The sequence below is a fragment of the Physcomitrium patens genome, chromosome 24, assembly GCF_059467195.1.
Source record: "Physcomitrium patens ecotype Gransden chromosome 24, ASM5946719v1, whole genome shotgun sequence".
NCBI lineage: Eukaryota > Viridiplantae > Streptophyta > Bryopsida > Funariales > Funariaceae > Physcomitrium > Physcomitrium patens.
In genome coordinates this window covers 9,962,989-10,107,167 of record NC_143433.1, presented here as the reverse complement: position 1 = coordinate 10,107,167, position 144,179 = coordinate 9,962,989, and the positions used below count along the sequence as shown (strand labels likewise).

The window sequence follows — 144,179 nt, the reverse complement described above, 5'->3', positions numbered from 1 at the left end:
AAGTTTTATTTTAGATAAATTAGGAATAAATAAAATTCATCTATAAAGTTGTTTAAAAACATCCATCCTTGTCAAATTCAACAAATATTGTCTAATTGTATAAAATGCAAGATACTTTCAAGGGAGAAGCCTACTAAGTACTACCAATATTCATCCTTCTTCTACTTGATTATAGAAAAGTCAAATTTGATAGTGCTTGAGTTAAGAAAAATGGAGGCTAATCTGCCACAAATTTTTTGAAGTTGTGAAAACGAGTGTCATGCTAGAAAGTAATATAATATGTAAAAATAATATGAAATATTATGAAAGTTTGGATTGTAATTAAAAATAAAATAAATAAATAAATAAATAAATAAATAAATAAAATAATTATCTAATTTATTTAAGTTTATAATTTAAATTTTATAATTAAACATAGAAATTATAAGATTTATTAGTAAGGAGTTTATAGGGGCTTTGGTATCAAAAGTATAATATTTTTATTTTTAGGCCATTCCATGTAGGTGGATAAGGTGAGTGATAGAGGATTTCATTTCCATTGGTTAGAAGTCATGCTTAATGGGCTTCAAGATGTTGTCAAGGATCACATTGGAGTTTGGGAATACTTTAGGGCAATCTATTTGAAGCAAAGTAACTCATTTGAAGTTTGGAAGTTAGATTTAGAAAGCTTGTATTTTAGATTAGAATTTGGGTAAAAACAAATATATGATTTGGAATTGTAAATAGAGAGATATGATCATTTGAAGTTAGGATGTGAATTTGGTATCTAATATTATTCTTTTAAGCATATAGAGAGTTATAGGAAGATATTCAATAATTAAAAAGTAAGATTCAAGAGTTGACTTAAAGAGCTATATTTTATGTAAAGAAATTGATATATTTCAATCTTGATTAAAGGAGAAAGAACTATTGGAAGTTAGTGTTAAAAATTGAGATTTGTAAGTGAGTTGTTTTTAATGGAGGTTTTGATTTCAACCATATTTTGGATTTTTAGATGAAATTTTGGCTCAAATTTTCTTTAAGTATAGATGACTATATCAAGAAGTTGCATATAAAAAATTCATAGTATTTGAACATTAGATTTTTGAGATATGGTGGAATTAGTGCATAGGTACCTAGAAATTGATATGTTTAGCACTTGCTAGAAATTAGGCAATATCCAAAGACTAATAATAAATTTATGGTTGATTTTTTTTATGGAGATAGTTAAAAATATAAATTAACTTTTAGAGAATTTTGAATCCAATTTGAAGGTTAGATTGAAAGTTATAAGATAATATATATTTAAAAAGAATTCTCATAAGAATAGAAGTGGACATTAAGATATCTAATCACATCTTGGAAAGTCTTATATATCCTAGAATTGTATATTTTATGTAATTATCTTCTTGAAGACAAACTATAAATAATATTTATATTTTATAAACTTGTAACTTATTTGAGTGATTAGTAGCAGTCAAAACTCCAACACTTTCTAGAGGCAAATTCTCTTTACTATAACATCTGCCACTATAATGAGTCCATTCAATGTGAAATTCTATTTGCAAATCAAAGTATTTGTCAACAACATCTTTGAAGGTCATTTCTTTGGAATAGATGAGTACTATAGATCGATAGTCATTCTCAATATCCTCATGGATTCAATATCCCATCTAACCAATTCTAAATATAATTTATGTTAATGAATGAAAATATTCAACAGAGATATCCATAGTACACACAAATTGTTAGACAACACTTTTAAAATATCTTTATTATTAACATTGTTGTTGTGAAATACCTTTTTAATAATCCTTCAAGTACATCTTATATATATATATATATATATATATATATATATTAATCTTAATTTTTTTGTCTTTTATCTAATAGCTATAATACAAGAAGTCAAAATCAATCTATAAACTATACAAATTATTTTTATCTTAATCATAGATTTTAAGAATTAAATTTTTACTTAAAGATAGTTTTATTGCTTGATTTTAATTTGTAGAACTAATAAATAGTACTTTTTAATCTATTAATTAATACTGATAAGATATTATTACTAATAAATATCATTATATATAAGTATTTTAGAATTAAAATTACTAATTATAATTATATTAATTAATTTAATAATTAAATAAAAATAATCTATTAAATATTAGTATTAATTCTCATATATTATCTTATACAATATTTGTATACTATTAGTTTTTTGTAAAGTATCAAATTTTTTCTTCAATCTATTTTTTTTTCTATTTATTATAATATATATATATATATATATATATATATATATTTTGATATTATGTTGATTATTTTAATATAAAAACATAAAAAAACGATTTTGTCAATAGCAATGGATAGTATTATTAAAATCAAAGTGCATTTAGTCTTTATATGATATTGTCAAAGGAAAAAAGAGTGAACAATTGGAATTATGTTTTCTCTAATAGATATTTATTTTTAATTTTTAAATCTATTCTTTAGATTTATATCTTTGTTTTTATTTTTATTTTTTATTTTTAAGTGTATTACCTTTAGGCTATTATAACCTATATCTTAAATATATCATCGTGCTACAATTGGGATGTAGAGTTTTATGGCAATGATATATTGTTACTCAAAGTTTAGTTATTTTTAACAAAGATGCTTAATATAATAGTAGATTAACTTTGAAGACTTTGATTTTGTGTTATGACTTCTTTACTTATTTCTTATTGGCATATGGAAATCTTAGAAGGTCCATTTTAATATATTATCTTTGAAGATTGCTGGGCTCAGGTAATTTAAAGACTAATTATCATTACACTTAGTGTAATTAGATTTATGCTTGATTATATTTTAAAAAAAATTAGTTTCTGGATTGTTTATTTTTCATTATAAATCTTGTTATATTATAATTACTACTCTGTCAAATAACAAAATACTTTTATTTTTTATGGGCTCTATGAATACTTGGCAATATTTAATTCTATGTCATACATTGTAACAATATTTATAGCTGATAAAAAAATAATTTTATTAAAATAAAATAATTTTAATATTTTAATATTTATGATTTATTTAAAAGTTCTAAAAGTGACTTATAGTTATTAATTAGATAGATTTTATTTTTTTTGATTTTTTAAAATCTAGATCTTGTATTTTTTCATCTATCAAGCTTAACTAGTTGAAGAAAATATTAATAAAAGCTATATTTAACTATTGTATTAATAATTATTAAAATATCAAAAAATATTGGTTATATTTAGCCATGTAATAGAAAAATCCTAATATCTAGTAATGATTAGAATTTAATACATTCTTAAAGAAAAAAATATTATGATTTAGTAGTAATTGGTTTTTTTAAAAAATAAAGATTTAAATTAGATATAAATGATAGATTTTATATTTAGTTTTAATTTTGGCATAAAAAAGAGACAAAATATTATTATATTATTAGCTTATATAAAAAATATCTGCACTTATTATGGATTCATTAATATCAATTATTTCTTTCTTTTGAATTACTTTTGAATACATAGACAATATCTAAAGCTTATGATAAAGTCTTGATAATATAAAGATATATAAGAAATTATTAAAGCTAAATATAACATATATCTTTTTTATCTTATATAATCTTTTTAAAAAATAATATAGAGATAGAAGAGTTATTAATTGATACCTCATGATTTTTTGATACTTCATTATAAGACTTTTTTAGAATCTAGACAAATGCAAAAATAAAATTTAAGTTTAATAAGTTTAATTTAAGAATTTATTTTAATATATTCAACTTACAGCATTTAAATAATATTTGTACCTAAAATAATATTTACTATGTGATTATATTTTTGGTAATCTTTTTCTAATATTAAAATTGCTATTAGATTATATAACTTATTTAAAAGTTATTTTTTTACAAATTCTTGGTAGAAATCTTCATCCATACTTTAATTTGATCTCCAAAAGAAATTAAATACTATCATTAAAGTTAGATTAATAATACATAAACCATTGCAAAATTTCAACTAGTAAATTAAAGAGGTAGTTTGGACTAAAATCACATAATTAGGAAAAGTTTCAACCAAAGTGGCTACAAGACTTTATAAATCATGATTCAATTTTCTTTAATTCACCAAAATTCTTCTCACTTTTTATTTATAGATTCTAAAATCTTTTACAATATATTCAAAATCTAAGAAAAAACTAAATTTTTATTGATTTTTAATTAAAGTTTTAAAAAAGAAACTTTTTTTGTTTGAAATATAAAAGATTTTATTATATTTATGATATATAATATATTATATTAAAAATTATATTTATAATAGATATAAAAATCAATACAAGCAAAAAAGATATTAATTATTAAAGATAAGTACTCAAAAAATGTAAATAAACAAATAAGATATTTTTCAAAGGAAGATGTTAAATAAGAATTAAGAAAGTATGTATTTTCAAGAATAAATTGTATTAGCTATTTCCAAATACTAAAAAATTAGAGACTCTTGAAATTAGAATACAAGCAAAAAATAAATTGATAAGAATAAAGAAGGTCTCAATTTTGCCTTTATATATACTATCTGATTAAGAGCTATGTAGCAATATTTTATAGGACCTTTTGCACATGTATAACTTGCAAGACAAATATCTAATTTGTAAGCCAAGTTTTTTATATGTATGCTACATGGCCAAGTTGAACTACAAGTAGCCAACTTGTTGCCCAAGTTTTCAACTTGTCAATCACTTACTTACATGTATAAAGCCAAATCCATATTTATGAATCTTTTTTATAAGATATTATATAATTTATTTACTTTTATTTATTTCTATCTAATGCATCTTCTTTAAGAAACTACTAATATTGATTATGTTTGTGATACTAATGCATCAAATTTCAATACATAAAATATGAATAATATATTGTATATAAGAAGAATTATTTGAACAATTTGAAACACCTCTCTTACCAACTCAAATACCATCTTTTATTTGGATAGCATCCTTTATTACTTTTTTTATAAGTTGTATAAGTCTATATTTACTTTTGAATTCCTTTTGATTTATTAAAAAAAATTATATATATATATATATATATATATATATATATATATATATAAACTATTTAATATTATATATATATATATAAACTATTTAATATTATATATATATATATAAACTATTTAATATTATATATATATATATAAACTATTTAATATTATATATATATATATATATATATAAACTATTTAATATTATATATATATATATATAAACTATTTAATATTATATATATATATATATATATATATAAACTATTTAATAAATCAAATAATTATCAAATTTAAAATATTTTTAGAATTATCAAAGTAATATTATTATAACATAATAATAACATACTTTATATAGAATAAATTATATTTTTTTAAATAGGTATAATTAGTATAAAATTTATTTTAAGGTTTCTTTTAATACATATTAAGTTTAAACATGAATGACTATCATAATAATTTTTTAGAACAATATAGAATAAAATTTTATAATAGAAATACAAATTATATATGAATAATTAAAAATAATAATTATTCATTAAAAATATCATTTTATTTTATTTTATAGCTATTTAATATGAATTTGTTTAACTTAAGATTATCAAAATTTAACTTGTAATATATTAATAATCATATAAATCAAGAAATGTACATTAATATTTTTAAAATAAATATTTATATATTCTATTATATTTGATTCTATTGTTTATATTTTTATTTAATTATTATTCTATATTTATAAATTTTTCTTCTTGTTTGATATTTTTTTAAATATATGTATATATATATTCATTTCAAAAAATTAAAAATTATTTATTTTCTTCTATTTTTGTAACATAATTCATAATATTACATTTTATTACTATTTAAATATGAACACAAAGTGTATTGAGTATGATACTATGTGTAATGTCATTCTAAGAGCTGAGGTTTTTATTATTGCTTATTGAGATGAGATATTGTCAAGGATAAGAACTTGATAAAGATAAATAAACAAATAGGACTTCTCTCAAAGAAAGATGAGAAAATAGAAATAATTTAATATGTATATTAAGAGAGAAATTAGAATGGCTATTATCAAAAGACAAGAAAACTAGAGACCCTTGAAACTAGACTGGAAGCAAGAAAGGAGTTGACAAGAGTGAAGAGGGCTTCACTCTTGTCTCTATATATACTATCTAATTAGGGGCTACGTGGTGATGTTCTATAGGACCTCCAATATGTGTTGACTTTGTAAGACACATACCTTGACTTATAAGGCAAGTTTTTTTACGTGTAGGCCACATAGTTAGCTTGATCTTCAAGCTAACAACATTTGTGACACATGGCCAACTTATTGACCACGTTTCTAATCCAAAAAATCAATTAAAGACACATATAAAGTCAAAGCAGCATCTATGAAGCTTTTAAGAAGCTTTTATAGCAAATATTATAGAATTTACTTATTTTTATTTATTTTTACTTACTTCTATCTATTTATACATATAATTATTGGCTTACATGCATATGTCCATGACGTTACATTCCCTTCTAGGGATGAGTTCCATGAGGAGCGGTCATCATATGTTAAGGCCTTCATAACTTCCTTCAAATAAAAAATTTGGAACACCATGAGGAGTTATTCCTATCTCTAATAAAATCACCAAACATTGGGAGTTCCCTTCAAGGTCGTGATATCAAACGCGTTGTCGTATGGCATGATTTGCTATCTGGGAATACACTGGGTATCTAGCTATAGAGAGTGTACCTTAAACCTTTATATGATTCTTTTCTTAGCTTCCAAAAACTCCTTTATTTTTGTATAAAACTCCAAATATAACAAAATCCCTTCAAAACATATTTTTCCTGCGAAGGGTTTTCTCGCCCTGAACCTTAGATTGCATGTGCTGACTTCAAAATCCAATAACTCCTTTATCCCAACTTAGAATCCAGTAAGCAGTATGTGAAAAATGTAGCCGCAAAAGTGCTCTCTCCAGTCGCAATCGCCGATCCTCAATTGCCATCCGTACGCGTGCGTTATGCCCAAAAGAGTGACAGTAGGTCCAAAACTAACATCTTAACTTTGAGCGCCTATAACTTCTTCATAAAAACCCCAATGACACAAAACTTGCACCAAAACCTTAACCAAAAACCTAAACCTTTTGACCTTAGCCTTCAAAGTTCGAATGGCCTCGAGAAACTAACCCTAATCCGTAATATGGCCTCGGGCAGCCTCTTCAAAGCCCATTGGTCATGTTTTTTGACCAATAGGAATGGAGATTTTTATTTTTCATCTCCATTCATCTATATTGGTGCCCTAATTACTCCCTTTGATACCAAAATCTTTCTTCAATCTTTTTTCTTATAAGATTTACATTATGTATGCTCTAAACACCAAATAAAAGAACCAAAATAAGTTTTTAAATGTCACCAATGTCTAACAAAGGTGACTCTAAATATTTAGAAGTTACTATCAACCAAAACCAATCTTAAAAGCCACTATCAAAAAGAAATTAAAGTTATACAAATTCTATAGTAATCTTTTTAAACAACCTCTTCTCAAAGTAATAATCAAATTATATCCTACAACCAATTAAAATCTACTAACATGGCTCTCACCATGTTACTTAATAAATTATATATTAAATATATAATTACATTATTTTCATATAGTAGCCGAACCACAACACGGTAGCGTTGTATCTCGCCATCTATTTGAGGAAGAACATGTCGTTTCTGAAGATCTTCATCTTGATTGCATCGTCTTGAAGGTTGTAAAAATTATAATGTGTCATTTGACAAATCAACAAATAAAGGCTCTTGAGTCAAATCTACTGATTCTTGGTTCTCTATCTCCTCAGTGTTACAACTATAAAGAAGCTACAAACAAAGATTGAAAGTAGAATGTTATCTTACTTAGATCTTGTTTCTTTTATAAGAAAGGTTTTCATCTTAATTTTGATGGATGTTGTCGATAAAAAGCCTCCATTGCCTTTGCTGCATTTGCAAGATTTTTTACTGGCTCCCATGTGCATTCACTATATCATATCCATGCCTATGGACAAGATATTTCAATTTATTTTGGCACCGCCTTGAATCTAAGACTTCTTTTATTTTGAACTCTTCATTTTTGTCCACTTTTATAGAAAGAGGTGGAGCTTGTTTTTTTCTTGGTATATCCACTGTCTTGTATGGTTCAAGAAGAGAAATGTGGAATACTAGATAGATTTTTATTGACTCTGGTAGGTATAAATGATATGCAATTGGATTGATTTGTGTAGAAATAGAAAATGGTCCAAGCCTTCAATAGTTCAACTTGTCACAAGGACAAGTGGTCTTGATATTGTGACAAAGTAACCATACCTTATCACCTATGTGAAATGGTGGTTATTCTTTTCAATAGACATCTGCATTGATCTTTTGTTGTTCTTGAGCTTCTTTTAACTACACCTTCATTGTTGCATGTAGCTTTGACAAATGAATCACCAAATCTTTCGCAGCAAGATTATCAACTTTTGAAAAGTCAAAAGTATCAAGTCATGGATGATAACCATAATTGGTAAAGAAAGGTGTTTGTTTTGTAGAAGAATGTATCCTGTTATTGTAAGCAAACTCTGCTTATGGAAAAGAGTTGTCCAATCATTTTATTGGTAGTTGATGATACATCTTAAATACTGCTCTAGAACTTGATTAACACGCTTCATTTATCCATCAATTTGAAGATGGAATGTCAAAGATAATTTTATATCCACTTTTAGAATCTTGAAAAGAGTCCGCCAAAATCTAGATACAAACTGAGTTCTCCTATCTAATATAATATCCGTGGATAATCCATGATAGCGATAGATATTGTGAAGAAAGAGCTTAGCTGTTTCTTCACCTGTGATGGATTTTGTATATAGTACAAAATGTGCCATCTTAGTAAAACAATCTACTATCACAAATATAGAGTCATAAGAACTTGAGATTGGAAGATCTGTAATGAAATCTATAGAAACAGAAGACCATGGTTGTTCTAGAAAGGATAATGGCTAAAAAAATCTATAAGGTTGATGACGAGGAGTTTTTGATCTTGAGCAAACATCACATGATTGTACAAAATCTTTGACTACTTTCTACATTTGGGGCTACCAAAAGTCCTTGGATATTAGTTCCAAAGTTTTATTGTATCCAAAATGTCCTACTACTGGAAAGTCATGACGAGCTTGAAGAACAGATAATTAAATTTCACCTTCTGGAACATATAGGCATTCTTTGAAATATAGTTGATTGTTCTTGAATTCAAACTTAGAAGTATCATGAGAATTTAAAGGATTTTCCTTAATATCACGAATGAGAAGATCAGAAGATATACTTGACTAAACTTGCTTAATGAAAGTTGAATCAACAATTAGTGTTGATTTCATTGCTCAAAGATGAAGATGCTCTGGCTTCATGAGAATTGTCCATTATTGATCGAAAGCAGTATTTCCTTCCTTTGGTGTAAGTTAAGATTGTCTAGAGAGTACATCTGATAAACCTTGTTGTTTTTCTAGTCAATAATTGTATTAGAATTTGAATCTTGACAAAGACATACTTCAATGGACTTGAAGATGATTCAAAATACATGCTGACATAAAATATTCAAGATTCTTGTGATCTGTATATATTATGACTAGGCTAGAAACACCTTCTAGATAATAGTGCCATTCTTGAAACAAATCCACGATTGCAAGAAGTTCTTTGTCATAGATCTCGTAGTTAATCTCGACGGCTGAAAATTTTTTGGAATGAAAAGCTATTGGATGAAGTTTATCATCTATTCCTATTTGTAATAATACAACACTCAAAGCAAAGTCTGATGCATTTGTTTTTGTAAAAAATAGCTTAAAAAAATCAACGTGATATAAGATTGGTACAGAAATAAAAGCTGTCTTTAAAGCTTCAAATGCTACTTCGACTTTTTGATTCCATTGAAGTTTGTCTTTACAAGTCAAATGTATAAATAGAGCTGCAACTTGAAAGAAGTCTTTGATGAAGATTTGATAGTAGTTGGCAAATCTCAAAAAGCATTGGATATTTCTTACTATTTTTGGAATCTTCCAATCCACAATAATTTGAACTTTCTTAGGATCCATCATAAGTCCATCATTTGAAATGATGTATCTTAAGAAGTCAACTTGAATAGTATAAAATATACACTTTTCTATCTTGGCATAGAGTCCTACATCTCTTAGTTTTTGTAACATACGATAAACATCAAGTTCATGTTCTTCTGTGTTCTTAAAATAGATTAAGTTGTCATCTAAGTAACAGACAATAAAATCATCTAAAAACTTCTCAAAGACATCATTCATTAAATGTTGGAATGCTGTTGGTGCATTTATAAGTCCAAAAGGCATGAAGTTGTATTTGAAATGTCCATACCTTGTTTGAAATGCAGTCTTCCATTCATCTCCTTCTTTGATGCATATTAGATTGTATGCTCATCGTAGATCTATTTTTGTATAGATCTTAGCTTGATTCAACTCATCAATGAATCTAGATATCAAAGGTAGCATGTACCTATTCTTGATGGTGATTTTGTTGAGTCCTCGATAATCAACACACATCCGCAATGATCCATCTTTTTTCTTCACAAATAAAATTGGAGCTACTACAGGAGATTTGGAATGGCGTATGAAGTTTTTGGCTTGATTCTCTTCAATATACTCCTTGAATTTAGCCAATTCATTTTGTGATAAATTATAGATTGGTCCAAATGGAGATTGTGCTCCTTCTTGAAGGTCAATTGAGTAGTCATAGGAACAATGTTCCGAAAGAGTATTCACATTTTTCTTCTCAAATACATCTTAAAAATCTTCATATTGGCTTGGAATGCCCCTTGAAGTCTTTCCACCAATAGAAACAAGTGTGGCATAAATGACATAAGGTGATTCTTCTTTTGTAGCATGCAAGAAAACTCTTGCACCTACAAACATAGGTTTAATTATATTAGACTTATGACTTTCTACTTGATTAATTATGCTCTTAGTTATACTTTCAGAAAAGTCAAGACTATGAGAAGTCTAATCTATTTTAGGGTTATATTTTTCTAGCCATGATAAATCTAAAATGATTGGATTAGAGGGAGATCTAATGATATTAAATATTACAAAGCTACTATGACCATTAATTTCTACTTCTATAGAAAGGATTTCATAAGTAACATCTCTTGAAAACAATAGATGACCATCTATGACTTCTATATGAACAAGTTTTTTTTTCTTCACTAAAAGTATGGTATGTATTTTAGCAAATTCTTCATCTAAGAAACATGCTGAGGCTCATGAATCTAGTAAGGCAGAGGCTTTGTCATGTTGAGGTCTTAGAATAATATTTATCATAAAACATGGGGAGGATTGTGAGGAGAGAATAGGACCTTCACTAGGTGTTGTACAAGGTTCTAGGCACGCGGTCCCTATTGTAGCTAGACAAATTTGTTTTCCAACATGCTATCTTCTTTGATCGTTGTTGACGTGGTAGAGAGAATTTGCCTCAAGAAAGCGTTGGGCTTCTAGCTGCTACTAAATGCTCAATCAAGTCTAAAATATAAAAGTATCAAGTTTATATATATAATATATTTCTTTTTACGATAATTACATCAATACATAAGCTCAAGTACCAAAAAAACACCCAAATGTATAATAAAGTATCTTCAAACCTTATATATTCTTATGAGAAATATTTTCCGAACTTCAATAGCTCATATCTCACGATCGGACCGTCCAAAAAATCCTAAATTTTACATTAAGTATTGATATACTTTCAAAAACTACTACAAAAAAATTCAACCACAAATTCGTTATGGATCTTGAGAAATCACTAAAATCCTAAATGTAGCTTTAAACCCTAGCTTACATACATCCGTGTGCTAATCTCTATATATCTCACAAAATAAGTACTCAAATACTATGAATCTTTGATCTATAGCTTTTTAATCTAATAACTCATACTTATAGAAATTTTGAGCCACAAATTTGTCTAGAAACTCAAGATATGGCTCCAACCATTACTATCAACAAAATGACTCACTTATTGCCTTTGAATTACATGTGCTGTCTTCAATGCCCTATAACTTCTTCATTTAGACTTGGAATTTGTCAATTAATATATGTAAAGTATAGCCAAAAATATTTTCTTTCCAACTTCAGTCGCCGATCTTTCATTGCTCTCCATACGCATATGTTATACTTCAAAGAGTGATAGTAGATACAAATTTGACACCTTTACTTTGAATACCTATATCTCCTTTACAAAAACTCGAAATCACACAAATTCTTCATCCAAATTATATCCAAAACCCTGAACTTCCTAACTCTAGCCTCCAAAGCTCAAATGACCTCGAAAAAAAAACCCTAATCCCTAATAAGGCCTTAGGCAGCCTCCTTGAGGACCATTGGATATGGCCTTCGACCAATAGGAATAAAGATCTCCATTCCTTACCTTCATCCAACCATGCCTTGCTTTCATTTCTCCCAATAAGCCTCCTAATAGTTTAGACTTTCATCTTTAGACTCCACCCTTTTCTTGAGTTTTATACTAAATATCTAAATCCTACAAAATATAAACACTATAATCAAAATAGATAAATTCTCAAATAAATTTATTATATCAACTCTCTTTAAATTTATTTATTAACCACTCTAATCTACATCCAGACTTACAAACATATTATATGTCTTAATTAATTTTTACATACTATAATCTTTTATAGTATGAAACCGTACTCTTTATTTTATAATTACGTCGCTTCTTTGGGCAATGTTGAGCAGTGTACTTAAGTTTTCTACAATATAAGCACAATCCTTCTTAATGATGACAAGTCTTTTCTTGCTCAGTAAGAGATTTGAAACATATCGCATCAATTTACATATCCTCTATTTCAAAATATATGTGTTGAAGAGATGTTGGTGTTGTTATTGAATTATAGTAACGTTGAGGTCCACTTGTACGGTTCTCAGATCAGAATTCAAAAAGACGATTGTCGCACTTCACAGCAAAGTCAATTACTTGACTCAATGTTTGAGGATCAGGTAAGTTGAGTATTAATTTTTTTTACCTTATATTGTAATCTGTAGAAAAATTGGCTAATAAGTGCAACATCATCCTACTTGATATCAGTTGCAAGTTGTCAAAATTCTAAAGCATATAACGTTATTAATCAATTGCCTTGTCACAAAATACGGATCTTGTTGGTTGCAACACGAATTGCATCATATTCTCCATACATGGATCAAAACTCTGCCAAAAGAACCTCAAGATTATCCAATATTGGATTTCGCCATTCAAGAAAAGATGAAAACCATAATAATGCTGAACCTGAAAGAAGTGTACCAATGAATCTAACTTACAATCTTGAAGTTGAATAGCTTTGAAATTAAAGTTCAATTACAAGTTGTACTTGATTGATAAATCCTCTAAACTTTGATCTGGTGCCATTAAACTTCTAGAGTAGGACAATTCTAGATTCTCTAACATTAGAAGGACATTCGACCATAGGAGAAGGAACATGATTTAGTATAGATATTAAAGAAGCTCCAAATATTTCTATATCTTCACTTCCTATCAATCTTCTTGCTCTTTGTGGTGGTAAATTGAGTTGATGCATCGTAAGCATTAACTCTCTCAATTGCTCATGCATTTGTGCCATTGAACTCTTCATTTCAGCAAGTTCTGCTATGATAACACTTAGAAAAAAAATTGTTTAATATCGCTCAAGACAAATAGAAGAGAGGACTTGGGAACAAAGAAAATACTAAAAATAATATCAGTTTAGAAGAGGATAATCCACAACTTCTAATATGCTTATGTCTTATCAAGAGAAAAGAATAATCCAGTCATAATTAAGATTAGACAAATCTCTGATATTATAAGTGTACTCTTATCAATCTGTCAAGGACGAGAACTTGATAAAGATAAATAAACAAGTAGGACTTCTTTCAAAGAAAGATGACAAAATAGAAATAACTCAATATATATATTAAGAAAGAAATTGGAATGACCATTGTGAAAAGACAAGAAAATTAGAGATCCTTGAAACTAGACTAGAAGCAAGAAAAGAATTGACAAGATGTCAAGGACAAGAACTCAATGAAAAAGTAATTCAAACAAGTGAGCCTTCACTCAAAGAAAGGTAACAAAATATAAATAAATAAGTATGTATATTGAAAGAGAAACTGGAAATGGCTATTGCCAAAAGATAAGAAAACTAGAGACCCTTGAAACTAGACTGGAAGCAAGAAAGGAGTTGACAAGAGTGAAGAAGGCTTCACTCTTGTCTCTATATATACTATCTAACTAAAGGCTATGTGGCGACGTTCTATAGAACCTCCAATAAGTGTTGACTTTGTAGGATACATGCCTTGACTTACAAGGCAAGTTTTTTTTACGTGTAGGCCACATAGTTAGCTTGATCTTCAAGCTAACAACATTTGTGGCACATAGCCAACTTGTTGACCACGTTTCTAATCCAAAAAGTCAATTAAAGACACCTATAAAGTCAAAACAACATCTATAAAGCTTCTAAGAATCTTCCATATCAAATACTATAGAATTAACTTATTTTTATCTACTTTTACTTACTTCTACCTATTTATATATGTAATTACTGGCTTACATGAGTATGTCCGTGACATTACCCCCTCTTCTAGGGATGAGTTTCATGAAGAGCGATCATCATATATTGAAGAAATTTATGATGCGACGAATTGTATTCATCACATATTCTAATCTTTGTTCTCTTCAAAGATGATTGATAGGGCCTCTCAAACATCGATAGTGTCTCATACCAGGGCGAGAAGACCACCCATTTATTTGATCATTGTTGAGACCTTCATAACTTCCTTCGAATAAAATATTTGAAACACCATCAGGAGTTGTTCGTACCTCTAGTAAAATCACCAAACATTGGGAGTTTCCTCTAAGGTCGTGATACCAAACGTGTTGTATCTTGCCATCTATTCAAGGAAGAACATGTCGTTCTTGAAGATCTTCATCTCGATTGCGTCGTCTTGAAGGTTGTGACAATTTTAATGTCTCGATCGACGAGTGAGCAAATGAAGGCTCTTAAGTGAAATCCACTAGTTGTTGCTTCTCCATCTCCTGAGCGTCACAACTACAAAGAAGCTATAAACAAGGATTAAAAGTAGAATGTTATCTTACCTAGATGTTTTTTCTTTTATAAAGAAGATTTTCATCTTGATTTTGATGGATGTCGTCGATGAAAAGCCTCCAACGCCTTTGCTGCATTTACAAGATTTTTTACTGGCTCCCATGTGCATTCACTAATATCATATCTGCACCAATGGACAAGGTATTCTAATTTATTTTGACGCCGCCTTGAATCTAAGACTTCTTCTACTTCAAACACTTAATTATTGTCCATTTCTATCGTAGGAGGTGGAGCTTGTCGTCTTCTTGGTATGTCCACTATCTTGTATGGTTCAAGAAGAGACACGTGGATTACTAGATGGATTTTTATTGACTCTGGTAGATATAAATGATATGCGGCTGGATTGATTTGTGTAGAAATAGAAAATGGTCCTAGCCTTCGATAGTCCAACTTGTCACAAAGATGAGTGGTCTTGATATTGTGATGAAGTAGCCATATCTTATCACCCAAGTGGAATGGTGGTTGTTCTTTTCGATAGATATCCGCATTGACCTTTTGTTATTCTTGAGCTTCTTTTAACTGTGCCTTCATGGTTGCATGTAGCTTTGACAAATGAATTGCCAAATCTTTCGGAGCAAGATTATCAACTTTTGAAAAGTCAAAAGTATCAAGTCGTAGATGATAACCATAATTGGCAAAGAAAGGTGTTTGTTTTGTAGAAGAATGTATCGTATTATTGTAAGCAAACTCTACCAATGGCAAAAGAGGTGTCCTATCATCTTGTTGGTAGTTAATGGTACATCTTAAATATTGCTCCAAAACTTGATTAACACGCTCTGTTTGTCCATAAGTTTGAGGATGGAATGTCAAAGATAGTTTTATATCCACTTTTAGAACCTTGAAAAGAGTCCATCAAAATCTTGATATAAATTGAGTTCCTCTATCTGATATAATATCCTTGGATAATCCATGATAGCAATAGATATTGTGAAGAAAGAGCTTAGCTATTTCTTCACCTATGATAGATTTTGTACATGGTACAAAATGTGCCATCTTGGTAAAACGATCTACTATCACAAATATAGAGTCATAAGAACCTAAGATTAGAAGATCCGTGATGAAGTCTATAGAAACAAAAGACCATGGTTGTTCTGGAATGGATAATGGCTGAAGAAGTCCAAAAGGTCGATGACGAGGAGTTTTTGATCTTGAGCAAACATCACATGATTGTACAAAATCTTTGACTGCCTTCCACATTTGAAGCCACCAAAAATTCCTAGATATCAGCTCCAAAGTCTTATTGTATCAAAAATATCCTACTGTTGAGAAGTCATGACGAGCTTGAAGAATACGTAAACGTACTTCTCTTTCTAGAACATATAGACATACTTCGAAATAGAGTAGGTTATTTTTGAACTTGAATTTAGAGGGATCATGAGATTTAGAAGAATTATTCTTGATATCATGAACAAGAGGGTCTGAAATCATACTTAACTGGACTTGCTTGAAAAAAGTTAAATCAACAATCAATGTTGATTTTATTACTCGAAGATGAAATTACTCTGGCTTGAAGAGAACCATTCTTTGTTGCTCAAAAGTTACATCTCCTTCTTTTGGTGCAAGATAAGTATGTCTAGACAAAGCATCAGACAAACCTTGTTGTTTTCCTGGACAATAAGTGATGATGAACTCAAATCTTGATAAAGACATGCTTCAACGAGCTTGACGATAATTTAATATGCGTGCTGACATGAAATATTCGAGGTTCTTGTGATCCGTATACAAGGTGATTGGACTAGAAGCGCCTTTTAGATAATGATGCCATTCTTGAAAAGAATCCATAATTGCAAGTAGTTCTTTATCATGGATCTCATAATTGATTTTTGCTTCTGAGAATTTTCTTGAATGAAAGGCTACTGGATGAAGTTTGTCATCTGTTCCCATTTGTGACAAAATTGCACCTAGAGTAAAGTCTGATGCATCTGTTTTCATAAAGAACGCTTTAGAAAAATCAACACGATATAAGATTGGTGTAGAAACAACGCTGTCTTCAAAGATTCAAAAGCAACTTCTACTTCTTGATTCCATTGGAGTTTGTTTTTACAAGTCAAACGTATAAGTGGAGCCGCAACTTGAGAGAAGTCTTTGATGAAGATCCGATAGTAGTTGGTAAATCCCAAAAAACATTGGACGTCTCTTATCATTTTTAGGATCTTCCAATCTATAATAGTTTGAACTTTCTTAGGATCCATCATAAGTCTATCATTTGAAATGATGTAACCTAAGAAATCGACTTGAATAGTGTGGAATATACACTTTTCTATCTTTGCATAGAGTCTCGCATCTCTTAATTTTTGTAACACATGATGAACAAAACGTTCATGTTCTTCTGATTTCTTAAAATAGATCAAGATGTCATCTAGATAACAGACCACAAAATTGTCTAAAAACTCTCGAAAAACATCATTCATTAGATGTTGAAAAGTTGTTGGTGCATTTGTAAGTCCAAAAGGCATGAGGTTGTATTCAAAATGTCCATACCTAGTTTGAAACGTAGTCTTCCATTCATCTCCTTCTTTAATGTGTACTAGATTGTATGCTCTCTAGAGATCTATTTTTGTATAGATCTTAGCTTGATTCAACTAATCAAGAAGTCCAGATTTTAAAAGTAGTAGATACCTGTTTTTAATGGTAATCTTGTTGAGTCCTCAATAATCAACACACATCCGCAATGATCCATCTTTTTTCTTCACAAATAGAATTGGAGCTCTTGCCGGAGATTTAGAATGGCATATGAAATTTTTGGCTAGATTTTCTTCAATATACTCCTTGAATTCAGTCAATTCATTTTGTGATAAATTGTAGATTGGTCCGAATGGTGGTTGTGCTCCTTCTTGAAGGTCAATTGAGCAATCATAGGGACGATGTTTCGAGAGTGTATCCATATTCTTTTTTTTCAAATATATCTTAAAATTCTTGATATTCACTTAGAAAGCCACGTGAAGTCTTTGCATCATTAGAAATGGGTGTGACATAAATAATATATGGTGATTCTTTCATAGTAGCATGCAAGAAAGCTTTTGTACCTATAAACACAGGTTTAATTGAACTGGACTTATGACTCTCTACTTGATTAACTATAATATTAGTTATAATTTTAAAAAAAGTAAGACTTTGGGAAATCTAATCTATTTGAGGGTTGTATTTTTCTAATCACGATAAATCTAAAATGACTAGATTAGATGAAGATCTAATGATATTAAATACTACAAAGCTATTATGACCATTGATTATCACTTCTATAGGAAGAATTTTGTGAGTAATATCTTCAGAAGAAAATGGACGACCATCTATGACTTCTACATGAACAGGTTTAGTTTTCTTTACTAAAGATATGCTATGTCTTTTAGTAAATTCTTCATCTAAGAAACATGCTTAGGCTCTTGAATCTAACAAGGCAGAGGCTTTGTAATGTTTAGGTCCTAAAATAACATTTAATGTAAAACAAGGAGAGGGCTATGACGAGAGAATAGGACCTTTATTAGATGTTGTACAAGGTTCCAACCGCACGGTCTCTATTGTAGCTGAAGAAACTCGTTTTCCGACATATTATTTTTTTTGACAGCCATATTCGTCATTTCGTGGTTGCGTTGTTTATTTGGACAATGTTGAGCAGTGTGTTTTGGTTCTCCACAATATAAACATAAGCCTTCTTGACGATGACCAGTCTTTTCTTGCTCAGTAAGAGGTTTAAAATGTACTACATCAATTTGTATATCCTCTACTTTCGAATGTATGTGTTGAAGAGATGTTGGTATTGCCATTGAATTATAGTAATGTTTAGGTCCACTTGTACGGTTCTCAGATCAAAATTTAAAAAGACGATTGTCACACTTCACAACAAAATCAATTATTTGACTCAATATTTGAAGATTAAGTAAGTTGAGCATTAATTTTTTTACCTCATATTGTAATCCGTAGAGAAATTGGCTAATAAGTGCAGCATCATCTTACTTGATATCAGTTGTAAGTTGTCGAAATTATAAAGCATACAACATTACTGATCAATTGCCTTGTCAAAAAATATGGATCTTATTGGTTGCAACACGAATTGCATCATGTTCTCCATACATGGATTAAAACTCTACCAAAAAAGTCTCTAGATTATCCAATATTAGATCTTGTCGTTCAAGAAAAGATAAAAACCACGATAGTGCTGAATCTAAAAGAAGCGTACCAATAAATCTAACTTGCGATCTTGGAGTTGGATAGCTTTGAGGTTGAAGTTCAATCACAAGTTGTACTTGATTGATAAATCCTCAAAATTTGGATCTGGTGCCATCAAACTTCTCGGATAGGAAAATTCTTCATTCTCTAACACTGGAAGGGCATTCCACCATAGGAGAAAGGACATGATTTGGTGCAAATATTGAAGCAGCTCCAACCATTTCTATATCTTCAGTTCCTATCAATCTTGTTGCTCCTTGTGGTGATAAATTGAATTGATGCATCGCAAGCATTAACCTCTACAATTGCTCTTGCATTTGTACCATTGCACTCTTCATTTCAAGAAGTTCTACCATGATAACACTTAGAAAAGAGAAGATGTCTAATATCACTCAAGACAAATAGAAGAGAGGACTTGAGAACAAAGAAAATACTAAGGACAATATCAATTTAGAAGAAGGTAATCCGCAACTTCTAATATGCTTATATCTTATCAAGAAAAAAGGGGTAATCCACTCTTAATCAAGATTAGATAAAGCTCTGATATTATAGATGTACTCTTGTCAATCTGTCAAGGATAAGAACTCCATAAAAAAACAATTCAGACAAGTGAGCCTTCATTCAAAGAAAGGTAACAAAATATAAATAAACAAGTATGTATATTGAAAGAGAAACTGAAAATGGCTATTGCCAAAAGATAAGAAAACTAGAGTCCCTTGAAACTAGACTAGAAGCAAGAAAGGAGTTGACAAGAGTGAAGAAGGCTTCACTCTTGTCTTTATATATACTATCTAACTAAGGGCTATGTGGCGACGTTCTATAGGACCTCCAATAAGTGTTGACTTTGTAGGATACATGCCTTCACTTACAAGGTAAGTTTTTTTTATGTGTGGACCACATTGTTAGCTTGATCTTCAAGCTAACAACATGTATGGTACATGGCCAACTTGTTGACCACGTTTTTAATCCAAAAAATCAATTAAAGACACCTTTAAAGTCAAAGCAGTATCTATGAAGCTTGTAGGAAGCTTTTATAGCAAATATTATAGAATTAACTTACTTTTACTTACTTTTACTTACTTCTACCTATTTATACATATAATTACTGGCTTACATGCATATGTCAGTGACATATGCTACTCCTTTCTTTTATTTCTTGTACAACTTCTTTTCTTGCCTTCAACTTTTTAAAGTTCTCTCAATTCTTGAATTTGAAAGTTTATGTTTCTTTGTATGAATCATGATGACTTGCATCTTCATTTAGACTTTGCCATGGCCATTGAACTCTTTAATTAAGTTCTACTTTGCCTTAATGCTCTTTTCTACTCTCTGAAAGTAACTTGCAATCATTCAATAAGAAATCCATTATAGAAAAACCAACCATTTAGGCCTGATTTCTTAGAACCTTGTATCTACCTTATATAAGCTTTTTAAGGTTTTCTTCTACAAAGTCCTATTGAATTAGAATCCTTTCAAATCTTTTATCTCTTAAAAACTTCTTTTATCTTGGTCTTCCAAAAATTATTCTTTTAGAATTTTTTTCAAATTATATCTCCTACCAATATATCTTGCTTATTTGATATTGTTGAAATTTCTCATATTTTGGCTTATAGGTATATATCTTTTATTATCATATAAGATTGTGACTCTCTTCTACTCTAAAGTAAAGTTGTCTCAATCTTCTTAGTCACCTTCACTTACCTCCCTTAACCTTTATCAACAAATTACCTTATTGATTTTTGATTTTTTTTCTTGTGGTCTTTGATTTTTTTATAGTCATCCATTTTTTTCTTGAAAATTGTGATTAATCCTTGCTTATGTCTTAAGTTCCTTTCATTTATTCATTAGAACTCATGTGAAGGATAACTTTTAAAAATACACAAGTATTGAATTCTTCTCACATTTGTATGTTTTTTGTCAAGTATTGCTTCTACTTGATCCATAATTTAATTCCACAACTTTCTTCTTGATGTGGAATCATTGTATTTTTTTTGTGGAAGTCTTTTACATTATCTACTATTTTCTTAAGGACACTTACATAAAATACTAAATGCTACTTTAACCTCTTTGCTATGTCCAAAATATATATATTCTTGTATAATATTCTTTCAACTTCATAAGAATGTCTCTACTTTTGAATCGATTTGAAAGTGAAATGTATTAGACAAGTGAGATTACTTGTGTTTAATCATATTCTATTTCTTTTTATATAATATACATCTCTCTTATATTTATCAGCTTATTTTTTATATCTTCTTTGGACTTTTTCAAGATTGGCTTTGGCAATTTTTATTATAGCATCTCTTTTGGCCATTCAAATTATTCTTTCTATAGAATAGAAGCCAAAAGTAGTTTCATCACTTTGCTTAATTACTATCAAGTCAATTGGCCTATATACATTGAAATTATCAACTACTTAAAAAAGTGTGTTTCATAAGGACACATTTTAAGTAAAGTTATAATTAAATTCAGCTATAGATAACCATTTGATTCAATTCTTATGGTCGTTTGCCACATAATGCCTTAAGTACATTGCAAAAAGTCTATTGAATCTTTCAGTTTGGCCATTCTCTTGTAGATGTAAAGTAGTTGTTATTATTATTTTAGAATCTAATTTTTTTATAATATATTGCCAAAATTGAGATATGAATCTCATATTTCTATCACTCACAATTAATATTGATACTTTGTATAAAGAAATCTAACCATCAAAGAAGAGACTTGCCATTATTTTTGGAATAATTTCCATTTTATCTTTGGAATTCATTAGAAATATAGTTATTGATATAAATCTAGCAATCTTATTAAATCTATGAACAACCACTAATATAGAATTAACTTCACTATATTTCATAAGCTAGTTAAAAAATCCATTGAGACATCTTTGCAAGAAAAAAATGGAATTGGAAATAATTCCAAAAGACCAATTTTTGATTGTATGGAGTATTTGTTTCTTTGATATATCAAAAAGAAATATACATATTGATTTATATCTTCTTTTATAGAAGGCCAATAGTAAGATTTTGCCATATCTTTAAGTATAGTCTTCACTCTTCTATATCCTTGATGTAGCAAGCTATGTATTTTATATATTATTTTTTTTCTCAACTTGCCTTATAGCACATAGAGTCTATTTTTCTTAAACCAAATAATTCCATCTACTATAGAAGAAACTTCTATAAATCTTTTTTATTTTCTTATATTTTTGGTTTAATCAAATGTTATTTTTATTTGAAGTGTATCTTCATTTAATTAATAATATTTTTTAATATCTTTTAAAAGTATGGAGTCATCATATGTCAAGTGAGAATTTTTCAAAGAAATATGAAAAAATAAAAATATAGAAGTATGTATATTAAAAAAAAATTAGAATGGCTATTACCAAAAGACAAGAAAATTAGAGACTTTTGAAACTAGACGAAAAACAAGAAAAGAGTTGATGAGATTAAAAAAAGCTTCACTCTTGCCTCTATATATACTATCTACCTAAGATCTATGTGGCAATATTTTGTAGGACCTCCAAAAACATGTTGACTTTACATGATACATATCTTAACTTACAAGGCAAGGTTTCTATATAGGCACTACATAGTTAATTTGTTTTATAAGCTATCAATATATGTGGCACGTGGTTACCTTGTTAAATAAGTTTCTAACCTATCAATTAACTATAAATACATGTAAAGTTAAAACAACATCTACAAAGCTTCTGAGAAGCTTTTAAAAAGTTTTTTTAGAAGGTATTATAAAATTAATTTACTTTTATTTATTATTATCTACTTCTATCTATTCATATTATTTAGATAATAATTATAACAGATATATATATCCATGCCATTACCTCCCCTTTTAGAAACGAATTCTACAAAGAGCAGTAATCAAATGCTGAGGAAGTCTAAGATATGGCAAATTGTATTTGCTATATACTTTGATCTTTTTTTTCTTCGAAGATAGTTGATAGGTCCTCTCAACCATCAATAATATCCTATTTCAAGGTAGAAAGACTACCTTATTATTTGATCATTGTTGAAACCTTTGTAACTTCTTTTAAATAAAATATTTATAATATCATCAGGAATTATTCATACATCAAATAAAATCACAAAATATCAAGAATTACTTCTCAAGTCATGATACCAAATGTGTTGTATCTTGCTATCTATTTAAGAAAGAACATTCTATTCTTGAAGGTCTTCATCTCTTTTACATTGTCTTGAAGGCAATGATAATTGTAATGTCTCGTCCAATAGACAACAAATGATGGCTTTTGAATTGAATCCGCTGATTGTTGGTTCTTTATTTCTTTAATATCACAATTACATAAAAACTGCAAACAAGAGTTGAAGATATGTGAGCATAATCAAAAACTCCAAAGATTAGTTATAATTCTTTTTGTAATTTTTAACATATTTTTATTAATTTTAATACTAATATAACTAATTAATAGATCCAAATTAGTTTTTTAGTTAATTATGATAGATTCTTCTAATTAATTAGATAGAATAAAATATATAGATTCTTCTAATTAATAGATTGATTGACTATTTTAAAACTAAAAAGAAAAAATAGTAAATTTAGAAGGTCTATGATTTTTTTTCTTGAATTACTTTAAATCTTTTTTTAGTGATAAAAATATAATTTTAGTAGAATTTATCTTCTAATTTTTAGGAATTATATCTTAAATTAATCTAAAATCTTAATTCTCAATCCAAAAGCTAATTTCTAATTTGACTATGGTTAAAAATTCCTTTAATTCTAATTGCTCTATCTTCTTAATTAATTTTAATATTTTTAAACTTAAATTTTATTTTATAATTTAATTGGATTAAAAATATAAAGTCTAATTTTTAAATTAATGATAATCTTAAAAAGATGGAGACAAGCTAAATTTTTTGGTAGAGTTTCCTTTCATAGTGATTTTAATTACTACTTGAAGTTGAAAAAAAAAATGAAAATTAGAAAAAATCACAAGCTTATTAATTCAAGATCAATTTGCAATTTAGTTTTGGATTTGCCAAGAATTCATGCTTAAGAGAGTTTAAATTGAAGAATGGTGATTATGAAGGCTTTAATGGCAAGAACCCTTGCTGATTTCTAAGTAGGCTAATTAAAATTAGAATTGTAGTTAAAATTTACAACTAAATTAGCAAATTAATTGATTCTTATGATTGAGAACTCAGATTTGGGCTTGTGAATAATTGATCCAAGAGTATAAATATGTTTTAGAGTCATTGGTGGTGTTAGTTTTTGAATTCTAGGCATTTCCAGCCTTGAAATTGAGATTAGGCTGAGAGTTATTGAGGACTCTTGATCTTGATTAGGGATTTTCCGATTTTGATGGTGGAGATGTGTGCCACTTTTGGGACTCCTCCCACCTGGTTAAGAGGGCTTGGGTGGCCGAGCTTCCTCTCTCTCTCCATCTTCTTGTGGCAAAGCTATGGCAAAATGTCCCCCTATAATGCAAATCTTCTTCTTTAAATTTATATGGCCTTGGTTTTAACTTGCTCAGTCTATCTCTTTTTATTTTCTTTTTGTAAAACTTTGTAAGCAAACTCTACACATTCTTAGCTTTGTAACGGCATAAGTCACGCTTGAATTGAAGTTGTGATAAGTTTTGGCAAGTTTTCAAGATGGCAGGGATCTACTGCCTTGGCAAAGTAGGAGCATCAGCTTAAAAAATCTATAACTTGGTGACCTCTTACTCAACTTTGATGTGGATTGTTGAAATAAATGCATTCTAAATTTTGGTTTAATAAAAAATTTGAATCACTAATTTCCGAGCTATATCAATTTTTTAATGAATTTTTAAATGCGAAGAGATCTGCTGCCTTGGTAATTTTGAACAACCAGCTTTGAAAAATTGTATCTTAATACTTACCTATATTTTTGTGCTGAAATTTGTTGGAAAAGGAACTTTACTAAGTTTTATTTTAGAAAAATTTATACTTGTCAATTTTAAACTATTAACCAATTTTTAGTGAATTTTTAAGTAGAAGGGGGTCTGCTGCCTAGGCAGCTCAAGTCACCTTGCTTTGAAAACAGATATCTCGGACGTCAAACCTTGGATCACCATGAAATTTGGTTTATAGGAACAACTCTAAATCAACCTCAACCACAAAAAATTTCTAGTACATAGGAGTTGTAGAAGAATTTTGGAAAATTTCCAAACAACAAGGAATCTGCTGCCTTCAACTCGACATACTCCAAGTAAGTTTTCTTTCCCTAATCACTCTCTAATCACATCTTTTAGCACCTAAATTGCTATATTATCACTCATTTGTCTTATTAACATTAATTAATATTATTTAATAATTTCAAAGAACTTTTTACCTCACTCTGGAAATTAATCTTAAATTCTTACCTTTCCATCCATTTTTATCCTTTAAGGATAAAATAAAATAAAAAATAAAAATTAATCTGAGTTTTTTAATTTTTTCTTTTTTATTTTAACCTTAACCTTTAAACTTTTAATTTAAATTTCAACTTTTACTTCCATTACTTTTGAATTTTCACTTAATTTTTAATTATTATTTCTAACTTTAATTTTAATTTTATTTTTTACTTTTTATTTTTAACTTTGTAATCTTCCAACTTTCATCTTTTATCTTAAAAATCTTAACATCATATTAGTGCTAAAATTAAATATTTAAGGCTATTTATTACTGAATTTCCAATTCTAGATGAAGTTTTGTCATCAAAACTTCATCTCTAGGTAACTTCCTATACAGAACTCCAATTTATATAGTTTATACCATCTTGGAAAGCCCTAGATTAGTATTCTAGCATGGTATTAATTTTTTTTATTTTATTTTATTCTAATTTGTAATTTTCAAAGTTTAAGTTTGATGGGATAAGTCTTGGAAGGTACTTAACTAAATGAACTACAAATGCTAAAAATTTAATCATAAAAATGTGTAACTAACTTGTTGTGTTGTTGGATTAATCTTGATCATTATATCATTTTTTTTCTATCTTATATATGATTTGCATCTCCACATCAATTAATATTGGGCTCTAATCTAAGCTATAATATTATTAAATCAAATTTATTGAGGAGAGAAAAATCCACTCACAAGATAGAATATAATATTTCTTAAATTATATTTTTTTTATAGCAAAGATTTGCTATACTTCATCTTGGTTTTGATATTTATTGTTGAGAAAAAGCTTTAAGCCTCTCTGCTAAATTTATAAGATTTTTTGCTGACTATCATGTATATCTGCTAATATTATATCTATTCCAATGAATGAGATATTTAACCCTATGTCAATACTGCCTTGATTCTAAAACTTCTTCTACCTTGAATTCTTAATCATTATCCACTTCTATAATAGATCATGGTATTTATTGTTCTTTTATTGTTATATGTAGCTCAAATAAATAATTTGTTAAATCTTTTGCTAAAGAATTATCAACTTTTGAAAAGTAAAAAGTATCAAATTATAGATAATAACTATAATTAATAAAAAAAGATATTTATTACATAGAAAAATATGTAATATTATTAAAAGAAAACTCTATTAGTGATAAAAGAGTTGTTCAATCATCTTCTTAGTAGCTGATGGTACATCTCAAATACTACTCCAAAACTTAAATTTACATGCTTTGTTTGTCGATCAATTTGAGGATAGAAAGCCAAAGATAATTTTATGTAAACTTTTAGAATCTTCAAAAGTATTCTCCAAAATCTTGATACAAACTGAATTGCCCTATCTAATATATTATCTTTAAGCAATCCAAGATAGCAATAGATGTTGTCAAAAAAAAACTTGGCTATTTTTTCACTTAAGATAGCTTTTGTACATTGTACAAAATATGCCATCTTAGTGAAATAATCTATTATCACAAATATAGAATCACAAGAACCTGAGATTCAAAGATTTGTGATAAAATATATAAAAATAGAAAACCATGGTTGTTCTAGAATAGATGATAGTTGGAGAAGACCTGCAATTATCGTTTTACTTATTTTTTTAATACCTTCTCAGAATAAATCTATAAAGAGGAGTTCAAATATAAAAAAAGACTATCTCTATGAATTTGCACATTAAGATCATACAATTAATTATCTTTTGATTTACTAAAAATACTCAAGAATGCTATAATGTCTTCTACATTCTATCAATTCTTTTTCTAATAAATAAAATATTACAATTGATAATTCTATCTTATGTATTCATTGTCTCTTCTCCTCTCCAAACTTACAACAATAATATGTAATATTGCACTATCTTAAAAGACTACATAAAATATTTCATAATCTAATCACTAGAATTTTCTAAAATTAATTGTCATTCTTAGTATTCTACTTCACACAATTTCAGACTCTACAGATTTCTTTTTGTAGAACACTCTCAACTTTCTATAATCAATATATTATATTTCTTCTATTCATATCCATACTTCACAAATATCTTTAATTCTTGACTCTCTAATATTCTACTTATAATTTAATATACAATAAATTCAATTTCTTATTTGATATCAAATAAATCAAATCTTTCTTTCATTACAAAATTTTACTTCACATTATTCAAAATCTATCTATTATCCTTCTTCTATAAAAAAAAATAAAAACAAGAAGTAGCACTAAGCTTATTCTGCCTCATAACTATCATAGTCTGGCTCTTTCTACTTCTTTTTCAACTGATTTATACTTACCTCAAAATAGAGATTCCAACCAATATTTCTTACTTAACTACTTTTTTCAACTAAATCATCCATCTTACCTCTTGAATTGACTGCCTTATGGATGATTAATCAATTCTAATTAATGTCCTATAAAAACCAATTTTCATCCATTCTACAAGTCCATAGAATTGATGACAAGGAGTTTTTGACCTTAAACAAATGTCACATGATTGAAAAAAGACTTTCATTACTTTTTACATTTGTAGCCACCAAAAATCTTTGGATATAAGTTCTAAAGTCTTGTTGTATACAAAATGTCCGGCTACTAGAAACTCATGACATAGTTGAAGAATACATAAATGTGCTTCTTTTTTTGGAATACATAGGCATCTTTTGAAATAAAGTAGGTTGTTTTTGAACTCAAACTTTGAAGCATTATAAGACTTAAAAAAATAGTTTTTAATATAATAAACAAGAAAATCAAAGGACATACTTGATTGAATTTGTTTGATAGAGGTTGAATTAAGAGTTAATATTGATTTTATTGCTTGAAGATAAAAATGCTCAAGCTTCAAGAAAACTATTCTTTGTTGATCAAAAGATGCATTTTCTTCTTTTGATGCAAGATAAAAACATCTAAAAAAGACGTTTAACAAATCTTGTTATTTTTTGGATTAATAAGTGATCTTAAAATCAAATCTTGATAAAGATATGCTCCAACAAGCTTGGGAATGATTCAAAACACGTGCTAATATAAAGTATTCAAGATTCTTATTGTTAGTATAAATAATGACTTGATTAGAAGCGCCTTATAGATAATAGGACTATTCTTGAAACAAATCCATAATTATAAGAAGTAAGTTTTTTTTCAAGAATCTTGTAGTTGATCTTGACTATTAAAAAAATAAATAAATAAAAAGCTATTAAATAAAGTTTATCATTTATTCTCATTTATGATAATATGGCATTCAAAGCAAAATCCGATGTATTTGTTTCTATAAAAAATAGCTTAAAAAAGTCAATGTGATATAATATTAGTATAAAAATAAAAGTTATCTTAAATGCTTCAAATATAACTTCCGCTTCTTGATTCCATTGGAATTTGTCTTTTCAAGTCAAACGTATAAGTATAGCTATAATTTGAAAAAAGTTCTTGATGAAGATCTGATAGTAGTTGACAAATTCTAAAAAATATTGGACATTTCTTACCATTTTTGAAACCTTCCAATCTATAATAGTTTGAAATTTCTTAGGATCCATTACAAGTCCATCATTTGAAATAATATATTTTAAAAAGTCGACTTGAGTAGTATAGAATATACACTTTTCTATCTTAGCATAGAATCTTCTATCTCTTAATTTTTGTGACACACAATAAATATGAAGTTCATATATTTCTATATTTTTAGAATAGATCAAGATATTATCTAGATAACAGACCACAAAGTTATTTAAAAACTCTCAAAAAACATCACTTGTTAGATATTGAAATGCTGTTGGTATATTTGTAAGTCCAAAAGGCATGACATTGCATTCAAAATGTCCATATCTTATTCAAAATTCAGACTTTTATTCATCTCTTTCTTTGTTGTATATTAAATTATATGCCCTTCATAGATCTATTTTTGTATAGATCTTAGATTGATTCAATTGATTAAAAAGTTTAGATATTAAAAATAGTAAATATATATTCTTCAAGGTGATTTTGTTAAATCTTAGATAATTGACATACATCCATAATGATCTATCATTTTTCTTCACAAATAAAATTAGAGCTCTTAGTGGAAATTTGGAATGATATATAAAGTTCTTAGCTAGATTTTCTTCAATATACTACTTAAATTCAGCTAACTCATTTTGTGATAAACTATAAATTGGTCCAAACGGTGGTTGAGCTCCTTCTTGAAGGTCAATTGAGCAATCATAGAGACAATGTTCTAGTAGAGTATCTGCATTCTTCTTTTCAAATACATCTTTAAAATCTTGATATTGGCTTAAAATGCCACTTGAAGTCTTTCTACCATTAGAAACAGGTGCAACATAAATAATATAAGGTGATTCTTTTTTTGCAGCATTCAAAAAAATTCTTACATCTACAAATAAATATTTAATTATACTAATCTTATGACTTTCTAGTTAATCAATTATACACTTAATTATACTTTCAAAAAAATAAAGACTATAAGAAATTCTATTTATTTTTAGATTATATTTTTTTAGCCATGATAAATCTAAAATGATTGGATCAAAGTTAGATTTAATAATATTAAATATTACAAAGCTACTATGACCATTATTTGTTACTTCTATAGGAAGGATTTCATCACTAATATTTTTTGAAGACAATAGACAACCATATATGGCTTGAATAGGTTTAGTTTTCTTTTCTAAAAATATGCTATATCTTCTAGCAAATTCTTTATCTAAGAAACATGTTGAGGCTTTTGAATCTAATAAGGCAAAGATTTTGTGATGTTTAGGTCCTAAAATAATATTTATTATAAAACAAAGAGATGATTTTGAAAAGAGAATAAGATCTTTATTAGGTATTATATAGGATTCTAATTACATGGTCTCTATTCTAGCTAGAGAGATTCATTTTTTGACATACTATCTTCTTTGATGGTTGTACTCTTCATTTTGTGGTTGTGTCACTTCTTTGGACTATGTTGAGCAGTGTGCTTAGATTTTCCACAATATAAGTATAATCCTTCTTAATGACAATAGGTCTTTTCTTGCTTAGTAAGAAGCTTAAAACATACCACATCAATTTGCATATCTTCTACTTTCAAATGTATATATTTAAAAGACATTGGTATTGTCATTGAATTATAATAATATTAAGGTATATTTGTGTGACTTTCAGATTAAAATTCAAAAAATCGATTGTTACACCTCAAAACAAAGTTAATTGTTTGATTCAATGTTTGAAGATTAACTAAGTTGAGCATCAATTTTTTTACCTCATATTATAATCCATAGAAAAATTGGCTAATAAATATACCATAACCTCACTCAATATTAATTGTAAGTTGTCAAAATTGTGAAGCATATAACATTATTGATCAATTGTCTTATTATAAAATATGGATCTTATTGCTTGAAATACAAATTGTATCATGTTCTCCATATATGGATCAAAACTCCAGCAAAAAAGCCTCCAGATTATCCAATATTGAATCTTGTTCAAAAAAAGATGAAAACTGTGATAATGCTGAACTTGAAAGAAGTATATTAATGAATCTAACTTGCAATCTTAGAGTTGGATAGCTTTAGAATTGAAGTTCAATCATAAGTTATACTTGATAGATAAATCTTTAAAACTTAGATCTTATACCATCAAACTTCTTCGGCAATACAATCATTGGTTCTTTAATACTAGAAGGATATTCTATTATAAAAAAAGAGATATGATTTGATGTAGATCTTGAACTAACTCCTATCATCTCTATATCTTTGCTCCTTACCATTCTTCTTGCTCCCTATGGTGGTAAATTAAATTAATATATCACAAGCATTAATTCTTTCAATTACTTTTACATTTGTATTATTGTACTCTTCATTTTAAGAAGCCCTGTTGTAATAATACTTAAAGAAGGAAAGTTGTGTAATATTGCTCAAAAAAAAAAGAAGAAGAAACATAAAAATAAAGAAAAATTACTAAAGACAATATCAATTTAGAAGAGGGTAATCTACAACATTTAATATGCATAAGTTTTATCAATAAAAAGAAGTAATCTATTCTTAATTAAAAAAAGACAAAACTTTAATATTAAAAGTGTACTCTTTTCAATCTATCAAAGATAAGAATTCAATGAAAGCAAACAAACAAGTGAGCATCTTTCAAAAAATATATAAAAAAATAGAAATAAAAAAATATGTATTTTAAAAAAGAAACTGGAATGGCTATTGCCAAAAGATAAGAAAACTAGTGACTTTTGAAACCAGATTAGAAGTAAGAAAGGAATTGACAAGAGTAAAGAAAGCTTTATTCTTATTTCAATATATACTATCTATCTAAGATCTATGTAGCAACATTCTATAGGACCTCCAAAAATGTGTTGACTTTGCATGATACAAATCTTAACTTACAAGGTAAATTTTTTATATGGGTACCATATAATTAGCTTCTTGTACAAGCTACCAATACAGGTTAAACGTGGTTAGCTTGTTGACTAATTTTCTAATCTATCAATCAACTATAAATACATATAAAGTCAAAACAACATCTAAAACGTTTCTTTAAAAAGTATTATAAAATTAATCTACTTTTATCTATTGTTACCTACTTCTATCTATTCATATTATCTAGGTAATAGTTATAATAGATATATGTCCGTGACATCATAATATACTATTTTTTTAGGATCATTATATTATGGAGCTTTTTTATTATGAAATCTTCTCTTCTACTTAGTGCATCTGGCACCAAGTTGTCTTTGTCTACTTTAAGAATAAGTTCAATATCCATTTAGACTATTATATCATAAAACTTCAACTCTTTAAAAGACGCTTAGACTTTTGAAATAAACTACTTAAGAAAAATATTATCAATACATACTTTGATTTTAAGCTTTCAAGTAATATACTATTGCAAAAAATTCTTTCTCATATCTTAGCCATCTCAATTGGCTTCCACTCAACTTTTTACTTTGAAAAGCCATGGATCTATTTTCTTGTATTAAAACTCCTCTAATTGCAAAATCACTTATATTTATATGGATTTTAAATTCTATATCAAATTTGACGTAGAAGAAGATGTTACTTGACACTCAAACATCATTTATCTCTTAAACGGATTTTTCATATTCCAAATCCCTCCTAATAATTTTGTTATATTTTTTCAAAAAACTTGTAATGAAGCTAAATATCTTTGAAAAATTACTTTATGAACTTCTAATAATAATTGGTTAGTTTCAAGAAGGAACTTATTCTCTTTTGAATTTGTAGTACCTCCCAACTTTTGATTGCTTTAATCTTCTTAAGATTTGGTATTAATCCATCTCCGTTGATAATATGTCATAAGAACTCCAACTCTTCTAAGAATATAACACTTTTTTGCATATAGTTGGTTATCTATTAATTTATTCAAGACTACTTTTAAATATAGCTTATATTTTTCTTCATCTTTACAAAAGATTAAAATATCATTAGTATATACTATTACAAATTCATCATTTTTCCTATGAAAGATAGAGTTTATTAAGGTAGTGAAGGTAGTAAGACCATTACACAAATCAAAAGGCATAACTACAAATTCATAGGAACTATACCTAGTTCTACAAGTAGTTTTTTTTAGGTCTTTTTGGGCAATCTTTATTTGACAGTAATCACTTTTAAGATAAATCCTACTAAAATACTTACTATTACTCAACCTATCCAACAAGTCATCAATTCTTAAAAGTGAGAAGTTATTTTTTATGATAATCTTATTTAAAGCATTATAACCAATGTACATTGTCTTTTTTCTATCCTTCTTGCTTACAAAAAGAATTAAAGCACCAAATAGAGATTTTTTTTTATCTAATATATCATTTTTCAAGCAATTCATGAAGTTGTTTTTTAAATTCACTTAATTTTATTTGGTTTAATTTATAAGGTGTCTTACTTAGAGATTGTGTACTTAAAATTAATTCTATCTTATGATCTATCAACCTATTAGGTAGAAGTTATTTTAGAAATTCATTTGTTAATACATCTCAAATCTCTATCATAAGATTTTTGAAAAGTTTTGTAAAATATGTAGTTTTCTTCAACAACTCTTTTTTATTTTAAAAATAATTATTTTTATATTTTAAGTCAAAATTACTACTTTTCAAGTATAAAAAGAATTTCTTCCCTTCTAACTTATTTTGAAAAACTATAGAGATTCTATGTTGATATAATATAGGGAGGTTTGTCAATGGTAAGTCTATTACTTTTTCATTTTTTTTTATCTATGACTACTCTTACTTTGGGCTTCTATCAGAGTTCCATTCTATAGAAGTCTAAGAAAGTATTTTCTATTACTACATCTACTCTACTAAGTTTGCACATTGTGAAGTATTTTTGGAACCATATGTTCCCATACCTGATCTTTATTTCATTTAAAACCAAGTTGGTTATCTCTCCATCTTCGACAAAAAGACACCTTCACTTCTTTGGTTCGTACTTGAGTTAATTTTAACCTCTTGGTATAAGTTGGACTCATAAATAAGTTAGTTGTCTCTATGTCAATCAACATAGAAACTTCATTACTTTCAACCTTAGAACTTAAATAGATGAGTTTCTTATGTAAACTTATTAAGGTGAGTTTTCCTTCAAAACCCCCTTTTCTTACCAAGTTCTTCTTATTAAGATTTATGACTTAAAATTATTTCAAACTAGGAGTCTTAATTAGCAAAGAAGTTTCACTTATTTTTTTAAGCACTTCTTCATTCTTACAATCATTAATATAAGGCCCCTTTTATTGATACTTAAAACAAGTCATACTAGGTGAACTTGTCTTTGTCTTTTTACTATTACTTCCTTAACCTTCTTTAGTCTTAGGCTTAGAAGATTGAAAATTGCCTTTTTTAAACTTTTTTTTAAAAAATGGAGGTTTTTTATTATTATAGAAGGACTTAATTCTTCTTTGGAAGTTTTTTTTTTTTTTTTTTTTTTTTTTTTTCCAAGTTTTATTCATAGAGCTTTGTTTACTATGGCCAATCTCTTATTCTTCTAACTCCAATTGAAAATTTAAAGTAAAGGCGTCATTGATATTAATTGGAATTATTTCTCTCTTCTAATATCTTTTTATTGTTGTAAAATCCATTATAATAGAAAAATAAGAGACATTTTTTATTATTCAATTGAATAAAAGTAAGTTATATTTTAATTTTTTTAATATACTTAAAAAGTGAGGTATTTTTTTTTTAATTTAATTTGAGGTATTTTTTTTTTAATTTAATTATTAAGTCCTTCTATAATAATAAATTACTATAAAGTTTTGCCATTTATTCTTAAATCTCCATATGAATTGATTACATACTTCAATCTAAATGGTTTTTTGACATAGTTAGAATTAGCTTTGATTTTTCTATTAAATCAATCCAAAGTACTTCTTTTAAATAATGCTAATAAGATTCTAATCTTATCCATATCACTTTCAATGTCATTGACTAAGTGCCAATGTTCAACTTCTTTAAAAAACCTTCTTATGATTCTCTTATACTTTGTACCTCTCCACTTTTTAAATTGTTCCATTTTGGCTCTATAAAAGCTTGAATTTTCTTTTTGGCCTTCAAATAAGGCTTCTTTCTTCACATTCTCTTTCATCAAAGAGTTTATTAGAAGTTGATTCACTTCCACATTCTTTTCAAACACTTTATTCTTTTCTTCTACAAGCCTCTTTACTATTTTTTTCAACTCCATTAAAAAATATAACACTTTGTTTTTCTACTTTTCATCCTTCCATTGAATCTCTAGAAGTTTTAGAAGTAGATTGTTTTTGTGACCTTTGATTTCTATCCTTTCTTTTATTATCTACTTCTTCACTTTGAGATTCTAAAGTTTTTTTTTAAACTCTCCACTTATTCTTCTTGTTTTTCTAGGATCTTTTAGAATCTCCTCTTTATTATCTATTTTAAATGTAAGAAAGAGCTTTTCTTCTAACAAAGATTTTTTTTTCATCAATCTTCTTTTTGGTTTCATCTCTTCATCTACTTACACCTCTTATACATTAGTTTCAAGGATATCTTTCTTTTCCAATCATTGAGAAGTTGGTCTTATAGTTTTTTTCACTATTTTGATTAATTCCTCTAATCTTAGCCAAAAACTTTGTAGAATTTGTTTTTCAAGTTATTCACTTCAAAATTTGATCTTTAAAGCTTTAATATGACAAGTAATATTTCTTCACTTTGAGCTCTTTTTTACTTTTGAAATCACCAATAAATCGAAATTATTTGATTTAAAAAGAATCTTTAAATCACCTCAAAACTATACCAATAAGTTTCCACTTTGTTTTGGAAATAAAACAAAATCAGTCTAGAATCTAATTGTATTGCGGCCATTTATTGCCAACCCTTGAAGATTACCTACTAATAAAATCAATAACTCTAGAAGTAATTTTCGACCTTCTAAACTAAGTCTAAATTATAATTTTAGATCCTAAAGGAGATGGATCATGGGACATCCTTTTAAGGTACTTAAGACTCACCTTTGGATTCTAATGCTCTTCACTTTATATAGTGCCTTTGCATAATGTGAACTTTAAAGTGAAAAAAGTTGCCCTCCCAACTTCTCCATTACCACCTCACTACAATATTCCCATATTGAGAGTAACTTGGCTCATATTAAACCATTTATTTTCTTACAAAACTTTTAAACAAGCAAGTGAGAGGTTCAAATATTTTTGACTCTTACACTGTAGTGGCTCAATGACATTGATTGACCTTCCATTATAATTTTTTTAGAAAAAATTTCAAAAATGTCCTTGTAAATTGCTGAATTATCAAGAATATCTTTGTATTCTTGATAATTGTAAAACTATCCCTCATATCTTTGATAATATCTAACCTATCCCTAATCTTAATAATCTCTCATTTTTATTTTATATTTAGTATAAAATAGATCCTTTAGTACGAGTTGTGTATACTTTGCCATCATATTGTACTTAATTTTTTGTAAGATCCTAATTTCTCTGCCAACAATGACACTACTCATCATGATCACAATGATTACTACAATAGTTGTCATAGTCACTATAATACTCATGATTAGATTTCTTCATCTTTTTTCATGTGCAATTGTATATTAAAACTAAGAGAGTAAGAAAGCAATCATTATTCACATTAACAAAAGCTCTCACATGATGATGATGATGTTGATGATAATATAAGTAAGCAAGCACCTATAAATTAAATCTTCCAATAATAATTTTTTACCATTAAGATTTGTCCGTATTTATGTGGTGAAGAGTGATAAATTTAGTATGATTCTTATTCTTATTTGACATGCCTTTCACTCTTGACAATGATGAGTTGCGGTTGCTATAAACTTATTTATAATTTTTTATATTTCTTTAAATCATATAGATCAATCACAAGCAGTTATCAAAGTCCTACTTGATTCTTTCAAATGAAGTCATAATAATTGAGCATCCATTGTGGCTCTTGAATCTTAAAAGTATTTAAGACAAGATAGGTGCCTACTTTTGAAGGTAAAGAAAGAAGTGAAAGTAACCATATATAAAGACTAGTGAGGCATTTAATCAATTTGCAACCATATGTGAGAAGAAAAAGTGATGATATAAAGATAATTTGGAAAGCCCAACCTAAAGCTTTGACAACTTAGATGCACTATGATGTACAAAACAAAGATAAAAAAAAATGATAATTCATAGTTTATATTTTGTTGCAATACATATTTCAAATCAAAACCTCGCAAGAATGCATCTTCTCATAGCAATCACAACATAAATAATGAAAAGTAATATTATGCAGGTCATCATGAAATATGATGATTGATGTCTATATTTATTAGAAAATGAGTACAAGTATAATGTTCTTCAATTTTCAAGTACTTGTCACGATTAAAGAGATAAAAGAGAGGAAGTCAAGATAAATGAAATAATATTCGATAAATTACTTTACCAAATCTTAAACTTTATATTCTATTAAAATGTGCAAAGAGCTTCAAATCCTATGTGGAATTATAAACACAGTTTGTTATATTTAGGCTCAATTATCAAAAGCCATCAAAAACTTGCAACAAATAAGATTGACAAGAGTAACTAATGTTGCATACTCCTCAAAGCTCACCAATTGTGTTGGTACAACTATTCACTTTACAACTATAATTGCTCATCAGAAATAATTCAAATCTTAGAAACTCCAATTCACATCTAGTTATCTCTTCCTTAAAGTCATTTGCATAGTGACTCCAACCTGCACCTAGTCACTTCCTCCTTGCCATCATTTACATGATTATAAAACAACATAAGATCTTTCAAGAAACCAAGCAACTCATATTGATCTCCTCCTTTTAGCAAAACCAATGCTCTACTTTTATTGTGCAATTGGGATTCAAATCCTTGTTGGTAGAACTTAATAGCTACCTAAAATTACTAAGAATTTATTTCATATTTTATCCATTTAAATTTATGATATTATTGTATTTTATTTTTTATTTTATTTTTTATAAATTAATTGACAAGTTTTTTTTTAAAGAAATTTTAAAAAAACATTTATACTTCAAGATGCCACCTTCTGTGGAAGTTGGTGTTGTTTTTACTTCTAGTGAAAAATTGAAGAAAGCAATACCTCATGATGTAATTAGCAAGCATTATGAAACAACCATTATCAAATCAGACCAATTAAGATATATTATGAAGCGTCACAATAATAATTACAAATAGAGGTTGCATGCATTACAAATGAAATCCGTAGTTATAAGTGTTTTTATCATTTGAAAATTTCTCTCTAAATACATGTATATTGGTGTTGAATATTTGAGTAACTGCCATATTAGTCTAAATTGAATAGCAAACAACATCAAAAATAAGTAAGAAGATACATTAGAATACAATTTTGTAGATATTTAAAAAGATATTTGATGTAATCATGGGATCACAATATCATATTTAATAGCATGGTGTAGAAGGAAAAATATTATTTTTCAAATAAATAGCTCCTATGAAGATAGCTACACCAATCTCAGAGTATATTGTTATCAAATGAGGACAAAAAATCTAAAAAATTATGCAAAATTAGAAGTTACTAAAGAAAATCACATTTTGCAATTGTTTGTTGCATACAATGCAAGTTTATATGGCTTACAACATTGTCAACTTATCATTGGTATTGACGGTGTCAGGGTAGAGAGAATTTGCCTCAAAAAAATGTTGGGCTTCTAGCTATCACTAATTTTTCAATCAAGCTTCAAAATAAAGGAAGCCCTAAGTTTATATATAAATTTTTCCTTTTGAGAAATTACACCAAATACACAAGTCTCAAGTAACCAACAACACCCAAAATATGATAAAATCCTCTAAAACCTTGTATATCCTTATGTGAAATTTTTTCCAAACTTCAACACCTCATATCTCCTAATCCGACTGTCCAAACAAACTCAAATTTTACATAAGCTCCTCATATATTCTTATTAACTTCTACAACAAATTTCAACTACAAATTTGTTGCAGATCTTGAGATAACTTGAAAATCCTAACAGTCGCTTCAAACCCTTGTCTTTATATATCCATGTGCAATTTTCTTCATATTTCACAAAATATAAGCTCAAATGCCACGAAATTTATATGTATAGTGTCTTGACACAAAATATTACATTTTCCAAAAAAAGTTTGAACCAAAAATTTATCCAAAAGCTCAAGTTATATCTCTGTCAAGGACAAAGACTCGATGAGGAAAAATATATACCAAAAGGCTATCTCGATATAATAAGTCAAAATATAAACAAGTAGGTATATTAAAAGGAAACTGGAATGGCTATTGCTACAAGACAAGAAACTAAAGACTCTTGAACCTGGACTAGAAGCAAGAAAGGAGTTGACAAGAGTGAAGAAGCCTTCACTCTTGTCTCTATATATACTATCTAACTAGGGGCTACGTGGCGACGTTCTATAGGACCTCCAATATGTGTTGACTTTGTAGGACACATGCCTTGACTTACAAGGCAAGTTTTTCTACGTGTGGGCCACATAGTTAGCTTGATCTTCAAGCTAACAACATGTGTGGCACATGGCCAACTTGTTGACCACGTTTCTAATCCAAAAAGTCAATTAAAGACACCTATGAAGTCAAAGCAGCGTCTAGGAAGTTTCTATATTAAATATTATACAATTAACTTACTTTTATCTACTTTTACTTACTTCTACCTATTTCTATATGTAATTATTAGCTTACATGATTATGGCCGTGACATTACCCCCCCTTCTAGAGACGAGTTCCACGAGGAGCGGTCATCATATGTTGAGGAAATCTATGATGCGACGAATTATATTCGCCACATACTCTGATCTCTGTTCTCTTCGAAGATGATTGATAGGGCCTCTCAACCATCGGTAGTGTCCCATACCAGGGCGGGAAGACCATCCAGTTATTTGATCATTATTGAGGCCTTCATAACTTCCTTCGAATAGAATATTCGGAACACCATCAGGAGTTGTTCCTACCTCTAGCAAAATCACCAAACATCGGGAGTCCCTTCCCAAATCGTGATACCAAACGCGTTGTATCTCACCATCTGTTCGAGGAAGAACATGTCGTTCTTGAAGATCTTCATCTCGATTGCGTCGTCTTGAAGGTTGTGACAATCGTAATGTCTCGTCCGGCAGGTCAGCAAACGAAGGTTCTTGAGTTGAATCCGCTGGTTGTTGGCTCTCCATCTAATTAGCGTCACAAATGTAAAGAAGTTACAAACAAGGATAGGAAATTGAATGTTATCTTGCCTCAATCTTGTCTCTTTTATAAGAGAGGTTTTCATCTTGGTTTTGATGGATGTCGTTGATGAAAAACTTTGACTTTAGCTGATGCATTTGCTAGATTCCTGGATGGCTCCCATGTGTGCTCACTAATATCATATCCGCACCAATGAACAAGATATTCCAGCTTATTTCGGCGCCGCCTTGAGTCTAATATCTCTTCCACCTCAAATTCTTCATTATTATCTACTTCTATAGGAGGCGGTGGCATTTGTCTTCTTCCTTGTATATCCACTGTCTTATATGGTTCAAGAAGAGACACGTGGAATACAGGATGGATCTTCATTGACTCCGGTAGATGTAACCGATATGCAACTGGGTTGATCTGTTCAGAAACAGAAAAGGGGCCAAGCCTACGATAGTCCAACTTGTCACAAGGTCGAGTAGTCTTGATATTGCGACGAAGTAGCCATACCTTATCACCCACGTTGATTTGTGGTTGCTCCTTACGATATAGATCTGCGTTTATCTTTTGTCGTTCTTGAGCTTCCTTCAATTGTGTCTTCATTATTGCATGTAACTCTGACAACCGATTTGCCATATCTTCTGCTGCAGGATTATCAACTTTTGAAAAATCAAAAGTATCAAGTCGTGGATGATAGCCATAATTGGCAAAGAAAGGTGTTTGTTGCGTGGAAGAATGTACCGTATTATTATAAGCAAACTCTGCCAATGGCAGAAGGGTTGTCCAATCATCTTGTTGGTAGTTGATAGTACACCTTAAATATTGCTCCAAGACTTGATTTACGCGCTCTGTTTGTCCATCAGTTTGAGGATGAAAAGCCGAAGATAGTTTTATGTCCACTTTTAAAATCTTGAAAAGGGTCCTCCAAAATCTTGACGCAAATTGAGTTCCCCTATCCGATATGATATCTTTAGGTAATCCATGATAGCGATAGATATTATCAATGAAAAGCTTAGCTGTTTCTTCACCTGTGATAGATTTTGTACATGGCACAAAATGTGCCATCTTGGTGAAACGATCTACTATCACAAATATAGAATCATAAGATCTTGAGCTTGGAAGATCTGTGATGAAATCCATAGAAACAGAAGACCATGGTTGTTCTGGTATAGGTAATGGCTGAAGAAGTCCGTAAGGTCGATGACGAGGAATTTTTGATCTTGAACAAATATCACATGATTGTACAAAGTCTTTGACTAACTTCCACATTTGTGGCCACCAAAAATCTCTTGATATGAGTTCCAAAGTCTTATTATATCCAAAGTGCCCTGCTGCTGGAAAGTCATGACGTGCTTGAAGAACACGTAAACGTGCTTCTCCTTCTGGAACATATAGGCGTCCTTCAAAATATAATAGATTATTCTTGAACTCAAACTTAGAAGGATCATAAGACTTGGAAGAATTATTCTCGATATCATAAACAAGAGGGTCTGAGGACATACTGGACTGGATTTGCTTGAGGAAAGTTGAATCAACAGTCAATGTTGATTTCATTGCTCGAAGATGAAATTGCTCCGGTTTCAAGAGGACCGTTCTTTGTTGCTCAAAAGCTGCATCTCCTTCTTTTGGTGCAAAATAAGAACGTCTAGATAGGGCATCGGATAAACCTTGTTGTTTTCCTGGCCGATAAGTGATAATGAACTCGAATCTTGACAAAGACATACTCCAACAAGCTTGATGACAATTCAACACGCGTGCTGACATGAAATACTCGAGGTTCTTGTGATCTGTATACACAGTGACTGGACTAGAAGCGCCTTCTAGATAATGACGCCATTCTTGAAAGGAATCCACGATCACAAGAAGTTCTTTATCGTGGATCTCATAATTGATCTCGGCTGCTGAGAATTTTCTTGAATGAAAAGCTATCGGATGGAGTTTGTCATCTGTTCCCATTTGTGATAAAACTGCACCCAAGGCAAAATCTGATGCATCTGTTTCCATAAAAAATGCCTTGGAAAAGTCAACACGATATAAGACTGGTGCAGAGACAAACGATGTCTTCAAGGCTTCAAATGCTGCTTCCGCTTCTTGATTCCATTGAAATTTATCTTTACTAGTCAAGCGTGTAAGTGGAGCTGCAACTCGTGAGAAATCTTTGATGAAGATCCGATAGTAATTGGCAAATCCCAAGAAACATTGAACATCTCTTACTGTCCTTGGAATCTTCCAATCCACGATTGTTTGGACTTTCTTAGAATCCATCATGAGACCATCATTTGAAATGATGTATCCTAAAAAGTCAACTTGAGTAGTGTGAAATACACACTTTTCCATCTTGGCGTACAATCCTGCATCTCTAAGTTTTTGTAATACTTGACGAACATGTATTTCATGTTCTTCGACGTTCTTGGAATAGATCAGGATATCGTCTAGATAGCAGACGACAAAATTGTCTAAGAATTCACGAAATACATCATTCATGAGATGTTGAAAAGCAGCTGGTGCATTCGTGAGTCCAAAAGGCATGACATTATATTCGAAATGTCCATACCTGGTTCGAAACGCAGTCTTCCATTCATCTCCTTCTTTGATCCGTACTAGATTATATGCTCCTCTTAGATCTATTTTTGTATAGATCTTAGCTTGATTCAACTGGTCAAGGAGTCCTGATATCAAAGGTAATGGATACCTGTTCTTGATTGTGATCTTGTTGAGTCCTCGATAATCAACACACATTCGTAAAGATCCATCTTTTTTCTTTACGAATAGAATTGGAGCTCCTGCTGGAGATTTTGAATGGCGTATGAAATTCTTCGCTAAATTCTCGTCAATATATGTCTTGAGTTCAGCCATCTCATCTTGCGATAAACTGTAAATTGGTCCAAATGGTGGCTGAGTTCCTTCCTTGAGGTCGATTGAACAATCATATGGACAATGCTCAGGAAGAATATCTGCATTCTTTTTCTCAAAAACGTCTTGATACTCCTGATATTGACTTGGAATGCCACTTGAAGTCTTTACGTTTTCAGAAATAGGTGCAGCATAAATAGCAAAAGTTGATCCTTCTTTTGCTGCGTGTATAAATGCTTTTGCACCTATCAGTACGGGTTTTACTGTACTAGACTTATAATTTTTTACTTGGTTCGTAAAACTATTAATAATGCTTTTGGAAAAGTCAAGTTTACGCGAATTCCAATCTATTCGAAGGTTATATTTTTCTAGCGAGGATAAACCTAAAATAACTAGATTGGACAGGGATTTAATTATGTTAAAAGCTATGTAGCTATCATGACCGTCTATTGTTACTTTTATAGGATGAGTTTCATGAGTGACATCTCCAGAAGACAAGGGACGACCATCTATGACTTCTACATGTATTGGTTTAGGTTTCTGTACATAGGGTATTTTACGACTTTTAACAAATTGTTCATCTAAAAAACATGCTGAGGCTCCCGAATCTAATAAAGCAGAGGCTTTGTAATTCTTAGGTCCTAAATATAAGTCTATTATAAAACAAGGAGAGGGTTCTGAGGAGAGGATAGGACCTTCATTAGGAATTGTACAAGGTTCCAGCTGCACGGTCCCTATTGTAGCTGGACGAATCCGTTTTCCGACATGTTGTCTTCTTTGACCGTCGTACCCCTCATTTTATAGTTGCGTCGTTTCTTTGGACAATGTTGAGTAGTGTGCTTAGGTTCTCCGCAATATAAACATAATCCTTCTTGACGACGACGAATCTTTTCTTGCTCAGTTAGAGGTTTAAAACGTACCGCGTCAATTTACATGTCTTCCGAATTTACGTTTGGCAAAGATGTTGATGTTGCCATTGAGTAATAACGTTGAGGTTCCCGTGAGTGATTCTCAGATCGAAATTCAAAAAGTCGATTATCACATTTTACCGCAAAATCGATTGCTTGACTCAAAGTTTGAGGATCAGGTAAGTTGAGCATCAATTTTTTTACTTCGTATTGCAATCCGTAAAGAAATTGACTGATGAGTGCAGCATCATCCCACTTGATGTCAATTGCAAGTTGTCGAAATTGTGAAGCATATACTGTTACTGAGCGATTTCCTTGTCGCAGAATTCGGATCTTATTTGTTGCAACACGAGTTGCATCGTGTTCACCATACATAGATCGAAACTCCGCCAAAAAAGCTTCCAAATTGTCCAATATTGGATTTCGTTGTTCAAGAAAAGACGAAAACCACGATAATGCAGAACCAGAAAGTAGAGTGCCAATAAACCTGACTTGTGATCCTGGAGTTGGATAGCTTTGCGGTTGAAGTTCAATTGCCAATTGTACTTGATTGATGAACCCTCGAAACTTTGATCTCGTACCATCAAATTTCTCAGGTAAGGCAATTCTTGGTTCTCTAGTGCTTATAGGGTGTTGTACAATTGGAGAAGGAACGTGATTTGTTGTAGATGTTGAAGCAGCTCCGATCATCTCTATATCTCCACTTTCTGATATTCTTGTTCTTTCCTGTGTTGGTGAATTGAGTTGATGCATCGCAAGCATTAACTCCCTCATTTGCTCTTGCATTTGTGCCATTGCACTCTTCATTTCAACAAGCTCTGCCATAATGACACTAAGAAGAAAAATTTGTTTGATATTGCTCAAGAAAAAAGAAAAGAAAGACTTGATAACAAAGAAGATACTAAGAACAATATCAGTTTAGAAGTGGGTAATCCGCAAACTTCTAATACGCTTATGTCTTGTCAAGAGAAAGGGGTAATCCACTCTTACTCAAGAAAAAACAAAGCTCTGATATTGTAAGTGTACTCTTGTCAATCTGTCAAGGACAAAGACTCGATGAGGAAAAATATATACCAAAAGGCTATCTCGATATAATAAGTCAAAATATAAACAAGTAGGTATATTAAAAGGAAACTGGAATGGCTATTGCCACAAGACAAGAAACTAAAGACTCTTGAACCTGGACTAGAAGCAAGAAAGGAGTTGACAAGAGTGAAGAAGCCTTCACTCTTGTCTCTATATATACTATCTAACTAGGGGCTACGTGGCGACGTTCTATAGGACCTCCAATATGTGTTGACTTTGTAGGACACATGCCTTGACTTACAAGGCAAGTTTTTCTACGTGTGGGCCACATAGTTAGCTTGATCTTCAAACTAACAACATGTGTGGCACATGGCCAACTTGTTGACCACGTTTCTAATCCAAAAAGTCAATTAAAGACACCTATGAAGTCAAAGCAGCGTCTAGGAAGTTTCTATATTAAATATTATACAATTAACTTACTTTTATCTATTTTTACTTACTTCTACCTATTTCTATATGTAATTATTAGCTTACATGATTATGGCCGTGACAGTCTCTAATCATTACTATAAACAAAACCGCTCACTTACTACCTTTGATTTGGAAGCGCTGCCTTCAATTCCTTATAACTCCTCCACATAAACTCCAAAAGCAATAAGTTTTTTTGTAAAAGATGTAGGCCTTAAAATCGCCGTTCCATTCGAACCTTCCAAACTTCAAAAGCTGCTGTACAACTCCTTGTATCCTCAAAAGAGTAATAGTATGTCTTAAATTAATATCTTAACCTCAAACGGCTAGAATTTCTTCACCCTAACCCCAAATCCTAAACTTTACAATCTTAGCTTCTAATCTCCGAATGCACTCTTTGAAGTCACTAAAACCCTTGTTAAGATTGTAGGCAGCCTCCTCAAAGCCCATTGGGCATGGTATTCGACCAATAGAGATGAAGTTCTCCATTCCTTGCCTTCATCCGACCATGCTTTGCTTTCATCCCTCCCAATTAGTCTCCTACTAGTTTAGATATCATCCTTAGGCTTCCACCTTCTCCCAAGGCTTCATACTAAACATTTAGGTTCTATATATTTTTTTTTAATGTCAAAATCAAAACAAATAAAGAAAAAAAGTAAAGTTTCTTATATCAACTCCTTTTAATTTAATCTACTAATCACTCTAACACACATCTAGATTTATTAACATATAAAATTTTTTACTAATTTTTACATACTATAAGCATTTACAATACGAAAATGGCACTTATTTACAAAAAATATATCATGAAAGATTCTTTATTGCTATAACAATTGATATAGAGGGACAATTATTTCCTATTCTATTTGGTATTGTCAATGTTGAAAATGATGACAATTGATTGTAGTTCTTTCAAAAGCTAAAGGTTATAATTCTTGCATCTTTTCTACTAAATAGCAAACTTTCAAAGTTTATTTTATTCTTTGATTGACAAAAAGGTCTTATTAATGCTATCAACTATGTATTTTTCACATACAAACATGCATTTTGTATGTACCATTTAGCTGATAATTTACAATAATAATTTAAAAATATATTATTTGTATGATATCTTTAGGCAGCAACTTGAGTAGCAATTGTTTTTGATTTTATTATCAAATTATCAAAAATTCAGGATATATTTGAAGAAACTACTGTATACTTGATGAGCAGTGGTCCATAGTATTGAGCATCATCATAATTTCACAAAAACTAATTTGGCTACATGACTTCAAATATTATAGAATCTTTTAATTCTTAAATCTTAGAAGTATGTGAGATGCCATTAATTATAATGTTGGAGGTAATTTGTCCATAATTTATGGCATGGTATAACAAATGACATATTAATGCCAAGTCAAGTACAAGACCATTGTTAACTAGTGCACATCAATAAATTGAACAATCAATGAGATTTGTACATGGCTATTGCATCATTCTTTCATCTAATATTATCTTTAAATGCATGTTGAAGCAATCTTCTAATTTCTTGAATTTATAAAATGGCATATGCACCTCCAACCAATGGTAGATATCTGAAATCTTATGTATACACGCAATTAGTATTGTCCTATTCATGATAGAATCAATTACTCACTACACTGCTTATTTTCATATTATTCAAGCCGAACAAGCAATTTATGCAGTAGCCATCATCTCAATACCATCCATTGAGTATTGGACAAAACCAAGCAATGATAAAAATCAATGTTGGTTTGATCCTACTACCATGTATGTAACGTCTACTTGGTCGCCGAAAGAAGCATTGCATCCATACGAAGGATATGAGAATAACTAAAAGAGTATTTAGATATAATCAATGCACGAGTATTAGGCATAATCACTCAACTTACAAGAAACCAATTTAATCACTTCATTGAAGCACTACTTAATGTAGTATTTAAAGATGTCATATTTGAAAGACAAAGTCATTGTAGGCCTTGCTTGTAACCTTGTAAAACCTAAGATTATAAGAGCATGTATTATAATTTCATCATGTTTTTAATCTTCTTTAATATCTATACAATTACAATTCAAAAAAGCTTAATATCATTACAAATATACTAAACATCTCTCTTCTATTATTATTATTATTATTATTATTATTATTAAGACTATTATTTATTTATTTATTGAAATACCACTTTTTTTTTTCTTAAACACATTTCAAGGATATATATTTTTTGAAAATCTAATATGATATATGATTTTGAATTCATACAATATACAATATATCAATATATAAATTTCAAAATCTTATTTGATACATGAATATAATACTTATGATATAATATCATACATATTTGAACTCATAAATTATATATCAAATTAGTAGAATTGCAATGATTTTTTAGGAAAACAAAAATGAATAAAAGATACAATGGTATCTTAAAAATAATCTTCAATAAACTATACTTTATTAAGTTTATTAAGAGTATAAAATTTTAAAAATATTTATTAATATTAATCATTGAAAAAAATTAATATTTCTTTTTTTTATGAAAATGAAGTTATAAACACTATAAGTTGGATATTTGGACCTAAGATAATAAAGTCTATAGCTTTAAATTATCTTATAATCAATCTATATATATATATATATATATATATATGTATATGCATAAAAAATATTCTTCTTTTACAATCTTAATCCTTCTTGTAGTTGTAAATAAGAGACATAAAATAGTATTTATTTATTGATTGATTTTTTCATTCTAAAAGAAGGTCAAAAGCCACATCATGCTTCAAACTTGTAAAGAGAGATCAACTCCACAGTCACTTATATCAAGACTTTCTCATGATCACACTGTCATGTAAAGCCCATACTTGCTGTTTTGCAAAGGCTGCAAAAAAGATTAAAGAGGAGGTTACATAGTTAAAATTTCTTTTTAAATTTTGAGCTATAAATATATTGTAGGTGAATAAGAAGGTTCTGTCTAGTTAGAATTTTTTGTGGTGGAGTTTCATTGTGGTGGGATTTTACTGTTGATGTGAATTGAATTAAAATTTCAATTCATATATAAAAACATTACAAGACACATAATGATTACTATTTGATAATGTTTAAATATGAATTTGATATATAATTTTTTTATCATTGTTAAATACAACTTAAAAAACAAAACTCTCACGATGCAACCCACCCAATTTGCCACCCACATTCAAATGTGTGTATATAAATAAATAAATACGGCCAGCAGCGGCACCGTCGGCGAAGAAATCGGGAACTTGCCAGAAAACAAACGCAGTGCCGTGCCGAAGTGTGCACGGCACACGCTACAGGATCCATTTTGCACTAAATGTGGAATGAGAACGAGAGGTTATCAGGGTCAGGGGTAGGTTAGATATTATCTGGGGTATGAGGGGCAGTTTTGCGATTATCAAGGATACAGGGGTGTTCTTGATATTTCAGCAATCTGCGGGGGCATTTTTGAAATTTTCCCTTTTTTTAATATACAAAGCAGGTAAATATGTGAAAGAGAGAGAGAAAGAGAAGTTTTTGGTTTGAAGTTCTTCAAAGAGAGAATGGCATGATTCTTGCACCCCATATGACCATCCAAGGGACGTGCTGAAAGTTATTCGTAGCCCAGGCTTGGAATGTTTGCGGTCAAAGGCTGCTGCAGTTGAATTCTAGGCTCCTTTATGGAAGAGTCCACTGCATTCAGATGCAAAATTCGAGAGTTGTAGGCCTCATGCTATTCAAGGCAAGCAACAGAATGGGTGAGAAACACATTCTCCACTGTGAAGAACTTCAAACCAAAAACTCACTAGTGTCATCAGACAGAAGTTGGCACTATGGATAAGTTCAATTCGATTGTGTCACAATGGGATGCTGTGATGTGGACAGACAGGCAGTATTTCGGGTGGTGGAACGATTGGAATTACCCACAACTACCCCAACTGAGCCTGAGTTTCATGACTTTTTCAACAGTCTATCACAAACATGACTCATGAACGCCGAGATTCAAGGTCATGTCTAACCCCCTTAGTTGGAATACTTCGTTCGTGCCCAATTTCTATGATTCAAGTTTTAAAGCCACTGGGACCCTCCCCAGGCCAACTAATTCCCTGCTGAACAAAAGCTCTGTGGTAAGTGAATGAGGAAGACTGCATTCATATGCATGCCCACCCTCACATACTCGGCGTGATGAGTACGCAGTGCCATTAACAGAAGTTGCGGCGTGGCTTGCACCCACCTTCCACTTCCAAGAGGGACGCAGTAATTGCAGGTAAAGCCTCGCGCCTCTGGTTTCGGAATCCTTTTTTAATAGTAAATATGGAGTGATTCAATGTAATCGCCCCTCTTATGGAAGTGCTGGAAGCAAGGCATATCTGATGTGGCAACTAAGATCGTTTCTGCATCGGCAGTTGCTTAATGAAGAAAAGCTTTTCAAAACCCAACTGAGAGGCGCAGCTGGCAGAGAAGTCTGTACATATCAATGTCTGTACACATCCAATTTCGACGTGCCCACAGAGGTTTGTGGCGTCGTGGGGTGGATGTAAATATACCCCGAGCAGATTCGTGAGAGAGTGAAATGAGGTTCGTCAAGGCTTCGCTTTGAGATAATGGGTCTCCGCGTCCCAGCTCTGGCGATGGCCACGCACTCTCACTCACTTCACTCACTCAGCTTCGAAGGAAAGGACGACGTTTGGCGTGGAAAGCACGCGCCCCATGGCACCATGTGAAATTAGGGTTCACGGCCATCCTGCCGCTGGCTTTGTGAACCCAACTTGGTAAATGAGGGAACGCCTCTGCTTTCCAAACGTGTAGAAAAAACTGGGTAGCATGGCATTAATGAAAGGTATGATGGAGCTACAATGGTGAACATATGTGGGCAGTAAACTATGAAAACTGGTTAAAGAATAGATTTTCGTTAGGTGTTAGTGAGAAAATGACTAGTAGTTTTGTCCTCTTCAATGTTTGATTGAAAGTGGATATTTTTATCAAACATGTGTAGAAGCGGCAACCTTGAGAAGAGATGAATTATGGATAAGTGGATTAGAATAGTTTGTAGGTTGGAGAATAGATGGTATTGGAAGAAGTGCATGAAAAATAATTTATTTTAAAGCCTTAGATTTTAATTCCTTCAGATGCGGTGTATTCTATGCAACAATACAGATTGCTTGATAGAAAAATCTTGTTAGAACGAAGGTTCTAAAAATCCTCTCCTTATTCTTTTCTTAGAATGTTTTTTTTCTTTCTAAAATTGTCAATAAGACAAGTATAAAAGATTTTATTGCATTCTACAAATTTTACTATTTGACTAATTTGTATAATTTGTTCTTTCTAATATTTTAGAATACAATTAATTTTTTAAAACATTATTATGTTAGAAGCTCTCAAATCTTGCAATAGTGTCAAAATAAAAATATTTATATAAAGCCTTCAATTAACCCTCTGTATACATTGTCGACCTCTGTTGTAACAAGGGAATAATTGCATTCAACGTGTGATTTTTTCAAACCTAGCTGCATCAAGTCTTAAATCTGACATGGAATGTCTTTAAAAAGTAATAACAGTCTGAAAGGAAAATCTGTTACTCATTGTTTTCTTTTGCCCATGTAGATTAAATACTTGGTGTGAAATTATTCTATTGTTCCTTTTATGTAGATGTGAGTATTTAACTTTTTGTTTATCATTGATAAAATTACTTAGTTTTTCTTAATCCTGTAAGATTATAAAAAAAAAAAAATGAAAAAAAGAAGAATTGTTGTAAATTTTTTTAAGAACAAGAAAATATTATATCTATATCTATATATATATTGATATAAATATTAATTTATAATTATAATTGATGATATCATTAATAAAAAAATCATTGTTTATAAATACATATATATATATATATATATATATATAGCTCAGAGTCGAAATATTTTGTGTCTTATTACTACAATTAATTTCATTAACATTTGAAGTGATTTCGGATAACTAAATTAATTATCCCTTTTTTTTTCTAGAAATATTTTTACATCTAATATGTACTTGGTATTGCTCCTTCTTAATATTATGTGATAGATGTCATGTTTATTTATTGATTGTTAATTGTTTAGTGCACTCATTAATTAATTATATTAAAAATAAGCTTTAATATCCTCACAACTAAAATATGCTCACAAAATTCTTCAAACAATTGTTTTAGAAAATTGAGATAAAATTTAAACAAAACTTTTAGTTCACGTTTGATATATTTTTTAATCAGGATGAAAAAAATCTTAAAAAACCAGACAAAAAATAAAATCAATACATAAATAAATTAACAAAAATATTTATTTATTTATTTTAAGTAAATAATTGATTCATAATATATATATATATATATATATATGCATAGAATTCTGATCTATAATTTTTTGTAAACTTGTACGATCAACAATTGCTGCCTCTCTAAAATCTTATTTAAGAAAACCTTATTATATTTAAGAACAAAACCATAGATGAAAGAAAAAGAGTATAATATTATATGAAGAGTTTATCAACCTTCTTGCTCAAGAAAAGCAAGTCGCCGCATGCCAATGCCATAAGTAAATCAATGACGGTTGTAGAAAAAGAGAGCTTTGGTGAAGAGATTAGCAACGTTATTTACAGATTCAATTTTCTTGATCTTAAGTAATTGATTAGTAATCAAATCATGGATATAACTAAAATACTTTGGATCAATATGCTTTATCTTATCTCCTTTAATAAAACCACTTTGCATCTGTGCAACATAAGTGCTATTATCTTCATACAAGATAGTTGGAGAATCATCATATAAAAATCCATAGGTTGTCTGAATGAGTTTATTGATTGATTGCAACCAAATACATTCCTAAGATGCTTTATGCAAGGTAATAATTTCTACATAGTTAGATGAAGTTATAATTATAACTTGTTTCATTGATTTCTATAATATTGCAGCTCTATGTTTTAAGAATACATAGCCTATTTGAGATTTAGCTGTTGCAATATTAGATTTATATCTTGTATTAGAATATCCAACTAATTTTGGATATGCAAATCATATGTAATATAATCCCAAATCTTCAGTACCTTTTAAATAGTATAGTAAATATTTGATGCCATTCCAATGTCATAGTATTGGATGTGCATTGTGTCTTGCAAGAACACTAACTATAAATGTAATATCTAGTCTCATAGATGTAGCTAAATATAAAAGTGCTCCAATCACTGCGAGGTATGGATATTGCTCTCATAAAATTTCTTCTTCTTCCTTACACGGATGGTATGGATCATGATCATCACGAGTAGGTCCAACCATTGGTATGGACAATAGATAAGCATCAACCATATTGAATCTTTGTAAGATTTGTCTAATATATGGTAATTGGTAGAAAAAAATTCTACCATCTGTGAGATGCATAATCTGAAGACTAATGCAAAAAGTTATTTTTTCTAACATTTTCATCTAAAATTCATGTAAAAGTAGGTTAGTAGCTGCAATACATGCAAATCTAGTATCCACTACATTAAGATCATCAATATACACATTGATGATCACAAAATCAGTTTTATCTTGTTTAATAAATAAATAAGGGATTAGTAGATCACTTACAAACTTATTTATAATTAAATAATCTTAGAGATATTGATATTACATGTGTCCAAATTCTTTTAGACCATACAAGGCCTTGTATAATTTAATACCATGATATTGTCTTGAAGTAGGTGCATTTGGAGTTCCTGTTTTCAAACTAGGTGGAACTTTCATATAAATATTTGTATTAAATGAATCATACAAATATACACTTACCACATCTATGAGACGTATCTCAAAGGTGGCATGAATTGCCATTCTAATAATATATCGGAATGTAATTGAATCCATGACTAAAAAATTTGTGGATTCATAATCAATACCAAATCATTGGATAAATCCTTGAGCAACAAGACAAGCTTTATAGCAGATTATTTGATCCTTAGTATCTCGCTTGTGTACTAATACCATCTTATATCCCACAGGGCAAGAAGTAAGAGTGTTCAAAATTGGACCAAAGACTTTTTTCTTATGCAAAGAAGCATATTCTTCTTTGATGGTACTTTTTCATTTTAACCAATCAAAGCAATGCATCACTTCCTAAATGGTTTGAGATTCAAAATCTTCTTTCTCGTAAGAAAGAGCTTCTGCCATCATAAATACAAATGATTCATCTATTATAATAGATGGTCTATTCCAAAGGTCATTTGTAGCACAATATAGAATAGATAATTTTGTACTCAACTTTATTTTATTCCTCCTAATTTTAAGATTTTCTATAGCCTAAAGTGAAGGTATAATATGCATGGACATATTGCCATTAATTGATGGTCCCATAGTTTAGTAGGAACTTCTACAAAAATAATACCAAAATCACCACATGTTATAGCTTTCTTCTTTTGTGGTTGCTTATTTGATCTATGAGTCCTTTTAATTGCTAATATTTTAACTTGAAGTATATTTGTTAATGGTATTGTAATTTGAGTGGATTCATTTTGAGCCTCATTAATTGGAACTCTTATAATCTGAGGCATATCATTGAAGCCATCAAGTATTTTATTTGCAATCCATTTTAGATACAAAATCTTGGCAACTTCACTTTCAGCTAAAGATGTTCTAAGATCAAGATTCATTGTAAATGTTTTTGGTACTCCAAATACAAGTAGTGTATTTCTTTGTTGATTAAATATTCTTCTTTGAAGAGATGGAAATGTATTCTCTTCAAAACAACAATTTTAGAAACATGCATGTAATAATGTGCTAGTTGATAGATCAATTATATGAATAATACTTAATGAATCAAAACCAATATATATGCCTTCTCGTTGATAAGCTCTAATTGTATGCCATTGAGGTTTTGGTATTGGAATCCAAGTACAATAATCAAACATCCATAAAAGAGATATATTTAGAATACGACTTAAAATGAGCTCTTGTGGTATAATAATTTCAAGAAAGAAGAGAGAGACATATTAATGCTGCAGCATGCAAAACTGCATGACTCCACATAGATGCAAGTAAATTTGCATGAAGAAGGAGTGGCCAAGTAATGAGTTTTATATACTTTATAAATAACTTTGTAAGTCCATTTTGAGCATGTTCATATAGAACACAATATGCCAATTCAATCCTTGTTGTAGTACAATAGTCTTCAAAGGACTTTGATGGAAATTCTTTTGCATTATCCATATACAATGTTTTGATAGGATAATCAAGAAAATGTGCTAAAAAATAAATAAGCATAGATATAAGATTAGCAAATATCATATTTTTGAGATGATAATAATGAAACATGTGATTGTTTGCTTGATGCATTAACAAAGACCAAAAAATAACGAAATGGTTCAGATATTGGATTAATAGGACTACAAATATTACCATGCAATCTTTCTAGCATTGGTGGTAATTCTTATGGAAGTTTCCAAATTAAAGACTGAGCGATCATCTTATCTTGCACACATGTATGATGTAATTTTATAGAATCTATATTTTTAGGTCTTAAATTATATCCAATTATACATAGAATTATCTTTCAAAATAATATAGATCCTACATGTTCCAATCATCCATGCTAAAGAGAAACATGACTCTCTATAATAAATGATGCAAAATTAAATATAATAGGAGGCCAGATTACAATCCAATATAAACCATTTATCACAACAAAGGCTTTTTCTATAACTTTATGGTTCTATTTAAGAACCAAAACCTCCTGCCTATCTAGAATTATAGTTGAGAGGTGATAACCATTGGCATGCATATCTCGATAGCTGATGAGACTCCAAAGTATTGAGAGTGCAAACATTACATGTTCATATTTTATGATAGAGCCCGTAGGCAGTTTTACCATTATTGATCCTTCTTAGAAATAAAACGTATTTATTCCAGCCATAGTCATTAAATTTTTAGTTTGCTAAGTTGAAGATTTTTTAATAAAAAATTGTTTATCCCTCAAGATAGTATGTGTTATTGTAAAATCAATGAATACATTATTTGATTCATCATTAGAGGTTTTGTCATTCACATAAGCCTCTAAATCATCAATACTAATTGAATCCATAGATGCATCTATGGTATGAGCTTCATGAGCCTCAACTCAAAGTTTCTTATTTTTTTGGAACATTTTAACAAAGTGTTTTGAAGTATAGTATGCATGTGCCAAATGTCCAATCATTCCACATTTATAGTAAGAATGCATCTTTGATTTATGTTTTCTATTATAACTAGTTGTAGAATATTTATTCTTTCTATATGGGTGAAAATAGTCATGACCATGATTGACTTGGTACTTATGAGTATTTTTTCCATGTTTGCATAATTGTTTCTTAGACTTTATCAAATTACCAAGTTACCAAGTTCTGATGCATCCTTCCTCACTCTACCGCATACCCTTATTTTTTATGGAATAAATAAATTTAAAAAAAAAAAAAAAAAAAACTAAATGATTTTTTTAACATTTTTGATTTTAAGTTCCAATTTTATCATTCTACTTGGCTTTATATTTTAAGATACATTTTTTCAACGTTTTCTTCATGAACTTATATTTTTGTTCATAAATTTATTTATAATGAGTGGTTCAACATCCTCAACTACCTCTACTATGTTTTCAACTATCACCAATACATTTCAACATTTTTAAGCTCTTCTATTTTCACTATTGGTTGCTGATGGAAAAAATTATCTATTATGGATAAAAATGGTAAAAATAAATTTATTTGCAGAACAACTATCAAATACAAATCTATTTGAAGAATCTCTTACTATAAGTACTTCAATTCCTCTTGCTATTCATTGGAAAGCACTTCTTTTCCTTTGTCAACATCTTGAATGTGCATTGTAACATTAATATTTAGGAATGCAAGATCTAACCAAGCTTTGGAAGAATCTTAAATCTAGATTTGATCATCAAAAGACCATTTTCTTTCTATGTGCATCTCATGATTGGACACATTTAAGTATCTTGGATTTTTTAAATTTAAATGCTTTCAGTAGTGAAATATATCGTATTGTCTCGCAACTATGGATATGTGGACAAATCATCTTTGAAAAAGAAATGATTGAAAAAATTATCTCTACATTTCTTCATACATTAACTATACTTATACAACAATATAGAAATATGAAATTTTAAAGTCATCATGATCTCATGTCCTATCTAATTCTTATGAAGAAAAAAAACAAGCTACTATTGCATAATGCAGAAGCTTGTCTTATTGGAACCTCGGTTCTAGAATATCATGTACTTGATATTCTAAAGTCTAAGAAACAATTATGCAAACATGGAAAAAATACTCATAAGTACCAAGTCAATCATGGTCATGACTATTTTCACCCATATAGAAAGAATAAATATTCTACAACTAGTTATAATAGAAAACATAAATCAAAGATGCATTCTTACTATAAATGTGGAATGATTGGACATTTGGCACATGCATAATATACTTCAAAACACTTTGTTAAAATGTTCCAAAAAAATAAGAAACTTTGAGCTGAGGCTCATGAAGCTCATACCATAGATGCATCTATGGATTCAATTAGTATTGATGATTTAGAGGCTTATGTGAATGACAAAACCTCTAATGATGAATCAAATAATGTATTCATTGATTTTACAATAACACATACTATCTTGAGGGATAAACAATTTTTTATTAAAAAATCTTCAACTTAGCAAACTAAAAATTTAATGACTATGGCTGGAATAAATACGTTTTATTTCTAAGAAGGATCAATAATGGTAAAACTGCCTACGGGCTCTATCATAAAATATGAACATGTAATGTTTGCACTCTCAATACTTTGGAGTCTCATCAGCTATCGAGATATGCATGCCAATGGTTATCACCTCTCAACTATAATTCTAGATAGGCAGGAGGTTTTGGTTCTTAAATAGAACCATAAAGTTATAGAAAAAGCCTTTGTTGTGATAAATGGTTTATATTGGATTGTAATCTGGCCTCCTATTATATTTAATTTTGCATCATTTATTATAGAGAGTCATGTTTCTCTTTAGCATGGATGATTGGAACATGTAGGATCTATATTATTTTGAAAGATAATTCTATGTATAATTGGATATAATTTAAGACCTAAAAATATAGATTCTATAAAATTACATCATACATGTGTGCAAGATAAGATGATCGCTCAGTCTTTAATTTGGAAACTTCCATAAGAATTACCACCAATGCTAGAAAGATTGCATGGTAATATTTGTAGTCCTATTAATCCAATATCTGAACCATTTCGTTATTTTTTGGTCTTTGTTAATGCATCAAGCAAACAATCACATGTTTCATTATTATCATCTCAAAAATATGATATTTGCTAATCTTATATCTATGCTTATTTATTTTTTAGCACATTTTCTTGATTATCCTATCAAAACATTGTATATGGATAATGCAAAAGAATTTCCATCAAAGTCCTTTGAAGACTATTGTACTACAACAAGGATTGAATTGGCATATTGTGTTCTATATGAACATGCTCAAAATGGACTTACAAAGTTATTTATAAAGTATATAAAACTCATTACTTGGCCACTCCTTCTTCATGCAAATTTACTTGCATCTATGTGGAGTCATGCAGTTTTGCATGCTGCAGCATTAATATGTCTCTCTCTTCTTTCTTGAAATTATTATACCACAAGAGCTCATTTTAAGTCGTATTCTAAATATATCTCTTTTATGGATGTTTGATTATTGTACTTGGATTCCAATACCAAAACCTCAATGGCATACAATTAGAGCTTATCAACGAGAAGGCATATATATTGGTTTTGATTCATTAAGTATTATTCATATAATTGATCTATCAACTAGCACATTATTACATGCATGTTTCTAAAATTGTTGTTTTGAAGAGAATACATTTCCATCTCTTCAAAGAAGAATATTTAATCAACAAAGAAATACACTACTTGTATTTGGAGTACCAAAAACATTTACAATGAATCTTGATCTTAGAACATCTTTAGCTGAAAGTGAAGTTGCCAAGATTTTGTATCTAAAATGGATTGCAAATAAAATACTTGATGGCTTCAATGATATGCCTCAGATTATAAGAGTTCCAATTAATGAGGCTCAAAATGAATCCACTCAAATTACAATACCATTAACAAATATACTTCAAGTTAAAATATTAGCAATTAAAAGGACTCATAGATCAAATAAGCAACCACAAAAGAAGAAAGCTATAACATGTGGTGATTTTGGTATTATTTTTGTAGAAGTTCCTACTAAACTATGGGACCATCAATTAATGGCAATATGTCCATGCATATTATACCTTCACTTTAGGCTATAGAAAATCTTAAAATTAGGAGGAATAAAATAAAGTTGAGTACAAAATTATCTATTCTATATTGTGCTACAAATGACCTTTGGAATAGACCATCTATTATAATAGATGAATCATTTGTATTTATGATGGCAGAAGCTCTTTCTTACGAGAAAGAAGATTTTGAATCTCAAACCATTTAGGAAGTGATGCATTGCTTTGATTGGTTAAAATGAAAAAGTACCATCAAAGAAGAATATGCTTCTTTGCATAAGAAAAAAGTCTTTGGTCCAATTTTGAACACTCTTACTTCTTGCCCTGTGGGATATAAGATAGTATTAGTACACAAGCGAGATACTAAGGATCAAATAATCTGCTATAAAGCTTGTCTTGTTGCTCAAGGATTTATCCAATGATTTGGTATTGATTATGAATCCACAAATTTTTTAGTCATGGATTCAATTACATTCCGATATATTATTAGAATGGCAGTTCATGCCACCTTTGAGATACGTCTCATAGATGTGGTAAGTGTATATTTGTATGATTCATTTAATACAAATATTTATATGAAAGTTCCACCTAGTTTGAAAACAGGAACTCCAAATGCACCTACTTTAAGACAATATCATGGTATTAAATTATACAAGGCCTTGTATGGTCTAAAAGAATTTGGACACATGTAATATCAATATCTCTAAGATTATTTAATTATAAATAAGTTTGTAAGTGATCTACTAATCCCTTATTTATTTATTAAACAAGATAAAACTGATTTTGTGATCATCAATGTGTATATTGATGATCTTAATGTAGTGGATACTAGATTTGCATGTATTGCAGCTACTAACCTACTTTTACATGAATTTTAGATGAAAATGTTAGAAAAAATAACTTTTTGCATTAGTCTTCAGATTATGCATCTCACAGATGGTAGAATTTTTTTCTACCAATTACCATATATTAGACAAATCTTACAAAGATTCAATATGGTTGATGCTTATCTATTGTCCATACCAATGGTTGGACCTACTCGTGATGATCATGATCCATACCATCCGTGTAAGGAAGAAGAAGAAATTTTATGAGAGCAATATCCATACCTCGCAGTGATTGGAGCACTTTTATATTTAGCTACATCTATGAGACTAGATATTACATTTATAGTTAGTGTTCTTGCAAGACACAATGCACATCCAATACTATGACATTGGAATGGCATCAAATATTTACTATACTATTTAAAAGGTACTGAAGATTTGGGATTATATTACATATGATTTGCATATCCAAAATTAGTTGGATATTCTAATACAAGATATAAATCTAATATTGCAACAGCTAAATCTCAAATAGGCTATGTATTCTTAAAACATAGAGCTGCAATATCATAGAAATCAATGAAACAAGTTATAATTATAACTTCATCTAACTATGTAGAAATTATTACCTTGCATAAAGCATCTTAGGAATGTATTTGGTTGCAATCAATCAATAAACTCATTCAGACAACCTATGGATTTTTATATGATGATTCTCCAACTATCTTGTATGAAGATAATAGCACTTATGTTGCACAGATGCAAAGTGGTTTTATTAAAGGAGATAAGATAAAGCATATTGATCCAAAGTATTTTAGTTATATCTATGATTTGATTACTAATCAATTACTTAAGATCAAGAAAATTGAATCTGTAAATAACGTTGCTAATCTCTTCACCAAAGCTCTCTTTTTCTACAACCGTCATTGATTTACTTATGGCATTGGCATGCGGCGACTTATTTTTCTTGAGCAAGAAGGTTGATAAACTCTTCATATAATATTATACTCTTTTTCTTTCATCTATGGTTTTGTTCTTAAATATAATATGGTTTTCTTAAATAAGATTTTAGAGAGGTAGTAGTTATTGAAGTTACAAGATTACAAAAAAGTATAGATCAAAATTCTATGCACAATATATTATGACAAGCAAGGAAGAGAGAGCATTAAATGTAGCTGGTACTCTCCATACTATTTATTGTAGTTTACAATATATATTGTAGCTACAATGTTTGGAATGTAGTAGAAAAACAATGTTTATCTTCTCTCCTTCTCTTTGTATAAGTGATATAATCCTATCAATAATCTCACTTCTTGTATGTATGTGTGTTTACATATGTGTGCATATTACTTCTAGGTACTCTCGTCACTCTTTCTCTAAAACACTGTCTAACACATAATTAGTTATAACAGTGGGTTTGGTAGCTGATAACGAATTTCCTGCTTTTTTGATCTGATAATGATTCTCATCGTTATTTTTAGAAGTGAGGCCGGGAAAATGTCTTGCCGGGATCACCGCCGGATGCTGGCAATGGTTAAGAACAACAATGTCCACCCATTGGGCATGGGTGGAGGCACTGATCCCGTTGCTGTGCTGACGGACTACCTGAGTGCGGCGACATTTACTGGACCCCACACAATCTTACCAAAAGAGAGCCAGCAGGGGCACGAACAATCTTAACGAACCTCTGGTTTTAGTTAATGTGTTGGTCCCCACGGTTAGCGCAATCATGTGTGCCGTCAAGTGCGGTCAACGTTGGTTGTGGATGCCAATGTTCGTTAAAAAACTCGAAGCCGCATTCGATGCTTCATTCGAGAGAAATTCCGTTGCTCCGATCTATTCAATTCATTGGATATGTTCCGGCTGCGTCATAAAAGGAAAAAGAAAAAGAAGCCACTAATGAGGAGAATTACAGGAAATATTTGGATAACAATGTAGGCCATTTCGCGTACCTGTCGAGTGATTAACTCCACTCAAAACATCGTAAATGTCAATTTACACCATTCCAATCTGTTGCTGATGTCGGTCAGATACTTACCCATGCCCTTGGTGTCATGACATACCAAGGGTTTGACGCTTGCCACGACCACGGTAACCTAATAAACCCTGAGTTGCTCTGCTTAAGCTTCAACGAACGGTCTGTGACAACCAACGGCAGCCTCCGAAACAAGGCTGCAAACTTTGAGTATCATTCAAGCCACAACGTGTACAGACATTGTGTACAGACTTCTCAACCATCTGCGCCGGATAGCTGGATGGTGCGAAGTAACTCTACACAGATTGTAGTTGCCATCTACGACACGGGGGATTTCTAAGAAATGCTTAGGTTCCAGGTGCTAACAGCGCGGCTGTTTTCGGATTTGTAAATCAATGCCCACTTCCATGCTTGTTTTGGTAAGCATTTCTTGGACAACCGAGGATGAAAGAGAGAACTGACACGTAAAGCAAATATTTACGGCCGAAAAGCGATCCCATCATCGAAATTAACGGCATTTCTCCGCGAACGGGAAACGGTCTAAAACAACTTGCAAATGCTTGATTCTAAAATTAGACAAAACGAGGGGTTATAGGGCCAAAACGAGGGATTATAAGAAGGGCAAAATGATCAATTGATTCATTATGGCTACCTTTCTCTTTGATTTTCATCTTTGATATTATCTCCATCTTCGCGTTCTGCTTTTGTTGGGTACTGAAACTGTGTCTTGTAGATTATAGCCCTCCCCTCAGCGAAATTAGAAGTCGACGAGTTCGAGCACCAACTCACACTGTTAGTGCGACCCCTCACAACGTGCTGTTGTTGATTTTGTGAAGTGACTGAAGCGTCCGTCATATCCATCTGATATTTCATTTCAGTACCAAAATTGCTAGAGGACTAACGATTTTACCCGATTCACTCTTCTCTCGAACACACTCGCACTCTGCTCGCGGCAAATTGACAGTGCTTCGATTCCTAAGGACTCACAGTTCGAGGACTCACAGTTCGAGGAAACATGGAAGACGCCACCAGCATTAGCTACTATAATCCGCCTCCTTCACGTCCCTGGCGCCCGAACTCGACAACCGGTGCAGATAATAGGCCCGCAGGAGATGCAGATACTAGACTTGCAGGAGATCCAAGAGAGCGCAGCAGGGCCACAGGAGACGCTCACCCATCGCCGCCACCAATTCACGACGAATAGTGAGATGGCTGCGTTGCCATCGCTCCTCGGACACACTCTCCATGCAAGTGACCGAAGTGCATCAATACTTCGTGTTCATGGGCGGCCTCTTGCGAGCTCGCCCTCATCTAGACGTGCGGATTGCCGTGGGCTTCTCAGCCTCAACTTTTGGCTCATACCACACGAGTCACACCGAATTTCAATGACGGACTCGAAAAACGCACGAGAGTCATTACGCATCGCTCCGCAGAAGTAAACCTGCGCCTTGTTCCGTTGTACTCAAGAATGCTAGGCGAGATACGGAGAGCAGCACGTGCTTGATCCCGAGGTCACAACAATTCGACGACGTCTTACCACGGATACTTAGCAGACGGAGTGGTGCTCAAATCCTTCCCCTTCAGTCACACTTGCGAAGTTGGGTAGTAAGCAATAAGCTTCCAATAGGTCGGATCGAAGTGTTGTCGTGTCTGGAGATGCGCTTCAACAGAGTGATGAAGGGTCGGTTGTGTTTAAATGCACAAGAAACCCAGTTGTGTCTAGGATTTAGCTAGGGGCAAAATAAATGAACCCTCCGATTGCGGTTGTAGTTCTGCGATTCGTGAGCTGAAATTGTGGATTCATAATAAAATTTGTCCAACGTTTTCATACTTTGGTCATGATCTTGTGTTGTTCATTGCGAGGCGGGATCACAACAACACAAATTGGAGGGCTTTCGCAACTTGTGATCCGTATATGCCCGCCTTGTAAAGTCCACCATCGTTGGTCTCTTAGAATACATGTTTGTTCGGACAAGCCCGACGCTAACCCTGCTCTCCTTTTGCTCCATATATTGAAGTGTCCCGTCTGGAGGCCAGAGCCGTGCTCAACAGTTGACGCCTTCACGCTCGATTTCACTAAAACAGCTTGCCTAGAGCTCCCTGTTCACCTATCACAAATAAGAGCAACGATAGAGTTCTGCATGGAACTCTGCACCGACCCCTTCTTCCATCTTCTCGAGGCTCTTCCAGAAACCTCTGTCACCGTCCTCGAACGCGGGCATTGCTAGACAGATTCGCAAACGAAATTTCGCAGAAAATGAGCCATTCACCAAATTTATCTCCGTTTACGAACGAATTGTATCTAGACTAACCTACAAACCTCAATCAATTGCTTGACACACCCCAGTCGTGTTCTCGAACAGATCCTAACATTACAAGTTTGTACGAATTTATTTAGAGAAACGACCAATGTCGCAATGTTCAATACCCCAGACAGATAGATACTATAAAAATGCTACAACTTTTATCACGATGCTGAGCATCTAACTACACACATGTACAATGAGTGACGACGATGATCTTCACCCTCGCACATTCAAGCTCGTCATGTACAGGTTCCGCCCGATTAAACTCTAGCAAAACAGCAGGCACGAGATCATTTGATTAGTCTCGCACCAATCATTTAATTTCCACTGACCTTACTAAGCAGAGCCTTCCCAGCTTCCATGGGGTTAGGTAATCCGATGCTGTTCTTGGCGTTCTCCACAACGTCTTGTGCAGTATTTGATGCAACTCCCTGAGTTGCGCGATTTGCAGCATCGCCTGCAGCGTTCTTAGCGTCACCGACAACGTCGGAGCTGGCAACATTGCTCAACTTACTCTTGGCATCGCCTACCAAATCCTTGGCAGAGTTCTTTGCGCCACTGGCAACGCTTGAAGGACCACTCAAACCATCGCTTACCTAGGACTTAGCATCAGCGGCCATGCCCTTGGCGTTGCTAGCAACGCTGCCTGCATCAGGCATTCCCATTCCTCCCATGCCAATCTTACTCTTGGCATCTCCCGCCAAATCCTGAGCAGCATTCTTGGCGTCGCCGACGATGTTCGATGCATCGAGTACACCATTCTTCAAGGGATTCAGCTCACCAATCTTGTTCAGGGAGTTGGACACATCAGGCAGTCCGACATCAGGTACCTTCAACGCCTCCGCAACATTGACGCCGGAGCCGCTGGCACTTCCTTCTCCCAGAGGTGTTCCCGTGGACGAAAGCTGCCTGGTGGCTTGGTTGTCTCCGACCAAATTTCCACCAGCGCCTTCACCGAAGGGCGTGCCAGAATTGGCTGATCCTCTGGTGCCCCATGTTGTTGCCGACCTTGGTTCCAGTGCCTTCGTTTCCGGGGAATTGTGGGGATGTGGCGCCCCGCTCGACCTGGATGTCATTGCTGAAAAACCCAGCTTGTGCGGGAGCAACAGGAGTAACATTCAATGCGAATGCTGCTCCGGCGGCCACAAGAACCTTTGATTTCACAGGGGCTTGTTCCTGCCAAAATACAGAAACAGCAATTCTATGACATTCTGAACAAAAATGACACAAACAACACTCCACGCCATGCATCATTATTGCATCACAATACGTACATAATAATAATCGAGGTTAGCGCAAATTCAGAACCAGAAAACTGTACCTGACTTAAATTATCCACAAGAGAAACGTATCCATGCCATCTAGACTCTAAGTCGCATAAATCCAATGCGCGGCATCTTACCTCAGAGGACTGGCTAGCCCTGGCAGCCACGACTCTGGATGCGTTCGAGTTCACGGGCGACCGCACAGCAGCCAGTTGCTGAACTCCGGACGATCCAAAAGCAGCGTTTGAGGGGAGCATGACTGCAAGTGCAGCCACAGAGCTCGACAGTGACATCGCGGTGGACATGGAGGCCATTCTTGACACAGGTGAGGATTAAATTATCAACGTAGAAGTACGCTAAAGTAGAAAGCAGAAGATCGTAACCTAAATCAAACAGCTCAAGAAGGCAAGTCCTGTACAATGAGCTGATTTCGATTGAAGAGAACTGTCGACTACCATCACTATATATCCCAACGCAGCGAGTGAGGCAGTATCAGCTCTAATCAGAATCCAAGCGCCATGCGAAGACGTGGAGGTGCTCCACTTGGCGATGAAGCTCAAAGTGATTGGATGGAGCTGCAGCGGCGCCATGTGTCGAGGCGGTTGCAGTTGGTGTGGGCTCACAGGAGCAGCGATGAATCGGAGAGAGTTGATAGGATAGTGGCGATGCTGTGGTCGCCATGGAGAGGGTAGAGCCGTCGATGGTGAAGGGCGGAGTAATAGTGCCAAGTGCAAAAAAGCGAAGCCCAAAAGCACGGCAGAGCTATCAGCTCATCCTTGGGGCTGTTACTAGAGGTTATCACCTGCCACGTGCAATTCCAAAAGTTAAGGTGTTTGATGAAAATCTACGCGCAGAAATTGGAGCCGCCGCATTCGCCAGTTCTAGCAACATTCTCCCAAGTGACTTCAACATACTTGCCCACCCGTCAAGGCACAGGAAAAAAATACCAATACTCCATCAGGAGCAAGCAACTTGCACAAAGATTTTCAATAATGAACCCTGCGGTCAATCAAAATCCTGTCAGAAATACTTACGACTTCCATTTCATGAGATTGAAAGCTATATGGATAAGAAACTGCTGATTGACCCCGTCCCCACCAAATAATATCTAGGAAGAGAAAATATAAAAAACTTACCATGTATGTCATCGAATCATCCATTTTCACGAACCACAACCATCCGGAGGAAACTAACTTGTTTGCGAGTGTAAGTGCTAAGGAAATCGGCGCAGCAGTTCCGAGTCGAAAGGACTGGAAGAAACTAGGCCATCTCGAAACACAGTCGTCATTAACCGGACCAAGTACCAGACACACAGTGTAAGTGAAAAGAGCGAGGGATTTGATCTCGTAGCATGGAGAGACGAGGAGAGGTGAGAAGGGGCGCCCAAATAATCAGTGGTGCGGAACGAAGAGGCGTTGAGCGCATCCGCAACATCGGCATTCCGTTGGTCCTCACCATCCAAGGTGCTAACGTATTCCCTGCGAACGGACCAGGAATCACTGGCGGCGGATCGCTCATCGTCGGAGCAATGCAGGGAAGCAGAGGCATCGAGGGCAGAAGAATCAGGAGGGCGGGTGGCAGCTGAGTCAACACCGACGAGAATGCTGCAGTAGATAGCGAGACCGGGGTCGAGCCGTAGAGAAATACAACAAACTCAACAAAAATCGAGCAGGAGGCAGCGACATTCAAAACTCAGCAAAATTTGAAACCATAACAATTAAACAATTAATCAATTAATTGCTAACTGGGCTTGAGCTTGTGATTGCAACAGCACGCAGTTTTGATCACAACTTCGACAAAGGGGGGGCCTTATCTGTGTTAGGATCCATCCAGAAACAGTCCTCCTAGATGTTTAAAACCCGGAGCCCTTGTATCTGGTCGCACATTGCTGCCTGCCTGGCCAAAGGAATAGGTGTTAAGATGTATGAAAATCAGAATCAGGAAATTGCATAAGATGCTGGCAAAACGGCCTTGCTCAACACTTAGCTACAAAATTATATATATGTTTAAACATCACAATCGGTCCAAATGCATCCTAAAATCATAAAATGCATCCTTAAGATATAATGAGGGCAAGGATAATGGGGACATGATGAAAGATGGACGCTCAGGTTGAAGAATCAAAGCTTCAAATGTGAAGAAGAAAAGTAGATTAACATCACAGTACCCAGTGAACAAGACATCACTTTCTCACTGAGCCAAGGATTTGCCTACAAGAAAGAACCAACCACAAACACAAACAAGGCTTCTTCCAACGCTCACGGGATCCGAAACTTAAACATAAAATCTGAAGGAATTTACTTACACCCACTATCTTGATCACCGCTGAAGTTCAATTGTAGACCTTACGGTGCGACTTATATGAACCCACATTGTTAATCACCACTGAGGTTCTACTCTAAACCTGAGGGCGCGAGTGAGTTCCTTCCAACCGCACGGGAACAACTCCCATGCATCTCTCGGATCCATCTCCCCACATTCGGTGTGGTCCTCAGAAATGTCTGGATGGCGCCGAGATCGCAAGAGACTGCCCGTGAATAACAAGCACCCACGCAATTCGGTCACTCGCTTGGAGAGCACATCCGACGCTCCGAGAGCCACGCGACTGTCTCACTTACGTCGTAGGGTGGCAGCCTCCGATCTGAGAGCGACCTCTAAGTCCACATTGCATAGCCTACCCTCACCTACATCAGCAGATGTTGCAGAAAGCTGGGCGGTGGTGGCGGCCACAGAGGGCGAGGGTAGGGTTATAGACGCTAATTGTGCTTACATCTTCAGAATCCATGCTACCAGCCACTGTGTTTCCTGCGGAATCAAAGCACCGTCAATCTGCCGCTAACATTGCGAGAGTTTCTTCCAGAATAGAATGAATCGTGCTGAGGCTACTTCTAGAAACGTTTCTCCCGAAGAAGAAAATAGATAGATTATGGGCAAGCTTCAGACAGGAAGAAAACCAAAGACAGCTTTGTTATGAACTAAACTTCCAATGAGAAAGTGCCGAAGTAAAGACAAAAACCCAGGGAGACTGCATCTGTGGGGAGAGAGGCACCGGATGATGGTGAAAGATGAGAATGATTTTATACACAAAATAGGGTTAACTGATGGTTTTAAATTAATCTTACAAAACTCCCCTAATCTTTGAAACAGGGCAAACCATGGAGTAATTTGATGCATTAATCTGGCCAAAGATTATGGACTGGATATTTTACATGCACTACAAGTATGCCAAATGTAGCATGAGTTGTGTGAACTAAATAAACCTCCACTAGCTAGCTGGACGTTTATTCTAGTTCACAATGAGTGAATTAACTATGTAAATTTTAAAAGTCATAGCCATTAATTAAATTCTAATCAACTCACTCTTATTCTTTTTAATTAATTCCAAGCAATGGAGCCAAAGCTCTATTGCCAACTCAAACTTGTAATTAATAAGTCCCTTGACAAATTACATGAAATAAAAGATTCTTATTAATATGATTTTATTTTTTATTTTATTTATTTATTATCTTATTTAAATTTTTATTTAATTAAAATTCATCTTTAAATAATAATTCATCCAAGTATAATAATTCATCTAATTAATTTCATCTAATTAATTTTAGGTCTATTGCAATCTAATTCCATCCTTCCAATGCTCCACTTTCATTGTTGCAATATTCTTCATAGTTGGTCGGTTGTTACAAATATCTTGGCCAAAGAAATTGGGTGACAATGGAACTGTAAGTTGGCCTAATATACTAGTGATTGCTAAATGGCGCTACAAAGAAAAGCTTTTCCTGACAACTCTCAAATTGAGAAACATGATACAAAAGTTTAATTTCCAACTCGGTGTCCTAATTCAGACCATGCATTATCCCTCCACACTCACGTTATTGTCACTGCAAAATAATAACTACTTGGAGGTAATCTTCTTCTCAACAAATGCTCCCTCACTCAAAGAGATTTGAGCAACATACTATTCCAACCACAGTTGCAAATTTAGAAGTGAAGAATAGGCATCCTTTTGATTAAGCCTAGTTGCTTGTATCAATGAAAGTTTTACTTGCCAAAATATGCTTCACTTGAGATGAATTATTAAATTCTATTCTTCTATAGAATTGTGCTCATACTCAAAAATTGAGTAGGTTCTTGACCAACGTGTTCAAATAAACATTATCCAAACTCAAGCCTCAGAAAAAATCAACTTCCTATATCAAGTTCTCCACAATCTATTGTTCATGATCATCTATCATGAGAGAAATGCTTCATACCAATTACTTTCCAAACCTCTAAATCTTTGGGAAATAAAAAGAAACAAGAATAGAACAACCACAACACGTGACTTTTCTACACAGACATATACAACATCGTCAAGGAAATGCTGCTTAAAAATCCACTTACATTGGAATTTTTCAACAACCTAGAGAAAAAAAAATTAACACAAGAGAGTACTTGGCTATTGTAGCATCACTCCGTTAATGTCAAATCTATAATCTTCCGCTTGGTTTTGTGCTCGTTGTGGGAATAGAGAGAATTTGGCTTAAGAAAGTGTCAGGCTTTTGGTTGTCACTAATTGCGCAACTAAGTCTCAAGATAAAAAAAAACACCAAGTCTATATATTAAAATTGTTCCTTTAGAGGCAATTACATCAATATATAAACCTTAAGTACCAAAGATCACTCAGAATGTGATAAAAATATCATAAAACTCATATATCCTTAAAGTGAAATCTTCTCAAACTTCAATAGTCCATATCTCACAATCGGACCATCCAAACTAAATAATATTTTACACAAAGTATTGATGTACTTTCAACAACTACCACAACAAGTTTCAACTACAAATTCATTATGGATCTTAAGATATTACTAAAATCTTAATAATAGCTTCAAACCCTTGCTTACATACATCTATGTGCAATTTTCTTCATATCTCACAAACTAAGTACTTAAATACCATAAATTTTTGATATGTAGCTTCTTAACCTAATAACACACACTTTTGGAAATTTTGAGCCAAAATTATGTCCAAAAACTCAAAATATGGCTCCAACCACTACTATCAACAAAACGACTCACTTACTACCTTTGAATTACATGTGTTGCTTCAATGCTCTATAACTCCTTCATAAAAATTTCAAATGCAAAAATTCTTTTGCAAAAAACATAGATGTTAAAGTCATCCTTGTAGTTGCTTCTCTTGATCTCCAAAAGCTATTGTAAAACTCTTTGTATCCTCAAATGAACAACAATATGTCTTAAAAAAATACCTTAACTTTAAACAGCTATAACTTCATCATCTTAACTCCAAATCCTCTAAAATTTGTACACAAATTGTAGCTCAAATTCTAAACCTTATAATCATTTCCTCTTATTTTCAAATTTTTCTTTTAAAGTCGCCAAAATCCTTCTTATGGTCGTGGATAGCCTCCTGAGAGCCTATTGGGTATGGCCTTCGATCAATAAGAATGAAGATCTTCATCTCCTACCTTCATCCATCCATACCTTACTTTCATCCTTCCAAATAAGTTTTTTAGAGGTTTGAATCTTCATCTTTGAATTCCAATCTTTTCTTTAAATTTTATACTAAATATCTAAATTTTATATAATTTAAACACTATAATCAAAATAGGTAAACATCGAAATAAATTTTCTTACATCAACTCTCTTTAAATTAACCTACTAAACACTCTAATACACATTACGACTTATAAATATATTATATTTTTTAGTTAGTTTTTATATACTATAAACAATTATAATACAATACCATTCCAATTGAAAGAAAAGAATAACACAGCCGAATGCAATATCAATCCACACCATCACACATACAATTCATACTAGAAAAATAAGATCCATCCAATGCAAAGCTCTTCTAAATACATTTGCATTGTCAACAATACAAATCACTAGCCACCGCTTTTGCTTTTCTAAACTATTACTGTTGAGCCTCTACCACACAAAGACTAATAAAGACTATTGTTCAAAGACTATTGTTCAAAGACTATTGTTCAAAGAATTTGACAATAGACAAGACTGAAACAAAGTCTTATGTGTCCAACTCCAAAATCATTTATATTAGTAAAATATCATATTTAAATTTCTTTCTATTTAATTCCATCTAGCTACATTGTAATAGAATTATTTTGAATCATTAGTCTAGTCATACACTAGGCAAAGATTCTTCAATTCTATCTTAGCCAAATCCTTCTATTAGTTATTCCTTACATTGAAATAATTTATTATTATTATTATATATATATATATATATATATATTTATTTTGATATAAGTAAAGAAATTATTTATTAAATATAAAATAAAAATACAATCAAATTGATCAAATTTAATTGACCTTATTTACTTATAAAACTATATTAAGATATATTAGACTATTCTTATATTGACTAATTTTTATTTGAAAACCTCTAAGATCCAAGTTGCTACATCCTTATTGTTATATTATTGATTTTTGAAATTCTATAGTAATTATTTTTTATTATTTAAAGTCTTTTTTTTTTTTTTTTTTTTTTTTAAACTTTCTTTATATCATTTGCGTATAGAATCAAAATTTGTTGTTTATTTTTCAAAGAGAGTTGGATATATTGGATCTTCTTTGCCTTAGTTTTTTTATATATTATCTTATTTAGGACTTTTACCGAGGACATTGCTTCCATTGAACTTTCAATCCTTCTTTCTAGACTTTAATACAAAAGTTTTACAATAGAGTACCTCTTTAGAGGAGTCAGGGACATCTTTGACTTCAATTAATGCATTAGAGTGGAATATTAGTAGCCTGCATCAACAACATGTTCTCATGGAAGTTTAATAAATTTTATTATAGAAAATATTCAATGGCATGATGCTTGTCATGACCAACAATAAGAGAAGATAGATATTAAGAGCTCTTATTCGGATGGATTCAACTTAAAGCCACTTGTTAAAAGAACTCACAATAGAAATTAGATTTTAACACAAAACATATATAATTTTTTGGATGCATATTTGTTGATTGGATCTTGTAAAATATGGCTAAGTAGCCAGTGACAACTCTAAGATCTACCTCACAAGCATAGAAGTCTTTCAAATAATGTGAGTTGAAAAGAGAATCTAGATACTAATATTTCTTGTGTACCTATTAGCAACACATGCTATGCAAATAAGATGACAATTAAACATGGCTATGTAAATATTGAATTTCTAGATATATCATTAGTTTTACATTACATCTCCATGACAATAATTTCAACCTGACATTTAAATCATATATATGTGATGGCTCTACCGTGCCTACTAGTCTTAAAAAGCTAGTGTATTACTTTTAAAAGAGAGACATCCAAATCTATGTCATATCCAATCAAAAGAATATATATATTTATGTATATATATATATATATATATATATATATATTTGACTTTGTAGTAGAATCTAAATATAAAAAAAATGTTTCATTCTTTAGGTGCATTAGCAAAGATACTATATAGGGCAAATAAGAAAACATCCATACATTTTCTTCCCATCTTTCATGTATGGTTGAAGAAATAAGACATATATAATAAGCCACTCAACTCTCTAATGCTTTCAAGGCTGTCAAATTGTACTATAGTCAGAAAGAATTAGCATAAGAAATTATTAAAATATCAATTATTTCAATGCTTATACTAGTACATATGAACAATGCATCAAACAACTAGCATTCAATAAAGTAAGCACCACAACATCACTTCTACTTCTACTCTTGAATACAAATTATCATTGTGTTGTAGAATGTATAGAACCTTAATGACTAGACAAAAGTAGACATAATATAAAATTATTATAGTACATACATTTTGAACGTAGATTTTTTATGCTTCTATAAGTACATGTTTAGAAATTATTTTATATATTAAAAACATGTTAAGAACCTTATTTTTTTTAAACTTTGCTTATATCATTTACTTATAGAATCAAAATTTGTTGTTTATTTTTAAAAGAGAGTTGGATACATTGGATCTTTTTCAAAAAGAGTTGGATACAAATATATATATATATATATATATTCTTTTGATTGGATATGACATAGATTTGGATGTCTCTCTTTTAAAAGTAATACACTAGCTTTTTAAGACTAGTAGGCATGGTAGAGCCATCACATATATATGATTTAAATGTCAGGTTGAAATTATTGTCATGGAGATGTAATGTAAAACTAATGATATATCTAGAAATTCAATATATACATAGCCATGTTTAATTGTCATCTTATTTGCATAGCATGTGTTGCTAATAGGTACACAAGAAATATTAGTATCTAGATTAGTGACAACCAAAAGCCTGACACTTTCTTAAGCCAAATTCTCTCTATTCCCACAACGAGCACAAAACCAAGCGGAAGATTATAGATTTGACATTAACGGAGTGATGCTACAATAGCCAAGTACTCTCTTGTGTTAATTTTTTTTTCTCTAGGTTGTTGAAAAATTCCAATGTAAGTGGATTTTTAAGCAGCATTTCCTTGACGATGTTGTATATGTCTGTGTAGAAAAGTCACGTGTTGTGGTTGTTCTATTCTTGTTTCTTTTTATTTCCCAAAGATTTAGAGGTTTGGAAAGTAATTGGTATGAAGCATTTCTCTCATGATAGATGATCATGAACAATAGATTGTGGAGAACTTGATATAGGAAGTTGATTTTTTCTGAGGCTTGAGTTTGGATAATGTTTATTTGAACACGTTGGTCAAGAACCTACTCAATTTTTGAGTATGAGCACAATTCTATAGAAGAATAGAATTTAATAATTCATCTCAAGTGAAGCATATTTTGGCAAGTAAAACTTTCATTGATACAAGCAACTAGGCTTAATCAAAAGGATGCCTATTCTTCACTTCTAAATTTGCAACTGTGGTTGGAATAGTATGTTGCTCAAATCTCTTTGAGTGAGGGAGCATTTGTTGAGAAGAAGATTACCTCCAAGTAGTTATTATTTTGCAGTGACAATAACGTGAGTGTGGAGGGATAATGCATGGTCTGAATTAGGACACCGAGTTGGAAATTAAACTTTTGTATCATGTTTCTCAATTTGAGAGTTGTCAGGAAAAGCTTTTCTTTGTAGCGCCATTTAGCAATCACTAGTATATTAGGCCAACTTACAGTTCCATTGTCACCCAATTTCTTTGGCCAAGATATTTGTAACAACCGACCAACTATGAAGAATATTGCAACAATGAAAGTGGAGCATTGGAAGGATGGAATTAGATTGCAATAGACCTAAAATTAATTAGATGAAATTAATTAGATGAATTATTATACTTGGATGAATTATTATTTAAAGATGAATTTTAATTAAATAAAAATTTAAATAAGATAATAAATAAATAAAATAAAAAATAAAATCATATTAATAAGAATCTTTTATTTCATGTAATTTGTCAAGGGACTTATTAATTACAAGTTTGAGTTGGCAATAGAGCTTTGGCTCCATTGCTTGGAATTAATTAAAAAGAATAAGAGTGAGTTGATTAGAATTTAATTAATGGCTATGACTTTTAAAATTTACATAGTTAATTCACTCATTGTGAACTAGAATAAACGTCCAGCTAGCTAGTGGAGGTTTATTTAGTTCACACAACTCATGCTACATTTGGCATACTTGTAGTGCATGTAAAATATCCAGTCCATAATCTTTGGCCAGATTAATGCATCAAATTACTCCATGGTTTGCCCTGTTTCAAAGATTAGGGGAGTTTTGTAAGATTAATTTAAAACCATCAGTTAACCCTATTTTGTGTATAAAATCATTCTCATCTTTCACCATCATCCGGTGCCTCTCTCCCCACAGATGCAGTCTCCCTGGGTTTTTGTCTTTACTTCGGCACTTTCTCATTGGAAGTTTAGTTCATAACAAAGCTGTCTTTGGTTTTCTTCCTGTCTGAAGCTTGCCCATAATCTATCTATTTTCTTCTTCGGGAGAAACGTTTCTAGAAGTAGCCTCAGCACGATTCATTCTATTCTGGAAGAAACTCTCGCAATGTTAGCGGCAGATTGACGGTGCTTTGATTCCGCAGGAAACACAGTGGCTGGTAGCATGGATTCTGAAGATGTAAGCACAATTAGCGTCTATAACCCTACCCTCGCCCTCTGTGGCCGCCACCACCGCCCAGCTTTCTGCAACATCTGCTGATGTAGGTGAGGGTAGGCTATGCAATGTGGACTTAGAGGTCGCTCTCAGATCGGAGGCTGCCACCCTACGACGTAAGTGAGACAGTCGCGTGGCTCTCGGAGCGTCGGATGTGCTCTCCAAGCGAGTGACCGAATTGCGTGGGTGCTTGTTATTCACGGGCAGTCTCTTGCGATCTCGGCGCCATCCAGACATTTCTGAGGACCACACCGAATGTGGGGAGATGGATCCGAGAGATGCATGGGAGTTGTTCCCGTGCGGTTGGAAGGAACTCACTCGCGCCCTCAGGTTTAGAGTAGAACCTCAGTGGTGATTAACAATGTGGGTTCATATAAGTCGCACCGTAAGGTCTACAATTGAACTTCAGCGGTGATCAAGATAGTGGGTGTAAGTAAATTCCTTCAGATTTTATGTTTAAGTTTCGGATCCCGTGAGCGTTGGAAGAAGCCTTGTTTGTGTTTGTGGTTGGTTCTTTCTTGTAGGCAAATCCTTGGCTCAGTGAGAAAGTGATGTCTTGTTCACTGGGTACTGTGATGTTAATCTACTTTTCTTCTTCACATTTGAAGCTTTGATTCTTCAACCTGAGCGTCCATCTTTCATCATGTCCCCATTATCCTTGCCCTCATTATATCTTAAGGATGCATTTTATGATTTTAGGATGCATTTGGACCGATTGTGATGTTTAAACATATATATAATTTTGTAGCTAAGTGTTGAGCAAGGCCGTTTTGCCAGCATCTTATGCAATTTCCTGATTCTGATTTTCATACATCTTAACACCTATTCCTTTGGCCAGGCAGGCAGCAATGTGCGACCAGATACAAGGGCTCCGGGTTTTAAACATCTAGGAGGACTGTTTCTGGATGGATCCTAACACAGATAAGGCCCCCCCTTTGTCGAAGTTGTGATCAAAACTGCGTGCTGTTGCAATCACAAGCTCAAGCCCAGTTAGCAATTAATTGATTAATTGTTTAATTGTTATGGTTTCAAATTTTGCTGAGTTTTGAATGTCGCTGCCTCCTGCTCGATTTTTGTTGAGTTTGTTGTATTTCTCTACGGCTCGACCCCGGTCTCGCTATCTACTGCAGCATTCTCGTCGGTGTTGACTCAGCTGCCACCCGCCCTCCTGATTCTTCTGCCCTCGATGCCTCTGCTTCCCTGCATTGCTCCGACGATGAGCGATCCGCCGCCAGTGATTCCTGGTCCGTTCGCAGGGAATACGTTAGCACCTTGGATGGTGAGGACCAACGGAATGCCGATGTTGCGGATGCGCTCAACGCCTCTTCGTTCCGCACCACTGATTATTTGGGCGCCCCTTCTCACCTCTCCTCGTCTCTCCATGCTACGAGATCAAATCCCTCGCTCTTTTCACTTACACTGTGTGTCTGGTACTTGGTCCGGTTAATGACGACTGTGTTTCGAGATGGCCTAGTTTCTTCCAGTCCTTTCGACTCGGAACTGCTGCGCCGATTTCCTTAGCACTTACACTCGCAAACAAGTTAGTTTCCTCCGGATGGTTGTGGTTCGTGAAAATGGATGATTCGATGACATACATGGTAAGTTTTTTATATTTTCTCTTCCTAGATATTATTTGGTGGGGACGGGGTCAATCAGCAGTTTCTTATCCATATAGCTTTCAATCTCATGAAATGGAAGTCGTAAGTATTTCTGACAGGATTTTGATTGACCGCAGGGTTCATTATTGAAAATCTTTGTGCAAGTTGCTTGCTCCTGATGGAGTATTGGTATTTTTTTCCTGTGCCTTGACGGGTGGGCAAGTATGTTGAAGTCACTTGGGAGAATGTTGCTAGAACTGGCGAATGCGGCGGCTCCAATTTCTGCGCGTAGATTTTCATCAAACACCTTAACTTTTGGAATTGCACGTGGCAGGTGATAACCTCTAGTAACAGCCCCAAGGATGAGCTGATAGCTCTGCCGTGCTTTTGGGCTTCGCTTTTTTGCACTTGGCACTATTACTCCGCCCTTCACCATCGACGGCTCTACCCTCTCCATGGCGACCACAGCATCGCCACTATCCTATCAACTCTCTCCGATTCATCGCTGCTCCTGTGAGCCCACACCAACTGCAACCGCCTCGACACATGGCGCCGCTGCAGCTCCATCCAATCACTTTGAGCTTCATCGCCAAGTGGAGCACCTCCACGTCTTCGCATGGCGCTTGGATTCTGATTAGAGCTGATACTGCCTCACTCGCTGCGTTGGGATATATAGTGATGGTAGTCGACAGTTCTCTTCAATCGAAATCAGCTCATTGTACAGGACTTGCCTTCTTGAGCTGTTTGATTTAGGTTACGATCTTCTGCTTTCTACTTTAGCGTACTTCTACGTTGATAATTTAATCCTCACCTGTGTCAAGAATGGCCTCCATGTCCACCGCGATGTCACTGTCGAGCTCTGTGGCTGCACTTGCAGTCATGCTCCCCTCAAACGCTGCTTTTGGATCGTCCGGAGTTCAGCAACTGGCTGCTGTGCGGTCGCCCGTGAACTCGAACGCATCCAGAGTCGTGGCTGCCAGGGCTAGCCAGTCCTCTGAGGTAAGATGCCGCGCATTGGATTTATGCGACTTAGAGTCTAGATGGCATGGATACGTTTCTCTTGTGGATAATTTAAGTCAGGTACAGTTTTCTGGTTCTGAATTTGCGCTAACCTCGATTATTATTATGTACGTATTGTGATGCAATAATGATGCATGGCGTGGAGTGTTGTTTGTGTCATTTTTGTTCAGAATGTCATAGAATTGCTGTTTCTGTATTTTGGCAGGAACAAGCCCCTGTGAAATCAAAGGTTCTTGTGGCCGCCGGAGCAGCATTCGCATTGAATGTTACTCCTGTTGCTCCCGCACAAGCTGGGTTTTTCAGCAATGACATCCAGGTCGAGCGGGGCGCCACATCCCCACAATTCCCCGGAAACGAAGGCACTGGAACCAAGGTCGGCAACAACATGGGGCACCAGAGGATCAGCCAATTCTGGCACGCCCTTCGGTGAAGGCGCTGGTGGAAATTTGGTCGGAGACAACCAAGCCACCAGGCAGCTTTCGTCCACGGGAACACCTCTGGGAGAAGGAAGTGCCAGCGGCTCCGGCGTCAATGTTGCGGAGGCGTTGAAGGTACCTGATGTCGGACTGCCTGATGTGTCCAACTCCCTGAACAAGATTGGTGAGCTGAATCCCTTGAAGAATGGTGTACTCGATGCATCGAACATCGTCGGCGACGCCAAGAATGCTGCTCAGGATTTGGCGGGAGATGCCAAGAGTAAGATTGGCATGGGAGGAATGGGAATGCCTGATGCAGGCAGCGTTGCTAGCAACGCCAAGGGCATGGCCGCTGATGCTAAGTCCTAGGTAAGCGATGGTTTGAGTGGTCCTTCAAGCGTTGCCAGTGGCGCAAAGAACTCTGCCAAGGATTTGGTAGGCGATGCCAAGAGTAAGTTGAGCAATGTTGCCAGCTCCGACGTTGTCGGTGACGCTAAGAACGCTGCAGGCGATGCTGCAAATCGCGCAACTCAGGGAGTTGCATCAAATACTGCACAAGACGTTGTGGAGAACGCCAAGAACAGCATCGGATTACCTAACCCCATGGAAGCTGGGAAGGCTCTGCTTAGTAAGGTCAGTGGAAATTAAATGATTGGTGCGAGACTAATCAAATGATCTCGTGCCTGCTGTTTTGCTAGAGTTTAATCGGGCGGAACCTGTACATGACGAGCTTGAATGTGCGAGGGTGAAGATCATCGTCGTCACTCATTGTACATGTGTGTAGTTAGATGCTCAGCATCGTGATAAAAGTTGTAGCATTTTTATAGTATCTATCTGTCTGGGGTATTGAACATTGCGACATTGGTCGTTTCTCTAAATAAATTCGTACAAACTTGTAATGTTAGGATCTGTTCGAGAACACGACTGGGGTGTGTCAAGCAATTGATTGAGGTTTGTAGGTTAGTCTAGATACAATTCGTTCGTAAACGGAGATAAATTTGGTGAATGGCTCATTTTCTGCGAAATTTCGTTTGCGAATCTGTCTAGCAATGCCCGCGTTCGAGGACGGTGACAGAGGTTTCTGGAAGAGCCTCGAGAAGATGGAAGAAGGGGTCGGTGCAGAGTTCCATGCAGAACTCTATCGTTGCTCTTATTTGTGATAGGTGAACAGGGAGCTCTAGGCAAGCTGTTTTAGTGAAATCGAGCGTGAAGGCGTCAACTGTTGAGCACGGCTCTGGCCTCCAGACGGGACACTTCAATATATGGAGCAAAAGGAGAGCAGGGTTAGCGTCGGGCTTGTCCGAACAAACATGTATTCTAAGAGACCAACGATGGTGGACTTTACAAGGCGGGCATATACGGATCACAAGTTGCGAAAGCCCTCCAATTTGTGTTGTTGTGATCCCGCCTCGCAATGAACAACACAAGATCATGACCAAAGTATGAAAACGTTGGACAAATTTTATTATGAATCCACAATTTCAGCTCACGAATCGCAGAACTACAACCGCAATCGGAGGGTTCATTTATTTTGCCCCTAGCTAAATCCTAGACACAACTGGGTTTCTTGTGCATTTAAACACAACCGACCCTTCATCACTCTGTTGAAGCGCATCTCCAGACACGACAACACTTCGATCCGACCTATTGGAAGCTTATTGCTTACTACCCAACTTCGCAAGTGTGACTGAAGGGGAAGGATTTGAGCACCACTCCGTCTGCTAAGTATCCGTGGTAAGACGTCGTCGAATTGTTGTGACCTCGGGATCAAGCACGTGCTGCTCTCCGTATCTCGCCTAGCATTCTTGAGTACAACGGAACAAGGCGCAGGTTTACTTCTGCGGAGCGATGCGTAATGACTCTCGTGCGTTTTTCGAGTCCGTCATTGAAATTCGGTGTGACTCGTGTGGTATGAGCCAAAAGTTGAGGCTGAGAAGCCCACGGCAATCCGCACGTCTAGATGAGGGCGAGCTCGCAAGAGGCCGCCCATGAACACGAAGTATTGATGCACTTCGGTCACTTGCATGGAGAGTGTGTCCGAGGAGCGATGGCAACGCAGCCATCTCACTATTCGTCGTGAATTGGTGGCGGCGATGGGTGAGCGTCTCCTGTGGCCCTGCTGCGCTCTCTTGGATCTCCTGCAAGTCTAGTATCTGCATCTCCTGCGGGCCTATTATCTGCACCGGTTGTCGAGTTCGGGCGCCAGGGACGTGAAGGAGGCGGATTATAGTAGCTAATGCTGGTGGCGTCTTCCATGTTTCCTCGAACTGTGAGTCCTCGAACTGTGAGTCCTTAGGAATCGAAGCACTGTCAATTTGCCGCGAGCAGAGTGCGAGTGTGTTCGAGAGAAGAGTGAATCGGGTAAAATCGTTAGTCCTCTAGCAATTTTGGTACTGAAATGAAATATCAGATGGATATGACGGACGCTTCAGTCACTTCACAAAATCAACAACAGCACGTTGTGAGGGGTCGCACTAACAGTGTGAGTTGGTGCTCGAACTCGTCGACTTCTAATTTCGCTGAGGGGAGGGCTATAATCTACAAGACACAGTTTCAGTACCCAACAAAAGCAGAACGCGAAGATGGAGATAATATCAAAGATGAAAATCAAAGAGAAAGGTAGCCATAATGAATTTTTCGATCACATACTCCTGTTTATAATTCCCATCTGTGACCACCTGCGCAGTCAAGTATATTCTCGCGTGAAATCCAAGCAAGGGAAATTCGCTGGCATTTTGTGTGAATTCAGACGCCGACCACAATCTTCTAGAAGAGGTATTCGTAGCGCCAAGCATTCTTAAACATTCGAATAACGCATGTGGTCTTTGGTAATGTTCAAAACCAAATTCCCCGTGCATTTTTCCGAGCCGCATCTACTGTGTATTAGAATGAAACTCTTGTTATGTTTTCTTGTTTTAACGAGATTAATCTCCGTTGCAGCAGCTTCTTCTTACTGTAAAAACTTCCCACACCCCAGCTAAATGGTTTAGCATTCGACGTGGAGGTCTATCGTCGAGGGGTATCGACCTTGAAAATTGACGTACCCACGAATTATTGGGCGACTTGCAGATCGATGTGAACAAGGAGAGTGCCATGTCATGCATCACAAGATGTTGTTCGTCGAAGCACAAGCCGCGCGACGCAAGCTTGTTGCGGATCGCCAGAGTAAGCTCCAAGTAAGGGAATGTTCCTATTTGACATGTGGGGTCGCCGTCATCATTGATACAGTTGGAGACTCAGTTTACAGTTGACGCCATCTGTAGGTCGTATTAGGGGCATGGAATACTGCCTGTTAACAGAACCCTTACTTGCCGCAGCTGCCCCCGGCAGTCGGCGTCAGTCGGCGTCGGTCAGCGGCCGCAGTCATCTCATAACGTGCTGTAATTGAATTGGGGCCGATGTCTTTATTTTGCCCAGTTAATATTCTCCAAAACTTATGCTCCACCTAGAAAGTTTGTACCATCAGTTTCCACGTTGGAACTTTTTAATTGCCTTCTCTATTCTCCTATTTTACTTACTCATTCTCCTATTTTGACATCTCCAATTATAATCAACATATTAATATATAAATACGAAAATATTCTAAGATTTCAAACAAAGCAATATGTTTCTATAGCTACGTTAAATTAACAGAATGTTTGCATAGAGCAGAACAAAAAAACAAATCTTAATATATGCTCATATATATATATATATATATATATATAGTAAAATCATTTTATAGTTTTTAAAGATATTCAAATAAATATTGCATATCTTAGAATTTTTAGTGGATTTGAATTCAAGTTGTACTGTTTTTAAGTGACTCCTTTGTACCAAACTAATGTAATCACCACCAGTTGTTACTAAATGATATGTTTCTTTAAACTTCTCAGTTGTATCAATGTTTTCGTTGTTATCTTTGCCCAGGGTTTGGATGTAGATTGATTAGATACTTGAATTTTATAATCACCAACTTCAAAACCTTATTTAAAGAAAACATTTTCAAAAATAAACTTACAATGGAAAATTGCCAAATCACAGTGACACTGCTTCTGTGGGGAGAGAGGCAAAGAGAGATGAGATGATGGTGAGAGAGGAGATTGACTTCATACAGAAAAACAGGGTTAACTAATGGTTTTCAATTAATCTCACAAAACTCCTTAATTCTTTAAACAGGACAAGCCATGGAGTAATTTGATGCATTAATCTGGGCTAAGATTATGGTCTGGATATTTTACATGCTCAATAAGCATGCCAAATGTAGCATGAGTTGCTGGATGGTGACAAGTTGATTACTGTTGGCCACATGCAGAACAGATTTAAACCAATAATTCTACAAATTCCTTTCACAAGTAGCTTTTACAAGTTTAGATTTTGCACATGCATTTTAAATTATTTCTAACATTTGCTGTAGTATATGATTTTCATTCTAACTTAGAATTGAATTCTAGAAATTAACAAGTGAATGTAAAATAATTAAATAATTGGAACCATAATGGAATGTGACAATACAGATTGATTGAGATGTTACTTTGGCTATGCCAGAATAAAAGAGAGTTCTACATTGGGTGCATTATGTAAAACTGAAAATGTAACAGATAGTCCCAAAATAATTACTTGTTTTGCAAATATGTACTCAGACTTCTTGTAAGGCATGGTTTATTTTATTTTTTTTATTGTTTTCTCCAAACATGATTTAACTCAAATATTTATGTTATGTATGTATGTATAAATAGAGCACACAATTTGTGTTGTAAAATAGATATATATATATATATATATATATATATATATATAAACAAATAAATAATAATAAAAAAAACAAACAAACACAACAACAACAACAACAATTAATGAATAATGGCTTGAATGAGTCTTGATTACTCATTATCTATTGTTGAATCAATTCAGAATATTTTGCAAGACTTTTAAACCTTAAAGTTATACAACCATCAATACAAAAACCTTTAACTTGTAAAACAAAATTTAAACCAATACATATATATGTATGTATGTATGTATGTATGTATGTATATGTATATGTATATACATACAAATCCTTACCAAATATTCTATAATAATAATTATAATATACTAGTTCAATTCTTTATTTTTCTTCTTTTTAGAATGTTATTGAGGCCATTATAAGTTCTTTTAGTTTTTAAAAATTTTAAAATTGGTACAAAAAAAACAATATATATATATATATATATATATATATATATAACTATAAATAAATATATATGTATATATAAATAAAATAAAATAAAAAACTAAACTATATATGTATATATTTTATATTTTTAGTTGATATTAAATTGTGGTAGCAAAAGCAAAAAAATTGATGGCAGATTGTGGTAGTACTAATAATATCTTTTTTTATATCAACTCTTGATAATTTCTACATTAGAAGATGTATTACTTGACACATGAATGATTTTTCAAAATATTCTCTAAGTAATGCAATCATAAAAATAAAAACTAAGATTAGAAAATGCAATAAACATTACTACCAATGACATGTAAAAATCTTATGGTAAGACAATATTTAATATATATATATATATATAGACATATACATACATACATATACAATATATATAAGGCTTATTCTACAAGCACACTCCAAATTGCAATACACACTCATTATGTTTGTATATACATCCAAGGCCTTTGATTGGTTGATCCACATTCTTTTTTCTTTGTTCCAATACGGATCTTGGACCTCCTCTCTCTCTTCTTTGTCTTAACAAGAGCTGCAAACCTCTTCCTTCTTGTACTTAATCTAATGTGGGTCCCTAACCTCCTCCCTCTCTTCATTATTTTAATGATGGTCTTGAACAGCAAATCAAAGGCCTTGGATGTGCATATAAACATAATAGGTGTGCATATAATAAATTAGAGTGTTCTTATAGCTTGAGTCTATGTACAATATGCACTATGCACTATTTCTAAGTGTTCCGATTAAAATTGTTAACACTCTTCTTATGCTTGTTACCAAAATATGTATGTATATGTGTATATATAATATTTTTATATTTTTGGTTGTGTTTAACAAGTGTGGAATTGAGCATAACACCTACAATGACTGATGAGATGATATAACAAATAAAACAATGAAATAGTAACAATAGTGGATGCTAAGTTAAGATTTCATATAAATAAATAAAATAAAATAAAAATAATAAAAATAATATTAAATCAATGTTTTACTTCAAGTCATTTCTTGAATTCATTGATAGTAGATAAGAATCTTCCTTATCTACTTTTAAGAACTTCTGAACAACATTCATTCTAATTTGATACTCTCAAATTGACACACTTCACAAGGTTACAAACATTCTCTTACTTGAACAATCCAGATACCAACATGCTACATCTAGTTTAAATTTTAAAAAAAATTGCCAAATTAGACCAAAATATTTACAACAAAGTGTAAGAGAATGCAAATTTCATGAGCATATTCGTTTAAAATGTTATCCCAATTCTATTCATTACATTAACGATATCACAATTTGAATTTAGAACTCCAAATTTTCAAAGATACTCTCTTGAGCTGTTACCAACAGCCAAATGCATGTTATACTAAATTATTTAATTGAATGAACAGAACCATCGAATGTCGTAGCCATCGCCGCTCGAGGATGATTTCCTCGACCCGCGGCGTCGTCATCTAAACTGACAAAAACCGGCTGCGTCGGTAAGGATCTCGCCAAAACAGGCAAGCGTGACAAACACGCCGACCCAGGAAAGTTCCCAAAATTGCACACGACTGATCATTTGATTCAACAGATAGAGAACAGAATTGAAGTCTGTAACGGTATTTGGTGCCCCTGCACTGCTTTTCTCGCGAGATTTTGTGGGGTCTATGAACATCCCCAGATTTGCTTTTAGTTCGCAACGAATCGAGTGTACACATCGCAATGTTTCTAAGTGAAGGAATGTGTATTGGTCGCCGGATTCAGGTGCTGGGATCGAGCAGCAACTAGGTCCGGACCCTGAATTTTTGCAATCGGAGCGTAACAAACACTTGATTCTAGAAAGTGCGATGGAATTCCACAATAGGGACGGCATAACCGCAGGGGCATCGTCTCATGCTAAAATTTCGAATCTGTGCATTAAGCAAACTCTATTTTTGTGTCCTAGAAAAGAGAGGAATGTGGGCTATTCCTATATGAAATCTGAGAGCCTCTCTCTTCTGCAGCATTGAAAACTCAGTGTGTGTATCTGAGTGACCCCATTCGTTTGTGTTAGTGGTATCAGTCTTCTCAAAACTGCCGCTTTTGTCGTGTGATTATGCAGAGAACTTCCCGCACCTCGGCTGAGAGACGCTTTGTGGATGAAGAGTTTGTACGTATCAAGCCTTGGGTGCTCACAAAGCTTTGTCTCCAATTTTAGTGGTTACTTGCTCCCAAAGTTTCCACAATTTTTGTGGTCCGTGTGAACAGGGCCAGGGTTAGTTTGCATTTGTTACCGTTTCTTTTTTCTTATTTCTTTTTGGCAAACAGGGTATGTTCAATGTGTTGATTAGTGTAGGTGGTCACTAAAAAAGTGTATAGAGTCCTCACACCTTAAAAGTTGAAAGCAAGGTAGGCTTTAGAGCACATTGTTGTGTTGTTCGCATGCCTATTGATTATTAATTTGATTTGTCTAGATCATGGATTATGAGTGACAAAAGTGACTTAGTCCTGAATTCCTTATATTTAAAGGCCTTTTCAAACATGATTTATTACAAAAATTTCATAAAAATCTTCTTTAAACTTTGTTGAATATAGACATTATTCCTTTAACAACTACAAACATTCAAAATGTATAACGGATGATTTTTTTTTTTTTTTTTTTTTTTTTTTCTCTTTTATAAATTTTTAAAAAATTACTTACGATGTTTTTGATACATCATATTTAATTCATTTTAGATCTTATTCTACAAACTTTTTAATTTATTTTTCAATCTTTTTTATGTTGTTTTTGGCCTATCTAGTGCTTGTTTGGTATTTAATCTTTTTCCCACTATTCTTATAGTAATAATTGATTCTATTCTTATCCTTTAAAATGCTGAATTTCTGCAGAAAGTTTTATTGAATATAAAAAATTCTAAAATAATTTAAAAAATAATTCCTACAATGTATTAAGGACCAAATTCAACATAATCAAGCATATATTATTGGTTTTTTAAAATATTAAAATTGTAGGTTTATATATAAAGGAATTAGAATGTTCTATACAAAGTTGGATAAAGATCCTACAAGTAGGTGATTTGTTAAACCAACATTCCTCCAGAATGATATAAAAAAATATTATTTATACAAAAAAAAAATAAAGTTTTTTTTAAGAAACTTATCTTGTTTCTTCAATTGTTTTATAAATATCTTAGATATCTATCATATTTAAAACACTAATCTAATTTAAATATAGACTTTATAAGTTTTATGCAATTTCTTCATGCTTTGCCAATATTATTCCATAATTTTTTGTCATTTTTCAATCTTCTAATTCAACTTAGAATATTATTCTAAGTTATAAATATAGTAGTTCTATCCATTCCTTATATATATATATATATATATATTTATGTTAGTCAGTTTGAATTATTATCTTTGAATATTTTCAAAGATAGTTTACTATGCTGAAATTTCCCATAAAAAATGTTGTAAACGAAACCAAGTGCTTAAAATATGGTGAAATAAAGATAAAAACTCTTTATATCATGTAACTTGTGTATATAAAGTATTAAAACATTACGTCCAGATTGAACACTATTGAGATAACTATCCAATTTTGGTATGTTAAGTAGATCATTGAATCTACACGTATTATGCAATAATATATATAGTCTATTTTTAAAAAATTAAATTAGTATATAAGTATTCTAATATTTATATTTATTTATTATTATTACTATTTTAAAATTTATATATAATATTATAATTAATGCCATATCTTTTTTAAAAATAGAAACATTGAAGATAATTGGATTATTCCACATCTATCCAAATAACTTGTAATGTAAACACTAGATTACTACAAAGATTTAAAACTCAATAATTATGTGTGAATATATATATATATATATATATATATACACATTCACATATAATATGGTATTAGCCATAACACAGTTGAAATGAATTTTAAACTTTAAAAAATAATTTTATCAAATAGTTAAAAAGAATTTTGAAATATTAAATTATTATTGATTTTTAATTGGTTTTTATTTTTTTAATTTAAAATTTTTTAAAATGATAAAAATTATTAATTATGAAATGACTATTTTGGAAAAAAGAAATTGATTTAGTCTAATTGCTATTCAAATAAATTAGTTAATTTTTAAAGAATAAGCTCATTATGTTGAGTTAGTCTTAATTCTTTATTTATGATATTAATTCATCTAAAAAAATATAAATAATAATTAAAAGTAAAAAACAAGAATAATTTAATGTTATTATATTATATCAATCATTTGAATTCTTTTTAAAAAAATTATCTTGATAACTACTTTATTAAATATCATTAATTTTGTTGATATTAAGTCTTGTATTTGCTTCTTATGTTTATTAATTTTTAATATATATATATATATATATATATATACATTAATAGGTTGAATAATTTTTATAATATTATCTTAATAAATGTTTCTTTAATCAAGGTATTGCATATAATCAAATTTATAATATTCCTTGATTTAGTTTGAATATATGAAGTCTTTGTAGTTAGCTTTTGTGGCTTTTTGGATCAATGATAATTAATACTTGCAAATGAAAATTCATATAAAAGATGATTTGTTACTTGCTATTTAACATACAATATTTCACAACCACAATTTTTTCAGTAGGATATATTTTTTTGTCAATATATATGGAGAAATGTTAAATAGACCCAAGTTTTTACTAAATCCACCCATCCATCGTAACTATCATTAAAAAAAATAATGATCTTTAGATTCATTTCGCAATCTGTGGCATGAGATGTTCGGAGAGACAAACTGTGTCTGAAACGACAGCCTCAACACATGACCCACAAACCGTTGCAAGCTCTACTGAGATCATGACAAGCTCGTTGTTGTGCGATGTTGACGACTATGTCGTCCCTGCATAGTCCACTTGGAGCCATCTCCATCGCCGGTGTTGCATTCTCAGGTGAGGTGTTGATGGCCTTCATGTGTCCAGCAATGTCCAGATGTTCAAGTTATGAAGTTCATTACTGGATGGAATAAGCTTGTGTGATACTGGAGCTGCAGGAATGTGCTACTTTGTGTCTGTATCCCTCAGTGATGGGGAAAGGACGTTTGGAACTGCTGTGACGGAATGAAGGGCATGAGGGATGCCTTTTCTTTTTGCAATTCTCCGTATCAGCTATGCCCACATTTCAAGATGTATTCTTCTCGTGGACTTCATCTTGGAGAGCACACAATTCCGCAGGTTCGCTTCTCCGTCCCCTTTCATCTGGCATGAATTTGCAAACCGCTAAACTTGGAAGTCAGATGCTACATCGGGAGTGATTAACTGAGTACAAGGGTAGCTAGTATACAGGGTCTTAAGGTTGGTGTTGCAGCAGAATACCGACAACTCGAAACTACAAACGAAGAAACTCATATATAGATGCCATCGACTTGCATTAGGAAGACTGAAATTCTGGAAGAAGTTTAAACCAAACCCAAGACAGCAGCTTCACTTTTGTGTGCTCAAAAAAGCTACATTGGCATGAATCCGAGGATACATTCACCATATAATATACAACAGAGGTTACTCTGTAATCCCTCCGTAAACATTCCGAATCGTAGAGCGGCCAGCATGGCACTTCTTGCAAATACTACTACTACGACAAAACTACAAGAAAAAAAGAATCACTTGAAGTGGCTAAGAAGAAATATACATACACTATCCTTGAACTAAAGTTATGCTGGTCTCTCACGAGTCTCTCACCGTATTTGAATTGTTCACAATCATTCTGGACCTTAACCGCAATTGGGTCACGAGTTTCACCCGCAACCTAAGCATCAATCTAGTAGAGGCGTATCCTTGTCGTGATTGGTTGTCTACATGTTGGACAGTGGGTCAGAGATTGAGCACACTGCCCACAGGTTTGATGGCCACAGTTGAAAGCCATGTCTTTATTCTCTAAGAGACAAACCGGGCATTCCATATCCTCTGCATCAGGTGTTTCTGAGCTATTGAAAGAGTAGACTGGAGGTGGAGCAGGGGGATACCTTGCATTAGAAGGAGGGTACACGGGAGGAGCATAAGAAGGTGGATAACTACCGTAGTGCCCATGAGAATTCGGTGCAGGCTGTGAGTGATAGTCGCCGTAATAAGATGGTGGAGATTGAGAGCGTGAAGAACGTCCATAGTTTTGGCTGTCCATGCGCGAGAATGACTGGCTTTGAGGAGCACCAGTACGAGGATCATATGCTTGGCCATCCATCTGCAAACCCCATGATGGCGGGGGAAGGGACCTGAACCCAGGGGATTGACCTCTCTTAACGCCCAATAAGCCAAGTTCAACAGTTGCCTTGTACTGTAGAGGGATCTCCATGAGTGCTGCCAGTGCAAATTTGGCCTCCTTCTGCTGCTGCGGAAGCCAACGTTGCATGATCTCAGTGAAGTTCACGAACTGGAAATTGTCGAAGACGCGGTTTGGTAAATTGTCATCGAATTGTTTCATCATTTCGAAAGGGCCATCGCCTACACCAACGAGCACGATGGACAGTGGGTAATAGCTTGCGTTCACAATTGCGTCTACTGTCGCCCGCTCTTGAGGACCTTCTAGCTGTCCATCTGTGACATTTCAAATAAGCAATCCCATGTGAGCACATACAAGTAACCCTAAAAATTTCTTCCCTCTTCAGAATCTGACAATCGAAAGTCCATGAATAGTACCATGAAAAGAGCATCCGAAAATGAAATCCACTGTTCGTGCTTCACGGGTAATATTTGCATCGCAACACTCAAGATTTTATGAAAAGCCAAGCAAGTTTTCAATCACCATGTCATCCGACGGAAATCGTAGGCCATTGAAAAGTACAGAATTGAAGGCTGCAGTCGTGAAGGTAGAATCAGAAACGAACCTGCGATGATCACAAGAACATGATATTGCCCACCACTTTCTTCGACAATATCAACTGCCTTGTTGATGATGGGTGCAAACGAAGTGGGTCCAGCGAGACGGACATGTGGTGCAATTGCCCGGTAGCGGACTAGAGCCTCCTTCATGCCATCGCAGGGGCGGTGATCGGCGAAAAAGCTGAACACATGCTTGTCGTGCGTGGTGGAATCCCCGAATCCGAAGCAGGGAATGAGGTTATCCTCGTCGAATGGAGACAGCGTCGTCCCAACTATGCTGATCGCTTTCTCGTAAGGGTTTTGCTCATGTCCGATGACGTGTAGACTCCGCCCACCAAACGACGTTCTCCCTGTCCACTCGTTGCTCTTCGTAAAATCTATACCAACAATCAAGTTAGACGATTCCAACCCGTTGTCTCGCAAGGCGCGCTGGACCTCCTCCAAGGACTTGTAGTTATCGTGAATCACAGAGTATCGCGAACTCATAGAATAGCAAGGTGGCCCATGAGCTCGGATTGACGGAGCAGTGGGGAATTGAGTCCCCGAGCGCTCGTAAATGCTCGATGAAGACGATCCACTGTTGCCCATGTCAATCCACGGCATCCTAAAGGAAAAACTCCTACCCTGCATCTGCAAAACCCAAAACCTTTATACAACCAATTCTGAATCAAATCGCTATTCAACGATCTCAGACACTACCACCACGAGAGAAAAAGAAAACCGCCAATCAGCCGACACCACGATTCCCCAATTATCCCTTCTAATCTACGCAACCTTGAAGCAACCTGGCGAAGGCTGACTCGAAATCCGGTAAACCTTGCAGACTCCGCAATCCCACATCCTTGAACGTCCCCGAAGTTGCAGCTCTCCCAATAAAATTCGGATTCGCCAATTCCATACCCAGAAACGAATCCTTCGGCCGGTGCCGGAAGGATTCTAGGATTGAGTCACCAGTCTGCGGACAAATGTCAGCATTTCTCAGGCAAATACACCCTACTTTTCCGCTTCTTTCCATTCTCGAAATCAGAATTTCTAGCTGAATTGTGGAGCTGGGTACGCAAGCGCTGGGAAGTGGGTAACAGAATTGAGTAAAACAGCGGCGACGACGCCGATCGCGAGACGGATTCGTGCGGAGTTACGTGGCCGAGGAGCGGGCCGTCACGGAACTTCGCAGGAGCACTTGGCCGACTTCGAGGTGGTTTGGAAGTGAACGCCTTTAGACGCCAATTGTCGCGCGACTGCGTCATCGGGTGTCTGCGGCATCGATGCTCACGTGGCTGCTTCATGGTAGACGTCCACGTTGTATCCAAATAATTGGGTACTTATTACTATCAGGTTTTCTTTCTTCTTTTGTAAGTCTTCTTTTTTCTACAATTCTTTTTTGTGTAAGTGTGTAGATATATATATATATATATATATATATTATCTCACATTTGTATTCCATGTAGAAGATTAGGTATAGAGATGTAGAAACCATTCTAATTGTTTACTAGACATAATAATGGATGTAAGTGACGTGACCAAAGTATATGTGCCAAATATTAATGATGATATTTTAACATATTTATTCATTTATTGAAGAACACCAAATACAAAAATATTTAAAATCAGCTTTTCTTTTCTGTTATTCTACCATAATAGGAAATAAATAAATAAATAAGTAATTGGAGTAGTATCAATGAAAAGTATGAACAATCAAAATTACTGAAGAAATTAAAGAATAATATGTATGATGAAAGTTATGTGTATTTAATGAATAGTAACATATTCCTAGCAACTCAAATGTAAAATTGATGATTCACATCCAATTAAGAAGAATGTAAAGACAAAATTTAAAATATTGATTATTTTAATAAGTTTATTATTGGACATATAGGTTATTGTTTTTTTAAAAAAAACTATTACACCAATATACTGATTTCTATATTTTATGTTTACATCAATAGAAAAAAAATAGTTAAAAAAATTAAAATGATTATTTAATTATAAAAATTTAGAAAATACAATGGTTTTAAGAAGGGTTCAAGGAATTGTCTAATATTGTAGTGGAATTATTAGGCAATTGACATTATTGCCTAATATTTAATAAAATTTCTTTCAAGTTTTGCTTTATTATGGTTTTTATCTTTTCTTGAAAGATATGCTCCAATATTGGATTATTTAAAATAAAAGAAATTATCAAAATTTTGGTCCATCTAAAGAGAACATTATGCAATTTGTATTACAATCAACAAGATTTGCATTTTTTGTCAAGACAATGATTTGGAATTATTCTATGCTTTATAATTTCAACAACTTGCAATTGATAAAAAATAGAATGATGTTGCACTCATTAGCCAATTTTTTTATGAATTGTAGTATAAGGTAAAGAAATTGATGCTAAATTTACTTGATCCTTAAATATTGAATCAAGCAATTGATTTTGTTGTATAATGTGACAATCAACTTATTGAATTTCTATTTGAGAGCCACAAAAGTGTGCCTCAACTTCTTTACAACTCATTGGCAATACCAGCATCTTTTTAATATATACATTTAAAAATAGAAGGCATGCAAATTAATATAGTATATTTTAAACCTCTCATTAAGCAAGAAAAGATTTGCCAATGTTAAAAAAAATTGTACTTATATTGTGGAGAATTTAAACACATTACTTAACATTGTTCAAAGAAGCAACACAATCACAAAATAAAGAGCATCTATCAAAATAGACAATGTGTTGGAAAATGAGTTTCTCCAAGTACAATAGGAACCATGCAGTTGAAATCATGTGTAATACCTAGTAATGGTCATATTCTCTCTTTAGAACTTCCACCTTGTTTTACAATAGATATTTTTTGGGATCCAAAAATCACAAAGCTTTTACCTTCTTAGATTTAGGAGCCTCAAAAAAAAAAAAATTTAAAAGCCATAACATACTTTTAGTAAAGAAAACTAATCTTGTGCATATAGAAATTTTAAATAATCATTCTTTATCTTTTTAAGATTTTATCTATTAAACTATTCATGTAGATGTAATAATAAATGATTATAATAGCTTAGTGATATTTAATATTATTAGATCTTTTGCTAATCTAGTTATTTTAGGTTTATTATGGCTAAAAAAGTGCAATCTTCAAATAAATTGGATTTCTTGTAATCTAAATATTTATAATTTGCACATCATTTTCTTTATGTCTTTTCAAGATATTTTCATGCTTAGTATGTGTAGAGGTATTTTGATTTAAATTTTAAATAAATAATCATATATATTTTATTGATTTTATATTTAATTTTAAATTTTTGATAATTGAATTTTAAAATAATTTATTTAATATATGAGTATTATATTTAAAATTTGTATTTATTAATGAATTTAAAAATTTAAAAAATAAATAAAACATTTAAATATGTCATACTTGTTTATTAATGAATTTAAAATTTATAAAATTAATATTTATAAAATGAAAATTTTCAAACTTTTTGAAAGTGAGAATTAGAAAATGGTATGTTTACTTATAGTATGGTAAGTCCATGTTATATAGATTCTATTAATGTTAGTTTTTATTTATTTATTTATTTATTTTGTATCTTTTAAACTATCCTTTTTACATTCGTGCAAAATCACAATTATATTGCAACATGAAACCTGTATGACATTTTTAAATTATTTTCAGGGATATATCAAAAGTTGAAATCATGGGGAAATGCTATGTTATTTTCATGAAGTAATCTCGATCTGCATTCTAATTCTCCAAGAGAATTTCTCCAAGCAAATGACACAAAAATATGTATATTCAGACAATTTGAAATTTACGGTCATTGCATCACCAACACAGCCAGGACACAGCAAACATGAGAAGATTTACGAGGTAATCCGAATGATGCTCACTTTCTCCCACCAAGATGGTAATAGGGATGGCTAACATTCTCGAGTAATAATCAACAAGTAATCGTAAGAGATCAAAATAATCTTTGTATCTACAAAATGTACAAAAACTAGGCGCCTAACCTCGATGGCCTAGTCGGCAAAAGCCACGCCGTTCGAGGGTGTCCGACTTCACAAAAACGATGTTTCGAAGTTCAAAACTGGCAGTTTTACAGTTCGCCGACATCCATTTATCGCCGAGCCTTAAAAAAACGAAAGGAATGAAGACCTCGATTCATGATTCTTGCTCGAATGAGCTGGAGATCTTCTAGTGAATTCATGAACCGTGTGTTTTTCTCTTTTTTCTTTCCTTTTCTCTACTTCTTCCGATTCGTCTTTACACCGAAGTATGCTCATTCCCCAGGTATCACACTATGTACAGAATCATGCCTTCGGCGGCGATAGTCTTCACAGATGAGATTCGAAGCTGCGAAACTTTGCTTAAGTTTTCTTTCCGACCCAAGACCAGTTGAACTTCGAGGCTCCGCCATCACCTTCCTCACCTCCGCAGCCCATCTTTGCGTCTGCTTCTTCTTCTTCTTCTGCTACTACTTCAAATTCTTCTACTTCTTCACAGCGGTGTCACAATGAGGCAAATTCACACCAAGTTTTCGTCAAGGGTGAGTCTGATATCTGGTCGAAGCTCTTAGAGAACGATCAACGATCAAGCACGGTCGTCGAGAGCAGGAAAGCTCAGGGACTTCGACACTTCAGTTTAACTCCAGAAAGTGACAGATTCGTGGAGTCTACAAGAGACAACAATAACAGCAGCAGCAGCAAGGAATGGATTGAGAATGTGGATGATGGAGGGGATTACGAAGGGGGGTGCCAGTTTTATAAAGGTATGGAAGAAGTGGGAGCCAATGCAAGGCAAGGCAAATCAAAGCTCTCAGGTCTGCACGGGGCAGACAATTGGAAAGCCATAGCCAAGTAAGATGTCGGCTCGAGTTGAACTCCGCGTTGAAACCCAATCCGCCATTAAAGCTCTGAAACTCATTCAATGCTACCGACTCAGGGCCCCAGCACCCCCCCCCCGCCTGCAGACAATCATCACTGGTCGTAGGAGCCGGCGCCCACAAGCCCGGCAGGGCATGGCGTGACGTGGCACTGTTGGTCCTGGACTGAGCAACCTTAACTGCCAACAATACTGCCCATAAATCCTAAAGAAAAAGTGAACTTGTTGAAAAACGTTGCAGGAAGGATCTGGTGGTATGTACGTAGAGGGGTGTGTGTGTATGTGTGTGTATTTATTTATTTATTTATACGGTTTGTGGGTGTCAGAGGAGGAGAATACGTTAGAGAAAATGTCAAAGAGGAAAGTTAAGTAGACTAATTGTTGCATGGTGAATACAACGGTCCCCTTCATTGGTTCTTTCATTGAGGTGGACATGATTTCATTAAATAATTTCATTCAATATTTATTTGTTTCCTTGTTTGTGGCTCTCTTTTTTTTATTATTTTCTATATTTTTGTATTCTAGTTGGAAGAAGACACCTTTGGAGAACAACTTTAGGTAGACTTATGACTTTTAAGCCTACCACTAATGAATGTGTTCAATCAATATTTTCTTAAAATTAAGTTTATTTGTATTTTTCTTGCAAATTGAATTCTCTAATGAATTTTATGTTGGTACTCTATGATTTGCTTTCAATTATTTTAAAAAAATTATTATAATTATTATTTTTTTTTGATGCTCTCTAATATAGATACAATGCAATGCAAAGATATTTAATAATGAAGAATGGAGTAATACTTGTAAAAAATATATATATGTAGATGAGATTTTTAAATAATAGCAAAATGGTGTATAATAAAACTATTGATAAGGTTATTTATACAATCAAATTAAATCATAAACTTCTTTAGACGGTGGAAAAAATAATAGATGATAAATAATATCATAAGTTTGACAAAAATCATGTCAATTTTCTTGCATATTAAAGTACCAAGTAGTAATTTGATCATATACAATCAAAAATAAAAACAGTCTTTTCATTTAAACTTGGTCTATTATATTTAATTTACTCTTGATTTATAACTATGGGATTTTTTTAATATAAGTAGTCTATTATTACTTTAACTACAAATAAAATTATTCTTTTTATCTGTAATCATAATAATAAAGAAGGACAAAAACAAATTATGTTGATAAGATTAAAAATAAAAAATCATATTTAAGAAGTGAGTGTCAATTTATATTAGAACATCTTGAAAGATGAAAATTTTCTTAAATTCTTTATTTGGTTTATGACCACTATTTATATATATGTATATATATAGGTATAAATATACATAAAAAAAAATCTTCAATGAAGATAAATTAAAATGCATATTTAAATAAATTAAATATAAGTATGCCTACTCTCTTTAACTTATGGGCTTATTAATTGTAATCCTATTGTATGAGACATAAATATTCTACCTAATTGTCATTTATTCTCTATAACTTATAATATCTTTAGTAAATATATATATATATATATATATATATATATAATTTTTCATTTACATTTACTACAAAAAACTTCAATCTATGATGCTTGAATATAAAATATTATATATACATATATATATAAATATATAAATATATATATAGGATCTACAAAACTGAATATGCATTTATTGATGCAAAAAGGGGTGGAAGGTGACATACGCCTTCTACCACAATACTACAAGCAATCACATTGCTAATAATTTCTACTGTTAAAAAATATATAAACTAATTATTTTAAATTATATATCTATTTTTTATTTAAATGATGGATATTAATAAATATTAAAAAATATATGTATTAAGCATTATTACAAATTAAAAAGAATTTAGAATTTCATTAAAATCACAAATAAAATCTTGTATAATTAAAATATAAGTTATAAATTGCATCTTTTTAAACAAATGAGATAAATTCTAATCTATTAATTTGTGGTTATTTTCTAATCTATTTCTTTATAATTACTTATCAAATACCTCCATATTATAATATAAAGAATAACTTATATTCTTTTTATATAAAATTAACATTAGATTAAGTTGATGTAAAATATAAAATTTCAAATTTTTGTAAGATTTAATACACAAAATCATATCCAAAATCATTCACAATTGTGTATTATATACATACATACATACATACACATAGACATATATGTAACAATATTTTACTTCAATTTTTTTATTATTTTTTTAAAAAAATGACAATTAAAATTTTAAAGTACATATTTATTATTTTTTGTTATTTTTGATGTTTATCACAACATTAAAAATTACTATCTAATATTCTACTAACTTAGTGCATAATCTGTATAGTGTGTATGTTTATATATATGATATTACTTACAGATACTTTAGATTTTTTAAAAAATTAAAAATAAAATAAAATAATAGAAGTCAATTTAATACTTTTTTGAAATAATTATAAAAAATCAAATAACTTCAAAAGAAAATCAAATAACTTCTTAATATTAATAATATTATATTTAAAATTTTAAAATAATATACATAAGTATATAATAATATTATAATCTTTAAAAGAGAAAATATCATATATATATATATATATATATATATATATATCCCTCAAATATTCTAAAATATTAAGAATATCCTTGAATTCTTAATAATATCAAATATATCCCTAGAATTTTTTATAATAGCAAATGTATCCTTGAATCTGATAATGTATCAGCAACTTGACTAAGGCACAACAATTCTCATAGATTTCATTACTTTTTTTGTTTCATGTATGACCCAAACCGCATGCTTTTATGATTTTGCCTTGTTAGATTGTGGATGAGCCTATTACCCATATGTTGTGCAATCTTAGATTGTTGTGGATCTCTTCTTCACAATCCATTTATCCTCCATTATTGCCATACAATCTAGGTGAGGCACTGATATACCTTTAGTTCCAATGTACCTTTGATATTGGCTTTGATGTGTGAGTGCTACATCACTATTGTTACTGCACTTGTGCTTTGACAAAACCCCTTTTATATCCAATAAGTGTGCAATATCACCATTGTTATGGTAGTCATGCTCTTACAAATCTCTTCTTGCAGGAAAGACAACATAGTAGCAATAGTTGACAAGGGAGTTGCAGAGAAGAGAGTCGCAGTTGCCTAAGATTACACAATATTCAGGCAATAGGCTCCTTTATGATTACAATCGGATGAAATCTTAAAGGCGCAGCATAAAGACATTTAGTTTGGGCCCCATATGAAATTAAAAAAAAAGTAACAAAATCCATGAGAATTATTGCTCCTTTGTTAGATTGGTGATACATTATCATATTGAAGGATACATTTGCTACTATCAAAAATTCTAAGGATATATTTGCTATTATCAAGAATACAGGGGTATTCTTAACATTTAAACATATGCAAGAACATATATATGATATTTTCTTCTTTAAAATAATAATAGTATATATTATTGTAATTTGATGATTTATTTTTATTTATTTATATGTATATATAGTTTATAAGTTTATAAGTTAATAAGTACCTTTAATTTCAATTTAAATATTTTTATGAATAATAATTATACATATATATATTTATATATATATGTAAGTTTTTTGGCATAAAACATATTGCCTAGAAACAAATAAAATGTTAAATCATATAATAGTTTAAGGTTATAATTATAATATTAGTTATCAATTTTTATATGGTTTAAACTTGTTCATTTTATTTATGATGTTACAAGATTTAAGGTTATGATAGTGGAAAAAATTTACTTAAAAGTTAAATAAGTAATAGCTTTTATAACCAATTTTATGCTTATTAATTCTTTGTTATAATATACTTATATTTCAAAACCAAAAATACAAAATAAAATATACTAAAATTACATTATACTACCTAAGAAACTATAAATGATATATTGAATTATGTATATGTAAATATATAATTAATTAAATTATCGGATTAAAAAAATTAAACCAAATTTTGTTTTAATTAAAAATAAATAGTTAAGTTCTTTATTAAATATTAAGCGTTAAAAATGATTGTATCATTACCAATGCATTTGGTTTTTTTCCTTTATTATTCCTAAATTATTGTTGTTGAAACAAGTTTTTACATGTATATATTTTTTTGTGATTTATATGTACATGAATATTTTATATTGTTGGTAATAAACATACAATTATATGAATCTTTGATTATATTTAATTACAATTAAATATATATGAAATTGACTCTAGTATTAAAAGACTACAAAAACTGACAAATTTAATCGGAATTATTTTTACTCTTTTACAACAACAATCAATGAGCACACAAAAACATCTTCAAAATCCTACACACTTTAGAAACTAACAACTAACACGGTAAATTTTGCTAGTAACTGTATACATGTATATTTTCTCTAAGGTTTCAGATTGTAATCTCTCTTCTATTTGCAGTACAGTAAAATTACAAAGATATATTTCGTTCAAATTGATATACAGATGTATAAAGAGTTCTAGTAGGCACACAAACTTGACCACAAAGGGTGAAAAGCGCATCAGTAGTCTGCGCTCCAATCCAAGCGGCATTCTTCACAAATGGTGTTAAATCCTTAAACTAAATGATGCAAATCCTCGCTTTACAGGGCTCAGGATCAGCTTCAATGACTTCAATCAGTGTCTGGTAAACTTTCCATTCATCTACAAGGCACAAGGTTGAATCAAAACCCATTCTACGAGTTTCTGGGCAGCGAAGGTAAGTCACTCGAAATGTCGTACATTGTTAACATGTGCAACTTTAGACACGATAGATGTTTACATGTGCCAAACCTCAAAAAACACCAATAATAGAGAAAATAAAACAAGACATGAGGCTCGAAATCATGCCTAGGCATGTGGAAAGTAATACGTATGTGTCCACATGAAAGCACCTTGAAAATGCTACACGGCCTATAAACATGGGTGGGGGTTGGATCAATTCTCATGATAAGTACTGGATATCTAGATCGGATTGAATAGAGACCATCAGAACTTCTCAAGCAAGAATAAAAGATGGTGAAAGCCTTACAGATGTCTAGAGCATCTCCCTCTCGACGAGTTACTCCTGTAACAGCATGAGGCACATGCCCGCGTTATGCACTGCTTCGCACCGGCCTTATCACATTCAGCAGTGGAACAGGCGATATGTAAAATTTCTCGTTCACGGACATGATTCAAGGGGACTGGGTGTGCCCCCAACCCGCTTTGATAGAATTGCTGCTGAGTATGAACCCTCCCATGTTGCAAAGCGTTGTGGAAAGAAGACGCTGTGGGATGAAATCTATCTTGTGCCGTTGGGCGATCTCGATTTTGTGCGTGTGAGGCAATCCTGTCTTGACATCGGTAGTCATTACGTTGGTTGTTTATCCTTTCATGTTGCGAAGGACGGCTTGTCGGGTCAAGTCCCCAGACTTTTGCCGCTGGGCGATCTCGAGTACGTGAGCTTTCCCTTGAGCCCGACCATGATGTAGACGTCCCTGCTTTCGTACGAGAAACTAGGAGTGGAAAAGATTAAGTCAGTACATGAATTTACTTTTATTTTCAAGCAACAAATACCTGACAAGCCTTCCGGTTTCATTTCGTAGAACGAATGCTTCAATATGGGAGCTGTGCAACTGACACAACAAACCTACACAACAGATGCAGAATTAAGGCCTCGAAATCTAATTAAGGCTCATCTACAATATTTAGCCTTTGAGGTGTCTCACAGAGGAAAAATTATTGTACAAAAGCACTCGGAGGATAGAAACAAGCAAAGCGAGTTGGAAAAAGGTTCCGAGGATAAACAAACAGTATTGACCAAAAGTTTATGAGTCAAAAGCAGGGTAATCAAACACGGAGGATGATACGTGTAGTTAAAGACCTTTTAACCTCGATGCCTTCACACCCCGTCTGAGCGCACGAGCTTTTGCACCACGAGCATGCTTTTCCTCCAACACCTTTTGCCTCTCTGCTTCGTTACTCCATGGCTGCATAAATTATAACGATGTACCATTTGTCATAGTTATGGAATTACTACACTCCCACAACTTGTAATGATTTACTTGGATAATGTGTTACACTTAAATAACAACTTAACAGGAATTTTCAAAAGAACTACAAACACAAACAAGGGGAAGACTAGAAAGTAGGGCATAATGCATTTTTGAATACTTCAATTAATTTTTGATCTCATGCTCATTGTGAAAGAACATGAACAATGACTACTAAACGATGAAATAAGTATCAGGTATCAAACCCTCTGTTTGAAAATCAATGCACACACCAGACTTTATCAATAGATTAAGAATTCCTATTTGGAAAAAAATCTCGAAGTACAAAGTCAATTCTATAATAAATACTGTCTTCGTAACCTGGTTCGAGGCTGAAAAGTGAAGAAGTGCAATGGAGCAGAACATAATACCTGTCTGAGAGTGCTCATACGATACAAATTGCGGCCTTTGATTAGAAGGGGGCGCATGACGTAAAATGGCCTGGTACCCGTGCTCCACAGAACTTCAATCTGTAAGATGACGGATGACAGTGACCAATAGGACTGATAGTAGGCTAAGCAGATTCGAATGAGAGTGAAAGCACTATTTATACCCAGAATCGACAGTACATGAAAACGTTCAAATGTAAAACGTTATTGAAAATTTCACAAGCCTACTAACGGGCAAGTCTAGAACGCAAACAAGCGTTACGAGACACACCCTTGAAAACCACGTAAGCCACTCACTGTGAATGTGTGCTGCTGCTTTGCAGCACCATAACTCTCATTTACAACTTTGCCAGCCACCCAACGCTTTCCCAAGGGAGGACCACTCGCACCTCGTCTCTGAATTGCAAACGGCCTACCCAATCCAAAGAGAGAATGAGAAGAAGCAACTCTAAGAGAAAGGTTGACCAATATACTCAAACCGTTTCCCACGCAATGACATTGCTTTACCCAAGGGGCTGTCTAGGGATTTAACCTCTGAATTGAAATGTAATTACTTTCAACGACTTCAAGTCCTTTACTGAAATATATCCTTAACATACCAACTTATGTAATTGCTAGCGACCAAAACCTTTCCCAAACTGCTGCAACACATAAATCTCACTAGTATGACAGATCAGGAATCAGGCAAAAGTGTCCAGGGCCTCACATATCATAAACATTCTGCAGAAACAGCACAATGTCTCCAAGACATACGTCACCTGCAAGTATACATTCACTGTTTCAAAACAGAATTCACGTGAAAGAACAAAAACCACATGACTTTCATTCTGGAAAATAATAGACACGATTGGGAAGATAAGGAAAAGTGACAGAGACAAACAGGGGTGGTAACACTAGACGAACATCAGGTACTGCACTGAACATCACCCTTGCAGTTTATTGTAAAAGACGATCTTGGATATATATCTTCTCCTTGTCCATCCTTGATTCTGGAATACCCAGAGCGCAACAAGTTAGATATAGAGAAGCACTACGAGCCTGATATACATCGGTGCTTAACCGGCCGCTTCTCACCTAATGCCCATAGGGTTACTAGTGATTGACGCACCAGGCCAAACTCAGTGGAATGACTAAAGTTCAGTTAACCGTGTACCCGAACTTATCCTCGTCACCGTCATAATAATGCGGCAAGAGATGACTGAACCATAGCTTGCAAAGTACCTTTACATTACATGTGGTATAACTAGAAGAAATACAAGTGTTGTACCTCAAGTGTTCTTGAACACGACTCAAGAGGATAGCTTTCACACCAACCATGCGTAACCCATAATTTCGCAAATATGCTTTCAGATGTTCGACTTTGGGCTTCTTTAGATCACTTCCTTCTACACAGCAATAATACAAGAAATAGTCGGGCTCCATCATAGTTAGTAAATACAAAAATATACCCGCTACAGTTCCAAATTACATTGAGGTATTTGATGTGTATCTCCAGCTTGCTAAACGTCTCAGCTCGTCTAATAATAATCCTGGCACTTGCACAGATTGAAAACGATTTTCAGAATCAAAACCAACCGCGTACCTTTAATTACTTTCATCACTTCAGCAAATAGTCCTGCATCTTCATGACTGAGTGGTGCGATTAGTTCTTGTTCTCCTCCACTTTCGTAGTCTGAAGAGCTGTCTCCATCGTCACTGTCATCACTGGATCAACATCAACACTTCAGGTAATGGTGACAGGTCAAAATAAATTGACTATGTAAAAATATAACCCAGCACACACGATATGCTTTCACAATCTTCACCATTCCACGAATCTTATCATTATCAAGAGCGCGGCCTTATCATATCAGCCTGTGACAATCATCGGTGAATCATTTCTCATGCATCTATTCGAGAGTGTTAGAGAATACACCTAATCTCGTCACAGCTTAGGTCGATCACTTCGTCCAGTTGCGATACACTGGGCACAAAAGACTTCTTCATTACATCTTCCTTGATCGGATCCACAACTGCAGTTTCCTGCGATACAGCGTCCACGTTAGTTCCTGCAGCACATGAACCGTCGTACATCCAGTCGTCGTGCATCACATGGATAAAACCCCACCCCATCTACACCTTCTTGGTCTCTGTTCCTTCAACTTTCCCAGAATTCAACTCGAAGAAATAGGGGCACTCGTTCTACCACCAGCAGGAGTCCGTTCCTTGTCTCTCAATATTTCTATATTTATTTTCCTCACCAATGCGTTCAAGCCAACTTTCGTGGCACGTGAATCACCGTCAACCCAGTCACCGCGCATCATGTGAAACAATCCCATCCCAGTCTGCACCACCTCCAGTTCAGTATCTACATCTCATCCGGAAATCGGCTTAATAGAACCGGGGGCGCTCGTTGTGCCCAATGCCGCGGATGCACACCTTTCTCTCACCTCAGCATGGTTCCTATTCGTCCTCCGTTGGCTGGAGCTCGTAGCGCTCGTTTCCCTCTCGCCTCTCTTCGCCATGACCCTACCGGCTCCACTCTTACCTGCTCTAGGTGCCCACTCCTCTTCATCTTCCTCCATTTCTATCTCTTCCGACTCATCTACCAAGCTAAGTGTCTTCATCAGCCCATCAATCTGCTTCTTTAAAAGTCTACTCGATCTTCGCACGTCAACGCTTCCCGACGAGTTCCCCGATTCACCCATCTGTAGCGATTGATCCACCCTGATCCACACACCCAATTCCCGCGACCTATCATAACGGTTACAATTCACTCAAAGCTCCAACGATTTCACAAGCAGGACGATCGGAAGCAATGCGAATCGCGCACAAATTTCACTGTCCAGTAACCAATAAAAAGCCTACCAACACAATTACACATACCTTAAAACCACAATAGACAAGAACGCTTCTCGCACACGTGTCACACAAAATTAGCAGCAAAATCATCAAAGAAAATCACGTACCAACTGAGGACCAACTGAGGATTATTGGGGACGGAGATGCAAAAAGCTGGAAATCATCAAGCACTTCCCCTGCAACAAGATTTCTCAGCTCCCCACCAGCACAGAAAATTCGAAGGAACACACAACAAAGACTTTACCTTCGAAAACCCCAACCAAATCTACGCGAAGCAACGCTGAATTTAAGGCAAATCAATCGGCACTCAAGCATTCACACTCTCACGAATCACCATCTCCTCGCAGGCCGAACGCCGCCTCATGGTCGATTCGGCGGATGTAGACGATTCCTCCGTTTCAAATTTCAAATGAATTGATACCCCGCAATAGATTCCCCTAAATAACCGGATCAGGTCATTTATACCCGGTAAACGATGACCGTGGAAATCGTGATCGGGGTATGAGTTACTCTGCAAATGGTTGACGGTTCGGATCCCTGCAGCCATCCCTGAGAAAGCTTTACTGTTGATGGTCGACTCTTGTTGATTTAATATTATTGAAAAAAAATTCAATAGAAACCGAACCCTAAGGATTCTGTTAAATTTTCTGAAAATATAGGATGTGTCAAGAAGAAAATAACATATATATATATATATATATATATATATACATATTGATGAGGATATCAAATGATATTTAAAAGAAGTAAATTTAGGTTGTGTAATGAAAGTGATATTGTTATCTGCGTAACATATATATATATATATATATATACATATATTGAAGATATCAATAACTCTTTAAATTTGCCAAATATGCAGGATGAAAAAAAAAAAATCAGCTTCTAATGTATGTGCTGAGTAGGAGGAAGATACACAAAAGATACAGAAAGGTAAATTGAAGAGATTTAGAATGAAGAGCAAGACTTGAAGATGAAATGATAAAACCATAAAAAAAAAAAATTAAAAAATTAAAAAAAATAAATAAATTGAAATGGGTTTCTCCAAGAACGAGCAAAGTAGTGGGATAAACTCGAATAATTTTATGCACAACAAGATGAGTTTGAGTTTGTTAATCATGAACCTATGTGTTCAAAAGACAAACTATAATTTAATTTGGACAATGTTTAATATCATCTCAATTAATCAAGTGGGATGATTATCAAAGTTTTGAAATTGATATTCTTGAATTGAATCAAAGACAAGCTGATAGAGTATTTATTTTTGGACTCGGTGTTCCACAGAACTGAATTATTAATAGCTCAATTTGGACATGGATTAAAATAATAAACTTTTAAAGACTCTTCACTTACAGTTTTCAATATTCTTGAAACATTGCACTCAATTTGGATATGGGATTGTTCAAGATCAGTTTCTTTGATTAGATTTAGCTAAATTCATATCAAGTTGGTGATGATTGTAAAATAAAGAACATATAAATTATCAGAATTTTTATCATCTTAATAAAGTAGAATTTGAAAATAACTTTAAATAATTAAATTCAATAAAAATAATAATTATGCGTGATTGTTTGATTTTGTCTGATCTAAATTAGTGCTTTGGTATCTATTTTAAAGAAATAAACTGGAAAATAAAATTATAATCTAAAAATATAACCATATATGATCTTCTAAATCTAAAAACTTACTAAAGATGAATAAACAGATCCAGTGAAATTTCATTAAAAAAATAATATCTTTATTTTATTTTTTAAAAATTTATAATAAAAAATTGAAGTAATTCATATTTAATCTTGTTATAAAAATTTAAAAAATCAAAACTCTGAAATAAAATTTTAATTTATTTATTTTTATATAAGTAAAATGAAATATTGCATGATAGTTTATAATATTACAATGTAACAGTATTTTTTTTTTAATATTTTGGGTAGTTTGATGAGTTTTTTTCTTCTAAAATACTTCTAAATTAAAAAAATATTAAACCATGTAGAATTCATAGCTATTTTTATATTATTTTTATTCCTATTTTAAATACATTTATTTACTAAAATTTTTTTAAAATAAAAAACTTTTAGAGCTTGGAGATGTAAAAAATCAATTTTAACTTTCTATCTATAAAACTATCAGCTTTGGATGTTTTTTTTAGTATTTTTCAATATCAAATACCACAAAATCATGTACTTTTTAATTACTTGCTTTAATCTATATAATTTTTTTTTATCAATAGATCATATTTGTAACTTCAACCATTTATTTTACAGAATACTTACTAAAAAGTCTTTTTAATTTTTCTTTGTCTATTTAGTTGCTAAAAATTTAATATTTCTAAAGAATTCTTAATTATTATTTATTTAATAATAATTTAAATAAAATGATTAAAAATCTAGAAATATATATATATATATATATATATATATAAGAAGAAAAAAAATTTTCAACAAACAAAGAAAGAAAAACTTTACAAGTAGAGTCAGCCCTTATTATAGTCAACCTCTCATGACCAAATAAAATATTGGTTATATAGTGTAGGTTACTTTTAGTAGTGTAAATTGGGATGGAAAAAATGAATTAACTATAATCTAAATTTGACTCTAAAGAGGTTAACCATAACAAGAGTTGATGGTAATTGTAACTATCAATTTATAATCATGTATAAAGTCATCTTTTTCACAACAACCTCTGTTTGTTGAATTACTCATTGTAGTTGAATAGTGGATTGTAGTGGTAGTAGCCAAAATTATAGTAGCATATAGTGGATGGCAAATTGTGGTAGAAGTAATTGTGATAGAAGTAATAATATTATACTTATAAGTTTTTTACAAAAGTACTTGATGAATCCATGTCATTGTCACAAAAAGTGTGACGCAAATGAAGCTATTTTCAAAAGATATGTTTGAGAGCTAAAGAATATTCTTTAAATACAAATACAATACAATACAAATGGTTTTCATCTTTTCTTGAATGACAAGATCCAATATTGGATAATCTAGAGGCTTTTTTGGCAGAGTTTTGATCCATGTATGGAAAACATGATGCAATTCGTGTTGCAATCAATAAGATCCGTATTTTACGACAAGGTAATCGATCAATAACATTGTATGCTTCACAATTTTGATAACTTGCAACTAATATCAAGTGGGATGATGTAGCACTTATTAGCCAATTTCTGTACGGATTATAATATGAGGTAAAAAAATTAATGCTCAACTTACCTGATCCTCAAACATTGAGTCAAGCAATTGACTTTGCTGTGAAGTGCGACAATTATTTTTTTGAATTCCGATCTGAGAACCATACAAGTAGACCTCAACGTTACTATAATTCAATGGGAATACCAATATCTATTCAACTCATATATTTAGAAGTAGAGGATATAAAAATTAATGTCGTACGTTTCAAACCTCTTACTGAGCAAGAAAAGACTCGTCGTCAAGAAGGATTGTGCTTATATTGTGGATAACCTAAGCACACTATTTAACATTGCCCAAAGAAGCGATGCAACCATAAAATGAGGAGTACGGTGATTAAAGGAGATAGCATGTCGAAAAACAAATTTGTCTAGCTACAATAGGGACGAAGCGGTTGGAATCTTATATAATGCATAGTGAAGGTCCTATCCTCTCCTCAGAACCCTCTCCATGTTTTACGATAAATATTATTCTAAGACCTAAATATTTCAAAGCCTTTGCCTTTCTAGATTCAAGAGCCTCAACATCTTTCTTAGATGAAAAATTTGCTAAAAGACATACCATATTTTTAGTAAAGAAAACTAAACCTATTCATGTAGAAGTCATAGATGGTCATCCATTGTCTTCAGGAGATGTTACTCATGAAATCTTTCCTATAGAAATAGCAATTAATAGTCATAGTAGCTTTGTAATATTTAATATCATTAAATTTCTTTTTAATCCAGTTATTTTAGGTTTATCATGGCTAAAAAAATATAATCCTAAAATAGATTGGATTTTTTGTAGTCTTGACTTTTCTGAAAGTATAACTAAGAGTGTAGTTAATCAAGTAAAAAGTCATAAGTCTAGTATAATTAAACCTATATTTGTAGGTGCAAGTACTTTTTTGCATGCTGCAAAAGAAGGATCACCTTGTATCATATATGCCACACCTATTTCTACTGGTGGAAAGAATCAAGTGGCATTCTAAGCCAATATCAAGATTTTTAAGATGTATTTGAGAAAAAGAAAGCAGATACTCTTCTAGAACGTCATTCCTATGACTACTCAATTGACCTTCAAGAAAGAGCACAACCGCTATTTGGACCAATCTATAATTTATCTCAAAATGAGTTGGCTGAACTCAAGGAGTATATTGAAGAGAATTTGGCTAAGAACTTCATATGCCATTCTAAATTTCAAGCGATAGCTCCAATTTTATTTGTGAAAAAAAAAGATGGATCATTGCGGATATATGTCAATCATCGAGGACTCAACAAAATCACTATAAAAAACAAGCATCTGCTACCTTTGATATCTTGACTTCTTAATTAGTTGAATCAAGCTAAGATCTATATAAAAGTAGATATATGGAGAGCATACAATTTGGTACGTATCAAAGAAGGATATGAATAGAAGACTACGTTGTCGTATTGTGGTTTGGCTACTATTTGAAAATAATGTAATTATTTACTTAATATATAATTTATTAAGTAACATGGTGAGAGCCATGTTAGTAGATTTTAGTTGGTTTTAGAATATAATTTAATTATTACCTTGAGAAGAGGTTGTTTAAAAAGATTATTATAGAATTTTTATAACTTTAATTTCCTTTTGGTAGTGGCTTTTAAGATTGGTTTTGGTTGATAGTAACTTCTAAATATTTAGAGTCACCTTTGTTAGACATTGGTGACATTTGAAAACTTATTTTGGTTCTTTTATTTGGTGTTTAGAGCATAAATTATGTACATCTTATAAGAAAAAGGATTGAAGAAGGATTTTGGTAGCAAAGGGAGTAATTAGGGCACCAATATAGATGAATGGAGATGAAAAATAAAAAAATCTCCATTCCTATTGGTCAAAAATCATGACCAATGGGCTTTGAGGAGGCTGCTCAAGGCCATATTAGGGATTAGGGTTTTTTTCTCAAGAGCATTCGAACTTTGAAGGCTAGGGTCAGAAGGTTTAGGTTTTTGGTTAAGGTTTTGGTGCAAGTTTTGTGTCATTTGGGATTTTTATGAAGAAGTTATAGGCGCTCAAAGTTAAGGTATTAGTTTTGGACCTACTGTCACTCTTTTAGGCATAACGCACGCGTACAGATGGCAATTGAGGATCGGCGACCGCGATTGGAGAGAGCACTTTTGCGGCTATACTTTTCACATACTGCTTACTGGATTCTAAGTTGGAATGAAGAAGTTATTGGATTTTGAAGTCAGCACATGCAATCTAAGGGTGGTAAGTAAACCGATTTACTAGTGTTTGTCTCTTGAGCTATATCTTGAGCAATTTGACAAGGTTTTGGCTCAAAATTTCAAGGGATGTGTAATTTCATGTAAGTAAACTTTGTGCATAAGTTTTATGACATTTGGAGTTCGGATTTTTGAGATATAAGGAAAATAGTTTTTCGGATGCTTGTAAATTAGGGTTTGGAGTGTCTGCTAGGGTTTCTTAGATGCCAGAAGATCAAGAGTGAATTTGCGGTTAGTTTTTTTTGTGGTAAAATTTAAGGATAAATTCTACCTATCTTGTGAATTTGAAACAAACTGAACGGTTAGATCAATAGTTATGATTTTCTAAAGTTTGAGGCGAGAAAACCCTTCGCGGGAAAAATATGTTTTGAAGGGATTTTGTTATATTTGGAGTTTTATACAAAAATAAAGGAGTTTTGGAAGCCAAGAAAAGAATCATATATAGGTTTAAGGTACACTCTCTACAGTTAGATACCCAGTGTATTCCAAATAGCAAATTATGCCATATGACAATGTTTCAAATAAGATATGGATATTTCAAATACAACGTCCTGGCTTTTGGACTTACAAATGCACCAGCAGCATTCCAACATCTAATGAATGATATCTTTTGGGAGTTTTTAGATGATTTTGTTGTCTGTTACCTAGATGACATCTTTATCTATCTTAAGAACTCAGAAGAATATGAACTTCATGTTCGCCAAGTATTACAAAAACTAAGAGATGCGAGACTCTATGCCAAGATAGAAAAATATATATTTCACATTACTCAAGTTGACTTCTTAGGATACATCATTTCAAATGATGGACTTATGATGGATCCTACAAAAGTTCAAACTATTATGGATTTGAAGATTCCAAAAACGGTAAGAGATATCCAATGCTTTTTGAGATTTGCCAACTACTATCGAATCTTCATCAAAGACTTATCTCAAGTTGAAGCTCCACTTACACATTTGACTTCCAAAGTTAAATTTCAATGGAATCAAGAAGCGAAAGTAGCATTTGAAGCTTTAAAGACAGCCTTTATTTTTGCACCAATCTTATATCGCATAAATTTTTCTAAGCCATTTTTTATGGAAACAAACGCATCAGACTTTGCTTTAGATGCCATATTAACACAAATAGGAATAGATAATAAACTTCATCCAATAGCTTTTCATTCCAAAAAATTCTCAACAGTAGAAATCAATTACAACTTCTTACAATTATGGATTCTTTTCAAGAATGGCGTCATTATCTAGAAGGCGCTTCCAGTCCAGTCACCGTATATACAGATCACAAGAACCTCGAATATTTCATGTCAACACGTGTATTAAATCATTGTCAAGCTCATTGGAGCATGTCTTTATCAAGATTTGAGTTCATCATCACTTATCAGCCAGAAAAATAACAAGGTTTGTCTGATGCCTTGTTTAGACATTCTTATCTTACACCAAAAGAAGGAAATGCAGCTTTTGAACAATAAAGAATGGTTCTCTTAAAGCCAGAGCAATTTCATCTTCGAGCAATAAAATCAACATTGATTGTTGATTTAACTTTTTTCAAGCAAGTCCAGTTAAGTATGTCTTTAGACCCTCTTGTTCATGATATCAAGAATAATTCTTCTAAATCTCATGATCCCGCTAAATTCAAATTCAAGAACAACCTACTCTATTTCGAAGGATGCCTATATGTTCCAGAAGGAAAAGCACATTTACATATTCTTCAAGCTCATCACGACTTCTCAATAGCAGGACATTTTGGATACAATAAGACTTTGGAGTTGATATCTAGGGATTTTTGGTGGCCTCAAATGTGGAAGGCAGTCAAAGATTTTGTACAATCATGTGATGTTTGCTCAAGATCAAAAACTCCTCGTCATTGACCTTTTGGACTTCTTCAACCATTATCCATTCCAGAACAACCATAGTCTTCTGTTTCTATGGACTTTATCACGAATCTTCCAATCTCAGGTTCTTATGATTCTATATTTGTGATAGTAGATCGTTTTATCAAGATGGCACATTTTATACCATGTGTAAAATCTATCACAGGTGAAGAAATAGCTAAGTTTTTTCTTGACAATATCTATCGCTATCATGGATTATCTAAGGATATTATATCAGATAAGGAAACTCAATTTGTATCAAGATTTTGGCGGACTCTTTTTAAGATTCTAAAAGTAGATATAAAACTATCTTTAATATTCCATCATCAAACTGATGGACAAACGGAGCATGTTAATCAAGTTTTGGAGTAATATGTAAGATGTACCATTAGCTACCAACATGATGATTGGACAACTCTTTTATCATTGGCAGAGTTTGCTTACAATAACATGGTACATTCTTCTACTAAATAAATACCTTTCTTTGCTAATTATGGTTATCATCCATGACTTGATACTTTTGACTTTTCAAAAGTTGATAATCCTATTGCAAAAGATTTGGCAATTCATTTGTCAAAGCTATATACAACAATAAAGGCATAATTAAAAGAAGCTCAAGAACAACAAAAGGTCAATGCGGATGTCTATCAAAAAGAACTACTATCATTCCACATGGGTGATAAGGTATAGTTACTTCGTCGCAATATCAAGACCACTCGTCTTTGTGACAAGTTGGACTATTGAAGGCTTGGACGATTTTCTATTTCTATACAAATCAATCGAGTTGCATATCATTTACACTTACCAGAGTCAATGAAAATCTATCTAGTATTCAGTCTATCTCTTTTTGAACCATATAAGACAGTCGACATATCAAGAAAAAGACAAGCTCCACCTCCTCCTATAGAAGTAGACAATAATGAAGAGTTTGAAGTGAAAGAAGTCTTAGATTCAAGGCGGCGCCAAAATAACTTAAAAAATCTTATCCATTGGTGCAGATATGATATTAGTGAACGCACATGGGAGCCAGTAAGGAATTTTGTGAATACAACAAAGGCGGTGGAGGCTTTTCATCAATGACATCCATCAAAAATAAGATGAAAATATTTTTTATAAAAGAAACAAGATCTAAACAAGATAACATTCTACTTTCAATCATTGTTTGTAGCTGCTTTGTCGTTGTGACACTTAGGAAATGGAAAACTGACAACCAGTGGATTCGACTCAAGAGCCTTCGCTTATTGACCTACCGAACGAGATATTACGATTGTCACAACCTTCAAGATGATGCAATCAAGATGAAGATCTTCAAAAATGACATGTTCTTCCTTGAATAGATGGTGAGATACAACACGTTTGGTATTACGATTTGGGAAGGGACTCCCGCTATTTGGTGTTTTTATTAGAGGTAGGAACAACTCCTGATGGTGTTCCAAATATTTTATTCGAAGGAAGTTATGAAGGCCTCAACAATGATTAAATAACTGGGTAGTTTTCTTGCCTTGATATGAGACACTACCGATGGTTGAGAGGCCCTATCAATCATCTTCAAAGAGAACCAAGATGAAAGTATGTAGCAAATACAATTTATCACATCATAGATTTTTTTAACATATGATTATTACTTCTCGTGAAACTCGTCTCTAGAAGGAAGGATAATATCATGGATATACGTATGTCAACCAGTAATTACATATATAAATATGTAGAAGTGAGTAAAAATAGGTAAAAGTAAGTTAATTCTATAGTATTTGATACGGAAGCTTTTTAGAAGCTTTATAGATGCTACTTTGACTTTATAGGTGTCTTTAATTGACTTTTTGGATTAGAAACGTGGTCAACAAGTTGGCCATGTGCCATACATGTTGTTAGCTTAAAGACCAAGTTAACTATGTTGCCCACATATAGAAAGACTTACCTTATAAGTCAAGGCATATGTTCTACAAAGTCAACACATATTGGAGGTCCTACAGAACATCGCCATGTAGCCCCTACTTAGATAGTATATATATAGAGACAAGAGTGAAGCCTTCTTCACTCTTGTCAACTCCTTTCTTGCTTCTAGTCTAGTTTCAAGGGTCTCTAATTTTCTTGACTTTTGGCAATAGCCATTCCAATTTCTTTCTTGATATATATATCAAATTATTTCTATTTTGTTATCTTTCTTTGAGAGAAGTCTTACTTGTTCATTTATTTCTATCATGTTCTTATCTTTAATAGCAATCCATGATAGTGATAGATATTATCAATAAAAAACTTAGCTATTTCTTTACTTGAAATAGATTTGTACATGGTACAAAAATATACCATTTTGGTGAAGTAATCTACAATTATGAATATAGAGTCATACGAACTTAAACTTAAAAGATCTATAATAAAATCCATAGAAATAGAAGATCATAGTTGTTCAAATATAGGCAATGGTTGGAGAAGTCTATAAGATCAATAACAAGTTTTTAATCTTCAACAATCATTATATGATTGGACAAAGTCTTTTATCACCTTTCATATTTGTGGCCACCAAGAATCTTTGGATATAAGCTCTAAAGTCTTGTTGTATCTCAAATGTCTTGCTGTTGGAAAGTCATGATGTGCTTGAAGAATATATAAACGTGCTTCTTCTTCTGGAACATATAGGCGTCATTTGAAATAGAGTAGGTTGTTTTTAAACTTGAACTTTGAAATATCATGAGACTTAAAAGAAAGATTCTTGATATCACAAATAAGAGGATCAAAAGGCATACTTTTTTGTATTTGTTTGATAAGGATCGAATCTACAATCAATGTTGATTTCATTACTAAAAGATGAAAATACTTTAGCTTCAAGAAGATTGTTCGTGTTGATCAAAAAATATATCTCTTTCTTTTGATGCAAGATAAGAGTATTTAAAAAGAGTATTTAATAAACCTTATTATTTTTCAAATCGATATGTAATCTTGAAATCAAATCTTGATAATGACATGCTCCAATAAGTTTGGCGACAATTCAAAATATGTGCCAACATGAAATATTCGAGATTCTTGTGATCTGTATATACTGTGACTGGACTTGAAGTACCTTCTAGATAATAACACCATTCTTGAAATGAATCCACAATTGCAAGAAATTCTTTGTCATAAATCTCATGATTAATTTTGGTTGTTGAAAATATCTTAGAATAAAAAGCTACTAGATAGAGTTTGTTATGTATTTCCATTTAAGACAATACTATATTTAAGGCAAAGTCTGATGCATCTCTTTCTATAAAAAATACCTTAGAAAAGTCAATATGATATAAAGTTGGTACAGAAGTAAATTCCTTCTTGAAAGTAACAAATGATGCTTCAGCTTCTTTATTCTACTCAAATTTGTCTTTATAAGTCAAATATGCAAGTGGAGCTCGAACTTGAGAAAAGCTTTTGATCAAGATTTGATAATAATTAACAAAGCCTAAAAAGCATTGCACATCTCTTATTATTTTTAGGATCTTCTAATTTATGATAATTTAGACCTTCTTTGGATCCATCATAAGGCCTTCATTGGAAATGATGCATCTCAAAAAGTCAACTTGAGTAATGTGGAATACACACTTTTCTATCTTTGTGTACAATCTTGCATCTCTTAGTTTTTGTAATACACAATGAATATGAACTTCATACTTTCTTATGTTCTTAGAATAGATTAAAATATCATCCAAATAATAGATGAAAAAATCATCAAGAAACTCACAAAAGAAATCATTTATTAGATGTTGAAAAGTAACTAGTATATTTGTAATCCAAAAGGTATGATATTATATTTAAAATATCCATATTTAGTTTAAAAAGTAGTCATCTTTTCATCTCCTTCTTTGATGTAGATCAAGTTATATACTCCTTATAGATCTATTTTTGTATAGATCTTTGCTTGATTTAGTTGATTAAAAAGTCCTGAAATCAAAGGTAGAGGATACCTATTTTTAATGGTGATCTTGTTAAGTCCTCAATAATCGACATACATCCATAGAGATCCGTCTTTTTTCTTCACAAATAAGTTAGGAGCACCGATTAGAGATTTAAAATGGCATATAATGTTCTTCGCCAAATTTTCATCAATGTACTCTTTGAATACAGCCAATTCATTTTATCATAGGTTATAGATTGGTCCAAATGGTAGTTGAGTTCTTTCTTGAAGATTGATTATACAATCATGAGGATGATACTCTAATGAATATATGTATTTTTTTTTCAAAAAAATCTTAAAATCTTGGTACTCATTAGAAATACGACTTGATATCTTATCACCATTAGTAATAGATATGGTATATATAGCAAAAGATGGCCCTTCATTTGAGGTATGCATGAAAGCTTTTGCACTTGTCAATAAGAGTTTGGATGTACTAGACTTATGGATTTCAACTTACCTAGCAAGACCTTGCACTAAACTATGGAAGAAATCAAGATTGCAAGAAATCTAGTTTATCTGAGGGTTATATCTTTCTAATGATAAAAATCCTAAAATAATTGGATTAAAAAGAAATTTAATCTCATTAAATATTACTAAACTATTGTAACTACTAGTTGCTACTTCTACAAGAATAATTTCATATATAACATCTACAGAACACAATGAACGTCCATATATTATTTCTACATATACATGTTTGATTTTCTTAATTAAAGATATATCTTATTTTTTGAGAAAGTCTTCATCTATAAAACAAACTAAGGCTTCCAAATCCAATAAGGCTAAGACTTTGTGATTTTTTAGTCCTAAATAGACTTCTATTATAAAACAAGGTGAAGGATCTAAGGAGAAAATATGATCTTTACTAGGTGTTGCACAAGATTTTAACTACACGGTTTCTATTATAGTTGGAACAACTCATTTTTTGACACATTTTCTTCTTTGGCAATTGTACTTTTCATTTTGTAATTGCATTGTTTCTTTGGAAAATACTGAGCAATTTGTTTATCTTCTCCACAATATAAGCATAAGCCCTCTTAACATCGTTCACTCTTTTTCTGCTCTGTGAGAGATTTAAAATATACCGTATCAATTTGTATGGATTCTAACTTTAATAAATAAGTTTCTAAAAACTTAGAAGCTGGTGTCATTATTTTTTTTGTTCCTCTCTAGTCATATCTTTGTTCTTGATATCTTTTAAATAATCAATTGTCACATGCAATAGCTTCAACAATAAATTGTCTCAAAGATTTTTTCTCAAGCATTGTAACAAGTCTTTGATATTATCCTTCAATCTATATCAAAATTCATTAATAAGAACTTTGTCATTGCAATCCATATCCCAGGCAAGGTTTTGGAATTTAGTAGCATATATGGTGGCAGACCATGATCCTTGTCGTAATGATAAGAGCTTGATCTTTGCTACTCTTTTTTGATCATTTCTCCAAATGTGGCCATAAAAAATTATAGGCATGAATTCAAATCATAAAAGAGTTGCAAATCTTATTTCAATAAAGGTATAAATCAAAAGAGAGCACTTCTTGATAGAAGTGCACCTATGAATTTGACTTGAATAAATCCATTGAGATATTAGAAAAGATGCAACTTTAAATAGAGCTTGGCTTATTGCAAAAAATTTCAAAATTTTGATCTTAATCCATCAAAATTCTCAAGCATACTAATCCTTGTCCCTGTCATACTTGTAAAAGCAAAACTTCTTGCATTTGGTTGCAAGATTGATCTACTTGCTTCCTTCAACTACACAAATTCTTATCATAGACTTGGAACTTCTTCCATAGGTGTAGGCATAGTACTTCTATGATTTACATTGAAAATATGTAAAATTTTTGTTCTTAGAATATTAACAAGCTCATGAAGATTTGCAATAGTTACAAATCTATGCTCACTTCTACTAAGAGTAGCATCCATAATTTTTTCTTCCATAAACAATCAAACAAATTTAAAAAATTAAATTAGAAGAGGATAATTTACAACCTCTAATAAAAATTTCTATAAAGAGAGATAATCCACTCTCTTCAAGGAAAAGTTAAGTGTTAAAAAATAAGATTTTTTGTTTAAATGTAGGTAGTCCGTAACCTTCAAAATACAACAATAGAAGTGGGATGATCCACTGACTTTTAAAACAAGACAAAAATATTATGTTAGCACTCTTGTGAAACTATCAAAGACATGAATCTTGAAAAAAGAAAATCCTCAATACACTCTTGTATTACTGAAAAGAACTAGAAAGTCACTTAAAGATGATATAGTATTAAACTAGAATGGCTATTGCCAAAAACAAGAAGACTAGAAAATCTTCAAATAAGACTAAGGACTAGAAAGACATTGATAAGAGTGAAGAAGACTTCACTCTTGCTTCCATATATACTCTTAAGTAGGAACTACGTGGCAATGACTTATAGGACCTCTAAAATGTGTTGACTTTGCAAGACATATATCTTAACTTGGAAGGCAAGTTTTTTATATGTGTGCCACATAGTTAGCTTATTTTGCAAGCTATCAACATGTAGTTAATTTTTTGACCAAGTTTCTAACCTATTAATCAACTACAAATATATGTAAAATCAAGTAGTATTTATGAAGCTTTTAGAAAGCTTTTCTAAAAGATCTTATGAAATAAATCTACTTAGATTTATTTTTACCTATTCCTATTTAATCATATAGGTATTTATTGAAATACCTATGTATGTCCTTGATACATCTTTGGTAGCTTTAGCACCTCATATAAGGCCTTGTAGTTGCCGTAGCTATAAAAAAAGCTCAAGAACAATTTTTGCAATATATCACTATAAGTGGATTCTAATAATGAAGTTTTGTTTTGATCAAGTCTAGTGCATTGGATTGTAATTATGGATGTATTTACATATTTGTATTACTTTTTATAATGCACCAACTCACTAAGATGCATGTCCTTCTTCCTACTCCAATTTTAAACTCTCTTTGAATTTTGTGAACTTCTTGTGATTGCCTTGTAATCAACCATAAAATGCCATGTCGACTTAAAACTTACGAATCAATATAAGTATGAATTGTAAAATGGATTGTAAATTCCATAAAACATGAATCTTTTTGATGAAAACAAAAGCCCGTTGATGTGGTGAAAGAGAGCCACCACTTGTTTCTTTGAGTGATCTTAATATATAGATTTTATTAAGGCTAAATTCAAATTTATATTCCATAGATAAATGATAAATAATTCATACTATAAGAATACTTTAAATTACTAACTAATTAAATTCAATAAATAATTTTTTAATTTTAAAAAAATTTAAATGAAAAAAAAAACTTATAATCCAACTTCCAACTAACTTCTTCTAATAAACTATAATAAAAAAAATTAATTAAATTAAATCATTAATATAATTTTATCTAAATATAATTATGTAGCATTATTGTGTAACCTAAGACTCTTTTATAAATAATAAATTTTATTATATTACATTTTTTCTTCAATTACTAAAAAAAAAAAAAAAATCTCAACAAAAAAAAACTTTGATTCTCAAAATATTTCAAATTTGTGCATTATGACTGTAATTGTTGTTTTATTTATTCTACAAATTCCTTTTAGAATAAACCCGTAGATGGAGATTCGAACACAAAGAAAGACTATTGCATGAGCTTACATATTAGGGTCACACAAATAATCGTAATTCAAACCACTAAAACACCAAAAAAATACTACAATGCTTACTATTCTTAATAGTACTCTGCAATCATTGATAACAACAAAGCGCAACTCTCGTACTATCTAAAACAATTGCTCCAAATATATAAATTCCATTCAATACTAGAAATAATAGAATTCCACTCCAAACAATCTGTCTTCACATAATTTTTGTAATCACTCACTTCTTCCTTGAAAACACACAGCTCTCAATAATTAATAATCATAATCTTTCATCCATAATCAATCTTCCATAGAGTCTGATAACCAATTCTCAATATCTTCTCACAATAATTCAACCACATAGTACTCCAATTACATACTCAATATCTTATAAATCAATCTCTGATTTATTCCAGACTCACTTCACAGTAATCAAAATCTAAAACCAAAAAAATAAAAACAAGAAACAAGAGATAGCAGCAAGCTTATCCTAGTTCATGTCTATCACAATTTGGTACTCAGACTAACTTCTACAACTCCTACATACTTACTTCTTATTCCTAGATTCTAATCATAATCCTATAATTAGTCACTTTTAATAACTAAGTTAACCATCTATCCTCTTGAACTGACTATTCTATAGATTATTAGTCTATTTTATTAATATCTTATAAAAAAAAACTAATATCTATTCTACATAGCCCTACTCCTATCTGTGCAGCGTCTTTGCAAACACACAATTGTTACCTTTCCAGAAACTAATTAACAGAACTCTAGAAAATTACTATTTTTTCTAGCCTACCTGATTGATCACTTGCCGCATTAACCATAGTTGGTTCTATCGATTGTGGTTCTAATTACAAATCTTTCTCTTCTTCCAATCCGTCAATCGACTCCTTCTTGAACTGGGTTGAAAGATCTTCATTATACTCTTCCAACTTATAGACTTGAGCCTCCAATTTTAAGATCTGGGCATCACAGAGTTCTAATTGATGCTATTGCTGACTCATCTATTCTAGAACATCTTCAATTGATATTTGTGACTGACTCCTCATAGTTAATTCTTTTGTCAATTTTGCCACCTCAGCTTGTAAAACTTCGATTTCGGACCTCAACTTCTCCATTTTACATCTGGATTGGTCACTCAATGCCACTTTTTCTTTTGCGTCCAAGCTTCTTATTTCTTTAAAAATTCCATATCCAATATCAACTTGGATTTCACATTCTTTTCGAGGATCTATTCTTTCTCTATGATTTTTTGATTCTACTCTAATATCACTTTCTTGCTGGCCTCCAATTCCCGTTTGCTACTATTCTCTGCATCCAATGCTTGCATCATACAATATATTTGTGAAATATGCTTCAATAAAATATTCTTAAGTGATAATCCTTCGAACAATTGACCCTGTGGAAATGCCAATTAATTAATATCCATTGTAACTGGGGCTTCATTCTCCTCTCCCACCTCAAAATAAATTGGAACTCGCTCTGATTCAATAGCTAAAATGATCCCTTGTGCCACTGTATGACTTGACTCTCCAATTTTGTGTATTATATCATTTGCATTGACATTCTGTGCCACCAAATTTCGTTCTCTCTAAAGAGGCACTGACACTAGTATAGGACTTTTCTCGACTGGTGGTGTTTGACGCAATGTGTACATAATCACAGTAGACACATAATTGAAACAAAGCAAATATGTGAACTTTCTCAATTTCTACTTAGCTCCTATCTTTGCATGAATATGAGTAGCTACATAAGCTACCCAATTGAACACCATCTCTTCTAGCGCTCCTACTGCTTCATATAATAATTGTTTGGACATATACATGGTGTGTCAATATAATCATAACCGCCTCACCACAAAGTAGAACCATTCTGCAAGTTCCAGTGAAAGTACTTCAGTAGTCCGTCAATCTTGGCTCCTCTCTAAGGATGACATACCTCCCTTGAAAAATCTTCCAAGGTTAAAATTGCTTAACTCATCGACCCCTATTGCAATCTCTCCAATGGACAAAAACAACACCTATTTCAGAATTGTTTCATCAATCTTGATAATTTTTCCTTGTACGATGTTGTATTACATGCTTTCTTGCTCGAGAACGTGTCGGGCGTCTAGCTGTAGAAGGTAGTATGGAGATTCGTTAATATTCAAACAGTCTATAGATTTTTGACTGTTGAAATATAAACAACTACAAGAATATATCGTAAATCTATATGGATGTCCTTCGACTGCTAGCCGAAGTCCTTTTCGTCCTAGTCAGTAGGTCTCTAGACGTTATAGAGAACCCCGAACAATCCAAACTACTAATCTTCGGTACCGCTTTATACTCACGATCTTGTATCCACTGACTGTCTCGTTAGATTAACCCAATAAATTTTATTCACTCCGCATACTCAATCCTATAGACACCCTTTTAATTCTTCATCACAGACGTAACTCGATTTCACAAAATAGTCAAGAGTAATCAAATCCACTTCATTAAAAATCCCGATTCACCATCACAACACTGACTTCAGCAACGATTGCCTCAATCTTCCCAAAACCCTATGAAGAAAAAAAATCCAATTCTCTGTCTTTTTTCCCCGCCCGAAGTATGAAGCTAGCTCTCCGATCCTTCAAAACCTCCCAAAAAACTTTTTCTCCCCTCTCATTTCTTAACCTTAATTCTGAACTTCTTCAATCTTCCGTCTTGGATCCGAAATTGGCTCCCGCCATCAGAGCTTGGATCCAAAATTGGCTCTCGCCGTCAGAGCTTTCTCCTCTGTTTTTACCTTTAAGAGATCCTTTTACCGAAAGGACCTCCCCGGAATGGCACAAAGGGCGGAATAGCCTGAAACGGAATCGGAGCCCTGTAATCGGGACTACATTGAGTCGCCCGACCAATTCAGGTCTCATATTGGGTAAGAGGCCTGTAGTAAGACCTGAATTGGATGTCTTGAAATTGGATCTAATTGGCTCTTCGAACCAGGCTCACGCGTCGTTGAATTGGTCCTTTCTCTTTTTTGCTGACTCCCGTTATTGGAATCGAACGGAGCATTTCAGTATGCCCTGGCTGATTGTAACGGGGTGACTGACCCTGGCCTTCCTTCATTATCCAAATCACTTTCATCTTCTTGCTGTGGAATCTCTATACCTTCATCAATTTCTTCCATATTCATCTCCGCATGTCTTCGTTTAAATATTTTTACTCGCTTCCCTGCAATTGGTATTTTCAAGTTTGTACCATCTTACTCCCGTAATGAGTAAGTCACATTATCATGAACAGTTGTTACTACATATGGTCCAAACCAACGTTTTAAAAATTTCCGCAAAGTACTATGTTGATTATCCAGACTATTGTCATAAACAAGTATCCAGTCACCTTCCTCGATTGCTTTAGGTCTCAATCGATGTTGCTTATCGAATCGCGCCTTGTTTTGTAACCTTGCGCTTTTTAACCTTTCCAATGCATCAACTTTAGTCGGATCTGGTTTTCTTCCATAAGATCCACATAAATGTCCAACAATCACAACCTCTCGTACTCCAAATACGGACTTCATACCCGATAATGTAAGATGAACTTCTCCAAGCCAAGTTAAAATCTTTTTACAATCTTGTATATGATCAACAACATATTTGCGACACCTCTTCTTATCTAAAGTTTCATCCTTGTCTCTTCTCTGCACCCTTTTATAGGAACATCATCCAGAAAAGGCATAGTCTTTTCCGGAATAAAATCTCTCAATACCTTATTCATCCTATTCATCATATGCGCAACTGAGTTGGTCGCGCCTTGAGGAAGAGTGCACATTCTAACCAATCCAAGTGGTGTCCTCATTGTTGTCATATCTCTACTTCCTTCGACAAGTTGAAATTGATCATAACCTGAATACAAGTTATCTATTGAATAGATCGCCCTTCCAGCAAACGCCTCAGCAAATTCATCCACAATAGGTCCAATTCCTGCATTCTTGACAGTTACTGCATTCACCGGTTGCATATCTTGAATAAACCGTAGTGACCCATTCTTCTTAGGTACCGTAAACCATCGACTAGAATACGACGCAAATGAAGGTTCCAATATTTTTATCTTTATCTTTTCTTTTAATAGTTCTACCAATTTAGGTAAATGTGCCCTCGGTACTGGAATCGGTCTTAGATTCTAAGGTACATGCGGTACAGTGAAGGTAACCATAGGTGTTATAATATTTGGATCCACACACCCAATTTCATGAGATTTGAAGGCAAATGATCTACCTTGTTTAGCCAACATCTTTTTGAAGCAAGTAATTTCCTCCGGCAATAAAGAACCATCAGAACCAATCTTCAATTCTTCAAAAGTCTCTTTAGTAAACTGATGTCCAATACTCATTGGATCTCTTAACCTTGCTTCTTTTGATGCTTCTCCCATTTGTTCCTTAGAATCTTCTGGTAATGGTCCAACAACAGGCTTTACCTTCTTATCTGCCGTTTTATATCTCATCTCTACAGTGACTTCTAGTGGTTGAAAAGATTCAAGTATGGTATAAACCTCTCTTAAATGAATCTCAACAATCTTATCATTATCTCCTAACCCAATAGATGTAATCAATTCCAATGAATCTTCCAGTCCATTTTCTTCATAAATACCTAAAATCCTCTCATCATCTTGCAATGTAACTAACTTGCGTAATTCTCTTTCAATATTATATAATCTTTTTTTTTCTTTTCTTTTAAAATCATCAACTTTCTTATACATAATATTTCCATTCTCCAATATACCAATAAAACTCACATCAAAGGCACCTTCATCTCGCTAGAGTACCTCCTCTTTTGTACCTCCATAATCTCGCTTTACAGTGGTACCTCCCCAAAATCCTTAAATCCTTTAACAATCTTTGGCAATGGTTTCTCCCTCAATCTATCTCGATTCCGTTCATGGTTAGGAGGTACTGTTAGAAATTGTACAGCTTTCCTCCCATCTTCGCTACATACTTTTGCATAAGTAGAACCATCGTCAAGTACTTTTGTTTCCATCCGTGTTGTCGTAATATAAGGTTGTCCTAAAATCAACGGATAAGACGTTATATCTTGAACAAAGAAATGTTGCTCCGTCGCAACATCCCCAATCCGAATTTTGACATTTGGACAAGCTCCATATAATTCGCCCCATGTGTTATTAGCTGCTCATATTGTCCATCCATGTTCCATATCAATTGGCCATTTTTACTTCTTATAAAGATCTTTAGACATGATATTTATTTCAGAACCATGGTCGACTAAAGCAACAATTGGTTCTTCTATATCTCCTACTTTCATCAATACCTCAGTAGTTGCCCTTGTCCAATGCTTTCGATTATAATGGCTCAAAGCTTCTATTTCCTTATCACTATAATCTTTGAAACGTACTCGTTGATTATACCCATTCTTTTCATTTGTTGGTTGTTTGTAACCAATATCAACCTCTTCTTCATCTCTACATATTCTTGCATCAATAGCATGACTCATTCTAGTTTCGCCCATTAATTGCCTCTTTTGCTTAATGCTTTCAATGATAACATCATGAAACTCCTTTTTTGCAATTTCCAAGACTTCTTTCAATGTGAATTCCACCTTAGCGTTTAATATACATTCTTCCAACACCCCTTTCAAATTTGTTACCGCTTCAATGTCAGAAAGTAGCTTATAAGCAATTGATTTGCCCTTATCTTTTGTCTCCTTTGTTTTTTCTTCCAATGATGCTGAGGTATCCTTTACAGGTAATTCTTGTGAAGCTGCCTCTCGAGCCTTGTCTCCTCGAGTTTGCCTCCTAGAAGAATTTCTTTCTCTAGTATCATCAAAATTTTCTCATCTCTTTTCTTCCATCAAAGCTTCATGTTGGCTCTTAGCAATATATGCATGAACTGAAAGAGACTCAACAGGATCCTCCCAACCTGTTGCACCTTGTATTATAGCTGCAGTCTTCAATAACGCTTCTCGAGGTAATTTCCCTTCTTGCATTGTAGAAACGATAGAAGCCCAAAACTCACTAGTTTCCGTTCTTCCACCAAGGTCATCATCTACTCTAGCACCATAACTTGCACTTTCTCATGCTGCTGTTTTATGCTCTTTTAGATAATCTTGAACCAATGCTCTCATTCCTCCCTTGCCAAAATTGGTTTGAAGAAGATCCTCACTATCTTTTAATGCTATCTTTCCATCTTTCCAGCAAATAATTCCTTGCCGTATCATATTATTAAATTCATTGCAATCTTTCTTAGTGTGTGAAGCGTCATCACACCAAATGCATCTTTGTACATATCCTTGTTTTGAAACATTCTTCAAATTATTTGTAGAAGTATTCTCTTCAAGTCTTGCCAATTTGATTTGAAGATCTCGCATTTCTTATATAATTTCTTCCATCCTCATATCAACTTTCTTTGATAAGGATGTCGAAGGTTGGACTGTAGGCATTGTTGGTGGTGTTGTACGTACTGGAGCTTTGGGTGCTTGTACTGTTTTCGGAATATTGCTCCTGTCCTTCGTCCTTTCTCTTTTTGTAAGCAACCCCACCGCATCTTCAACGTTCTTCCACTTTGTTGTCAATCCTTCATCTTCTTCTTTGTCTTCAAGAAGGAGTTCTAATTTTCCTTACAATTCTCTATCTGCAGCTTCAAGAAATAGATCAACTTTATTCGACTCCAATGTCAATTTTTCTACCTTCGATAATTGAGAGTACTGCCTCTCAAATTCCCTTAGTAGCTCTGTTGCTTACAAATTCTTATTGGGCCGTTCAATCCATCCCAGAAACAGCTTCTTAGTAACGCGATCAGCATCTTCCAAGAAATATTCGTCTTTCAATGCATGTGAAAAATCCTCCCATGAATTTCCATAACGATCTGTAATCGATGTAATGTGGTCCCTTATCTCCGGTATCATGGCAAGTCCAAATAGTGCAACCATTTTCTTCTCAGAAACCCGATTTAATTCCATTTCACGAACATAACATCTTAAATACCTTGAAATATTTCTTCCATCAAATTGATCAATTTTATTGACCACTGCTTGCAATGCTTTGGTTGCCAAAGCTTCCTTTCGATCATTGCTTTGCTATTGCTGCATTGATAATGAGAAGGCTTGAAACATACTAGCAATAGACGGATCCATGTGCATACCTTGTCCTTTAGAAGAACCCCCACCAGAAACTCCTCCCAAAGATCCTTCAAAAATTTTATTTTCGTTTTCCATAGATTAAAAATAAAAATAAAATCAAACGAATTCTAGTACCTTCCATCTTAAGCTTTCATGTCGAATTCACCACTTTTGTCGTATTATGTGCTTTCCTGTTTAAGAATGCATCGGGCGTCTTGCTATAGAAGGTAGTATGGAGATTTGCTAATATTCAAGCAGTTTATCGATTCTTGACTGTTGGAATATAAACAACTACAAGAATATACCGTAAATCTATATGGATGCCCTTTGACTGCTCACCAAAGTTCTTTTTGTCCCAGCCGATGTCGTATTACGAGCTTTCTTGCTCGAGAATGCGCCGGGCGTCTAGTTGTAGAAGGTATTGAAACATAGAAAGTAAACTCCACACAAGCAAGTTAGGACCAGCAAGGTTGTACTTCACAAATAGAATGTGGTATGAGATGATTCTTCCCATGCCAACCCTTTTCTTATATACTAGTACCAAGGTACCATGTGTTACAATCCATATGAGATATCTCTTAGGACCAGCCCTCTCCTTGTATTCTAAGGCACTATAGACCAGCAACTAACCTTGTAGGATATCCCTCATTACTCATATACTCTATTGACCATTAGCAACAACTAAATGAGTTCTTTCCTTCAACACTCCCACTTTGCTATTGGTCAATTAGCTATCAATCCTAATGCCTTACTCAATATGTTGTGTCTCTCTTTCACCAAGGCTTTTGTTAGCAAATCAGCCAACATGTCTTTGGTTTCACAATACATCATATCAATAACTCCCATCTCTATCTTCTCTCTTATAAAGTGGTGTTGAATATCAATGTGCTTGGTTCTTGCATGATGCTTTGGATTCTTTGCAAAAGCCAAACATCCTTGATTGTCACATCTCAATGGAGTGGCTTCCAATTGCACAAGTCCAATGTCTTCCAACAACAACCTCAACCAAATTGCCTCCATTGCTCCATGACTTGCTGCCATATACTCCGCCTCCATTGTGGACCTTGCAATGGTTGGTTGTCTCTTACAATTCCAAGATATGGCTCCCATTCCAACAAAGAATACATAGCCCGTTGTTGATCTTCTATCATTTATATCTCCAGCCCAATCCGCATCACAATATCCATGTAATGCAATATTATTTCCTCCAAGACATAGTTTATGGTTCAAAGAGCCTTTCAAGTACCTCATGATTCTTTTGATGGTTGCCCAATGCATAGGACCTGGTTTTGCCATGTGTTGACTTATAACACTTACTGCAAATGCAAGATCCATCCTTGTACCCACCATTGCATACATGAGTGAGCCTATTGCTGCCTTGTATGGTATGCCTTGCATTTGATGCTCAACTTCAGCATATTCCTCATCCGTGAGCTTCATCAACTTCAAGTTGGCTTCCAAAGGAGTTCCAATGGGCTTGCAATCTTGCATGTTGAATCGTTTCAATACTTCTTCAATGTACTTTCTTTGACTCAATGTGATGGTCTTTGATACTCTATTCCTTGTAAATTCCACACCCAAACAATAATGAAGCTCTCCCAAATCACTCATTTCAAACTCTTTCTCTAATTTCTTCTTCAACCAATCTAATTTTACCATGGTGTTGCTTAAGATGATTAAATCATCTACATAGAGGATCACAACCAGCAAGAAGTCCTTGGCTTGCAACACATACAAAGAATGGTCAGCTTCACTTCTTATAAAACCTTCCTTCACAAAGAATGAGTCAATGCGTTGATACCATGCTCTTGGTGATTGCTTGAGTCCATACAATGACTTCTTCAACTTGCATACAAGGTTGGGTTTGTCTTGATCAATAAATCCTTGAGGTTGCTCCATGTAGATGTCTTCTTCCAATTCTCCATTCAAGAAGGCTGTCTTGACGTCCATTTGATGCATCTCCAAGTCTATTGATGCTCCAATTACTACTATGGTTCTAATGGTAGTGAATTTGGCCACTGGAGCAAATGTCTCATTAAAATCCACTCCAGCAACTTGTGAGTAGCCTTTGGCAACCAATCTTGCTTTGTACCTCACAACATTGCCCATAGCATCTCTCTTGGTTCTAAACACCCACTTACATCCAATTGCTGAACGATTTGGTGGAAGTGGAGTCAACTCCCATGTCTTGTTGTCCATAAGAGATTTGTACTCTTCTTGCATAGCAATCTCCCACTTCATTGCATCACCACACCTCATTGCATCACACAAAGTCAATGGATCATCAAGAAGAGCAACATTGGCCTGATCTTCACTTACTTGTGGAAAGATGTAGTTCTTCCACCATTCACCTTGTGGTCTTCTTTCACGTGTTGGATATCCTCTTTCATGCAAAGAAGATGAGCCTTCATGCACCTCTTGCTGCCTTCTATGGCTCATACACTTCCTTCTCTCATTCATTGGTTGATATTCTTCATCTTCATTCTCTTCATTGTCCTTGTTGTATCTTACTGGAATTGAAGTCTTTATAGAGTTGGGCTCTTCTTCAATGATATCTTCTTTTCCATCTTCACTTTGAGAATGCTCTTCTTCATCTTCTTCTTTGTTTGCTGAAATTTAACACTTATCAACCTTGACCATAGTACATTGGAGAGATTTCTACTCTCATAGACGTTGCAAAGAGTCTTCCATGCCTCTGCTGCCCCTTTGCAAGAAATGACATGAGCAAAGTTGCTCTCATCTAAATTGGTGGCAATTATGCCAAAAGCCTTCTTTTCTCGTCTTTTGAACTCCTTATGCTCCTTGATGCTTGCCTCTACCCTAGGTGCCTCTTCCTCCTCACATACAATCTCCCAAAGATCCAATGACGCCAAAAGTAGCTCCATTTTGGCCTTCCAGTGGTGAAAGTTGTCACCTTTGAACTTTTCAACCATTCTCAAGCTATCACCCTCAAAAGATGCCATCTCAAGCTACACGTAGGTCCAAAAAACTCTTGATTTGGAGTTGTAATGGAGAAGATATCACTACTCAAAGATCGCTGAACCACAAATCCAGAATTCGCTGTTTTGTAACTTTTTGTAAATTATGAGTCCAAATCACGTCTAAATGGTGGGGAATGAATTGTAAAGTAATTCTATGGCTCTCATAAGTCTCCCTCACGTCACTCCACTCAAAATGACTCACTATCTCATAAAACTTTCAAACACTAGTATTACTTCAGCAAAGACACTATCAAGGTCTTGCACAAAACTCATATACTCACAAATCCAGGAGCAATGACTTCAACAATACACTAGCAGCACTCTACTATAAGATCCCAACCACCAAAGTAAGCAACAAAGAAATAATGCAAGAACAACTTACTTGGTAAGAGAGTGTGGGCCCATAACCTATTGAAACATAGAAAGCAAACTCCACACAAGCAAGTTAGGACCAGCAAGGTTGCACTTCACAAATAGAATGTGGTATGAGATGATTCTTCCCATGCCAACCCTTTTCTTATATACTAGTACCAAGGTACCATGTGTTACAACCCATATGGGATATCTCTTAGGACCAGCCCTCTCCTTGTATTCTAAGGCACTATAGACCAGCAACTAACCTTGTAGGATATCCCTCATTACTCATATACTCTATTGACCATTAGCAACAACTAAATGAGTTCTTTCCTTCAACAGAAGGTAGTATGGAGATTCGTCAATAGTCAAGCAGTCTATCAGTTTTTGACTACTGGAATATACAGGACTGCAAGAATACACCGTAAATCTATACGGATGTCCTTCGACTGCTTATCGAAGTCCTTTTTTGTCCCAGCCGATAGGTCTCTAGACGTTACAGAGAACCCCGAACAACTCAAACTGTTAATCTTCAATACCGCTTTGTACTTACGATCTTATATCTATTGACTGTCTTATAGATTAACTCAATAAATTTCATTCACTCCGCATACTCAATCCTATAGACACCCTTTTAACTCTTCATCACAGACGTAACTCGATTTCACAAAACAGTCAAGAGTAATCAAACCCACTTCATTAAAAATCCCGATTCACCATTACAACATTGACTTCAGCAACGATTGCCTCAGTCTTCTCAAAACCCTATGAAGAAGAAAAACCCAATTCTCTGTCTTTCCTTCCCCGACCCAAAGCATGAAGCTAGCTCTCTCTAATCCCCTTCAAAAACTTCCCCCCAAAACTATATCTCTCCACTAACCTTATCCTCTAAATTTCTTCAATCTTCCATCTTAGATCCGGAATTGGCTCCCACCGTCAAGCTTGGATCCAAAATTGACTCTCGCCATCAGAGCTTTCTCCTCCGTTTTTACCTTTAAGAATCCATTTACCGAAAATAACGTTCCCTGAAACGGCACAGAGAATAGGTCAGCCTGAAACAAAATCGAAACCCCGTACTCGAGTCCACATTGAGTCGCCCGACTAATTCAGGTCTCATATTGGATAAGAGTCCAGTAGTAAGACCCGGATGTTCCCGTAAATGGATCAAATTGGTCCTTTGCATCAGATTGGCTGAGGCCCGTAGTAAGACCTGGATTTTCCTGTAATTAGACTGCATTGGGTTGCCCGGCCAATTCAGGTCTCAAATTGGGTAAGAGGACCTGGATTGGATTCTCAAAATTGGATCCAATTGGCTCTTTGAACCAGGCTCACCCGTCGTGTGAATTGGTCCTTTCCCTTCCTGCTGACTCCCATTATTGGAATCGAACAAAGCATTTCAGGATGCTCCGGCTGACTGTCACGGGGTGACTAAACCTGGCCACTCAGTATTTGCACTGAAATTGGTCGTCGCTCCCAATATTTGAGGTAACTGAATATTAATAAAAGTCCCCTTTCTTAATATTTTCAAGGTATACTCGTGTTACAACACGACACCAGTAGGTCTCTAGACGTTACAGAGAACCCCAAACAATCCAAATTGCTAATCTTCGGTACCGCTTTATACTCACGATCTTGTATCCACTGACTGTCTCGTTAGATTAATCCAATAAATTTCATTCACTTCGCATATTCAATCCTATAGACACCCTTTTAATTCTTCATCACAGACGTAACTCGATTTCATAAAATAGTCAAGAGTAATCCCACACACTTCATTAAAAATCCCGATTCACCATTACAACACTCACTTCAGCAACGATTGCCTCAGTCTTTCCAAAACCCTATGAAGAAAAAAAATCCAATTCTCTGTCTTTTTTTTCCGCCCAAAGTATGAAGCTAGCTCCCCGATCCTTCAAAACCTCTCAAAAAACTTTTTCTTCCCTCTCATTTCTTAACTTTAATTCTGAATTTCTTCAATCTTCCATCTTGGATCCGAAATTGGCTCTTGCCGTCAGAGCTTGGATCCAAAATTGGCTCTCGCCATCAGAGCTTTCTCCTCCGTTTTTACCTTTAAGAGATCCTTTTATCGAAAGGACGTTCCTGGAATGGCACAAAGGACGAAACAGCCTGAAACGGAATCGGAACCCTGTAATCGGGACCACATTGAGTCGCCCGACCAATTCAGGTCTCATATTGGATAAGTGGCCTGTAGTAAGACTTGGATGTTCCCGCAAGTGGATCAAATTGGTCCTTCACGTCAGATTGGCTAAGAGGCCTATAGTAAGACCTGGATTGAATGTCTTGAAATTGGATCCAATTTGCTCTTCGAACCAAGCTCACCCGTCGTTGAATTGGTCCTTTCCCTTTTTTGCTGACTCCCATTATTAGAATCGAACGGAGCATTTCAGTATGCCCCGGCTGACTATGACGGGGTGACTGTCCCTAGCCTCCTAGTATTTGCACTGGATTTGGTCGTTGCCTCCAATATTCGATGTAACTAAATATTAATAAAAGTCCCCTTTCTTTATATTTTCACGATATACTCATGTTACAACACGACAACGATACTCGATCAATCCTCGAGGTCGTAATTCGTGATCTATTTCTCCACTAATGCCACATTGATTGGTGATAAGTAATTGGACAGGTGCAAAAACTGGAATAACTATGCATTCTGAAAGTCTCTTATTCTTCTCGACGTCCAATAGATATCTAACTTCATTGGCTCCATATTTGTAACAATTATCCCAGATGGTAGTTTTGACGTACATTTAGCTCACATTTCGGCCATTGTTTTCTTTGCTTGTAGCTTGATTTGTACTTTCAATCGCCATGATGCTTCCTCTCAAGCTCTTAACCTCTTAATTGGAACTGTTACTCTCGAATATACAAGTAACACAAGAAATGGCAATCTCAGAAAAACAACCAAAAATAACAACACAGAATGACCTCTAACTAGTGCCTCACTCCTATTCTCTTACTACTAGTGATCATGACAACATGGCACCCATACTGTCCATTTCTCACCTCCGTCCCATTTGATACATTAATAATTACTAACTATCTTTATAGTCGCCTCTACATCCTAATGCACTTATATTATAATTAGATCTATTCTAAGTCTATTCAAAATCACTTCCCCCCAAAAAATAAAAATCTGTCCTGGGTTTTATGTATTATATAACAGTATTCGGTTCTCATTAATGCGGGTAGTGAATCGATGGCCCATGAAATCCTCCAATTGAATAGAGTCATTGGAGAATTATTCAATCATTCAATACGGCCTATGCCAGCACACTTGAAGTTTGCCTAGAAAATGATTAAACCAGCTATTATACAGCAATACCAAATCATTGGGCATAAAACTCTCCGGACGCAGTTTACTATCATAGTAACTCTTCCTCCATTTTTGAGTTGCTTCCATGTTGAATAGAGCTGTAGCCCATATTTCATCCAATTCCTCAAATTTTACCAACCAAGATTGTAATGACTCTTTGTCTTTAAATCTTTCATCCAAGGCAATCCGTAAACTTTGAACCTCCAACTCGATAGGTAAAATGGCATCTTGTCCATAAACGAGTTGGAATGAAGTAGAGTTGGTAGTTACTTTATATGCGGTATGATACGCCCACAAAGTCGCAAAGAGTTTGGTCTCTCAATGTCATAGACATACTCATGTAAGCTAGTAATTACATATATAAATAAATAGAAGTAAGTAAAAGTAGGTAAAAGTAAGTTAATTCTATAGTATTTAATATGGAAGCTTTTTAGAAGCTTCATAGACGCTGCTTTGACTTCATAGGTATCTTTAATTGACTTTTTGGATTAAAAACGTGGTCAACAAGTTGGCCATGTGCCACACATGTTGTTAGCTTGAAGATCAAGCTAACTATGTGGCCTACACGTAAAAAAACTTGCCTTGTAAGTCAAGGCATGTATCCTACAAAGTCAACATATATTGCAGGTCTTGTAGAACGTCACCATGTAGTCCCTAATTAGATAGTATATATAGAGACAAGAGTGAAGCCTTCTTCATTCTTGTCAGCTCCTTTCTTGCTTCGAGTCTAGTTTCAAGGGTCTCTAGTCTTCTTATCTTTTGGCAATAGCCATTCCAGTTTCGCTTTTAATATACATATTTGTTTATTTATACCTTTCTTTGAGTGAAGGCTCATTTGTCTAAATTATTTTTTCATCGAGTTCTTGTCCTAGACAGATTGATAAGAGTACACCTATAATATCAGAGCTTTGTCTAATCTTGATTAAGAGTGCATTACTCTTTTTTCTTGATAAGATATAAGCATATTAGAAGTTACGGATTACCCTCTTCTAAATTGATATTATCCTTAGTATTTTCTTTGTTCTCAAGTCCTCTCTTCTATTTGTCTTGAGCAAAATTAGACATCTTCTCTTTTTTAAGTGTTATCATAGAAGAATCTGTTGAAATGAAGAGTGCAATGGCACAAATGCAAGAGCAATTGAGGGAGTTAATGCTTACAATGCATCAACTCAATTTACCACCACAAGGAGCAACAAGATTGGCAGGAAGTGAAGATATAGAAATGGTTGGAGCTGCTTCAACATCTACACTAAACCATGTCCTTTTTCCTATGGTGGAATGCCCTTCCAATGTTAGAAAACCAAGAATTACCCTACCTAGGAAGTTTGATAGTACCAGATCCAAGTTTTGAGGATTTATCAATCAAGTACAACTCGTGATTGAACTTCAACTCCAAAGCTATCCAACTCTAGGATCGCAAGTTAGATTCATTGGTATGCTTCTTTCAACTTCAGTACTATTGTAGTTTTCATCTTTTCTTGAATGATGAGATCCAGTATTGGATAATCTAGAGACTTTTCTCACAGAGTTTCGATCCATGTATGGAGAACATGATGCAATTTGTATTGCAACTAACAAGATCCGTATTTTACAATAAGACAATCGATCAATAACGTTGTATGCTTCATAATTTTGACAACATGTAACTGATATCAAGTGAGATAATGCTGTACCTATTAGCTAATTTCTCTATAGATTACAATATGAGGTAAAAAAATTAATGCTCAACTTACCTGATCCTCAAACATTGAGTCAAGCAATTGACTTTGCTATGAAGTGCGACAATCACTTTTTTGAATTTCGATCCAAGAACCATACAAGTGGACCTCAACGTTACTATAATTCAATGGCAACACCAATACCTCTTCAATACATACATTCGGAAGTAGAGGACATACAGTACGTTTCAAACCTCTTACTGAGCAAGAAAAGACGTGTCGTCGTTAAAAAGGATTATGTTTTTATTGTGGAGAACCAAAAAATACTGCTCAACATTGTCCAAAGAAATGACGCAATCACAAAATGAGGAATATGGCTGTGAAAGAAGATAATATGTCGGAAAACGAGTTTGTCCAGCTATAATAGGGACCGTGTGGCTGGAACCTTGCACAACATGTAATAAAGGTCCTATTCTCTTCTCAAACCCCTCTCCTTGTTTTACATTAAATGTTATTTTAAGACCTAAATATTACAAAGCCTCTACCTTGTTAGATTCAGAAGCCTTGGCGTATTTCTTAGATGAAGAAATTACTAAAAGATATAGCATATCTTTAGTAGAGAAAACTAAACATATTCATGTAGAAGTCATAGATGGTCGTCCATTGTCTTCTGGAGATATTACTCATGAAACCCTTCCTATAGAAGTAATAATCAATGGTCATAATAGCTTTGTAGTATTTAATATCATTAGATCTACCTCTAATCCAGTCATTTTAGATTTATCATGATTAAAAAAATACAATCGTCAAAAATATTAGATTTTCCAAACTCTTATTTTCTCTAAAAGTATAACTAATAGTGTAATTAATCAAGTAGAGAGTCATAAGTCCTGTTCAATTAAACCCGTGTTTATAAGTACAAAAGCTTTCTTGCATACTGCAATGAAAGAATCACCATATATTACTTATGCATTACCTGTTTCTACTGGTAGAAAGACTTCAAGTGGCATTCCAAGCCAATATTAAGAATTTTAAGATGTATTCGAAAAAAAGAATGTAGATACACTCTTGAAACATCATCCCCATGATTGCTCAATTGACCTTCAAAAAGGAGCACAATCGCCATTCGGACCAATCTATAGTTTATCACAAAATGAGTTGACTGAACTGAAGGAGTATATTGAAGAAAATCTAGCCAAGAATTTCATACGCCATTCTAAAGCTCCAACAGGAGCTCCAATTCTATTTGTGAAGAAAAAAGATGGATCATTGTGGATGTGTGTTGATTATCAAGGACTCAACAAGATTACCATCAAGAACAAGTATCCACTACATTTAATATCTGGACTTCTTGATCAGCTGAATCAAGCTAAGATCTATGCAAAACTAGATCTCCAAAGAGCATACAATCTAGTACGCATCAGAGAAGGAGATGAATAGAAGACTGCGTTTCCAACTAGGTATGGACATTCTGAATACAATGTCATGCCTTTTGGACTTAGAAATGTACTAGTAGCTTTTCAACATCTAATGAATGATATTTTTTGAGAATTTTTGGACGATTTTGTGGTCTGTTATCTAGACGACATCTTGATCTATTCTAAGAATCCAAAAGAATATAAACTTCATGTTCGTCATGTGTTACAAAAATTAAGAGATGCAAGACTCTATGCCAAGATAGAAAAGTGTGTATTCCACACTACTCAAGTCGATTTCTTAGATTACATCATTTCAAATGATGGACTTATGATGGATCTTAAGAAAGTTTAAACTATTATAGATTGGAAGATTCCAAAAATGGTAAGAGATGTCCGATGCTTTTTGGGATTTGCCAACTACTATCGGATCTTTATCAAAGATTTTTCTCGAGTTACAGCGCCACTTACACATTTGACTTATAAAGACAAACTCCAATAGAATCAAGAAGCAGAAGCTGCTTTTGAATCTTTGAAGACAACATTTGTTTCTGTAGCAATCTTGTATCATGTTGATCTTTCCAAAGCATTCTTTATGGAAACAAATCTATCAGACTTTGCTCTGGGTGCCGTTTTATCACAAATGAGAACGAATGACAAACTTCATCCAGTAGCCTTTCATTCAAGAAAATTCTTAGCAGCAGAAATCAATTATGAGATCCATGACAAAGAACTTCTTATAATTGTGGATTCTTTTCAAGAATGGCATCTTTATGGAAACAAATCTATCAGACTTTGCTCTGGGTGCCGTTTTATCACAAATGAGAACGAATGACAAACTTCATCCAGTAGCCTTTCATTCAAGAAAATTCTTAGTAGCAGAAATCAATTATGAGATCCATGACAAAGAACTTCTTATAATTGTGGATTCTTTTCAAGAATGGCATCATTATCTAGAAGGCGCTTCCAGTCTAGTCACTATATATATAGATCACAAGAAACTTGAGTATTTTATGTCAGCACGCATATTAAATCATCGTCAAGCTTGTTGGAGCATGTCTTTATCAAGATTCGAGTTCATCATCACTAATCGACTAAAAAAATAATAAGGTTTGTCTGATGCCTTATTTAGATGTTTTTATCTTGCACCAAAAGAAGGAGATGCAGCTTTTGAGCAACAAAGAATGATTCTCTTGAAGACAGAGCAATTTCATCTTCAAGCAATAAAATCAATATTGACTGTTGATTTAACTTTTCTCAAGCAAGTCCAGTTAAGTATGTCTTCAGATCCTCTTGTTCATGATATCAAGAATAATTCTTCTAAATCTCATGATTCCTCTAAATTTGAATTCAAAAATAACCTACTCTATTTTGAAGGACGCCTATATGTTCCAGAAGGAGCAGCACGTTTACGTATTCTTCAAGCTCGTCATGACTTCCTAACAGCAGGACATTTTGGTTACAATAAGACTTTGGAGCTGATATCTAGGGATTTTTAGTGGCTTCAAATATAAGAGGCAGTCAAAGATTTTTTACAATCATGTGATGTTTGCTCAAGATCAAAAATTCCTCGTCATCGACCTTTTGGACTTCTTTAGCCATTATCCATTCCAGAACAACCATGGTCTTCTGTTTCTATGGACTTCATAATGGATCTTCTAATCTCAGGTTCTTATGATTCTATATTTGTGATAGTAGATCGTTTTATCAAGATGGCACATTTTGTACCATTTACAAAATCTATCACAGGTGAAGAAACAGCTAAGCTCTTTCTTGACAATATCTATCGCTATCATGGATTATCCAAGGATATTATATCAGATAGGGGAACTCAATTTATATCAAGATTTTGGCGGACTCTTTTTTAGATTCTAAAATTGGATATAAAACTATCTTCGACATTCCATAGTCAAACTGATGGACAAACGGAGCGTGTTAATCAAGTTTTGAAGCAATATTTAAGATGTACCATTAACTACTAACAAGATGATTGGACAATTCTTTTACCATTGGCAGAGTTTGCTTACAATAACACGGTACACTCTTCTACAAAACAAACACCTTTCTTTGCTAATTATGGTTATCATCCACGACTTGATACTTTTGATTTTTCAAAAGTTGATAATTGTGCTGCGAAACATTTGGCAATTCATTTATCAGAGCTACATGCAACGATGAAGGCGTAGTTAAAAGAGGCTCAAGAACAACAAAGGATCAATGCCGATGTCTATCGAAAGGAAAAACCACCATTCCTGTTGGGTGATAAGGTATGACTACTTCATCGTAATATCAAGACCACTCATCGTTGTGACAAATTGGACTATCAAAGGCTGGGACCATTTTCTATTTTTGCATAAATCAATCCAGTTGCATATTGTTTAGATCTACCAGAGTCAATGAAAATCCATCCAGTATTCCACGTGTCTCTTCTTGAACCATACAAGATAGTGGACATACCAAGAAGATGACAAGCTCCACCTCCTCCTACAGAAGTGGACAATAATGAAGAGTTTGAAGTAGAAGAAGTCTTAGGTTTAAGGTGGCGTCAAAATAAATTAGAATATCTTGTCCATTGACGCAGATATGATATTAGTGAATGTATATGGGAGCCAATAAAGAATCTTGTAAATACAGCAAAGGCGGTGGAGGCTTTTCATGGACGACATCCATCAAAATCAAGATAAAAACCTTCTTTATAAAAGAAACAACATCTAGGCAAGATAACATTCTACTTTCAATCCTTGTTCGTAGCTTCTTTGTAGTTGTGATGCTCAGGAGATGGAGAACCAACAACCGGCGGATTCAACTCAAGAGCCTTCATTTGCTGACCTATCGAATGAGACATTACAATTGTCACAACCTTTAAGACGACGCAATTGAGATGAAGATCTTCAAGAACATTATGTTCTTCCTCGAATAGATGGCAAGATACAACGCGTTTGATATCATGATTTGGAACGGGACTCCCGATGTTTGGTGATTTTGCTAGAGGTAAGAACAACTCCTGATGGTGTTCCAAATATTCTATTCAAAGGAAGTTATGAAGGCCTCAACAATGATCAAATAATTGGATGGTCTTCCTGCCTTGATATGGGACACTACCGATGGTTGAGAGGCCCTATCAATCATCTTCAAAGAGAACAAAGATCAGAGTATGTGGCGAATACAATTCATCGCATCATAGATTTCCTCAACATATGATGACCACTCCTAGTAGAACTTGTTCCTAGAAGGAGGGATAATATCACGGACATACTCATGTAAGCTAGTAATTACATATACAAATAGGTAGAAGTAAGTAAAGTATGTAAAAGTAAGTTAATTCTATAGTGTTTAATATGGAAGCTTTCTAGAAGCTTCATAAACGCTGCTTTGACTTCATAGATGTCTTTAATTGACTTTTTGAATTAGAAACGTGGTCAACAAGTTGGCCATGTGCCACACATGTTGTTAGCTTGAAGATCAAGCTAACTATGTGGTCCACACGTAGAAAAACTTGCCTTGTAAGTGAAGGCATGTGTCCTATAAAGTCAACACATATTGGAGGTCCTATAGAACGTCGCCACATAGCCTCTAGTTAGATAGTATATATAGAGATAAAAGTGAAGCCTTCTTCACTCTTGTCAACTCCTTTCTTGCTTCCAGTCTAGTTCAAGGATCTCTAGTTTTCTTGTCTTTTGGTAATAACCATTCCAGTTTCTCTTTCAATATACATACTTGTTTATTTATACCTTTCTTTGAGTAAAGGCTCATTTGTCAAAATTATTTTTTCATCGAGTTCTTATCGTTGATACTCAATCGATACCCACCTCGAAAATTATCTTAGTTAAGACCTTGTACACAATCCCGTTGATCTTTTCCATTTGTCTATTAGCACAAAGATGATACAAAGTGGTTTTTTGATACTTGATCTCATACGTATTTGTCAAGGCTGCTATGGTAGTATTTATGAAATAGTTACCGCGATCGTTAATCAATTCTTTTGGATATTCAAATCAAATTATAATATTCTCGTCTAGAAAAGTGGCCACTATACTAGTGTAGAATAGATATTAATTTGTTTTTGTAAGATATTGATAAAATAACATAATAGTCTATAGAATAGTCAGCTCAGGAGGACGGATGGTTGATTTAGTTATTAAAAGCCATTATTATAGGATTACGGTTAGGATCTAGAAATCAGTAGCATTTATATAGGAATTGTAGAAGTTAGTTTGAGGGGCCAGACTATGATAGTCATGAGCCGGAGTTAAGCTTGGTGCTACTTCTTTTTTTTCTTTGTTTTCTTTGTTGTTGAAGAATAATGGATAATTTTTGAATACTGAGAAGTAAGTCTGTGGAATAAATCAGAGATTGATTTATGAGTTATTGATTATGTAATTGGAGTATTATGTGATTGAATTATATGAGAAGTTATTGGAAGATTGATTATAGATGGAACATTATGATTGTTGTTTATTGAGAGTTGTGTGTGTTTTGGATAGAGGAAGTCTGTGATTAAAGAAATTTTGTGAATCCAGATTGGTTGGAGTGAAGTCTGTTATTCCTAGTGTTGGATGGAATTTATGAGTTTTGAGCAGTCTTTGAAGAGTGCAAGGTTGCAAACTGTTGTTATCAGTTGATGAAGGAGTATTATTACTAGAAGGAAGAATTGTAGTATTTTTTAGTGTTTTAGTGGTTCGAAATACAGTTAATCGTGTGATCCTAACAAGTAAAGCTCATGTGCTTGGTCTTTTCCTATATTCGAATTCCCTTATAGAAGTTTATTTTGAAAGGAATTTGTAGAATAAGTAAAACAAAAATTACATTTTGGCGCCATTGCTGGGGATTGACAATAGCATTGAGTGTTAGGAATTAACTGTCGAATGAGTAGATGGAAAATAGGAAGCAAATTCAGCAATATATAATGAAAGATTATAGTTATTAAGAATGAGAACATTGCAGTAGAAAAAACATGCCAGTCAAAAGAAAGACAAGAAAGAGCGCAAACAAGAGAATAGTTGCAAAACGATCAAGAATGCATGTTAAAAAAGAAGTTTCAACAAAGTTGGATTAAGCCATGGTTGCATGCATGTCAGCATATCCAAGCATATCCAAAAGCTGACTGATCTCTAATATTTCAAACATATATACTGTTAAAAAAATTACCAAGAGCATTCGTAGGAAATTTTGTCAACAATCCAGCGTATTTCTTGAACTCGTTAACTGCAAATAGAAGAAATACAGAAGAATTGGGTATTATGTTGAATACCTTTTCAATAGCAAAAACTATCGATTTTGTAAAAACTAGTTCCATAGAATGGCATAAATTGCTTGTCAATAAAGGCCAATTTAGCGTATTTCAGAATCCATCATTTTCACCTCCAATTCAATCAATAAACTTATTTAGAGATAATAATAGTAAATTGAGGAGGTTGGAAAGTTTGGAAAAGATAATTGGAGAAGATAGTGGTAATTTTAATAAAAGATTAAGTACCACATTGTCCTCTTCAATGGCGACGAGTGGTCCAGTGATTCCAATAGCAGTACAAATGGATGACGTGAGCGATTGCACAATGAGCATGGCTCTATTACTTATTTTTAGGGACTTTTTGGGTACGGATCCTGATCAACATTTATCTCAGTTTCTCACACCATGTGTAGTCAATAATAAAAGAACCGAAGATATTTGGTTACGATGGTTGCCAGCAATCTTAAAAGATATGGCGTTTGAATGGTACAACTGCCAACCAGTGGGTCAATTTCCGAATTGGAAAGCATTGAAGAATACATTTTTAACCCATTTTTGGCCAATAGGTTTTGAGGATCATCTTCGAGAGAGATTAATGAACAGCAAAATGATCCTATGGGAGGTAGTGGAGTTGTATTATAGTCGGGTGGCTGATATACTCAGTAAGTGGGTCAATCACCAAATACTGCAGGCATTTATCTTATCCATATTAATCAATGGTTTGCAACCACCAGAGTTAAAAATGTTGTGAAGGAAGCTCAACCCATTACGGTGTCTGCATCCCTTAATAGAGCCAAGGTTTGGGAGGAATGCCATTATGATCAGTTTTTAACTATGGGAGCTACAATGATTTCAGTTCAAGACAGTTATCAAAATCCGACTTGAAACAGATCAATAGGTAGTTATCCATGGAGGTTAGAAATAGTGACCAATTTTAGTGCCAATATTTAAGGGCCAGTTAATGTCACCCTATTGCAAGCTATACCACTGAACGTGACAACAACGTATGCTCCCTATTTTTTGTATCAACAATAAGTATTAACTACGACAGAGTTACCAATAATACCAGTCCCAAAAGATTCCAATGAAGCCTTGTTGTTGAACCTGACAAAGAAAATGGAAGAAATGGCCGTCAATATGGCCAAGGATAAGCAGAAGAAGCAAAAGCCTATGAATACTAGGACCAATATTTGCTATAGTAATTGTAAGGGCCACAGTCATTTGATAATAGAATATCCTTCATCGTCACAAATGATGGATCAATGTACATTTTACGGAGGAAAGGACTTAACAATTAATTGTTGGAATTTGCAAAGGCAATAACAATTCAGTAATCAGACCATGATTCCACCAACTCACTGGGATGTCAATCAAGTTCAATCGAAAAATACGTTTGGATGGAATGGAAAGCGATCTAATTGACAAAATCAAGCATTCAATAACTTTCAAAGTTCCAATTTTAATCAGGGGTCTGCATCAAACTCCCAGTACTACGAAAAGGGGCAAGAAAGATATCAGCAATATGCTCCTCCAGCATCATCGAATCAAGTTCCCTCCATTCCAACGGGACAACCAAGATCATTTTTTAATCCTACATGGAACAAACTTAATAGGTATATATCGATGGAGACATCCAATATGCTGGATGGGGGTACAAGAAGACTACTTCGTTATTTTCGTTGTAGATAAATTAATCAGTATGCCAGTGAATGTCCCAATCCCAGAGCCAATGACAATTATATATTAGTTTATGGAAATTACAAGTAGTCGAGGCATACTTATCAGCAATATAATACTTCATTCAATTTCAATAATCGGGATCAATAGATCCAAAATCAAGGAAAAATGGAAGAGATAAATCAAAGTCCTCAAGATTCTTTGATAAATCGGGTAGAATGTGTCCAAGCCATTCTTACCAAGAGTCAGCAAAAGGGGAAAGGACTAATTCAGTATTTGGGTGAGCCTGATGCAAAGGACCAATTTGACCCAATTATGGGGACATCCAATCTAGGTCCTGTTATGGGCGTCTTACTCTATATGAGAGCTGAATCGGTTGAGCAACCCAATGAGGTCTCGATTACACAGTCTTCGGTTCCATTTCAAGCTGTTCCATTCTCTACATAATTTTAGGAAACGTCTTTTTCGTCGAAAGATCCTCAGAGAGGTACAAATTCCAAAGAAGCTCCGTCTTCTGCTCCAATTCCGAGTCTAGAGTGGAAGAATATCTTACCTCACAGAGTTAAACTCAAACCAATGAAAAAAAAGAGGACATTAGGCATTACCCTAAATATGGAACCCTATGACATTTTAAAGGATCTGGATGCTATTTGGCCTTCTATTTCTATAAAGAAACTTCTAGCGATCATACTAGAGTGCCGTTCTATATTGAATTCATCGTTAATACGGTGTCGTAATACGTGAAGTCTTGCTTGAGAATGCTCCGGGCACCTGGTTGTGGAAAGAAGAATGGAAATTATAATAACAAAATTCTAATTCTAATAGAATACTAATAATGCTCTAATTAAACAATAATAATGCTAAGCATGCTTAATCAAATTCAAAAAGACCTCAAAGAAATTTCAAACAAACAATAAGAATTCTTAAAGAAATATTAGAAGGATCACAAATATCACTCAAATATATCTCAATTCAATCTTAAT

The 144,179-nt window shown here is 33.2% G+C and overlaps 4 protein-coding genes and 1 long non-coding RNA gene across 34 annotated transcripts; 1 reads left to right on the top strand and 4 right to left on the bottom strand.

Moving 5' to 3' along the window:
- Positions 1–47,882: 47,882 nt before the first annotated feature.
- LOC112276925 (uncharacterized) lies at positions 47,883–50,023 on the bottom strand. Its single transcript, XR_002968204.3, has 3 exons — positions 49,847–50,023; positions 48,794–49,345; positions 47,883–48,493 (listed from the first exon to the last, which is right to left on the bottom strand). It is a non-coding gene; the product is annotated as an uncharacterized LOC112276925 (long non-coding RNA).
- A 10,898-nt stretch (positions 50,024–60,921) lies between these two features.
- LOC112276666 (uncharacterized) lies at positions 60,922–68,231 on the bottom strand. Of its 7 annotated transcripts, none has more exons than XR_016500488.1 (6): positions 67,585–68,209; positions 66,416–67,175; positions 65,417–66,278; positions 64,347–65,190; positions 62,711–63,932; positions 60,922–61,596 (listed from the first exon to the last, which is right to left on the bottom strand). XR_016500488.1 is itself a non-coding variant. In XM_090246916.1 (4 exons), exons 3-4 carry the CDS (start codon positions 65,591–65,593, stop codon positions 64,966–64,968), a joined length of 402 nt encoding a protein of 133 aa, XP_090103042.1. In that variant the 5' UTR covers positions 65,594–66,278; positions 66,416–67,175; positions 67,585–68,231; the 3' UTR covers positions 64,076–64,965. The 7 variants fall into 7 exon arrangements, 4 of the variants coding, with proteins under 4 accessions (XP_090103042.1, XP_090103046.1, XP_090103045.1 ...); XR_016500489.1 differs by having other exon boundaries at positions 65,417–66,081; XM_090246916.1 differs by lacking the exons at positions 60,922–61,596; positions 62,711–63,932 and having other exon boundaries at positions 64,076–65,190; positions 67,585–68,231.
- A 6,841-nt stretch (positions 68,232–75,072) lies between these two features.
- Positions 75,073–81,927, top strand: LOC112276641 (uncharacterized). 8 transcript variants are annotated; one of them, XR_016500494.1, is made up of 7 exons: positions 75,073–75,805; positions 76,215–76,974; positions 77,309–77,973; positions 78,200–79,043; positions 79,458–80,679; positions 81,097–81,185; positions 81,354–81,927. XR_016500494.1 is itself a non-coding variant. In XM_073531054.2 (4 exons), exons 3-4 carry the CDS (start codon positions 77,797–77,799, stop codon positions 78,422–78,424), a joined length of 402 nt encoding a protein of 133 aa, XP_073387155.1. In that variant the 5' UTR covers positions 75,073–75,805; positions 76,215–76,974; positions 77,309–77,796; the 3' UTR covers positions 78,425–79,314. The 8 variants fall into 8 exon arrangements, 4 of the variants coding, with proteins under 4 accessions (XP_073387155.1, XP_024363890.1, XP_090103055.1 ...); XR_016500492.1 differs by having other exon boundaries at positions 77,112–77,973; XR_016500495.1 differs by having other exon boundaries at positions 75,206–75,805; positions 76,219–76,974.
- A 7,139-nt stretch (positions 81,928–89,066) lies between these two features.
- Positions 89,067–91,416, bottom strand: LOC112276413 (E3 ubiquitin-protein ligase RGLG3). Of its 2 annotated transcripts, none has more exons than XM_024507701.3 (3): positions 91,229–91,416; positions 90,460–91,084; positions 89,067–90,169 (listed from the first exon to the last, which is right to left on the bottom strand). In XM_024507701.3, the coding sequence occupies exons 1-3, from the start codon at positions 91,292–91,294 to the stop codon at positions 89,397–89,399; spliced, it is 1,464 nt and encodes a 487-aa protein (XP_024363469.1). In that variant the 5' UTR covers positions 91,295–91,416; the 3' UTR covers positions 89,067–89,396. The 2 variants fall into 2 exon arrangements, with proteins under 2 accessions (XP_024363469.1, XP_024363471.1); XM_024507703.3 differs by having other exon boundaries at positions 91,240–91,357.
- Positions 91,417–99,588: 8,172 nt separating this feature from the next.
- LOC112276411 (uncharacterized) lies at positions 99,589–106,186 on the bottom strand. 16 transcript variants are annotated; one of them, XM_090247090.1, is made up of 14 exons: positions 105,966–106,186; positions 105,078–105,161; positions 104,720–104,788; positions 104,201–104,477; positions 103,687–103,793; positions 103,354–103,475; positions 103,039–103,156; positions 102,699–102,760; positions 102,478–102,529; positions 102,069–102,183; positions 101,754–101,852; positions 101,214–101,319; positions 100,380–100,845; positions 100,021–100,261 (listed from the first exon to the last, which is right to left on the bottom strand). In XM_090247090.1, exons 4-14 carry the CDS (start codon positions 104,456–104,458, stop codon positions 100,045–100,047), a joined length of 1,722 nt encoding a protein of 573 aa, XP_090103216.1. In that variant the 5' UTR covers positions 104,459–104,477; positions 104,720–104,788; positions 105,078–105,161; positions 105,966–106,186; the 3' UTR covers positions 100,021–100,044. The 16 variants fall into 16 exon arrangements, 12 of the variants coding, with proteins under 12 accessions (XP_024363467.1, XP_073386973.1, XP_090103216.1 ...); XM_090247091.1 differs by having other exon boundaries at positions 105,078–105,149; XM_090247089.1 differs by lacking the exon at positions 105,966–106,186 and adding an exon at positions 105,737–105,902 and having other exon boundaries at positions 105,078–105,149.
- Between the last annotated feature and the right edge of the window lie 37,993 nt (positions 106,187–144,179).

Bases quoted from the DNA above. Each gene is read 5' to 3' on its own strand.
- LOC112276666 (XM_090246916.1), bottom strand. From the start codon at position 65,593: ATGGCCTCCATGTCCACCGCGATGTCACTGTCGAGCTCTGTGGCTGCA. The intron at 65,191-65,416 runs GTAAGATGCCGC...GTATTTTGGCAG, and splicing joins GGGCTAGCCAGTCCTCTGAG to GAACAAGCCCCTGTGAAATC.
- LOC112276411 (XM_090247090.1), bottom strand. From the start codon at position 104,458: ATGGGTGAATCGGGGAACTCGTCGGGAAGCGTTGACGTGCGAAGATCG. The intron at 103,794-104,200 runs GTGAGAGAAAGG...GCTGTATCGCAG, and splicing joins CGAATAGGAACCATGCTGAG to GAAACTGCAGTTGTGGATCC. The intron at 103,476-103,686 runs GTGTATTCTCTA...ATGTTGATCCAG, and splicing joins CTAAGCTGTGACGAGATTAG to TGATGACAGTGACGATGGAG.
- LOC112276413 (XM_024507701.3), bottom strand. From the start codon at position 91,294: ATGTGGGATTGCGGAGTCTGCAAGGTTTACCGGATTTCGAGTCAGCCT. The intron at 91,085-91,228 runs GTTGCGTAGATT...TGGGTTTTGCAG, and splicing joins CTTCGCCAGGTTGCTTCAAG to ATGCAGGGTAGGAGTTTTTC. The intron at 90,170-90,459 runs GTTCGTTTCTGA...GAAATGTCACAG, and splicing joins TGTTCTTGTGATCATCGCAG to ATGGACAGCTAGAAGGTCCT.
- LOC112276641 (XM_073531054.2), top strand. From the start codon at position 77,797: ATGGCCTCCATGTCCACCGCGATGTCACTGTCGAGCTCTGTGGCTGCA. The intron at 77,974-78,199 runs GTAAGATGCCGC...GTATTTTGGCAG, and splicing joins GGGCTAGCCAGTCCTCTGAG to GAACAAGCCCCTGTGAAATC.